Genomic DNA, 140,976 nt, shown 5'->3' on the forward strand with positions numbered 1-140,976 from the left:
GAATTGAGGGAGTACTTTGGGAAGTTGGCTGTCCCATTGAGCCTTGTGTGGGTTCAGGCTCTTTTTTAACAAGCCAGTAGTTCTTTCTACCATCCCATTTGATTGGGAATAGTATGGGATGTGGAATACCCACTGGATTCCTTCTTGCTTTGCCCATTCTTCCACTTTTTTACATGAGAAATGTGAGCCGTTATCACTTTGGATAATAAGAGGAGCAGGTAGGTGTGAGAACCAAAACAACAGTCCTTGCACCACAATCTGCCCCTTGGCTTTCCTGCACTTAGTTGCTGTAAGCAAGCCAGAGACCCCTTCCACTCCTGTGAGGAGGCCCATTGGTCCTGTAGTTTGCACAGGTTGTCCTTGATGTATTTTCTCAGCCTCTTTAACTGCTCAGACTAAGGATAAAAGTCCTTTTTCTCCCATTCAGAACGTTGTAGTTCCCTTTCTTTAAATGCAGTCAAGCTGCATCGTTCCACCAGGGCCAGCCTGTAAGTAAGTTACAGTAAGCAACAGGAAGTTACTGTAACTTAGTAACAATAAGTTACTTGCTGTAACTTACAGTAAGTGGCATGTTCAGTGCAATCCCAAGCAGCTATTAGAGGTTCGTGGGGGTGTTCTGGTCCCAGGGACTGAAATTTTTCTATTTCTTCAGTCGGAATTTTCACTACCTCTTTGTGTTCTAATTCCCACTTCCAGGGTTTGCCTTTCCTTAAGAGCGAATATAAAGGACGAGCAGTGATAGAATATCCAGGTAGGTGCTTCTCCAATATCCTAAAGTTCCTATCAATCACTGTAATTTTTTCCTTGATCGGGGCATTTGCAGCTCTTCATTTTTTCTTAAGGTATCTGCAGGAATCCCTGTACTGCCAGCTATCCACCAAGGAAGGACAAGCTGCTGTACTCTTAAGAGATGTGAAACCAGAACAGTTCCCCCATTCCACATTTACCTATACTGAACATGAACACACTTTCAACCCCTCACTAAGATTTATAAATGACATCTTAGAAATGACACTTAATCCGTTAATCTCTTATATCTAGCCCTTAGCAAAGCCATATCACCATTGAAGTACAGGAGAATAGAGCTTACATCTCCCTCAAAATCCAGGCCAGGCTTTTTTTTTTTTAATTTAAAAATTTTAAAAATTTTAAAAATTAATTTAAATTGTCCTGGCTTCCTCATCTTCAGTGGAAAGAACTAAGATCATTTTCTTTGCCTGGTATTTGGGACCTCTGCCAGCCATGTGCTGTTACTTTTGATAGCAGTTGATTGGTAATTAATTCGTGTGTGGTGGTAAACAAGATACTTTGGGCACAGAAGACCTGCATTATTTGTCATCATGGTCAATTAGTTTTACACTGTGCAGGGCAAGCAGTCTGATATCAAAAGCACTTTTCATTGTTTAAGACCTTGACCTTTCCAGGCAAAACCTGTAAATTATTTCACACTCTTTGCCTGTGGTTTGATTAGACTGCTCGTATTAGCAGTGAAATTTAAGTCATTAAAATGGAGCGTCTTTGAAATTATAGGTCAGAGTCAAGCCTGAATTTCACATGTGAGTAGAGAAAATGATTTCTTCTAATTGTCTTACATGAGCTGCAATAAGGAGCCCAGCTGCTCTCTTTATTCAGGTGCAGTTTCCTTGACGTGTGGGGTCTCCGTTAGAAAAATCTGCAATTTGTTTGCTTCACACGATGTTTTCCTCCAGACACCCTGATGTGTTTCCATGGGCTCACCCTGCAAGGCAGGCACACTTATCTCCCAGTGCATTATCAGGCCATTCTGTGTATTTGCTTCTTGTTAGCTAGAGGATAATTTACAGACTTTTATTATATGCAGAGAGATGTTTGAGTGAAGTGAAAACAGGATTCAGACTAACCAAGTATGAACTAGTTGTTTATATAAGGACATTTTCATGGATTTGGAGCTTTCTGAAGCTGTAACATTGCCCATGCTAGCTATGGTCTCCTTGTAGCATTCTCAAAACTCGTTATAGACAGGGCAGGCTAGATCTCAAACATGAACCTGCTCAGCTGGGTGAGCTGCAAGCTGAAGTTTTGACCTTGCATTCACTCTTACCTCACCTCCAATGCCAGCAGTTGCCAGTCGGCATTTTATGATATTACGCCTGGAAATGCTATTGTGTGACTGCTGCCCTGGTAATATTCTTGCTGACATAAAATTTCAGTTAACGTAGCTGAGGATATGATTTCAGATTCAATTTCTTGTCCAAATATAGTCATCTAGTATTAACTAATCTGGGCATCTTCAGGGCTTTTCCGAAGACATTGTATGAACAACATGCAGTGAGAGAAAAAAAAAATGTTTTCTATGCTTTGTTGAATATTAGGTTTCTCTTATAGCCTCCAAAGTTCATAACACTTTTAATTGCACTAGCTTTGAATCCCAGATCTGAACAGGAGTATAAAATTAGAAGCAAACATTAGTCTGTCCTGATACCAGAAGATTCTGCTCTGAGGAGTGACAATCTCAGGAGGAACTTTCAGATCAGATACTTTAGCTTTTAACTTTCTTGAGATAGACTTGATCCATGGTTCTGTGTGTTTAAAATTTGAGACAAGATTGCCTTTTCTCTCTGCTTTTACTAAATATGTGTCTAAGTGCCTGAGATCAATCTCAGTGTTCGGCCAAAATTGCCTGGATCTAAATCTTTGTGCTGATCTCTGCACTCAAATAATGTTGGAGGTTGCTAATGGCTGCTTGCCATTGGGAGTACATTACAACATCTCATGTTGTAATTGTGTTTAAATTCAGGTTACTTGCATAAGATGTGGAAGACTGAAAAATCATGAAGTTTCTCTGGAACCAGAACACTTCGTATTCTTCCTCTAGAGAGTTTGTGTAGGGTGGAATATGAAAATGCTGGTCAGCAAATCCAGGAATTTAAAGTAATAGTGTTTAATAAGGAACCAGAATGACTTTGTGAAGACAAGAAGAGAAAGCATGTTGTTGTTTTCTCAAGAGTTTCCAGCATCAGGCTTCAGGCTAAGCTTTGATTTATTTTTTTCACTTGTGTCACTCTATGATATAAATATATTAGGATACTGCCTTCAGGTCTTCATTAGGCATGTTCAGGAAAAGATATTTTTTGAAGAGCCCAATATTTGACAGGGAGCACTTGACACCTGCAGATCCTCACCCTGCTAAGAGCAAAAGCAGCTCCAGCAGTGAAACACTGTCTGGGCTGATTTCTCTGCCATCTCCAGGCTCTCCTGTCCTGTGGAAATGGAGAACTGATGAGCCAAGTCCATTATTTCCTTCTTGATAGCTACGGGGATATGATTGATTTTAAAGAGTCTTTCTTCCAGCAAGGTTATTCATAGACGTATGAAAATTTCTGAACAAACAGGGTATAAAAAAGAGGCTGTTAAAACAAAGAAACAAACAAACAAAAAAAAAAAAACATTATTTTAGGTGAGGGCAGAGAGCTGACACTAAAAATCTGCTTTGTCCCTGATGTCATCTTTGGCGCAGAGAACTGCAGTGGAAATTCTGTTTTGGTTCTTTCTTTTGGCTGTTGGAGTGTCAGAAAAGAAGCACAGACTATGTCAGAAAATGATAGTGAAACAAGAAATGCCCTGTCAGAGCAACAACTCTATCTAAGTGGAATTACTGATTTGGGCAAAACTCGCTGTATCCACAGCCCTGGCGCTATAATTTCCTCTCTGCAGTGTATTGTTGCCATGGCAGATGAAGCCCAAACCTCATTTTTCAGTTCTCCAAAGTCAGTGGTAGTGGCCCCTGTGAGGTAAAATGGCACAATAAAATCTGGGGTTTGGTTCCACAAACATGCATATCCTAATTGCCCACCCAAGGAACTCCATTGAGTTCCAGTGGGATGGATCATAGGTGTCAAACTATCCATCTGTACAGATTCATATGTGCAGATATCCATAAGTGCAGATTCAGGGCTTTATGCTGTTGGAGTAGGCAGGAAACCACTTCAGAGAAGAATAAAATGGTTGCTGAAAGCACAAATAAAATACATCTTTGTTTAAATTAGTAGGGAGACTTTTTTTAATAAACCATTGGGAAAACTTTCAGTTTTCTTAGGAATATCAAAACATTTCTAAAGTATTAGCAAATCTTGTAACATTCCTGGTATGTAGGTAAATACATTTATCCATTTCACAAAAGTCTAATTTATGGGATGCAATGGACAAGCAATTTTTAAGAGTACAGGGTCACAAATCAGTGTCGTAGGTGGGGGCCTGATTCACCAGATCATACTCCTATGGGAATGAATTTCCATGTTCAAAAGAACAAAGAGAGATTGGGGTGGGAGGGGAAACTCTTGCACATTTATATTCCTTTCCAATAACCATTTCTGATCACAGAGAGGCTTTGTGCTCAGCAGCACACAATTCAAGCCTGCGCTTTTGAATCTCCTAAATAATACAGTACAAAATCATAGCTCTACTATTTTGTGATGCTGAAGTGATGCATATACCATTCCCATGCATATACCATTTCCATATACCATATCTTTATTGACGCGGTACCTCTTCATCGTCACCTTTTGCACTGTTTTCATTTCTGCTCTTGTATTAGTTTCTGATACTTTATTAGGAGAAAGGTATTTTACAGTAGTGTTACACTCAGCTGAGGTGAATATTTAACCTCTTTACAAATACAGCTATTATCTGTGTGTGTCCCCATAGTTATCTCGATTCCTTCAAAACTATGTGAATGATATATCTATAGGTCTCCTTTTTTCTTTTTTTTTCTTTTTTTTTTTTTTTAGATACAGTGTAGCGGTGTATATATATAGCAAATACTACTCTTTTGGCTTTCATCACTTGTATGGTTTTACTGCCACATAATGTTGGTGGTATTTGTGTAGTGTGTGGGCTTAAAGTGCAGAATTTGGGTTGAGTTCATTCGTCACAGAGTACATTTGCACAGTGCTTCACTGAAATGCTGCACAAGCTCAACGTGAGGATCTGTGTCTCCGCAAAGCGTCAGTCGAAGAGGTGGCGCTGCCCTGGTCTAGCAGGGACAGACATGTAGCTTCAGGGGTAGGGAAGAGCAGCAGCAACTTATACTTGCCATTTTGCTTGTCTGTCGTAGATGTGAATGTGCTCTGGAAGAGATGCACTAGCGCACTAGAAAGCAGGGAGCTGGCTCTTTGTTCAAGGCTTTGAAAGATTTTGATCTTTTTATTTGTTTTAGGCTGACAGGAAACGTCCTTGGTTCTAGGTGTAGATTCATCTGTTTAATGTCCTCCAAGCCGAAGGTGGTGGTTATCAGGTAAAACAGGGAATAAGGCAAGGGGTACTTCAAGGAGACACGAGTGTGTCCTTGAAGACTTTCTGCCTTCCACAGAAAGCTTGTTAACCTTTGCTTTGGAGGGATGGGAAGCTGCTATTTTTTTTAGCAGTGCTTTACTAGTGTCTCTACAGTCATACAAAGGAATTAATGCATTTCTGTAAAGTACCTTATTCTGATATTGTACGTTCATGAATAACAGCTTAGGCTTCAGCTTCTGTTGCGTAGAAGTGCTGAATGTTTGGTGCAAACTCCATATGTTTGTGTGTGTTTCAGATTCTAAAAGTCTGCAAGTCTCAGAAGTCTTATTCTTTGACATGATATTCCCTCTTTTTCATAAGGCACTCTGAGGAAAGTATATCTAGACTGTATGGACACTTAAATTTCATCTTCCTCATAAAGTATTGCTCCCATCACTACGGGAGCTTTCATGGCATTGAGTTCTGTCACTTGGAAAGTCCTTTTTCAGCATAATTATGTTTTGCTTGCTGCTGTAGCAGATGCCAACAGCCATGCTTCTTGTATTGGCCTGCCTAACACCATGCTTCCCAATTAATTTGGCACATTCAGTCTAATGCTTTTTTCTGTACCGCAGCCCCGGCCTTGCAGTCTTGGAGATGGAGTTTTGGGAGGCTCCTGCTGGGAGAATAGGTCCAACTTGCCTCCTCACCCACAGAGTGGAAGCCCCTGCATCCATCATTGATCTGATTGGAGCTGCTGCTTCCTGTTCTGATTCTCATCTGTTTGCCTCTGTCTCATCTGGTTGCCTCCAAGTTCAGCTCAGCTCTGGAAGGAACCAGGGTAAAAGTGGACTAGGAAATACCAGGCCCTCTGCTAGATGGGAAAGGGAAGATAGTGACAAAGGACTTCGGAAGGGACGAGATGCTTAGTGCCTTTTTTGCCTCTGTCTTCCCTGGCAAGACTGGCCTTCAGCAATCTCACCTTCAAATCTCCAGCCAGTCTTTCTTTGCTAGTATAAAGCCCAGCAGAACAGCAGTGCCTCCCCTCTGCCCACAAAATCTCTTGTCTCCACCTAAACTTTGTGCCCGCGAGTGCAACCCTTAGCTCTGCCTTTCTGCCAAGTAAAGGAGATAGTGTCCCAAGTGTTGCAGAAGACAAGGTAGACCACATGCTCTGCCCTCCCCTCCTCTACCCAGACATCATGGAGGGCTCTCAAGAGTGGGTAAGCATGGTTTCCCCTTGTAGATGCGTGTCACTACCCTGAGCTCCTTCTTCCCAGGCTGGAGCTGGCGTGCCCATGGAGCCACCGGGTGCCCTGGGGCTTCTGCGGGGCTGCAGGTGAGGCTGCTGGACCTGCTGTTGCCAATGGCAGTGCCTTGCCTGGCAGGAGCTGGTCCTGCAGCCAGAGCATCTGCGCAGGCAGTGCGGGGCAGAGTGCTCAGGGAGGCATCACTGCTGCCATGAGCAGGGCCAGGAGCAGGGGGCCTTCTTGCCGCTCCATCCCAGTGTCCCCTGTCTGTGCGACTGTTGAGATCAAGGGGAGGGTGAGATTGGGGAAGAAGAATCACTCGACTCCTGCTACACAGCACACAAGTGTTTATTGCACATTTACTGCACTGCCCCCGGTGAGAGGGACACCCGGCTCAGCGCGGGGCTGGTTAGCGGTGTCTCTGCCCTGCGCTGAGCTCCCCGGTGCCCCGCAGCTGCTCCTCCTGGCCTGGCAGCCCCATCAACTTCAACAGGACCAAGGCCAGGAAGAGCCGGGGAGGCCCCCATGAGCTCTGGGCCTTCCCCAAGTCTCTGTGTCCTGAGCTCAACTCTGAGCTCGGCTGTTCGGCCACTTCTCAGGCCATCTTCTGGCTGCTCGTCTCGCCCGCGCTTCCTGAGGTGGCCAAGGATCGTTGTTATGGGAGCCCGTGTGCAGGGAGGGGTCACTGTTGGCAGGGCCAGGAGCAGGGGGGCTTCCTGTGGCTCTGTGCTGGTGCCCAGGGAGAGGCACTGATGGGCTGTGCCTCTCCCAGATGACACGGTCCTTGCGTACCCTGTTGTGGTGCACAGATGTTTTGTGCACCGCCCAAGGGGACAGGGCACCCGGAGGCCCAGGGAGACGCACTGATGGGCTGCACCTCTCCCAGATGACAAGGGCCTCAGGTACCCTGTTGCGGGGCACAGATGTTCACCCCAGGGGGACAGGGGCGCCGGGCCGGTGGGTGCTGCTCAGCACAGCCTCTGTACAGGGGCTGTGCTTCACAGCGTCCCACTGGTGTCATGGGCGGCCCGGCGGTCCCTGCGCCCTCTCCTCCTCCTCAGGGCGGCAACACGGCAGCGGAGCCCCCTGCCCAGCACCCGCCAGCCCCCGCAGGAGCAGCCGGGGCAGAGCAGGGAGCGAAGCGCCGCTCGCCAGCCGGAGCCGGCTGCAGGAGGGGAGGGAGCCTCCGTGTCCCCGGAGTCCACCGTTTCCCAGCGCTGCGGCGCTGGGACAGAGGAGGGCTCCTCGCTCCCGGAGCTGCTGGAAGGCTCAGGCTGGGGTGGAGACCCAGATGGGCTGGTCTCCACCAACAGGATGGGTGCCCAGAGGCGCAGCAGGGTGGATTTGCGCGCCGCAGTTGAGGGCCGATCCAGGTGGGGCTCCCTGGGGATGAAGCCAAGGAGTTCCTTGCCCGGCCCCAGGAACACCACCTGGCTGGCCCCCAACTGCACACGGCGGCGAGGTGGGGAAGGGCCACGAGGCTCCCCGGTCACCCCGCCGTCCGTGCCTGGGCACCTGGGAGGGAGAAGGCAGCTCAGGAGGGGCCCTGGGGCTGCCCAGTGTCCCCAGCAGGAGGCCCTGGCGCTGGCGGGTCCAAGGGAACTTGGCCCAACTCTTGGCCTCCTGGCCCACCCTGCTCCTGCTCGTGGGACCAAGCCAGCGCCTCAGGGCAGCCCCGGCAGGGCCGGGCTCCACTTACCCTTCCAGCCCCCTCCCAGCAGGCTTCTCCGGGAGCTCAAAGGGGAACACGGAGACTGTGGGAGAGGAGGCAAGAGGCCGTCAGCGCCGTGGGGCAGCCCCTGCGCAACCCCAGCCAGCAGAGGGGTGGGCGCCGGCAGCCGGGGTGCTGGCCAGGAGCCACTACCGTGGCTACGCTCAGGACAGGGCCGCTCACCTCCAGGGATGAACATCATGGCCATCCAAAAAGACACCAGGACACGGCAGGCCGAGGGGATGCCCAGGATGGCAAGGAGCACGAGGCTCAGGGCCACAAGCTGGCACGCGGCTCGCACGCGAGAGTCCATGTCCCCGAGGTGACAGGGCCTCGCGTGCGGCCGGCGCCGAGCTCTTCTCCCAAGTCCTGTTTGCAGAGGAAAACACGGCCCAGCTCATGTTAGTGGCCCCAGCAGTGACCCGCAAGCCCAGCCCCAGGCTGGGCAGCGGCACCACAGCCCTGCCCAGCTGCCTTCCCACCCACTGCACCCGCTCCTGGCCCCAGCCCCTCTGCTCTGGGCTCACCCTCGCGCCTGGCGTCCGCAGCAGAATAAATCCAATAATAAAATCAGGTCAAGGCCGACGAGAGGATATCTGGGAAGAGAAGGGCACCCTGTACTCACTCCATGTGCCCTCCCTGGCACCAGGCAGCAGCTGGGGGCCCTTGGGAGGTCACTGAGCAAAGGGAGGCTGGAGAGGGGACCCTGGAGTGGCTCTTACCCCGCAGCCTCACTCCTTGACCGCAAGGTCAAGTCTTTGCCCATTCGCGAACTGGCAAAGTGAGCCAAGGCCACCCCAGCACCACCTTTATAACGGGCCTGGGACTGTGATGCAATAGCGGTGTCACAGCAACAGCCCTGGGCCACACGGCAGGGGTTCTGATGCGATGCTGATGTCATGGCAACATCCCTGACTCTGGTGACACACGAGGGCTTGGAATGTTGTGTGATGCAGACGTCCCGGCAACATCCCTGGGCCTAGTGATGCCCCTGTGCTGTGCTGACACTGTCATCACCCAAACACCAACACTGCCCAGCACTGCAAGGAGAAGCCCAAGGCACCTAAGATCGGTCACGGCCAAGCCCATGTGCAGGTTGCGGCCTTTGCCTGGCAATGATGGACTCTGGTGTCCTGGTCTTGCAGGGAAAGGCAGCACGGATGTGTCTCCAAATGCTTTGCTTCCCAAAAAGACCTTGTTCCCATCAGCGCTGTCTCTTCTTGCAGACTCCATCTAAGGAATGACTTTCAGGCAGGAAAATGATGCACTCAATATCCACCTCCCAGACCTCCCTGGCCCAGTAGTTACTGTGAGTGCGCATGATCACAGATTCACTGAATTAAGTGGAGAGCAGAGAAAGCGTGTGTGTGATGCGGAGGATTACTCTGGGGTAAAGGAGGTGTGAAAAGTCAAAACGCAAGCACAAAGTTAGTTGGGTCTTGCTGTACTTTCATTGCATATTATTTCCTCTTCTGCAACTCAATATATGTGCCTTGAATATTGCCTTAGAGTACAATAAGAGCGGTTATGTAGACCGTTACTTTTGCAGCATAAAATAATCTTTTAAAAACTGCAATCCAGTAAACAAAGTCCTAGGAGATAAACATCCTTTACAACTGTCAAACTCTGAGCAAATGCTCATTTTTTTCATTGCTGCAAAGCATGCCTTATTCTGAGAAAGGAGAGAGAATAGCCAGTATCATGCCTAATATTTGAATGATCTGTTTGCAAGAACAGATATTGATGTTACCTTAAAGAAAAATGGTTGAGGGCTAAAAGGTAATAAACAAAAGTGCTGAAATACCAAGCACTACGTCTAACCCTACAGCTCAAGGGCTGTAAATTAATGGCATACTTTTTCAACATAGCAATGAACTACAAAAATTGTGCAGTTTCATTCCTTGCAAGGCCAACACATCTCTGAAACCTAAGTGACCTTTTGCCAAGTAAGACTGATCTTGGAAACACATCAGTGTTTCAAATCCTGCTTCTGGAAGGGTCCGTGTGAAACCTTTTGTAATGACGTTTCAGTTTTGGTGGTAACGCTGGCTGTCATTTTTACTAGCCCAAAGCAAAACCAAACATAGTTAACTAAGTCTCTTGTAGTGGATTCTATCAGCTAGATAAGACATGCAGCACTTAATGTACAGAACATTTGCTGATTGTGGATGTAGTTCAAGAATGTGAGGCCAGCTCATCTTTTTTGGTTAAAAGCTCTGAGCAGGACAGTTCCATCTCTGCATAAAGAGACTATCATTACGTCACAGATAGTTCACCTCTGTTCCCATTTTTCAGGCTTATGCATGCAGTAAAAAGTTTACACAATGCATGCTGGAAATTGGTGGAAGAATTCCTACTGATTTCCATTAGATTGTGCCATAATATGGGGCCTTGTGTTTTATTGCGTTGCCTTAGCACTTGGTCATTAGTACTGAAGTGTCCCCTAATAAAAACTAAGGAGCCTTGGCAATTTTTTTTTCTCGTATGACTCATAAACGGCTGCATATAAAAATGAGAATATCAGACAAAGGTAAGTTCTTATATCATTTATGCCTCCTTAATTATCTTTGCCAGAAGATCATTAAAACCAAAGTTATCATTGCTTTTAATTAAGCAAGCGTCCTTAGAATGGCAAGACGTGCTGCCTTGTGTTTATCCCTGCTGGAAATGTTTATTTCTGTTGAGAAATTTTAATATGAAATATCAGGAGGAAGGAAGGAGAGTAGAGGCTTCAAATATCCTGGCTCCTGGTCCTGTATATTATGTTTTCCAAACTGTGCCTTCAAGGTGAGCAGTCAAGATAAGCCACAGATCTGCAGCCCATCTAATTTGTTTTTCCATCATTTCCTTAACTTGGCTTACATGCAATAATCATTATAGTGCAAGTAACACTGCTGGGAAAATCATTTCTTCCTCACTGAATAGAATATAACTTATACTACACTTGAATCATAATTGGCCTTGTGTTTATTTCATGGACTTGCAGTCAACCTATCACTTCTCTAGCTGAGAGAGTTCTGTGTCTTCTGGCAAAGATCCTGCTTGTTACAAAATATTATGAAATCTTCTTCTGATTAAATGTAATTAAAAACACTTAGGAATCTGAACTGATTTTTTATGTCAGATGTTCAATATTATGTTCCTGAAGATTTAAGAAGTTTCTGAATATTTATTGGGAAGGTAGAAGCCTATTCTAGACAGGCTTTGAACTGTGCTCCTTGCTAGAGTAACTGAACGACTTTCCGCAATACATTTGTCACATCTTCTATTATTATAAGGTTATTATTCCCTTCCACTGTTTATCTATAATTCACCTACAACAATGGAAACGACTCTTATGTGCTATATATGAGCATCAAGCCCGTATAAATGATGTCAGCTATTCAGCCAGAGGATGAACAGTAGTTGACAGAGGTTATCAGTACCCTGCATTGCACTCACACCTCTGGGATGTCATGCAGCGTGCCAGAAACATCTTCAGCTACACTCTCTTTGATTAAATATATTCAGGGCTGGTGGATTGCACTTAGCTTAATTTTAATGAGAAAGTGATATCTGAGGAAAAAAAAAAGGGGGGGGGTTTAAATTTGTTTTTGTTTTGTTTTATTCATTTCAGTGATTTAGTTTCCTATGGAGTGCTTATGCTCCTGAGCTAATGCTCAGGGTATTTGCGATAACATCCCATTGTGAGGGGAGCTCATGGGTTTCTTTTTCTGTGATGAGCCGTATAAACCCTCTGCATGCGGCAGACTCAGGAAAGACATGGGTTGGTGACCTTGAGTCCAAGAGAGGCTTGAAAAGCTGTTTATCACTGGAATATGGTTTTCCTCAGTGTCTGTATTGGGGGAGGACAGCACTATTAAGCACTTTTTGAAGTAAAGTCCTCCCTTTGTTACCCAGAGGCAGCTGGGGATACTCCTTTTTTTATTCCTCCCTTTTAGGGTGTCTCTGTGCTGTAACTTTGCACTTGTGCTCAACTTGCAGTGCCAAGCAGCTCCAAACCATGAGCCATGGCATGTAGGTGAAAGCAGTCCCAGGCTTTAAGGCATCATCCAGTAAAATCAAACTGAAGAAGAGAAGGTTACACTCATTAAAACTTGGATCTGCTGCTTTTAACTTGGAGAGACATCCCTCCATAAATCCTAGAGTCTCCTTATTGGTCCAGGTTGCATACTGTAACAGAGAAAGACAATTGCTAGAAAGCAGATGATGCTGAACTTCTTGTCATTCGCACAAGCAAGTCAAGCTCAAAAGTAAGCAAGCCAAAAGAGGAAAAGAGAAACTTTATTTTCAGGTAAGAGTTAGCTTAGTAGCGGGAAGCGGAGCGTTAACTCCAGCCTGCCGGCACCGCTGCAGGCCACGCTGGGCACTAAGTGCTGAGCTGAGCTCGCCCACGCACACAGAATTCCCCGAGGCCGGACACCTCAGCTAGGCAGGGAAATTAAGCCCCCTCACCAAATACACTAACAGGAACTCTTCCCAAAGCACGCACCCCTTTTACGCCTTACCTTAACAGGAAGAGAGAGACGACTTTTGCCCCAAAATTCTCCAATATTCACACATCCAATTCTTTGGTCCACTCTAAGGGGAGCCCCTGCCTCCCATGCCCACTGCAGACCTGGAAGAACCTCCTCCCCGTGGGCTGGGGCCTGACCCCCACCGAGCCGTGCCCAGCTCTCACCTGCTCTCTCCTGCTCTTTGCTTCACCGGCCCTGCTGAGCTGGCGGCTCCACCCGCACGACTTCCTTTGGCATCAGCAGCAGCAGCTCAAACTGGGCCATGCGAAAATGAAAACGCCGCTAGCGAAGGCCCCAGCTGCGTCCTGGCACTGAGCAGGCCACAACGGCGCATTCCTCCCGTTCCCAAAGCCGTCTTCCCTGATCCGTTCTGTAGGAAATCTCCCCCGTGGAGCCTCCCAGCAGAATTTACTGGTGGATAGAGGAGCTCTGTAAAGGAAAAACAAAGTGACTCAAGGCTCTAAGATTACTAACACTCTCAACATGGCTATTTAAACGGTGCAGCTTGTGCCAGCTTTGCAAGAGGAAGCATAGGTATTTTTTCTACTTTTTCTTTCAAAGTAATACCCAGACCTACTAAAGGAAACACTTAAAGAACACTGAAGGATGTCCAAACTCAAAAGGTCTTCATTACCTTTTTCTTCATTAGGATTTTTGAGACATGGGATTTAGTAATTCAAGGACAAGGATAGGGAACTTCTTCCACTAACTCCAGAGGCTGGAAATACCATCTACTTACTCACCAGAGCAATGCTGCTCCCCAGCCCTCATTTCAGCAGATCACACATTTGGGTCTCCTCCTTAATGTCACTGCCTGGACACTCATTCCAACAATTCCACACGTTTCAGCAAGAACATAATGCTACCTTACTACTGCAAGAAAGAACCATGAGAAAGCTTTTATTTGGGCCACAAGAAGAAGAACAGCAGTTACTGGCTTCTCTTTGACAACAGTGATGCCAAAAGGAAAAAAAAATCCCCAAATTCAGACATTTGCCTAGTACATACCAATAATATTTAAGGAGAGTTATATATTTATCCAAAATTATTTTGCTACATGCACTTAAGGGGAGCCTGCTTTAGATGTTGGGAATACGAAACAAAGCCAAAGAAAACATCATCTCTAAAAGACTAGCTTTGCTTCAAAATATTATCTATATAGCCTATATTATTTATATTGCCTTTATATGGCCAATCATCAGGAGCTTTTTCTTAGACCCAATTCTCAGGAAAAAGAAAAAAAATCCCCACCAAAATTCTTCCCCCAAATAACTTCCCTCCCATCCCAAAATCATTGTCTCCCAACATCCCTCCAAAAAAAAAAAATCCATTTTCCCATTCCCAGTTCAAAAATTCCCTCAAAAAATATGCCTTCTAAGAAAAGGAATGTTTCCCCCCAAATGTTTCCTTCTGCCTTTTTTCAGAAAACAGCCCTGTCGACCACGGAGCTGCTGCTCGGATCTGTGCCAGCCCCGTTCTCTGCTGGAGCAAACTTACTTTGGTGGCCACTTTTGTGGCCCCACGGCCGAGCTCACTCCGCTCCACCGGGGCTGCCGGCAGGTCGGCCCTGAGCCCGCACTGAGCCCAGGGCAACGGCAACGGCAGAAACGCTCCCACCCGCTGCACACAGGACATCCTCTTCGGACACGCTTCCGCCCTCTGCATTTGGGGATCACAAATGAACATGAACACGTCCACGAAAGCCACTTTACCAGCTAATACATCGCTCCGTTTCCAATGTCTGCTCAACCAACACCTCTACAAAGGCAGCAGCTCCCAGATCCCACCACCAGCAGCAGCAGCGACGGCATCGCGACGCCCCGGGCGCTTCTCTGCAGCGCGGCCCCCTCCGCGGAGCTGCCCTGCAAACCCACCCCAACGAGGGCTCGGGTTCCTGTCACCAGCCCCCAGCGCTCTGCAGCGGCAGGAGCCGCCCGGCCCGCGGACGCCGAGCGCCGGGGCCACGTCCTGCCCCGCCGCCCCCCTCTCGCTGCTCCCCGGCCTCCCCCCGCCCCGGCCCCGCGCGCAGCCCTCCCGGGACACCCCACACACGGGCAGGCCGGCCCCGCGCCCCGGCCCCCCGGCCCCGCCGCCGCCTCCGCGCGGCGCTGCCCCCGCCGGCAGGACGCGGCCGCGGCCGCCCCACGGGCCGCGAGCGCCGCCCCCCCGCGCCCTTCCCGCGCGCTCCCGCCGCCGCCGCGCACCTGCCGGCCCCGCGCATGCGCCGCGCGCCACAAGGGGCCGCCGACCGCACTGCGCACGCGCCCCGCTCCTGCAGCGCCTCCGCCCCGACACGCGGGGGCAGCAGCGAGCGCGGCAGAGCGCACTGCGCATGCGCGCACCCCCCCCCCCCCACGTGGCGGCGCCGCTCCCGGGGCGCGGGGGGCAGCGGGGGGAGGGGGCGGCCTCTGCCCAGCGGTGGCACCGACAGAGCGAGAGGAAACGGCCGCAAACTGAAACAGCGAAAGTTCCGCAGGAACTTAAGGAAAAACGTATTAGCAGTGAGGGTGACGGAGCACGGGAACAGGCTGCCCGGAGAGGCCGTGGAGTCTCCGTCTCTGGAGATCTCCAAGGCCGCCTGGACGCAGCCCTGTGCCACATGCTCTAGTGACCCTGCGTGTGCAGGGGTTGGACTGGATGATCCCTGGAGGTCCCGTCCAACCTTAAGGATTCTGTGATTCTGTGAAGGGAAGAGTTAACAGCTGGAAGTGCCCCCTGGCACCAGCTGCGTGAGGGCGGCAGCTGCAGGGGGACCCTGTCCTGTCCCGTCCTGTCCTGTCCTGTCCCATCCTGTCCTGTCCCGTCCTGTCCTGTCTCAGCCCATCCCGTTCCGTCCCATCCTATCCCACCTTATCCCGCCCAATGCCATCCCATCCCATCCCATCCCCTCGTTTGTTTTTCCGTTCCGTCCCATCCTATCCCACCTTATCCCGCCCAATGCCATCCCATCCCATCCCATCCCCTCGTTTGTTTTTCCGTTCCGTCCCATCCTATCCCACCTTATCCCGCCCAATGCCATCCCATCCCATCCCATCCCCTCGTTTGTTTTTCGCCTTTTTTCTCCTTTTTTTTTTTGCACTTTTATCTTTTTTTTCTCCTTTATAAGCTTTCTTCTATCTTTGTCCCCCTTTAATCTTTTTCATTTGTTTTCATGCATTTTATCCTTTTTTTCTTATTTTTCCCGTTTTACATTTTTTCCTTTGTTTTTACCCCTTTTAACTGTTTTCATTATTTTTTCCCTCTTTTAGCTTATTTTTTCCTTCATTCTTTGCCCCCTTTCAACTTTTTTTCTTTCCTTTCTCTCTCTCTTTTAGTTTTCTCTTTGGCTCCACCTTTTATCTTTTTTCATGTTTTTTTCCTCTTTTATATTTTTTCATTGTTTTAGCTTTTTCCTCATTTTCTCCCCCTTTCAGCTTTTCTCTTTCCTTCCCCCTCTGTTTTTCAGCCTTTTTATTCCATTTCCCCCTCATCTTTAGCTGTTTTTTTCCCTTTTTTCCCCTCAAAGCCCCATTATTTCGCTGAAGTCACTTTTACAGGTTGACAGGAGCATGAGGATGAGGAGAGAGGCTGGAGAGCGGAAGGTGCTCTGGGCCTGGGGGCTCCTGAATATCTGCACTGCCGGCATGATCTGCGTGGACATGTATGTTGGCTGGGAATGTGACTGCGTTACAGAAAACATCCTGCCTTGTGCAGGCCTCGGTACTTCCCAGAACCCCATTACTGCCCGTTGGTAACTTTTCCTGTTTTATTGTATTTCCTCACCAGGACTGGAAAACTTCTCAGCACGTACTACAATAGCCCCTTCTGGCCTCTCTGGTTTATTGGTGAGTTGTCGCTACCCATCAGTGAGTTTTGGGAGGGGGGAATATTTCATGCTCCTGTTTTCTTCCTGGGGAAGTTGTGTTAAAGGCAGCTTTAAAAAAAAAAAGAAAGGCAGAACTTAATTTTATTTTATTTTACCCCTGTTAAAGCTGTGGGAATTTCCTCACTGTAGTGACAGGGAGGAGTCTCTTGGCGGCCCTGTTGTGGGGCTGCGTGACATTTCCAGGTCATGAAAGTTCCTTTCAGTGGAGTAGACTCCAAAGGAGCTGTATCAAATCCTCTTGGAGGATGGAAAGGAGGAGGAGTGAGGCAAATGCGAAGATGAGGGACAGAAGGTTTGGTGGAAGAGCCTTGCAAAGGAGTGTGAAACTTCCTTGTAGAGTTTGTGTTCTGCCTGGAAAATACCTTGCACTTTGACAAATAGGCATTATAGTGCCATAAATGAGTTTTAGCCACATAAATGAATTTTGATGTAGAAAGGTCTGAACTGGTTCTTGTATAAAATAACCCCTGAAGAAGCCTTACCTCTGTCCTCAGACTGGCACTTACAAGAACAGTTGTTTATGTATTTTAAAGCTGTTTTTTAATATTAAAAATAAGTTATTACTCATGGTCATACCATCTAGCATTATAAAACCTTTTTTCTTTATTCTAGAACTTGCAATTGCATCTCTGTTCAACCTGAATGCCGTGTTTGATCTCTGGCTGTATTTCGAGTACACAAGGACACCAACTAACCTGGTTATGACTCACAGGCAGCAGGTCCTTCTGGGGATGCAGAACTCAGGTAGGTAGTATAAATACCTGTTTATCTGTGTTCAGAACAGGCTGCCCAGAGAGGTTGTGGAGTCTCCTTTTCTGGAGATCTTCAAAACCCTCTTGGACGCAGCCCTGTGCCACGTGCTCTAGGTGACCCTGTGTGTGCAGGGGGGTTGGACTAGATGATCTCTAGAGGTCCCTTCCAACCTTAAGCATTCTGTGATTCTAAAGCATTCTCAACTCATGCATGGAAGAGTCAGCTGGTGGGTCTTCAGTTTCTTGGATTATTTTGCCAGGGTTGAAAATCCACTCCTACCCCTTTTTTCTTTTTTCTTTTTTTTTTTTTTTTGACCTATCTCTTCAGAGAGAGTCTGCACTACCACGGACACGTCTGCGTGGCCGGGCACGGACCTTTCTGCTGCCGAGCAGCATGTGCCCGGGCAAGAAGGTCTCCAGCCTGCTGCAGCCACCCCACAGGTGTGCGCCCCGAGGGGACACCCGCTGCCCCTCCCCAGCGGGGTCACAGGTGGCCTCAGGTGACAGCGGGGCCCTTTGTGACTGCGCTGCTGTGACATCCTGGCCCGGCGGGCTCGGCCCGCAGTGTTCGGGACGACAGTGACGGGAGAGGACGGGAGCGAAGGTGCTGGCCGAAAAGCCCCCTGAGCACCCAGGAATTTCCCCGTTGCCCCCGGGCAGCTCCGCAGAGTTTGGCCACGCGGCCAGGATGGCGGAGCGACTCCCCGGCCACCGCTCGGTGGCTGCTGAGGAGGAGGAGGATGGGGCGGTTGCAGCGAGCGTGTGCGACCTGGAGCCCCACTCGAGCCGTGCGCCCGAGGAGGTGCCGTTGGGTGAGTGCGGGGGCAGCGCTGGCCGTGCCGGGGGCCACGAGCTCTCGCGGTGCGGCCGGCAGCAGCGTGCGCAGGGCAGAGCGCTCCGCTGCCTCCTGCCCGCTCCGGGCAGCCCTGCAGCTCTGCCCGCTCCCTTCCCCGCCAGCTCCTGGTGCGGATCTGCCCATGGAGGAGGCAGAGGAAGCCCTGGAGCACGTGCGCGCCTTTCTCCGGCGTGGAGGGAAGGTGAGTGTCGCCGTCCCGCTCGGGGCTGCCCGGCCTCTCCTGCCGGCTCCCTCGGGGCGTTCCGACGGCCCCACGGGGCTGCTGGCGCTCGGGGCTGCTCCCTCGCAGGCGCCCACGTGTCGCTGCAGCCCCTGCCATGCGCTGGTGCTGCTGGCCGCACGCCGGCCCCTCTTATATTCTCTCTTTGTCCCTCTGCTCCTGGCAGCAGGAAGAGGCCGAGAAGCTGCAGTTTCTGGCCTGCATCTGCACCCTCTGCACTGCGTCCTGCTCGCCTAGCCTGCCTGCTCTGCTGCTGCGCCAGGAGCTGTGGCAGTGCAAATCCCGGCTGGCAGAGGCGCTGGAGGTGAGGGCACGCGGGGCTCTGGGGGCTGCTCAGGAGGGCACCGGCCCAGCTCAGCAGAAGGGGCTTGTGTGAGCGTGGGGAGGTGTGGGGTGCTGGCTGGTGGGCACAGCCACTTGTGGGGCCCTGGCAGCTCCCTGCGAGCCTTCCTGCTTTTGCTCTCCAGGTGCTGCTGCAGGAGGAGCCCAGGAACCACCTGGGCACGGCCGTGCGGCAGCAAGTCATGCTCAGCATCAGTGCCATGAGGTAGCTGCCCCAGAGCCTGGCTTGGCCACAGCCTCCCCAGCAGATGCCCCAGAGGGCCCCAGTCCTGCAGGGAGCCTTCCCTCGTCCTGAGGGAGTCTCCCATTGGCATCCAGTGGGACAGAGAGGGTTGGAGCTGGGAGAGCAGAGAGGGCCCTGGAGCTCTCCCATGGGTGCGGGCCTTTCCCCAGGGGTGAGGCAGGAGGTGGGGAGATGATTGGGCCCCCCTGCCAGCTGTGTCCTCTGTCCATGGACAGCATGCTGGTGAGAAGAGGTGACTCTATGGGGCTCCCTCCCCACTTGACGTCGCTATCGCTCATGGGCCTCCCAAGCCCTGGGTGCATCCACCTTCCCAGGACATAAGGGTGTTGCTGACTGCTGCCAGCCCCAGGGACTGAAAGGCCCCTCTCTGCTTGCAGCAAAGCTGGGCTGCTGCTGGAGAGCGAACTGGAGAGCCTGCTGGCAGCCTGCTTCTCCAGCGTCTTCTCCCTGCCTCCAAGGGAGCACCTGGATGCTGCTCTCTACTCCCAGGTGGGTGCTGGCTGCTGAAGTGAGGCTCAGGGCAGGCTCCCAGCTTGCCTCTCCCTCGCCCCTGCCCTGTCCCCCTTGCCCTGGACAGGGCCATGGGCAGTGTCCCCAGGGCCATGGGCAGTGTCCCCAGGCTGCGCCCTGTGCAGCAGCAGCAGCAGCTCCCCTGGCCTGGGGGCTCTCCTGCCCTCAGCACTACTCTACATGCCCCGCTGGCACAGGAGGAATTCAAAGCCCTCTCTGACAGCTGTGGGGCAATGGGGAAGAAGCGCCTCAACCCTCTGTCCCCCTTGCAGCTGCTGGATGCCATGGACAGCATGCTGAAGGCCTTGATGCTCGGCAGCCCTTCCTCCAGCGTGGTGGACATGAAGACCATCCTGCAGGTCTGCTATTTGCCAGGAGCAGAGCTGCCAGCTCCAGGCCCTCTGCTGGGATGGGGAGAGTTGTCCAGCAGCGGCTGGAAAGAGCCCAGTGCTGAGAGGGGTCAAGTTCCCGCATGGGAATTGGGATCCCCACAGTTCTCTTGTGTGAGCCCAGTGTCCCTTGGCTACAACCAGCATCCGCTCTTCCTCAACCCGCTCCTGCACTCAGTACAACCCCCATGGGCTCCTGCTGTCACATGAGGCCCATTTGGGAGATTTGCCCCACAGTCACAAAGGACTCTGGACACAAGATCCCCTCTCTGGGCTCTGCCGGTGCTCCAAGGCACAAACGTGGCCAGGCATTTTCTGGGACACAGGACAGAGCAGCAGCTTTTCTCCTTGCAGCTCCTACTGCCCTACGCTGAGTGCCAGCAAGCAGCTGTGCACGAGAGGGCTGTGGGACGCCTCGTGAAGCTGGGGGATCTCCTGACCAGCTCTTCTTTGGTGTCGGTAAGCAGCCTATGGTGCAGGCAAGCTGCAGCCACTGCCTATCCCTTGTCACATGCAGCCGTGTCCTGGAGTTCCAGGCTGCCTCCAAGGGAAGCCACCAAGGCTCCGGCTCAGCCGGGATCCAAGCCTGCAAGGAGCGTCGGCCCAGGGCTTTGATCCTGAGCGCTGCCCTCCGGCCTCGTGTCAGCACTGCCTCCCTTTCCCAGGTCCGGGAATGCTTCCAAGTGGGCGGTGCCAGCTGTGGCAGCTTCTTGGAGAAGAGCGTGCCGGTCCTGGGGCAGCTGGTGGGACATCTCACCCTGTGCGGCGCCTGCAAGGATAAGGGGCGCAGTGACGAGGCCGCGGAGGCCCTGTGGCACCTCTATGAGTTCCTCCTGCAGGGAGAGAGTAAGAATTCCTGTGTGGTTGCAAGCGATTCCCCTCGCCCACCCCTTGCAATAGGCCCAGCACCTCCCTGGGCGTCCTGCTGCGCACTCTTTCCTGCTAGGGCCTTTTCCCCTGCCAGGGGAGATTTGTCCCTGACGCCTTCCGTGGGCCATGTCCAGCTGTGCAGCCTTCATGCTGAGTGTCCTGTGTTTCCCCTCCCGTGCAGGCAGGGAGCCATCACAGGAGAGTGCCTGGCAGCAGGAGCTCCGAGAGGAGTGGGAAACTGCAGGCACCTTGAGGCTTTCTCGGTCCAAGGACACCAGGGAAATGAGCAGGGTAAGGAGCACCTCCCTGGCTGGGACTTCCAGCTGTGGTGTCAGCCTGCAACTTGGACGTGGAGAGGGGCGGCTCCAGGTGGGCTGAGGAGAGGGCTTGCACTTTCCTTAGGCCAGGACTAGCCAGGGGCTTCCTTTGTGCATCCCACAAGCTCTGCTTCCCTGCAGGAGCAGCGGGTGGGACCTTAAGCCCAAGCACCCAACCTCATTCCAGCACAGTCACCCAAGTCAGCAGAGCCCCAGCTCCTGGCTCGGAGGGACTCGCTGTGCCAGCGCTGCCCCGTGTCACTCTCCAGGGCCACGCACTGCTCAGCCAGGCACTGCAGTTGGGACCCTGGCTGTGACATCTCCCTCAGGGCTGCCTTCTTTTGTGCCCTAGATGTTTGGGAAACACCTCCATCCAGACGAGAAGGCAGAGGCCATCCTCGTAGCCATCCGGGGCATGAGAGCCTGCAGCAGCTACGACACGCAGGCGGCTGCTCACATGCTGGACGAGCTCGTCACGGACGACGCGTGCCTTTTGGAGCATGTGAGTAGCCTGCGGGTGGCATGGCCGGGGTTCAGGCCCTTTGGGGGCTTGTTTTTCCCCTGAGTGCTCATGCACCAGGCACCCAACTGCCTCTGTGGCCAGCCCAGAGCGGTGGCAAGGGCAGGCATTCTCCGCGGGAGCTGTGCAGAGGGCTGCAGTGCGGCAGCAGCCTCACACTTTGCCATGTGGTCTGCAGGTGCCAAGGCTGGTAAAGAACATATGGGAAAACATCCTGGCCGTGCGAGATGCATCTGCACGGCTCAGCCTGGACAGAGCTCTTCTCCTCCTGAGCAGCACATGCCCGGACAAGGTGGTCGCCAGCCTGCTGAACTGCTGCCCCTCGTGTGACAGGTCTGTGCTGGCCGGGGCAGGGGCAGGGACAGGGCTGCGGCCTCGCAGGCCACGGGGCTGCAGCCGCGGCAGCCGCTGACCAAGCGCTCTGGGCCCGCAGCGCCGCCGGGGCCATGTGGAAGGTGCTGCTGTCCAGGCCTGGCGCCGCGGAGCCGGTGCTGCGGGAGCTGCTCATTGCGCTGCAGGACTGGCGGCTGCCCGAGGAAACGGCCTCTGCCGCCTCTTCCCTGGCCGTGAGTTTGTGGGGGAAGCCCTGCTCTGCCCTCGGGCTGCCCTTGCCCCTGCGGGCGAGAGGCAGGGCTCCGGCTGCCCCTCTCCATGCAGCCCCAAGCTGGGGCCTCCACCGGGACACCCAGGCCCAGTGTGGGAGGGGGGCTACGGCTGGCAGGGCCCTGGCCAGCGCCAGCTTGCTGGGCTGCTGGGCCTGCTTTGGGCCCTCTGCACACCGGGACACACGGAGCTGGCCTGAGCGGCTGGCTGTCTCCCTGCGCCTCTGCATCGCCCTGCCTTGTGTGGCACGCGCTCAGCCTGCGCTGGGGACAGGACTAGGGGCCAGGGCCACGTTAGGGTTCCAGGCAGCAGAAACGTCATCAGGGCCGAGTCAGGGGAACCAGGGTGCCCTCCAGGCTACGTGTGGCCCTCCAGGGGGATGTTCTCACTGCCCAGGAAGGCTTATGGTGGCTCTGTGGCACCCGAGCCCCAGGAGCTGCCATGGCTCTGCTCTGGCCAGGCAGGCCAGGCAGCCCCTCCTGCTTCTGCCAAGGCACAGAGCACTGCTAGGAGTTTCGCCCCCGAGCTCCAGCAGCACAGGAGGGACATGTCAGCAGCAAGGGCTGTCTCTGGGCTTTTTCTGCAGGCAACGCGTGCGCTCCAGGAGATCCTCCACCAGCCCCACTGCCTGCACGTGCTAGGGGCGTTCTTCCCCCAGCTCCTGCTGGCGCTGCTCTTCCAGAGCTCTTTCATGGCAGCGCTGGAGCAGAACGAGTCAGACGCATTGTGGGGGAAATGCCGAAGGGAGGAGTCCACGTGCAGCAGCCCCGTGAGGTGCTCCATCACGTCCCCGCCGTCCCTGGCAGGCAGGGCTGCAGGCAGGGCCAGGGGTGTGAGTGTGAGCGGGTGTTTTCTCTGCACACAGGCTTGCAGTGCAGACCATGAAAGCACTGCTGTGCCGTGCCGGCTACGAGAACGTGATGCTGGCAATGGCAAGGAAGGGCGGCTGGGATATGCTCCTGCACGCTGAGACCCATCACCAGGGAGTGGGTTTGCTGGCCAGGTGAGAGCCCCTGTCTCCCCGCTCTGCCGCAGCATTTCACCCCTGCTCACTGGGTGGCTCTCAGAGCCCACGGGGGTGCCCAGTTCTCCACGCAAAGGTGGCTTTGTTCTGTGCGTGGTGGCCCAAGGGATGTGATGGGAGGCAGTGAGGGTGCAGGCTCAGGAGAGCTTTGCCTGGGCTGCTCAGGCCTCACAGAGCCTTCTTCCCTCCGCCAGAGAGATGAGGAAGAGCCCAAGAGCGCTGCGCCTGCTGCTGTTCCAACAGCTGGCAGTGCTGCTCTTGGGCGAGGAGCCCTGCACGGAGATCCCTGCCATGGCTTTCCTGGTGGAGGTGAGCCTCATGTGGGCACTGCCCTTCTGGGGTGCTTCTAGCTCCAGTGCTGTCTGCTAGCCCCAGCTGTGGGATGGAGGGCAACGAGCGCAAGTGGGGCAGTGGGTGTTCTGCCATGAGTCCCCTCGGCCTTCACCCCTCTGCAGCGGGCTCCTTCTTGTCCCCACGTGTCTTTGATGCCTCCTTTGTGTCGCGTCTCTTTTGAAGGGCTCCTCCAGAGCATGAGGACAGGAGGCTGGTGCAGGGAGGGGAGGAGCAGGCCAAGGCTGTGCCCTGCGCTGTGTCCTGAGGCCCCAGGCAGGGACGGGGTCCCGGGGGCTCCCTGCAGTCACTGCTGCCCTTGGCCAGGCTTCCTCTGAGCCCGCTGCCCTTGCCCTGAGCTACTGCTGGGATCCAGCGGTGTCCGACACAGGCAGTGCTGCGGCCATTGCCACCTTCTCTGTGCTGTGCATTGCAGCTTATGGCCTGCAGTGACCTTCAGGCAGATGAAGATGTCTTCCTGGGAATCTCTGTGGTGTCCCTGAAGAGTCACAGCAGGGTAATGCATAAGCTGGGACTCAGAAGCCTCCTCGTGCTGTGCAGCAGACAGGAGATGGTGAGCAGGGCATCACTGGGGGAAGCTGTGTGAGCTGGGCGCTGGGTGCCAGGGAACAGGCTGGCTTGGACTTTGCTGGGCCTCGGGAGCTGAGGGGGCTGCAGATCTCAGCCCAGCACCTAGCGAGCCATGTCTGAAAGGGTGTGAGACTGAGGGAAGCTGCTGTCTAATAAGGTGCCAGGGTAGCCTTTTATTTCTGTTTTTTTTTTTTTTTAAATTGAACTTGTATTTCTCACATACAGGTCAGAAAAATGCATGTCCTGATGCCTCTGCTCATGAGACACTTGCAGGATGAGGACAGGGACATGAGCAGCCAGGCCCTTCTCGTGCTCAGCCGTGTGGTCCGTGTCCTGGAGAGACCAACACTCACGGACATGGCTCCAGAGCTGGCTGAGAAGCTCCTGCCACTCTTTGAGGATGTAAGGCGGGGGGCAGAGCCGTGGGGCTGGCTGGTGTGTGTGGGAGGCTGCCAGGAGCCTTTCTGCCTGGGGCTCTTGGGATACTGTCCTGTGCTGCCCGTGCTGTCCTGGCTGCAGGGCTGCATTGCACCAATGCAGCCTGTGCAGGAAGCTGCCACGTGCGGTGCCAGTGCTGAGGAGCTCTCTCTTCCTTGCCACCAGGAGCGCGAACACACACGAAAGCTCTCCATGCAGCTCTTCAGCAAGCTCGTGGAGACAGCAGCGGGCACCGCAAAGGAGCAGATGAAGCAGCATGTGCACACGAGCACGCTGCCACTGCTCTTCCACCTGCAGGATGAGAGCCCCAGTGTAGTCAAGGTACGGCTGAGCAATGGGGCACGTGGGGGAGCCCCGTAGCCACGTTGGGAATAGCTGTGGGAGGTGGTCCTGGCCGAGTCCTGCCTGGATGTCTCTGGGGCTGCAGCCCTTCAGCCTCCTGCTGGCCTGGGCCGCAGCTCAGCAGCTCTCGGGAGTCTCTGCTGTGCTGCCTGTTCAGGACAGGCTGGCTCAGGTGGTGCTTGCTCCATGTTTCTGCCCAGCGAGGGGGGCCAAGGACCCCAAAGCAGATTCAGTGCCCTGCTGCTTCCCCTTGCCATGAAGGGCCAGAAAGTGCCTTGAGTCTTGTCAAGAGGAGGGCAGTGGGGGAGCACAGGCTCTTGTCCCATGGGCTGCAGTGGCATCTCCCCGTTTTTCCCATGTGCAGGCTGCTCAGGAAGCCCTCCTTGGTGCCGCCAAGCTCCTCAAGTGGAAGGAGCTGAGGTGCTTGGCTCAGAGCCAGCAGACTTGGCTGATCAGCAAGTGCCTGGTAAGGACAGTCCCCAGGCCGCAGCCCCAGCCCGGAGCAGCTCTTTCCTCCTCCGTGCCCAGTGCGTGTGGCTGGTGGCTCCAGGTGCAGGATCAGCACTCGCGGGCTCTTCTGCAGGCTCTTCTGCCTTTGCTGAGCCCTGGGATGCTGAAGCTGCCCCTGGCCCAGCGGGGCCTTGCAGCAGGAGGGCCCCTCAGCGCGCGGGGCAGCAGCCGGCCCTCTGCTGCCTCCAACGCTGGCTCGGCGCTGCCCGGCCTCTGCGGGGGGTCCTGAGTGTGGTGGCAGGGGGAGGCGGCTGCTCCTGGGGAAGGACGGCGAGAGGACGGTGTGCACTGAGCCCTGTGCTCTCCCCAGCTGGCCGGGAGCAGGGGCAGGAGGAGGGCGGACGAATACCTGCGCCAGAGCCTGTCCTACCTGGAGAGCAGCCAGGAGTCCCTGCGTGAGGCGGCCGTGCGGTTCCTGGGTGAGCCCGGAGCCCTGGGCTCCATCACTGTCCTGGGACAGCTCGGCCTCAGCCCCGGCTGCTGCGCTGAGAGCAAAAGCAGCTCTGTGACTGCAGCAGCCCCGCGTGCCTGAGGCAGCGCCTGGGCGCCTGGAGGCTCCGTGCCACCCTCAGCCATCTCTGCCCACAGCGGTGGGGCTGGTGGGAGCCCCTCGAGCAGGAGCCCTGGGGGTTACACTGGGGAAAGGGAACTGGGGTGAACCCTGCCCGAGGGGAGGTGGGTGCCTGGCCAGGCGGGCAGCACTGGGGGAACAGCTTTGAGGAACAGCATTTATGGGGCGCTGTGTGTGTGCCTAGGGCATGCTGGGCAGCACACCAGGGAGCAGAGCAAGGAGACGGTGGAGGTCATCTGTGAGAGTGAGTGAGGGCAAGCAGGGTGTCACATGGGGCTGGGCGGACAAAGAGAGACCCTGTCCAAGGAGCTCCCATCCCTGCGTAGGTGAGGAGGGCTCTGCTGCCCGAGAGGAGCGGAGCAGGGGTGGTGTGGGGAGAGTAGAGAGAGATTTCAGGCACCCTGGGCACATTCCTGGGCAGCAGCTGCCAGCTGATCCATTAGAGCCGCTGGCTCCATCTTCGCTGTGGCAAGAGCTGGGTGGGACTGGTGGTGTTAAGAGGAGAGGCCTGGGGCCCGTGGGGATACGGGGGCTTCATCTGAGCTCGTGCTTCCCCCGTCAGCCCTGAAAGGCCTGCAGGAGGACAGCAGCCCATCCATCTCTTGCCTGGCCACCCAAACCATGCTGATCCTGAGAGCTGCAGGGAAGGGGGCTGCATCCACGGGCGCCCAGGAAGGCCTGTGCAACCACCTGAGGAGAGCGTGGGAGAGGCGGCACTGCCCTCTGCAAGGTGTCAGTCTTTGCTGCTGGTGCTCAACCACGTCCTGATGCCAGGCTGCTCTGTGCACAGGCCTCATTAAAGAAACGTTCCTGTCTCTTCACCGTGTGTCGTGTCTTTTCTTTGGCAAACCAAGCAGCAGCAAACGCAGGTTGTGAAGGGATTGGGGTCCCCCTCTTAGAGGAGATGGGTACGCACTCTCCGCAGCAGGCTGCAGCCAATAACCTGACCCCTTGCTACTCCTCGCAGCAGTCAGCGAAGCCTCTCCCGCCCTCCAGCTTTGCCCTTACATAGAATCATAGAATCACAGAATGCTGAAGGTTGGAAGGGACCTCTGGAGGTCATCTAGTCCAACCCCCCTGCACACGCAGGGTCACCTAGAGCACATGGCTCAGGGCTGCGTCCAAGCAGGTTTTGAAGATCTCCAGAGAAGGAGACTCCACAACCTGTCTGGGCAGCCTGTTCCAGTGCTCTGTCACCCTCACTGTTAAGAATTTTTTCCTTAAGTTCCTGTGGAAGTTTTAATGCTTTAGTTTCTGGCTGTTTCCTCTGGTTCTGTCGGTGGCCACCACTGAAAAGAGACCAGCACCATCCTCCTCACTCCCTCCCTTGAGGTACTGACAGACACTGATCAGATCCCCTTTCAGACTTCTCCTCTCCAGGCTGAACAGGCCCAGCTCCCTCAGCCTCTCCTCATAGGGCAGATGTTCCAGGCCCCTGGTCATCCTTGTGGCCCTGTGCTGGACTCTCTCCAGCAGCTCCACATCCCTCTTGTACTGTGGAGCCCAGAACTGGACACAGTACTCCAGATGTGGCCTCACCAGGGCTGAGTAAAGGAGCAGGATCACCTCCCTCGACCTGCTGGAGACGCTCTTCTTAATGCAGCCCAGGATCCCATTGGCCTTCTTGGCCACGACGGTACCCTGCTGCCTCATGGTCAACTTGTCGTCCACCATGATGCCCAGGTCCCTCTCTGCAGAGCTGCTCTCCAGAAGGTCAGTCCCCAACCTATACTGCTGTCTGGGGTTATTCCTCCCCAGGTGCAGGACCTTGCACTTGGCCTTGTTGAATTGCATGAGGTTTTTCACCGCCCGGTTGTCCAGGTCCCTCTGGATGGCAGCGCAGCCCTCTGGGGTATCAGCTACTTTTCCCAGTTTCGTGTCATCAGCAAACTTGCTGAGGGAGCACTCTGTGCCTTCATCAGCTGCACTGAAATGCCACCATATACATCTTACACCATGTTTCCTGAATTGCTTTTTAGGAACTTTTGAATGGGCAAATTGATTACAGACTTACTAGGACTTGGGTATTCGCTTCAAAACTTACTGAAAATTGTGACTGGGGATTAAAGAGGCTAACAGACTGCCCGATGCCTCTCATCACATAGGCACAACCAAGCTGTCTGTCCTTTCAGCCTTCGTTCCCAAGTTAAGTTTCTGATCATGGGGGGGAAAAAAAAAAAAAGTTTGGAAAGCTCAGTTAAGTTACAGCCTATAAAATGCACTGTAGAATGCCTCCGTGTGTTTGTCAGTGTGACATGACTTGAACTTTGATTCCTCATGACCTGTATTTTTTTTCTTAAAATCTCCTCACTTTACAAAGAATGTCCTGTATAGTGTAGTCAGCTGTGAAAGGCAAATGTAGCATGTAAGCATTTTCTTAAGTCGACTTAAAGCCCATTTTAGAATATTCACTGATTAAAAGCCACTTCCAGAGTTACCTTTTTAGGGTTTTGAAGCCTTCTAATTTCTAAACCACATTTCCTGGTGGCTGCTTTCTGTGTATTTGTTGCTGTGCCTGCATTGCACGTCATCTTAAGTAGTCTTGTGCCCCTGGAGGAGCTGCTGTTGAAGCACACAGCAATCCTTATTGCCTCCTTTTGCTGGTAACTGGAATTCTTCCTTTGGGATGCTGAACACTTCATTTTGTGAACAGGCTAGAAAGTTGCCTTCGTAGCTTCCTGCTTAGGTCCAAATTCCTTTTTTTTTCAAGTAGAGCAAAAAAAAATTGATCTTTTGTGTATATGCAGTGCCTTGATAAAGTTTCTATACAGGCACAAAGTACGTGCATGTCAGGTGCTCTGCATATTTGTGACTGATTTTCTTGGTTCTTTTAAGCAGGGAAACTTGATGTATGCTTCCAAGAAGAATGAAGCTGCTGAAAAAGCTTATGCAACTCAGGTGATAGGTTAATTCTGGCTTTAAATTATCTTTACTGCTCACAGAAGTGAGCTAACTACTGGATAATTTCCATGTGTGCAAAATTCTCTATTGCCATTGGGGTTACAAGCCAGAGGGATGGATGTCAGGGCTGGGCTGAGCTCGGGACAGATGCTCAGAAAAATAAAGAAACACATTCACAACATGCTCACAACCAAACACAAATAAAAGGCAATAGATGCCACAGACAGGTGGGAAGTCAAGTAAATGGGCAGTATTACTCAGCATGGGAAACAGTGCTCTTGCTACAGCAATAGTGGGGCAGTTTTCCTGGTTTTCTGCAGCACAGCAAGAATTTTCAGGAAGGGAGATGTGCATGAGAGCTCCTCTGAAGTGTATCCTCCTGCTGTAGTTACAGAATCATCATCATCGTCAGAAGCAGCTGATGTTCGTGATGCTGAGGAAGGTGAGGATCCTCGGAAGCGTTACGGCCTCAGGCAGAGGAAAACTGTCATATGCTACCAAGCTCCTTTGGAAAGTAGGTTATGTGCACAGCTACTCTCCAGGGCTAAATGATTGCATATAAATGAGATACAATTTCTTGAATATATTTATATACACACACACACTCAGCTTTGATTTAAATTTCTTCTGCAAGTGCATTTTGCTGCATTTATTGCATGCATGTAACCTGTGTACATTGCATTTCTTTGCCACTTCAGCTGCTCATTGCCATTTCTGTCAATGCCCCATTACAAATGGGCTGCTAAAGGGTCACTTCAGAAGGTCTACTTTTTATAAATCTGTTTCTACTTGTAGTTTAGACTTTTTTGTTTCATTGCACTGTTTTATCAAAAACTTAACCTTTAAGTTTTGTTATTTCCATATACAAACTTACTGATTTTAATTTAAAGGTCTCCACTGAGAAGTATAAAAAGATATATGTACATATCCTTGAAAGAAAAGTCATAAACCCAACATGGAACTCTTATCCTCTTGTCACTTTGTGTCCCGAAAAAAGCTACTGTGTGTGTTTCCCTTGTACTACGCATTGAGAAAAGACACTTGAAACTGCTTTCTGGAGTTATAAACAGGTGAAACATCACTTTCTGCCATTTTATTTCTTTTTATAGAATCATCATCGTCAGAAGAAGCTGAGGTTTGTGAGGCTGAGGGAGGTGAGGATCCTCGGATGTGTCACGAATTCAGGCAGAGGAAAACTGTCCTATGCTACGAAGTTCCTTTGGAAAGTAGGTTATAAGCACTGTAGAGTACTTGATGGGCCAATGGTCTTCAGCCGAAGGCTGAAGGGTTGGTATAAATACCCAACCAGGGTTGAGTATATAACCTTCACACATCTTAACCCACCAATCCTGGAGCGTCAGCATCCCAGTGACCAATCCTGGATCTCCTCTGCTTCACCAGCAGTTCCTCAGTCCTAGTTTTGCAATCTTCAACAGGTTCCCTTCATGAAACTTTTATCCTATATATTCCCACACCCAAAGTCTTAGGTGAATTCTATGCCCCTGTCCCCTCAAGGTCCTGCTGTGTTCCTAATGTCCTGCGTTCTTCATGCCACACATGTCCTCGGTTCTCTATGTTTCCCTCCCCTGCCCTCTGTATCCCTAATTCCACATGCCCCCTGTATCCCTCATCCCATCTGTGCCCAATCTCCCATGTGTCCCTCATCCCCCAGGTGTCCACCCAATATCCCGTGGCCCCCAATGCCTTGTGTCCCCCCGCGTCCCTGCACTGTCCCCGACCAAGGTGGCGCACCTGCAGCACGAGGAGGCAGCACAGACAGCCCGGCCACTCGCCACGGCGGGTGCCCAGCAGCAGCCGCCGCAGGAAACAAGGCAACAGGGGGCTGTGCCCCCCTGTGCACCCACCACCACCACCTCCACCGCCTGGAGCACCTCTGTCCTGCGCTGGCAGCTCTGGGGCAACGAGGGCACCACTCAGGACACGCAGGGGACGCTTGGGGTCCCCTTTGGGCCCAGAGCAGGGTCATGGGGGAACCCAGTGGTTCTCATGTTGGGTTGGGAGTGGGCACCCAAAGTGGCTCCCACTGTGTGCGGGGGTGGGTACCAGGTTGGGGGGGACCCACTGGGGATCTCATGGAGTGTTGGGGCATGTTGGGGTGGGTGGGGTCACCCAATGGGGTCATGGGGACCATGGGCACACAAAACATGGCACAGGGGGGACATGGGGACCATGAGCACCCCAACGATGACATGGAGGGGACATGGGCAATATGGGCACCCCAGGCCTGGCACAGAGGAGACATGGAAACTACTGAGGGTGACTGGAGTAATCCTGGGGACCCAGCGGTGACACTCACTGGTGCTGGATGCGGGTGAGGACGTCCGAGAGCTCGGCCTGCAGCTTGACAGCAGCCACCAGCGGCTTCTTCTGCTCCTGCAGCAGGTCCCCAACAAGCTGGGGACAGACAGGGGTGGTTGTGCAGAGGGGTCAGCACGTGCCCGGCAGGGTCCCCGTGTCCCCCCGCTCCCAGCAGGACCCGGGGGTGCCCCGACGCTCACCTGGCCCTGCCGCTCGGCCGTCTCTACCACAACGATGCTCTCGGGAAGGGCTGTCTCACACCCAGAGCGGCTTGAGCTGCTCAGGGAGCACCTGGCGGGAGCCCTGTGGGGGCCCCAACACGCTCAGCAACCGTGGGGGCACCCAGGGAGGTCAGGACAACCGGGAAGCCAGTGCTGGTGGCTCCCAGGGTGTCCCCACACTGTGCCCACACTGGTGTCACCACCCCACAGACCACCACGGTGCCCACGGCAGGGATGGGGGAAGCTCTGCCTGTCCCTGTCATATCACTGCCCTGCTGCCCCCATCCCTGCTGTGACGTCCTGCATCCCTGGGGTGTCCCCTTCCCCTGGCAGGCCCCTCAATGTCCTGTGTGTCCTTAATATCCTGTGTCCTTTATGCACCATATGTCCACCCAGTGCTCCATATGCCCCCTGATGTCCTCTGTGACCCTTCAGTGGTGTGCTCTGATACTCCATGTGTCTCCAGTGCCCCATGTCTCCCCAAAGACTTCTTTGCACTCAATGCCCTGTGTGTTCCCTGATCTCCGGCATCTCCTCCCATTCCGCATGTTTCTCCAGTGTCCCGTGTGTCCTCTATGCCTCAAATTCCCCCTCTTTCCTATGTGTCCCTAATGTGCTCTGTGCCTCATGTCCATATGTCCTTAATTCTCTGTGTCCCTAATGTCCTGGTCCTGACAATGTGTCCCTGCATGTCCTGTTTCCCCCAATGTCCTGTAAGCTCCATTTCCTTCTGCATCTCCCAATGCCCTGCGTGTTCCCTGATCTCCTGTAACCCCTCTGATTCCCCATGTTTCTCCAATGCCCCATGTGTCCCCAAAATCTTGTGTGCCTTCTATGCACTTGTCCCCTCAAGGTCCTGCTGTGTTCCTAATGTCCTGCGTTCTTCATGCCACGCGTGTCCTCGGTTCTCTATGTTTCCCTCCCCTGCCCTCTGTATCCCTAATCCCACATGCCCCGTGTGTCCCTGATCCCATCTGTGCCCAATCTCCCATGTGTCCCTCATGCCCCATGTGTCCCCCCAGTATCCCGTGGCCCCCAATGCCTTGTGTCCCCCCGCGTCCCTGCACTGTCCCCGACCAAGGTGGCGCACCTGCAGCACGAGGAGGCAGCGCAGACAGCCCGGCCACTCGGCACGGCGGGTGCCCAGCAGCAGCCGCCGCAGGAAACAAGGCAACAGGGGGCTGTGCCCCCCTGTGCACCCACCACCACCACCTCCACCGCCTGGAGCACCTCTGTCCTGCGCTGGCAGCTCTGGGGCAACGAGGGCACCACTCAGGACACGCAGGGGCCTGAGATGACCCCTGTCCTGAGATGCAAAATCCTCCCAACCCCACAGATCCCTTCTTGCTTCCTCGACCGGGACCCCCAAGCCCTCTTGGGAACCCAGTTTCCTCCCTTTCTCCTGCACTCCAAAATCCCTCATCCACTTGGGGACCCCAAATCCCACTTTAGGGGCCCCAAATTTCTCCTGCAACCCCAATGTCCCCACACCTCAGGAGCAAAGGACCCCAACTCAACCCATATCCCCCCCCCTACCCCAAACCCCAGCCTCGGTTGCCTGGCACCCTCCACCCCAGCTTGCCCCTTACCTGGCTGATGTCAGCTCCTCTTGGCTGCTTTTTACTTGAGTCTTCAACTTTTCGGGGATTCCTCCAGAATCCATGAGCTTTTTATGGTCCTCCTCCTGCAGCCTGTGCAGAGAAAGGTCATTGGGGGGGGTTAGGGCAGTCAGTTGGGGCACCCCAATATGGGGGGGAAATTACGCATCCCCATTTGGGGAGAAAAGGGAGCTGGGGGCACCCAAACCTGGGGTGGTGAGTCCAGAATACTCCAATATTATGGGTGAAATTCTCTAGGGCACCCCAATATTGTTTGTTTGTTTGTTTTGAGGGAGAAATATTGGGTAGGGTCTCAAAAAACTAGGAGCGACTCCAATATGTGTGTGGGGGGGAATTTGGGGCACCCACATACTTGGCAAAAGGATCTGGGCACCCCAACTTTTGAGTGAAGGCAGCTGGGAGCATCCCCAATACTGGGGGATTCCAGGGGACCCCAATACTGGCAGCCAGGGGTGCTTTGGGCACCCCAATGTTGGGGGGATCTGGGGCACCCCAGTAATTGGGTGAAGGGAGCTGTGGGCACCTGCACTACAGGGAGGGGTCTGGGAGATGTCGGGGGCACCTCAGTATTGGCCGTGCAAGTAGCTGGGGCCCAACAATACCTGGGCTGAAGGGAGTCTGGGGCACCCCCAATACTGGGGAGGGCTCTGGGACACCCCAATATCCAGTGTAAATGGAGCAGGGGGCAGATCCATATTAGGAGGAGCCTGGCAGAAGTTGGGGAGACCCTAACACTAGGGGTGTACAGAGTGGGGGGGGATCACCAATGCTGGGGGGGTCTGTGGCACCCCACAACTGAGGGGAAAGGGACCTGAGGGGCACCCTCCAAACTGGAGGGCTCTGCGGTAACCCAGGAAAGGGGTGAAAAGAGTTGAGGGAACCACCTGGACTGGGGGGGTCTGGCAACAATATTGGGGTCTCTGGGGACTCCTAATATTAGGAATGAAGGTTTCTGGTGGCATCCCATTACAGAGGTGGCCCAGGGTAGCCCAAAATCGTGGATGAAGGGATTTGGGAGCAACCCAAACCTGAGTGGGAAGTGGGGCAACTCCCTCCCATATCAGGAGATGGAACCTGGGGAACTCCATTATGGGAGGGTCTCACCCTTCTATTGGCTTAAAGGGAGCTGGGGGAACCCCGATACTGGGGGAGTCTGAGCTACCCCAATATGGGAGGAAGGCATTAGAGGGCAGCCCAGCACTTAGAAGATCCTGGGGCACCCCAGTACTGGGGGGGAGGCAGATGGGAGGCACCTCAATAGTGAGGGGAGTCTGGGGTACCCCAGAATGTTGGATAAAGGGGAACCTCATATTGGGGGGGAGATGAGCATCCCAATATCCATATTAAAAGGTGCTGGGTGTCCTAGGGCACCCAATATTAGATGTGAAGGGATTGGGGCACCTCAGTATTGGGGGTGAAGGGATTTTGGGGGCACTGCAATCCTGGGGAGGAACTGGGACACCCCAATATTGGCTGAAAATGTAGCTTAGGGCACCCCAATCCTGGGCAGGGTCTGGGAAAGGTTGGGGGGAACTAAATACTGTGGGGGTGAAGGGAGGTGGATTCACCCCAATACCAGGGGTGTCTGGGAGAGGTTGGGGACACCTCAATATTGGGAATAGAGGGAGCTGGGGCGTGTTTGGGACCATCTGCAGAGCCCCATTTTCCACAGGGAGCCTAGGGGCCCAGGGCCACCCATGGGTGCCTGGGGGGACACCCTACCTCACCCAACACTTTGAAGTGTCTCAGCAAGGCCAACAATTTCTGCTTGATGTTGGGCTGCTGTTGCGGAGAGGGGGTAGGTCAGGGCAGAGGCAGGGGCACCCTGGGGACCCAGCACCGCTGGGGACATCCTGGGGACAACTCTAGGACCTGGCACCCTGGCACGTGGGGGAGCATCCTGGGTACTGCCCCCAGCTCCTCCTGCGGCACCCACAACACCCAAGGCTGCAGCAGGACCCACCGGGCACCCTGTCACCTCCACCCTGGAGAGGCACCTGCTCACCTGGGTCCAAGCAGAGCCTGGGAGCGTCCTCCTCCTCTTCTTCACTTTCTGCAGCTCCTCTTTCTTGAAGAAAAGGTCCTGGGGAACAGTGTGACAGGATGGCAGCATCAGGGGCACCTGTGGGTGCCGTGCAGGCAGTGGGACACCCGTCAAGCACCCACCTGCTGTGCAGAGCATCATCGCTGCCCTCCTGCTCCAAGTAGATGCTCTCCTCCTCTGAACAGTTGTCCCTGTCAGCAGAGCGGTCTTGGGGCACCCATGGGTGAGCACCTGGCTGGGCTGTCCACCCTGGGGATGCTCCCGTGCCCCTTTTCGGCGGGTGCTGCCACTTCTGGGGGAGCTGCCCTGTGCCCTTGGCCGTCCCCATTCCTTGCTCTTCCCCTCTGACTCCAGCGGTGTCAGCAGGGACTCGGGGCACCCGTGGGTGCCTCGGGGACCTCACCTGGCATCCTGCTCTTGTCCTTGTTGTCCGTGCGCCACTTGACACTTCATCCGAAGCTCGGTGAGGGGCACTGCCACGTTCTGCCCGAGCACCCGCAAACCTTGGGCGCTGGGCACCCAGGAGCTCCACGCTCGCCTCCGGCTTCCCGCATGCACCACAGACCTGGGTGTCTGCGAGCTCGCTGCTCACTCTGGACACCCGCAGGCACCCGAGGACCCTGGCATCGGGGTGCCCCCCAGCAGGCGCCCACACGCACCCGAGGGCCCAGGCGTCCGAGCGCCCGCATGAACGCAAGGGCCCAGGCTTGCAGGTACCGGCCTGCAGGCACATTAGGGACAGGCACCCCCACGCACCCAGGTGTCCCGGCACCCACACGCACCCCAGCACCCAGGCACCGGGGCACCTGCCTGAGGGCACCCGAGGGGCGCACGCGCTGGGGCAGCCGGCAGGCACCCGCCGGCATGTGGGCACCCAGGGGTGCAGGGCACTCGGGACACACGGCCCCGCAGGGACAATGTGGGCACCCCTGCCCTGAAGGCTGCAGGGGCTCGGGCACCAGCTCTGGGCATCCAGGCTGCACGGGGGAGGCTGCTGTGGGTGAAGGGGCCAGGGGAAGGGTGGCTGGAGGGTCCCGGGCGCCTGTGGCAGGAGGGATCGGGGGCTGTTGCGGGGAGCGAGGGGCGCTGGGGGCAGGAGCTGTGCGGGTGAAGGGTGCTGGGGTGAGGGCCAGGCGGGGAAGGGTCCTGGGCACCGGAGTCTGTGGGTGAAGGGGGCTGGGGGCAGCTCAAGGGGGAGGGGTCCTGGACGGGGGCTGGGAGGGAAGTGTCCTGGGGGTGGGGGGTCCTGGCAACAGGGCCCTGCGGCTGCTGGGGGGAGGATCAGGCTGGGGAAAGGGAACCCAAGGGTCAACGGTCCTGGGGGTGGGGGCACAAGGGGGATGGCTCATAGGGCCTATGGATCAACCGAGCAGATGGGGACCCCCTGGCTGAAGTGTTCAGGGGGTCGGGGCCCTACGGAAGAAGGGTCCAGGGAGCCGGGACCCACAGGGAAAGTGCTTAGGAGGTGGGGGCCCATGGGGGAAGGGGCCGCGAGGTTGGGCTCCACGGGTAAAGGGTCCAGGGAAGCGGGGCCCATGGATAAAGGGTCTAGGGAAGCGGGGTCCATGGATAAAGGGTCCAGGGAAGTGGGGTCCACGGATAAAGGGTCTAGGGAAGTGGGGTCCATGGATAAAGGGTCCAGGGAAGGGGGGTCCACGGGCAAAGTGTTCGGGATGTGGAGGTCCGTGAGTGAAGGGCCCAGGGTAGGGGGACCTACGGATGAAGGACCCAGGGGATGGGGGCCCATGGATGAAGTGTTCAGGGCCTGGGGCCCTATGAATAAAAGGTGGAGAGGCTTGGGGTCTTTGTGTCCTGTATCCACAAGGTGGGGGCCAATGGGGGAAGGGTCCAGAGGTTTGGGCCCTTTGGAAGGGTTCAGGGAACCCGGGCCCAGGGGTGAAGGCTTCAGGAGGCGGGGGTCTATGAATGAAGGGTTCAGGGAACCGGGGCCCAGGGGTGAAGGCTTCAGGAGGCGGGGGTCTACGAATGAAGGGTTCAGGGAACCGGGACCCAGGGGTGACGGGCTCCATAGGTGGGGGTCGATGGATAAAGGGACGTGGAGGTGGGAGCCCTTGGGGGAAGGGTCCAGGTGATGGGGCCCTATGGGAGAAGCGTGCAGGGGATCGGGGCCCATGGGGAAAGTGCTCAGGAGGTGGGGGGTGATGGGGGAAGGGTCCAGGAGGTGGAGGCCCACGGGTGAAGGGTTCAGGGGAGGGGACCCTTCCGAGGATGGGTGCAGGGAAGAAGGGTCCAGGGATGACGTGTTCAAGAGTTGGGGGTCTACGAATGAAGGGGTCAGGGAACCAGGGACCACGGGTCATGGGTTCAGGGAAACGGGGCCCACGGGGGAAGTATTTGGGAGGTGGGGGCCCACAGGGTAAGGGGGCTGATGGGGGGGGACCCTTAGTGATGGGTACGGGAGTTTTGCGCCTGTGAGAATTGGGTCCTGCAGGTTGGGGAATACAAGTTGTGGGCCCTGGGGTCTGGGGTCCACGGGGAATCGTTACTGGGGGCGGGGGCCCACGGGTGAAGGGTCCAGGGCAGCGAGCACTGTGGAAGGAGGACCCAGGGAAGCAGGACCCACGGGAGAAGGGTTTGACAGTTGGGGGCCCATGGAGAAAGGGGCCGGTAGGCGGGGGTCCACGAATGAAGGGTCGAGGGGAACAGGGTCTTCGGGTAAAGCATCCTGCAGGTTGGGGCCTTCGGGTGAAGGGTTCAGGGGACGGGACCCTTCCGAGGACGGGTGCAGGGAAGAAGGGTCCAGGGACGACGTGTTCGAGAGTTGGGGGTCTATGAATGAAGGGGTCAGGGAACCAGGGACCACGGGTCATGGGTTCAGGGAAACGGGGCCCACAGGGGAAGTATTTGGGAGGCGGGGGCCCATGGGGTAAGGGTGCTGATGTGGGGGGACCCTTGCTGATGGGTGCTGTAGTTTTGCACCCGTGAGAATTGGGTCCTGCAGGTTGGGGAACACCGGCTGTGAGGTCTGGGGTCTGGGGTCCACGGGGGATGGTTACTGGGGGCGGGGGCCCACGGGTGAAGGGTCCAGGGCAGCGGGCACTACGGAAGGAGGACCCAGGGAAGCAGGGCCCATGGGAGAAGGGTTTGACAGTTGGAAGCCCATGGGGGAAGGGGCCGGGAGGTGGGGGTCCAGAAATGAAGGGTGTCGGGTACCAGGGCCCATGGGTGATGGGTTGCATAGGTCGATGGGCTCCTGGGAATGGGGGTCCATGTGTCACGTGGTCCTGGGGGGGCCGTCCCATGGATGAAGGGTCCCCTGGGCCTAGCCGTGGGCCTGAAGCAGCCTGATGTTTAGAGCAGGCGGCTGAGGGATCCTGGGGACTTGTTCCCACGGGTGAATGGTCGCTGGGACATTGGCCTGGGGTGGGGGGTCTTGTGGGTGGGGGTTCTATAACTATGCAGACATGGTCAACAGTTTTGAGGATGAAGGGGCCTGGGGTTGGGAGCCCGAGGTTGAGGTGCCCAGGTGGGACGTGTCCCTGAGTGGGGGGCCCTGGTGTTGAGGGCCCGAAGGTGACGGGTCCTGCTGGTTGGGACCCAGCAGGGAGGGCTCCTGGTGCAGGTGGCCCCACAGCGAGGGCTCCTCGTGCTGGGACCCCCAGGGTGGCAGGTCCCGGTGGCAGCGCCCCAGGGGCACTGGGTGCCGGGGGCCGCAGGGCGAGGGGCGCCGCGCGCGGGGGCACCTGTGCGGGGGCTCGCGGGGCCGCGGGCCCCGTCTGCAGCTGCAGCTCCGGCGTGAGGGGGGCGCTGGGCCCCACGGCCCCCTCCAGCTCCTTGGAGCGCAGCACCCGCGGGGAGCCCTGTGCCGGGCTCGGTGTCACCAGGAGGCACCCAGCAGTGCAGGGGGGCAGGGCCCCCTTCCCCCTGGAGCCCCAGCCACTCCATGGAGTTTCCCTCCTGCCCCAGGAGCCCCTGGCAGCTCTCCAGACCCACTGGAACCCCCAGCTGCACCACAGGGCACTTATGGGATCCCCTCCAGACCCATGTCTGCACCCCAGGGCAACCACTGGAGCCCCAGATGCCTTGGGACCTGCTTGCACCCTGGAGCAGCCAGGGAACCCCACAGACCCACTGGGATCCCCCCGTTGCACCTTAGGGAACCCTTGGTCTTGCCTAGACTTCTTGGTACCCCCACCTGCACCCTGGAGCACCCATGGGACCCCCAGGCCCCTTCAGACCCCCTGTGGCACCACAGGACACTCTGGGGATCCCCAGTCCCTTGCAACCCACTGCCTGCACCCTGGGGCACCCAGGGGACTCCACCAGATCCTTTGGGACCCCCTATTGCAGCACAAGGCACCTTTGCCCCCCTGCAGCCCTCTTGTCACCCCCAGGCCTGCACCCTGAGACACCCTTGTTGCCCTCCAGACCCACTGGGACCCCCCACCAGGTACCCTGGGACTCCCTTGTTCACCCAGACCCTTTGGGACTCCCCTGCTGCACCCTGGGGCACCCATGGAAGCCCCAGAGACTCATCAGAACCCCCTGATTGCACCTTGGGGCACTTATGGGACCCCAACAAACCCCTTGGGATTCCCCTCTTGCACCACAGGGCACCTTTGGAACCCTCCCCCTGCTACAGATGCCTCGTAACCCCCTGCCTGCATCCTGGGCACCCTTGACCTGCCCCCCTGCCCCACACACACCCATTGGGACCCACTCTTGCACCCTGGGCACCCTTGGAACCTCCCAGACACACTGACATCCCCCTGCCTGCATCCCGGGCCACCATTACCCATTGGGATCCCCATGTTGCACCATGGCAACCCCAGGCCCCTTGGAACCCCCATGTTGGACCCTGGGACACTCATGGGATCCCCAGATCCCTTGGAATCCCTGTATCGTAAACTGGGGTACCCAGGGGACACTGCTGACCCCTTGAGACACCTCAGCCTACACCCCGAGGTACCCATGGGCCCCACCAGACCCTTTGCGGCTCCCCTGTTGCACCCTGGGGCATCCTTAGGGCTCCCAGACCCCTTGGCTCCATCCTGCCCATGCTTGGGGATACCACTGTGCCCCTCAAGACCTGTTGGGACTCCCTGTGTGCACCCTGGAGGACCCGTGGTCCCTTCGGACTCTTTGGGATCCCTTGTGCCCTTTGGACCCCGCAGTGCTCTGGGACCCTCACCAAAAGCCCCGATGATCCATCCCATTGGTACCCCCTCCCACCGGCTCTGCCCTGCGACAGCGATGGGACCCCCCAGACCTCAAGTGCCAGGGGCCCCTTCGGCACCTTCCCCACAGACCTCTTTGAGCCCCCAAGATCCCCTGGTGTCCCCCCCGGGGGAAGGAACCCTTCGGTCCCGGCTCTCCCACCCATGGGACCCCCTTGGGTCTCACCTGGGGCTCGGCAGTGGTGGCGTCGGGGTTCTTGGCCACTTTCCGCACAATGCGCAGCCTCTTCAGGAAGGCTCTGAAGAACCTGGGGAGGATGGGGGGGCAGTCAACGGACAGAGCGGGGGCCCCGAAGCCTGGGCCCATTCCCATAATCCCAGCAGGAGACATGGGGACCCCGGGCAGGGTGCGCACGAGCACCCGTGTGTGCTGCAAGCAGGTGTCATGGGCATGTGCACGAGCACCAGCGTGTCTCACTCACGGGTGACGTGACGGTGATCACAGGCACCCACGTGTCTCACACACGGGTGACGTGACCATATGCATGAGAACACGTGTCCTGCACACGCAGGATGTGAGTGTGCTGACGAGCACACACGTGTCACAGGAGGCACTGGGGGGAAGGGGCACCCGGGGTGTCTGTCACCCAACGCAGGGGGGCACCCGGCCCCAAGGGGGCGGCTCTGGGGGTGCCACGGGGGACGGCAGCACCCAGGGGGGCCCAGCGGGGCCGGCACCCACGGGGCGGCTCCCGCCGCCGCTCACCTCGGCACGCAGCCGGCCGAGCTCCGCTTCCCCATGGCGGCCGCGCGCAGCTCCCGGGCCCCGCCGCCTGCCGCGCGCTCCCGCACAGCCCAACGGCCGCTGCCCACAACAGCCGGCAACGGCCCCAGCCTCCGGCTGCGAGGCCGCGGGGCCCCGGCCGCCCCTCGCGCTTCGGGCCGCCTCCAGCCGCCGCCTCCCGCGGTCCCGAGCGCCTCTGGCCGCACGAGGATCGTGCAGGGATCGGTCGTGCGGGACTCGCGCCGCCCGCAGCCGCCGCCGCCCACCGCGCGCCTCGCTGCGGCCCCGAGGCCACCGCCGCCTGCAGCCGCCGCTGCCCAACGGCCGCGTCACGCGCTGGCCCTGCCCACGGCACGCGCCGCCACGCCCCCAGCCTCCCGCCGCGCGCTCATTGGCTGCTTCTGCCGCTGCCCCGCCCAACTGCCAGCGGCTCTCAGTACCTGCCCCGCCCCCGGGCCCCGCCGCCACCTGATTGGCTGCGGATTAATGAATATTCAATAACATCGGTAACATTGGAGCCCAGCGCTGTGGCTGGTGCCAGCAGGGGACGATCATCTGTGGGCTGGAAATGTCCCACTGCAGAAGCCTCTGCTCCCGCCACGGAAGCGGACAGGACACCTGCCCAGGAGCAGGAAGTTGGTTCGTTTCCTCCTGCTCCATGGGCTCTTCACGGGGAGTTAATCCATGCACCAAATGCCCATGGAGAAGCTCCTGGGATGCAGCGGGGTTCAGTTCCCTCCTCTGTGCTCCGCAAGTTCACAGGAGGTTTCCCCTTGACTAAATTTTATGTCTCTCTGCATAGGAGCTTCCTGTCTAAGCTCGTAATCCACAGGGATAGAGAGAGGGTGGCAGCTGGACACACACAGACACCTTTGGACTTTTGAAGGGACAGAGTGGTGGTGGGGTTGTGTTTCCATGTGTTTCCTAAGTAAAGCAGGACAAGGCAACGGGCAGCCTTACGCCAGACTTAGCCTCCAGAAAAACATTAAGTTTGTGTCTTTCTTCTGAAGCTGGGGTCAACAGTACACCAATGCACCCAAGGGATTGCAGCATGAAAGGGCCTCTGCTCTGCCTGTGCGCTCTGTGGGCTCCAGGGGAGGAGGTCAGAGGCCCAGCGTGGTCTTTCAGGGATCAAGGGCTGCATTCGGGGTTCATGTCCCTGGGAGCACTGCCACTGGAGGTGCAGAATGGACTCTGAATTGAATGCCTGGGGCTGTCGCACAGGTGACATTGCTGATGACAGATGCCCATCCTTGTGGAAGGGAACCTGAGGCTCCAGGAGAGCTCAGGGGAACCCCGGGGATGCCTAGGGGTGGCAGTGAGTGCAGTCTCACCAAACATGGGGCAGCCCATGGTAGAGTTCCCCAAAGACCACGCAGCAAATGCAGGCATGCCTGGGGAAAGGAGGGCTCGGCAGTCCCTGGAGAAGCCGGGGGGACCCAGGAGGCACAGGGAAGGAGGACTGGAGAGTGATTCATGCACTCGCAGTGAAACACCACAGGCCAGCGCTAATGCACACCTGAAAACATCTCCTGCTCTTGCAAGAGCCCTGGGGTCACTCTGAGAACCATAGACACGTGCCAGCTGTGTCAGTCGTGAGCACCCCTGTTTGGCCAGGTCTGCTCCCCACCCCAGCCACCAAGGCCAGTGCGGAGTCAGGAGTCACCCATGGCCTTAGGGTCCCACAGCCCCACTGGTCTTTCCATGGAGATTTTCCGAAAACAACTGACATGGAGAGAAAAAACTTCTAAGAGTTTTATTTGGAGCTGGAGATGGCTGTTTCCACCTAGCGCTCGTGTGGGCACATGGGTGCTCTGGGACACGATGCAGCAGCCTCTCTGTAGCCCCCAGGACACAGTGTCTGTTGCTCTGCGCCAGCCCCGCTCTCGGGGCCCTGCCGGGCTCTTTCACCTGCGCCGCTCCTCTCGCTGCCCCGCGATGCAGCGGCAGCAGAACGCTCTGCGCAGAGCCCAAAGCGCCGTCCTGAGCCGCGAGCGCCATCGCCGGGGAGCCGCGACGTCCGGGAGGGCGGCGATGCCTGCGGTGGGAAGCAGAGCTGTGGGCAATGGGCTGCAGGGCGCAGGGCTGCACCTGCCTGTCCCTGTCGCCAAGGGCTTCCCAAGGGGCTGTGGCCTCAGCAAAGCAGCCCCCGAGCGCTTCCTGCTGCCGGCCCCGGTGCCGCTCGCTGTTCCAGAGAGACCCGCCATCCCCAGCAGGGCTCTCCACTCGGGTACGTACCTGGCTCAGTGTCTGCCATGGGGCTGCAGGAGGACGATGACTTCTCCTCCTCTTGGGGCTCCAAAGCATCCTGCATGGGCAGAGCAAGAACACGCACCCATTGGCCATCAGCTGCTGCTGATCAGGGTCCCGGTGCTCTGGGGTGCACGGGGGAAAGGGTTTGAGGTTGGGGAAGGCTGCCCAGGGCTGCGTGTCCAAGGGAAGGGACCTGCGGCTGGCACGGCAATGGGACACGGCTCGTTGTGGGGCCGTAGCAGCAGGGCTGGGCTGGGGCCGTGATGCACAGGGGAATGGAGGCAGCCGGTGCGTGGCACAAGGGGGCTCGTGACCTGGGTGAGGAGGGGGATGCTGCTGGGGCTGCCCCTTCCCTTCTCACTGGGCATCCAGGCCCCAGGGCTGAACGTGGTGCAGGGGTGGAGGGGATGTCAGCTCTGCACCTTTGGCACTTGGAAATGGAGAGGACCCAGCATCTCCCCATGGCAGACCGCACAGGGCAAATGGCTGGGGGTGACAGTGGGGCACTGTGGACAGGGGGATCCCTTGGGATGGGGCCGCTCTGGGCATGCCCTCTGCAACCCCCTCACACAGCTCACATAGGAGCTCCCTGGGATCGTGGGGACAGGTGACATGCTCCATGCTTACCTGGGGAGCAGGGCCTGCATCCAGGAGAGAAGCTGCTGCTGTTGCTTCCTGCAGCAGAGATTCCTCAGCTCCTGTGGGCATTGCTGGCTCAACAGAGGGGCTCTCCACCTCACCAGGTCCCTCACTGGTAGCCTCTCCTTGTTTGATGTCGTGCAAGCAGGGCACTTTCTCCAGGTCCATCTCCCTTTCCGCAAACAGGCTGCGGAGGCTGGGTCTTATCCAGGCCAAGGAGCTGCTTTCCTCCAACTCCTCCTCTGGCAGAAGCTCTTCCTCAGCATCCTCCTCATCATCACTCTGCTCTGCTATTTTCTCCAGGTCATTCCTCCATGTTTCAATGTTCTGCTGGGGGGCATGAGCATAGAGGCGCTCCAGCACCTCCCACTTGCCCTTGGCATCCTTGAGGAGCTCCACTTGTGTGATCTCCGGTTTCCACAGGTTGTGGAAGGAGTTTCTGGAAAGGAGCTAGGAGAAGAGAGGCAGAATTTTTGAAGGGAGCTTCTTTTCCCAACAGGAAAAGTCTCTTGGGGGTTTTTCTGCAAGTGCTGGGGCAACCCGGCTGTCACAGCGTGGCACTGGGGTCGGCCCCAGCATCAGGAAGGTTCCCACCTGGCCCAGCCCTCCCTTGCACTCACCTCCTTGGGTCTCACATTGAGGGATCCTGACACTGACAGGGAGAAACGCTCCCCATGGCCCTCCTCTTCCTCGCCCTGGCTCTCCTTCAGGCTCTGCTCCTTCCTCAGGAAAGTGACTTCCCGGATCTGCGCCAAGCTCTGCCCCGTGTGGGCCAGGCAGCTCCTGTCGAGCTCCTCCAGTGCCTCCGTCTTGACGCTGAGCACCCCCAGGTACCGCGCGGTGTTGTCTTCGTGCACATGCAGTGGCCTTCCTTGCACGTGGCAGGTGATGCCCACAGGCTGCTGTTTCGGGTCCTGCCCTGCCGGTGCTCCTCGTGGTGTCCCTGTCCCACCATCCTTGCCTGGGGAAGCTGGTGTCCCAGCCCTGCTGACCTCCCTTTCTCCCCCTTGAGCGCAGGGATCCGGCCCTTCCTCAGCTGCAGGGGCTCTTCCTTGGTCGCACTCCATGGTCTGGAGCAGCCACGAGCTTGCCTGTGTGCCCTGATCGACGGTGTGTGCCAAGGCATCAGGCTGTGCTGGCTGCTGGCTGGCTCCAGGGCTCGCATCATCAGGACGGCTCAAGGGGGCAGACCCCAGCCCCACGCCTGCGTCCTCCAGACCCACAGCAGGAGGTGTGGGGCCATGTGGGACAGGCCCCTGGCTCTCACACCTAAGCTCCGTGCCAGTTTCTCCATCAATGCTCTGAATGAGGCCGACAGGCTCAGATGAGAAGGGCCATGGGGATTCCAGTGGGGCCATTTCACTGCAGCACCCGGCAGTGACGTCTTGTGCAGAGCTGGGTGGCACCACTGCAATGGAGGAGCTGCTGAGTCCAGCCTCCTCCGAAACACCTTCAGCTGCCATCGCACCCTGCTCGGGATCATCTGGGGCAGAAGAGGCCACTTCATCTTCAGGATTTGCCCTGGCAGGCATTTGCTGTTCAGGAGGAATAGTCTGTGCTCCCGGGACAAAGGAGGAGCTTCCCGAGAGCTGCTGGCTTTTCAGGGAAAGATTTGTCCTCTCACCACCCCCTTGCAACATCCTGGCTTCTCCCACTGATGATACTGAAGACTCAGGCCTAGATCGAGGCAAGCACTGCACATGCTCCTGAGTTTCCTGGATGAGAGCATGGGTCTCCCACTTAGGTCTTTCAAGTGGAGGCAAAGCCAGACACGATGCCTTTAGCTTCTGCTCTTCCCTTCTCTTCCCTGAGTCCAGAGTCATCCCAGCAGCAGGAACAGGTGAGAAGCATTCCCTGGCAGCAGCTTTGCTGGAATTTGCAGCCACCCTCTCCAAAGCCATGTTCATTCTCTCCAGGACTCTCCTGGCCACCTCTTCCTTGTCCAGGGCAAAGGCCCTGCCTTTGGGAGAAGACCTGCAGGACGTTTCCAGAGCAGGCAGCTTGGTGTGACTTGCCGATCCTGCTGGTCTAACTGCAGAGTCCTCCAGGCCTCCCTGTGCCTGCCAAGCTGCCTTGGCTGGGAGAGGTGGGAAGCTGGGCACATCTGATGTCCCTGCTCTTCCAAGAGTCCTGCCAAGATGTGTCCCGCTGAATCCTGAAGGACTCTTCTGTACAGGGCCAGTGGAGGGATGCAGATCTTGCACCGCACAGGAGACATCCCTGGCCGTGTCCTCCACGACCTGCAATGGAAGCCCACCACGAAGGCCAGGTTACTGGTGTCCTTTTCCTTCCCTCCATGCTTCCCAGATGGACGCTTGGCTGTCACCGTCACTCAGCTCTGTACCTGTGCGATGCCGTGTTGGGAGCAGCGTGAGCCCTGAGGGCCGGGCAGTGGTGACAGCCGGTCCCTTTGATGGGACAAAGCTGGGGTCCATCTGCACTGCACTGCTGCGGGCAGCTCCTGCTGGCCCACCTGTGGGGAGAAGGAGGCCCATGATGGGGGCACTGGTGTTGGTACAAGCAGCTCCTAAGCACAGGAAACCCCAGCCTCGTGTCAAAGGGAACCTCCTGGCTGAGCACAATGCGGCTGTGCGTGGCCTGGACCTGCTGTCTGCCCTCAGCACAGAGCTCATGGGGTTCATGTGGGCCTTGCAGCATTCAGGATATGGAATCATTGTTTGGGAAAGATCTTCAAAACCATCAAGGCCAACTGTAAACCCTTCAGCACCATGCCTGCTAAACGTATCTCTAAGTGCCTCATTTACACGTTTCTTGAACACTGCCAGGAACAGTGACTCCACCACTTCCCTGGGCAGCCTCTTCCAATGCTTTACAATTCCTTCCACATGGAAAGTTTTCCTAATATCTAACCAGTTCCTCTCCTGGTGCAACCTGAAGCCATTTCTTCTTTTCCTATCAGTATTTTAGAGATCATCCTCGCCTCCCTGCACCCTCCTTTCAGGTAGTTGTAGAGAGCAATAAGGACAACCCTGAGCCTCTCTTCTCCACACTAAATAACCCCAGCTGCCTCAGCCGCTCCTCATAAGGTCTGTGCACCAGACCCTCCACCAGCTTCGTTGCTCTTCTTTGGAAATACTCCAGCATCTCAACTTTTTTCCCATGCCCAAATCTGAATACAGTATTCAAGGTGCGACCTCACTGGCACCAAGCACAGGGGGAAGAGTGCAGGCCGCACTGCTTTTCCCACAGCCAGGAATACAAGTCCCCTCACTGGAGGAGCTCCTGCCTGGCTATCTTGACCCAGGGCTGCTTGCTCGCCATCCTCGTGCTCTCCATGCAGGTCCTGTCCCTCCCTGTCTACCACCTCTCCCTCCAGCCTCACCACTCACCTCACTCGTGCACTCTTGTGCACTGGAATTCCTTTCCGTGGATGAGGAGCAGGAATTACCCTGCTGTTCCTTCTCCATGTCCAGGAACCTCTCCGAGGACCTCTCACACGGGCACCAAGGGCAGTTGCTCCCTGCTGGTTGCGCCGCAATCCTCAGAGTGAAGAGCCCAGCAGGGACACGGTCACCTTGGGGACTGCCCCATCACAGTGGCCTGTGGGCACGATGCCACCGCCATCACAAAGCCCTGGGAGTCGCCATGGGGACACCAGGCACCGCGTCATTTCCTCCTCTCCCCACTCCTGAGCAGGTCCCTGGGGCACAGGACGAGTTGTCCTCTCCACAGCTGTGCACTCCCTGGGCCTTATAGGTTATAGGTTTTATTGATACGTACAGGGTTTTTAATGAGGTTCTACAAGTGGAAATGAGTGGGAAGAATATGGCAAGGGTAGGAGAACAGTTAAAGGAAGGGGAAGAAGGGAAAGCATGGGAAAATTACTAAAAGCGTAGGGAAAAGTGCAAAAGTGTGGCAAATGAGCACAAGAGTTGGAAAATAATAGCTGGCAAATGTAAGCATTCGGAAAAAATAGAAATGGTGGGAAGAAGTGCAAAAGCATTGGAGAAGTGTCCAGATCATGGAAAACATGGGTAAGGAACAATAGTGTAGGAATATGGTCAAAAGCGTGGGAATGGTTACAAAAGTGGAAAGAGTGTGAAATGATGGGAAAAAAAGGAAAGTGCAAAAAAACACCAAGAGCTCGGTAATATTGAGAAAGCATAGGAAAAGAAGGAGGGGTTGGGAAAAAGACGGAAGGGTAGGAAAATCTTCACAAGTGTGGGAAAATAGTCACAAGCATGGGAGGGGATGTTTTTGAAAGAGAAGGGAAAAAATTCAAAGCATGGAAAAAGTAGAGGAGAATGTGGGAAAAATGTGGGAAGAAGTAGCAATGTGTAAGAATACTAGTGAAAATGAATCTGTGGGGAAAACATCCAAAGCAGGAGAAAAACAGACCGTGTGTGAAGCCTTGTGGAAGGGTCCAGGGTCCCCCACATCTCCAGCGTGCCCTTGCCCTCAGAAGGCGTCTGCCCCCAGGGAGGAGGGACGCTCCTGCCTTCTTGTCACCGCCAGGTGCCTGCAATGTGCCCCTGCTCTGCTGCCTGTTGCTGAGGGTCCCCAAGGCAGCCCCGCTGTCTGCAGACCCCTCTCCTACCATGGAGCAGGCCTGCCCGCGCGGTGCCTGGAGACCCCAGCAAGGCTGCGCTTAGAGGTGGAGGTGTGACTGTCCTCAGTGAAAGTCTGATTGGGGCCAAGGTCAGGAAAGGACAAGAGACAACAGGGACAAGCAGCAGCAAAGGGAATTTCAAGAGAGTTTAAGGACAAACTAATAATCTTTTTTGTAGCTGAGCAGCACTGGGACAGGAGCCAGGAGATTTTCCTGGTGAAACCACCTACCAACCTGATATAAGAGTGAAGTTAGCCATTCCCAGAGCAACCTGGTTGCCTCCCACCTTAAGAGGAAAGCCTGTGTGCAAAAGGACAAAGCAGGGGATTTTGTGAACTCTCACTTTAGCAAGGGTGTTGAAAAGGTTTCTCATAGTCTCCTTCTAGTCAAATTGTGAACTGATCTGCAGAGGATCAGTGGACCATAAGGCAGGTGGATGGAGCATCAGGCTCAATTAAAACAGTGATCAGCAGTGCAGTGCTGCCAAGCGGCAGCTGGCTGTTAGTGGCATCCCTCAGTGATCAGCATGTGGGACAGGACTGCTTCGTCATAACATCACAACATCAAGTTACTGAAGAAGTCCCTGGATGTGGGCAGCCTGTGATTTGGCATCCTGGGGTCACCCTTAGCCCGTTTCCTCTTCATATCCTCTAGGGGTGTGAAGCGTTTCTGGAGAGGGAGTGATAGAAGGTGTTAAGGGTGCAGGACTAGAGCAGAGACATTGGGCTGATGTGCCTATCCCATTTCTGAAGCACGCTTGACTGTAGATAAGGAGGACTTGGCCTAAGGCAGCGGTGGTATCCAGTTGTTGGGGCACTGTCAGGAAACCACTCCAAAGGGTCCTGGTTTTCCTATAGGTGCCCTGCTGTATCTGCTAGAGACATGGGGTTGTGCTGGACACCCCAGGCAGACCACCTGTCCCTGTGGGCCTGTTTTGGTGTCACTGAGTCAGGTGCTTGCACTGATTGACATCAAGTGCTTGCAGTGTCTGCATGTGCCTCAGCTGTCTAGTGAGAGGAGCTCTGGAGAGTGAAACAGAGATAACAACGAAGCACAAACAGAAGCAGACACAGGAAAAGAAAAAGAGAAAGAAAAAGTAACAGAAACAAAAAAAAGAGAGAAAGAAATGAAACAGAAACAGGGAAAAAAGTAAGAAAGAATAAACAAAGAAGAGAAAGAAGATAAAGAACAAAAAGGAATAACAAAGGAGAAGGAAAATACAAGGATAAAAAATAGAAAAAAAGAAAAGGAAGAAGTAAAAGAAGAAGATGGGCAAGGGACTGTGGTATCCCCAGGGCCACGTGTGAAGGGAAGTCCTAAATGGCCTCTTTGCTGGCCCTCTCTCGTCCCTAGGGTCTGGAATCTTGGGGCTACACACACAAACCTGCAGTGGAGATGATTTTTGTGCCTGAGGTGGCGTGGAAACAAGACGCAACACTAAGGCAATGATACAGGAATATATATTTAAACAATAACAATAAAAATAACAATATAATAAACAATAACAACCATAAAAACAATATCAATAAAACTAACAACAACATCAACAATATGAACAAGAACAAATACTGGTATAAAAGACTCCTCAGAAAAATCCAAATAAAAGGTTATGGCCGGAGTCCTCGGGTCCAGCACTTCCTGGCAGCAGCCAGGGTGAAGGGGAGCTTGGCCTGCAAGGGAAAAGGAGGCGTGAGCAGGGCCGAGGAGCGGCTCGGGGGCTCCCGTGGAGCAGGGGCTCTTTGGCGGCTGCGCGGGCTCTTTGGCAGCAGCGCTGCCGTCATTGGTGCCCTGGCAGAGGCTTGGCGTGGCCAGCGCAGCCCAGAGGCCGGCAGAGGGGCTGAGGCAGCAGGTGCCCAGGCCTTGGGCGCTCCTGCGCCCTGTGCAGCTCTGCCCCGGCGCCGCGGCCCGCCAGAGCGCCCGCACACCTGGGCCAGGCTCCCGCGCGGCTGCTCCCCAAAGGCAGCGCGGAGCAGCGCCAAGGGGCCGGGCACAGCCCCAGCTCTGCCCGTGCAGCCGGCAGCAGGGGCCAGACCTGGGGGCTGCAGCCGGAGCTCTCCCAATCCATGGGCTCCTCCGCGCTGCAGCCGACCAGGCTGCTGCTCCCCATCATCTGGAAGAGAGCAGGAGACACTGGTGGGGATGGTGCATGGGGAAGAGGAAGGATAAGGGCATCCAGGGGCTGCAAGGACTGTACCTGGCTGCTGCCGTAACTGAGCCACTCCATGGGCTCAGGATGGTCCCCTGAAGGCCCCCCATTCATGCATGGAGCCTGCAGTGGAGAGGGAGGGCAGGTCACAGAGCGGGAGGTCCCTGGCCCCAGCGCCCCTCTTCCTGCAGCAGGAAGCCGGAAAGTGGGAAGGGGCTGGGACCAGCCCCAGCTCTGCCTGTGCAGACAGCTGCAAGGGCAATACCTGAAGGCCACAGAAGGAGCTTTCCCACTCCATAGGCTCCTCATTGTTGCAGCCATCCAGGCCTTGACTTCCCAGAGTCTGGAAGAGAGCAGGGAGTTGTGGGGACGGTGATGGTGGCAGATCTGGCTCTGTGCTTGGGGCCTCATGCCCCCGGTGCGCGTGGGGCAGGCGGTGCACAGAGCCAGGGCGCCAGGCTCAAGCAGCAGCCCCCGAGGCCTTGGCCACTCCTGGCCCAGGCGCAGCTCTGCCCCAGCACCCAGGCCTGCCAGAGCTCCCTGGCACCTCTGCCACCAGCCCTGCGGCTGCTCTCGCAGAGCCAAACGCCAGCCGTCCCCGCGCAGCCTCTGCCTGCGCGCACAGTACCTGCCCTGAGCTCTCCCACTCCATCTCTTCAACTGGAGAGTTGTCCATTTTTTTTTAGTCTTCAGAGACTGCAAGAGAAAGTGAATCACTGTCATTTGCAGGCCCAAGAGCAAAAATCTCTGTCCCAGGAGCCTCTTGGCGTCTTTATGCGTGGGAGTGGTGGGGCACGGAGCAGGCAGTGCTGGGCCTGCCCGCAGCAGCCTCCTTCCCCTGGCAGCCCCTTTTTCAGGTGGGGAGCCCAGTGCCAAGTGGAGGAGAGAGAAGGGCAATGTCAGCGGTGTGAGCACCAAGTGTCGCGCAGTGGCTTTGGGGCCTCCCCTGGGAGGCATCGCGCAGGCTGCCCTGCAGCCCTGCAGCTCCCCTGCATCTTGTGGGCACCATGGGTGGCCCCTGGTGCTGCGCGGCCCTGCTGCTCACCTGGCCTTGCTGCTGCGTGGCCAGCACTGGGGCCACTGTGAGGCGCAGCCCTGGGAAGCATCCGTGTTCCCGTGGCGATAACTGCCCCTCTGGGATGTTCCACTGCTGCGTGGGGGGAGGAGGGCAGCGGCAGGGCCAGGGGGGCTGCTGTGAGGAAGGGTCTGCGTGTGCTGGACTCCCCCTGGCACTGCTGAGCCTGGCGGCAGAGAGCAGTGCGTGGCCTTGGGCTTGCTGGGTGCCAAGGAGGGCTCCTCACGCAGCCCCATGGTGCTGCTGGCGGCTGCCTGCCCAGAGGCCGGGCTGCACTTGGGGCTCTGCTTCCACCCCTGCAAGCAGCCTTGAATGTCTTGATCTTTCTTCCCTGCTCCCCTCCTGCCCTTGCAGCCCAATGGAGTCAAGAAAGTTTTATTTTCCATAGTCAAAACGTGTTCCTCGGTAGCGCAATGAGCGCCAAGGGCAGTTGTGCCTCAGGGCCAGGTGTGCGTGTCCTCAGCAGAGCCCTTGTGAGTTGGTGGTGGCCTGGGAGCCCCTGGTGCTGCTGGGCTCCTTCTCTTGTCCTGCCGCGCACCTTGCAGGCGCCATGTGCTGTGGCTGAGAGCAGCCTTGGTGCGGCTCCTGCACTGCTGCCCCTGCCACAGCTTCCTAGGGCTGCAGAGGGCAGAGCAGGCACAAATGTGCCCTCAGCAGCAGCAGGGACCTGCAGCTGCTGCAGCTCTGCCCAGCACTGGGCTACAATGCTCACTTGCTAAGGGAAAGAATTGCCGACTTTCAGGGTAGGACATGAAAGCCGAGGGCTGGTGGCGTGAGGAATTGTCGGCAGGCATTTGGCTGCTGCCCTGGGAATGCTGGAGGGGAAGTGTGAAGCAGAGCAGTGTTCCCTGCAGGGAGGCGCGAGCAGAGGGCTGGGCAGCGAGCTCAGCCCCGTGGCTGTGAGGGCCAGTGCTGGGAGCCCCCTTGCCTGCGCGCATGATGCCTGCAGAGCCCAGGCATGTGCAGTGCCCCCGGCGGCAGGAAAGGCGCTGGGAAGCCCTTGCCCCACACAGGCTGCTTGCAGAGAAACTGCGGCTCATCTACCTCGCGACTGGGGCGAAAGAGCACCCTTGAGAGCAACATGTTTATTCTCTATGCAGCTACTGTCCTCTCTCAGCACTCGCGTTGCTGTGGCTTTTCTGTCACCAGCTTTACATGTGGGGGTGTCTGCCATGTCCCTCTCTGGGAAGGAGACTTTGGAGGTATCATACAGAGGAGGTGGAGGAGGTGAAGTGATTGGAACAACCCCTTTCCCCTGCTCTTGGCTCCATCACCTGTTGCCTGCTCCGCTCCAATGACACCTCTACCTCTTTTGTTGGTCTTCTTGGCTACTTCTCCAGGCCTGCATGTGCAGAATACTCGTTTGGAGAGGAGGAACAAAAAGTCTTTGTTCCTGGAGCTCCCTGCATTGTCATGGATGCAGAAAAGGCACACCAGGAGAGAAGGGCTTCCCTCAGAAATCCCAGAGGATGCTTGGAGATGACTTTCCCCCCATTCCCAAATCCCGCACCCTGCATCAGCTCAGCACAAACCCACACACTCGTATCCAGGCCACAAGAGCTGTCCCGCCAGCGCAGCCTTCCCCGCTCCTGCAGCTCCTGCCTTGCTGGGAGAAAACAAGGGCAGCCCCAACCCTCTGCAGCACCAAGCGTCCCTGTGAACCCTGAGCTTTAGCTCCTTGTTGTGGCCCACGTGTCTTGTCGTGCTCTCTCCTGAGCGCGGCCAGGTGCTGTCTGTGCTGGCTGCAGTGGCGCAGGTTGCAGACGCCCCATGGCGAGATGAGGGCAGCAAGGAGGCGGCGCTCGTGGCGCTCCCGCGCAGGCTGCCTTGCCAGGAGGAGCGCTGGCCCCGCGGGAGCTGCTCCCCTGCGCGCGCGGCCCTGCCCAGCGCCGGGGGCCTTGGCTCCCAGCAGCCAGCGCGGAGCCGTGCTCCTCGCTGCGCCGCCTGGCCACACACCCGCTGCTGCGGCAGCGCCGCACAGCCTCGCAAGAGCAGCTCGCAATGCCCGCAGCGAGCGCTGGGCTCCTCCTGCCCCTGCAGGGACAGCAGCACAGCAGCCCTGCGCCCTGCACGCGCACGGGGCGGCTGCAGCCAGCGCTCTCCCAGCCTCCCCGTCCCATGGAAACTCCTCTGCTCACCCGCACGGACAACCCACTTGACCATCCTTGCTCATGTAGCCTCCTCTCCTCAGCCTGTGCAGGTTGTCTTTGAGGTTGGAGGACTCCCACAAATTGGGTCCTGCAGACTCATTGCCCAGTACCTGACAGATGGATCCCCAATTTCAAAGTGATTGCATTGATGGTGAACCTGTAAGATATATTGCACAAGGCAAGATCAGGGTAGAGTGGAAGAGGGAAGAGACAAGGACACTTTGGAGCTTTGTCAGCCCATAAGGCACCGCTCCGCAGGCTCTGAGCTTTAGGGTCATTCCTGGCTCAGCAGCTAGCTCAGCTCTAAGCCTGGGGGAATCATACCCAAAGGAAAGCTTATTCTCCTTGGGAGACTCTTCATTGTAGGAGAATCCCCAGCTCCACAGCTCCTGTCTTGCAGTCATGTTTAGAAGGATCCTTGACCTGTTTCTGCAGCAGAGAAGTCCTGGCACTTTCAGCTCTGCAAAGACCAAGCTCACAAGAAGTTTTCAGTCCCCGCAGAGAGTCTCTCAGGGCTGCATGAGCATCACTGGCCCTGCTGGAAGGACCCTGTACCCTGGCCACCTTGCTGCCTGCGGCACGCAGGGCCCCGCTGCACACTTCTCCAGGGCTGCACGCCAGGCTGCCCTTGGCTCTGCAAGCTCTTGCCCGGGCACAGAGCTGTGCTGGGACCTGCTCTCCCACCTCCTGGACACCACCTTGCTGTCTGATCCTGCTGGAGCGGGAGGATGAACACGGTCTCTGAAGGTCCTTTCCAGTCTGAGCCATCCTGGAATGTGTAAAGCTAGAAAATACCCCTCATGCAGGCAACATGGAGGTTCAGTGTTTCAGACCCAAACCGACACCTGAGCTCCTGTGTTGGTATTTGTCCAGTGTAAGATGGTTATTGCAATCTCTCTTATGACCTTGGAGTTTGCAATTGGTTTGTTCTTTTATTTATTTATTTACTTATTTTTCTTGGCCATGTCTGGCTATAATGTATGCTCTACCCCTTAGAAAACTCCTTATAGTCCTTGAAAATGCAAACATTAATTTCTAAGGGTTCTCTGTAACATGACAAGATCTACATTTTTTTTCCTTGCACTGACCAAGAAAGCCTGAAGTGTTTTGACTCTTTCCTTTAGGAGGCCAAGGCAGGATGCCCCACACTGTCTCCTGAGGAGCTCTCAAATCTACCTGAACTCTCTCCTTGTGTCCACTGTGCAGCCCTTGAGTAGCCAGTGCCTGACAGAACAGGACATGTCTGCATGTCCCTTATGGAACCTGCCTCAGCGGGTGGGTTCACACGCCACGCTTGCCACCACCAGCTCTGCTGGTCACTGACTCCTTGGGAGATGATCTGCAGGTGTCTTCACTACTCCTCTAACCACATCAGGGGGAAGGGAAACAACTGAATCCTACCAAGCACTTAACCTGAGCAAACTCTGTGTCTCCTGGAAGTCAGGACGTTGAACAGCATCGGCTCAGTGATGAGGCAGCAGTGCAGTGATGGGAGGGGATGGTGAGAGAGGACACTCTGGCACTTAGCAGAGGCCGGGAATATTGTTCTGTTCTACAATCAAGCACATGTTGATGTGCAGTGTCCAGGGGATCTCACTCCACAGATACCCTGCAGACATGCGCCGTGCTCAGTAACACAGAGGAGAGGGGGAGCGCTGCGAGTGCCCTCTCCTTCCCTGATGAGCTCTGGAGAAGAGCGTCCCCAGCCCATGCCTGAAAACAGGTTGTGGTTGAACCTCTGTGTCCTCTGCTTTGCTGACTAGGCATAAGGTCTTCTGCCGTGCTGGAGAAGCAGATGATGCCTGCAGTGATGATCAGGAAAGTCACAAGAGCACAGGTATCTGGTATGGTGTGTGGTCTCTGTCCCTTGAGGTGCTGAGGGACAGAGCAGCCTCCATCGTGGTCCCCAGCACGTGGCCCTTCCTGGCAGCAGCCCATTTCTGCACCAGCTGCCTCCAGGGACACTGCCCCCGTGATGCGGTCCCTTAACATGTCCCAGCCCTGCAGGGTCCTGTGTCCCCCAGGGGCTCGGGGAGTTCGGCCCTGCATGTCCAGGCCCTGTGTCCCTGGGGTGCGACAGCTTCCCTTTGCCTGTGGCTTGGGCACTGCGGGGACACGTTGTGTGCGGCACCCAGAGAGTTGAGAACTGCCTCGCGGTGGGGCTGGGGCTCCTTCCCCTTTGCGCATCCTGTGGGACACTTGTGAAGGTTCTACATTTAGGGATTACTAGCAGGTTGATTTTTAATTGTCTTTGGTAAAAGTATTTAATAAGACACATTTTCAGGATGTCCTGAGTCCTTCCCATGTCTCGTACACAGGATTGCTAACATCAGACGAGAGGGAAGCGCTGCTTGTACATGGTAAATGCTAGGACATTTCTTCCTGAGTTTGCAGGGGTGTCTCATCCTTGCAAGGAGTTTCCTTAGCACAGGGTGCCAGGTTAAGGGGAGGTGAGGATTTCTCACGGTCCATCCTCAGGAGTTGTTCAGGTGTCATTCCTGATTCTTGCCCAGCTTATCAGTGCTAGGCCCTGTCATTTATAGCATTAGGAGGAAGAAGACATGTCTGTGATATGGTCATCCTCATAAGGTGATCCTTCCAGAATCTTCAAGCAATTTGCGTAATATTCTCCGCTCCTTGAACCGCAAGTGAGTTGAGTTGTGCACTATCAGTGGGTGCCTCCAAAAGACTTCCCAGTTGCCTATTTGAGCAGTCCTTGAAAAGTACATGCAATTTCCAACACATGTTTTTGTGGCATCAGCATCTGTTTGTGCTTTTTACACCTCCATTCCATACATATTGTTGGAGGGAGGAAGTTGAGTAGGGCAAGTGATTTACCCTAGGCCTGAGGGGACAAGTATGTCATTGACAGAGATTTTGTATGCAATGTGTGGGTGTTGGGGGCAGCTTTTTAGTAGGGTAATGCTGCTAGGGGAAATGTGCAAGTAGCCATGTGCCTGTGCTGGGAAGGGATGATAGGAAACAGGCGCGATGTTTGGGTCTTCACCAAGCATGCAATGGTTAGTGGTTTTAGCTGCGAGGCCTGTATTTTGTGGGAGGTGAATGAGCAGGGTGACGCTGCTAGTAGCAAGGTATGAGGAGGCTGGTATAATTGTTGGGAGGGAATGAAGCAGAGCAAGCAGGTGTTGTGAGGCTGCCCTCCTCATAGATAGTGAAGCTTTTGTTCTGAAGCCATGCTGAACAGGACACGGTTGTGCAGAATGACACTGTAGGTAACAAGCAGATATGGTATAGGAGTCAGAAGGAGAAAGAGAGGACAAAGAAAGAAGGAAAGAAAGAAGGAAAGAAAAATGGAAAGAATGAAAGCAGAAAGAAAGAAAAAAGGAAAGAAGGAAAGAAAGTGAGAGAAAGAGAAAAGAAAGAAAGAAAGAAAGAAAGAAAGAAAGAAAGAAAGAAGAAAGAAAGAAAGAAAGAAAGAAAGAAAGAAAGAAAGAAAGAAAGAAAGAAAGAAAGAAAGAAAGAAAGAAAGAAAAGAAAGAAAGAAAGAAAGAAAGAAAGAAAGAAAGAAAGAAAGAAAGAAAGAAAGAAAGAAAGAAAGAAGGAAAGAAAGGCGGAGAGAGAAAAAAGGAGAAAGAATGAGAGTGAGAGAGTGAGAAAGAGAGAGAAAGAAAAAAGAAAGAATAAAAAAAGAAAAGGAAAAAGGCAAATAGAGAAAGGAAAAGAAAAAAGAAAGAAAAAGGAAAAAAATGAAGAAAAAGGTGAAGAAGAGGAAGAAGAGAAAGAGAAAAATACTTAAAAAAGAAAAGGAAAAGGAAGAAAGAAAAAGTAGAATAAGGAAAAAGAAAAAGAAAATAGATGGCAAAAGGACTGTGATGGCAAAGGACTCATGGCCACATGGAAGTCCTAGAGGGACCATTTCCTGGCCCTCACTTGCCCCTAGGGTCTGAAATCTGAGTGCCACAAACATACATCTTGAGTGGGGATGATTTTTGTGCCGGAGATCGCTTGGAAACAACATGCAACACTTAAGCAATGATACAGGAATATATATTTAAACAACAACAAAAATAACAATATAATAAACACTAACAAGAAAAATTACAACAATAATCAACAATAACAACAATAAAACCAACAACAATCTTAACAACAATAAATGCTAATAAAAAAGTGTATAGAGAAAAATCCACATAAGAAGTCATTGCTGGCATCCGTGGGCCCAGCACGTCCTGGCAGCAGCCAGGGTGACGGGGAGCTTGGCCTGCAAGGGAAAAGGAGGCGTGAGCAGGGCCGAGGAGCGGCTCGGGGGCTCCCGTGGAGCAGAGGCTCCTTGGCGGCTGCGCGGGCTCTTTGGCAGCAGCGCTGCCGTCATTGGTGCCCTGGCAGAGGCTTGGCGTGGCCAGCGCAGTCCAGAGGCCGGCAGAGGGGCTGAGGCAGCAGGTGCCCAGGCCTTGGGCGCTCCTGCGCCCTGTGCAGCTCTGCCCCGGCGCCGCGGCCCGCCAGAGCGCCCGCACACCTGGGCCAGGCTCCCGCGCGGCTGCTCCCCAAAGGCAGCGCGGAGCAGCGCCAAGGGGCCGGGCACAGCCCCAGCTCTGCCCGTGCAGCCGGCAGCAGGGGCCATACCTGGGGGCTGCAGCCGGAGCTCTCCCACTCCATGGGCTCCTCCGTGCTGCAGCCAACCAGGCCATTGGTGTCCCCAGCCTGGAAGAGAACAGGAGACTTTGGTGGGGGCAGAGTGTGGAGAGGAGGAAGCACAAGCTCATCCAGTGGCTACGGGGGCTGTACCTGGCTGCTGCCAGAACTTAGCCACTCCATGGGCTCTGGTTCATTCAATGCAGGGCCCTGATCTGTGTGCGGAGCCTGCGAGAGAGAAGGAAGTGTTTGCAGGACAGGTGCCAGAGCAAGGTAAGGCTGGCCCCAGGATCCCTCTTCCTGCAGCGGGACGTGGGAAAGCAGGAACGGGCAAGGACCTGCCCCAGGTCTCCCCGTGCAGCGGGGGCACTACCTGGAGGCTGCAGGTCGAACTCTCCCATTCCATGGGCTCCTCGACGCTGCAGCCATCCAGGCTCCAGGTGCCGGGAGTCTGGAAAACAGCAGGAGAGCTTGTGGGGACGGTCATGGTGGCAGCGCTGGCTCTGTGCGCGGGGCCTCGTGTCCCCTGCGTGCGCGGGGCAGGCGGTGCACAGAGCCAGGGCACCAGGCTCAGGCAGCAGCCCCCGAGGCCTTGGCCGCTCCTGGCCCTGGCGCAGCTCTGCCCCAGCACCCAGGCCTGCCAGAGCTCCCTGCCACCTCTGCCAAGAGTCCTGCGGCTGCTCTCGCAGAGCCAAGTGCCAGCCGTCCCCGCGCAGCCTCTGCCTGCGCGCACAGTACCTGCACTGAGCTCTCCCACTCCATGTCCTCAACTTCACAGTTGTCCATTTTTTTCACTCTCCCTTGTCTGCAACAGAATGGAATTGTTTACATTTGCAGCCATGAGCGCCAAGTGTTGCGCGGTGGCTTTGTGGCCTCCCCTGGGAGGCATCGCGCAGGCTGCCCTGGAGCCCCCAGCTCCCCTGCATCTCATGGGCACCACGGGTGGCCCCTGGTGCTGCGCGGCCCTGCTGCTCACCTGGCCTTGCTGCTGCGTGGCCAGCACTGGGGCCACTGTGAGGCGCAGCCCTGGGAAGCATCCGTGTTCCCGTGGCGATAACTGCCCCTCTGGGATGTTCCACTGCTGCGTGGGGGGAGGAGGGCAGCGGCAGGGCCAGGGGGGCCGCCGTGAGGAAGGGTCTGCGTGTGCTGGACTCCCCCTGGCACTGCTGAGCCTGGCGGCAGAGAGCAGTGCGTGGCCTTGGGCTTGCTGGGTGCCAAGGAGGGCTCCTCACGCAGCCCCATGGTGCTGCTGGTGGCTGCCTGGCCCTTGGGGCTCTGCTTCCACCCCCGCAAACAGCCTTGAATGCCTTGATCTTCTTCCATTCTCCACTCCTGCCCTTACAGCCGAATGGACTCGAGAAAGTTTTGTTTTCCATGGTGGAGACGTGTTCCTTGGTAGCACATTGAGTGCAAAGGGCAGTTGTGCCCTGGGCCCAGGTGTGCATGTCCTCAGCAGAGCCCTTGTGAGTTGGTGGTGGCCTGGGAGCCCCTGGTGCGCTGCTGGGCTCCTTCTCTTGTCCTGCCGCGCACCTTGCAGGCGCCATGTGCTGTGGCTGAGAGCAGCCTTGGTGCGGCTCCTGCACTGCTGCCCCTGCCCCGGCTTTCTAGGGCTGCAGAGGGCAGAGCAGGCACAAATGTGCCCTCAGCAGCAGCAGCAACCAGCTGTAGCTGTTCTGCCCTGCACTGCAATGGTCACTTGCTAAACGAGGTGAGTTCCTGACACTCAGGTAAGAACGGTAAGGCCAGGAGCAGATGGAGCAGGAGATCCCCCTCGCGCAGGGGACAACCCTCCAAAAGCAAGCAGCGCAACGCCTGCCACCAAAGTGCTGGAGCCGAGAGAAGCATCTTGCTGCTGGCCAAGCTTACTTGCTGGTATACCGCAAGGGGCTCCCGCTGGACAGAGCAATCTCCATCCTGATCGCCAGATCTTAGCATCTCTCATGCCAACAGAAATGTTCTTGGCATCTCTGACATCACAAGCTCAGAAATAATAACCTGCTTATCCGGCATTATCTTTTTCTAAGTAAAGACCAAACTTGGTAAATATATTTTAAGTGACTGACTTTCCCAAGTATGGAAAACCTGTTCTGGGCTTGCTGAAGCCAAGGCGCCCTCTCCTTTGATTCTTTTGGTGCTGGGAGTGCAATTGCAGGCTGAGTGTTTGGCTCCGGTTTTATCCACGGTGATGGGCCAGGGATTATACACCAGAGGGAATTTACCCTCCTCTCCCTCTGCCTCCCCCTTCCCCAAACACAGTCTCAGAATATGGAATTGGGTTGTGTCAAACCCTGGTTTCTTTGGCTCCAGCAGCAATTCAGCGGCACCTGAAGAGTTAATTTATGGCATGAGAGTCTGGCCATGTGTGAGGAGGCCACTTGGCTCTTAGTGGAGGATCTCTAAGTTGTGCACCTGGTCCTGTGCTGCTCACGGCGGCATCGGGGAGGCCGGTGTGCAGGGCAGGAGCTGCTCTCTGGGGCAGTGCAGCCCCGCAGCGCAGGGGACAGGGACACTGCGCCCTGGGCACCTGTGCAGAGCAGGGGGGTCATTTCTCCCCTTTGGAAGCAGTTTGGGAAACAGCCAGATACAGGAATGGAAAGTAGGTTTTTGTGGACTTCCCCACTAATGAGTAAATTCCCAAGAGCGGAGTGCTTAGCCCTAGGTTAGGGGATCAAGTGCAGCGTGAGCAGGTACCAGGACACGTAGCCCCTCTTCCCCCGCACACCTCAGCCCCAGCCCAGCGCGCTCCTGCCAGCAGCCCGTGTGTTCGCGGTGCGCTCCGCGAGCCGCCGTGCCGGCCTCTTGTGCGGCCTCCAGGGCCTCCGCTCCAAGGAGACCCATCTCTATTGAAGCCATGGATGAGAAGCCCTGTGTCCCTCTCCACGTGGACATCCATGGGAAGCTGTTGCTGTCCTTGGACAGCACAGGGACGTGCTGCCCTCACCAAGCAGAGTCCCCAAAAGGGGCCGCAGCACCCGCTCCCCACAGCCTCTGCAAGGGGAGAGGAGAAAAAGTAGGAGAAAAGTAGGAAAGAAAGATCAAGACCTTCAAGGCTGCTTGCAGGGGTGGAAGCAGAGCCCCAAGGGGAGCCCGGCCTCTGGGCAGGCAGCCGCCAGCAGCGCCATGGGGCTGCGTGAGGAGCCCTCCTTGGCACCCAGCAAGCCCAAGGCCACGCACTGCTCTCTGCTGCCAGGCTCAGCAGTGCCAGGGGGAGTCCAGCACACGCAGACCCTTCCTCACAGCGGCCCCCCCTGGCCCCTGCCGCTGCCCTCCTCCCCCCACGGAGCAGTGGAACATCCCAGAGGGGCAGTTATCGCCACGGGAACACGGATGCTTCCCAGGGCTGCGCCTCACAGTGGCCCCAGTGCTGGCCACGCAGCAGCAAGGCCAGGTGAGCAGCAGGGCCGCGCAGCACCAGGGGCCACCCGTGGTGCCCATGAGATGCAGGGGAGCTGCGGGGCTGCAGGGCAGCCTGCGCGATGCCTCCCAGGGGAGGCCCCAAAGCCACCGCGCGACACTTGGTGCTCGCACCTCTCACATTGCCCTTTTCTCTCCTCCACTTGGCACTGGCTCCCTGCCTGAAAAAGGGGCTTCCAGGGGCAAGGAGGCTGCTGCGGGCAGGCCCAGCACTGCCTGCTCTGTGCCCCACCGCTCCCGCACATGGAGATGCCAAGAGGCTCCTGGGACAGAGACTTTTGCTCTTGGGCCTGCAAATGACAGTGACTCCCTTTCTCTTGCAGTCTCTGAAAACTAAAAAAAATGGACAACTCTCCAGTTGAAGAAATGGATTGGGAGAGCTCATGGCAGGTACTGTGCGCGCAGGCAGAGGCTGCGTGGGGACGGCTGGCGCTTGGCTCTGCGAGAGCAGCCGCCGGGCTGGTGGCAGAGGTGCCAGGGAGCTCTGGCAGGCCTGGGTGCTGGGGCAGAGCTGCGCCAGGGCCAGGAGCGGCCAAGGCCTTGGGGGCTGCTGCCTGAGCCTGGTGCCCTGGCTCTGTGCACCGCCTGCCCCGCGCACACAGGGGACACGAGGCCCCGCGCACAGAGCCAGCGCTGCCACCATGACCGTCCCCACAAGCTCTCCTGCTCTCTTCCAGACTCCAGGCACCCAAGGTCTGGGTGACTGCACTAATGAGGAGGAGCCAATGGAGTGGGAGAGCTCCTTCTGTGGCTTGCAGGTATTGCCACTGCTGCTGGTTGCATGGGGAGACCTGGGGCTGGGGCTGGCCCCTTCCCACTTTCCTGCTTCCCACTGCAGGAAGAGGGGTCCTTGGGTTAGAGCATTCCAGCTCTGAGACCTGCCCTGCAAATGCTTCCTTCTCTCTTGCAGGCTCTGCATATGCATGGGGGGCCTACAGGGAATGGGCCGGAGCCGATGGAGTGGCTGAGCTACGGCAGCAGCCAGGTACAGCCCCCGCAGCCCCTGGACGTGCCTGTCCTTCCTCTTCCCCACACACCGTCCCCACCAAGGTCTCCTGCTCTCTTCCAGACGGTGGGGAGCAACAGCCTGGGCAGCTGCAGCCAAGAGGAGCCCATGGAGTGGGAGAGCTCCAGCTGCAGCCCCCAGGTATGGCCCCTGCTGCCGGCTGCACGGGCAGAGCTGGGGCTGTGCCCGGCCCCTTGGCGCTGCTCCGCGCTGCCTTTGGGGAGCAGCCGTGCGGGAGCCTGGCCCAGGTGTGCGGGCGCTCTGGCGGGCCGCGGCGCCGGGGCAGAGCTGCACAGGGCGCAGGAGCGCCCAAGGCCTGGGCACCTGCTGCCTCAGCCCCTCTGCCGGCCTCTGGGCTGCGCTGGCCACGCCAAGCCTCTGCCAGGGCACCAATGACGGCAGCGCTGCTGCCAAAGAGCCCGCGCAGCCGCCAAGGAGCCTCTGCTCCACGGGAGCCCCCGAGCCGCTCCTCAGCCCTGCTCACGCCTCATTTTCCCTTGCAGGACAAGCTCCCCTTCACTCTGGCTGCTGCCTGGAAGCACTGGACCCGAGGACTCCGGCCATAACATCTTATTTGGATTTTTCTTTGGAGACTTTTATAGTAATATTTGTTCTTCTTCATATTGTTGATATTTTTGTTGTTAGTGTTATTGATGTTGTTTTTATTGTTGTTGTTAGTGTTTATTATAATGTTTTTTATTGTTATTGTTTAAATATATATTCCTGTATCATTGCTTAAGTTTTGTGTCGTTTTTCCAAGCGAGGTCAAGCACAGAAATCATCCCCATTGCAGAGGTGTGTGTGTAGCCCTAAGATTCCAGCCCCTAGGGGCAAGGGAGGGTGTTGCAGATAGTTAGGGTCCGGCAGCCGGAAGATATCGTGCTGTACGGAAAGACAGGGCCCCTAATAGCCAATAGTGTTTAGTTTATGATGTAAGCAGAGGGATGTGACGTTGTAAACCTTAGCTATATAACACCTTGTTACCCATCAATAAACGCCATTTGCTGTCCACCACATTGGTGTCAGCGAGCTGATGGCCCGAGCGGCCTGGGGGTGGTCGCCGTGCCGTTCCTGAACCAGGTCGCCACGCCGCTTGAACGGCAACAAGTGGTGCCGAAACCCGGGAATCATCGGCTGGACGGGTGAACGGCGGCCGGAGCGGCTGGACCAGCCCGGTGGGGAGGACGCTCCCGGACGAACAAGGAGGATGGAAGCCCTTGTGAAGGTTGTATCGCAATTACATAAGCATTGGGGGATTGATTGCAAGCCAAAAGATTTTACTCTCGCTGTTGCAAGGCTTTTAAAAATTAAGGTTATAGACCAGCCGGTGGATATTCTGAAGTCCCTGAAGTGTGTCCCTAAAGTGTGGGACAAATGTACTAATGCGTTAGCCGAGGAGATGATGCCTTCAGGTTGTGGGAAAAACCTTAAGGGTTGGGGAAAAGCTGTACAAGCCTTGCAGAAAGCTATGAAAGAGCAGGAGACCTGGGTAGCGGTAAGGGACTGTTTGCTGGCCACCCTGAAAATGGGAGTCGGGGCAACCGCACAGACTTTGCACCCCCCAGATGATGGTGATTCTGCTGACCCTAAAGATCTGCAAGAGAGCGACACATCCCCTCCATCCCCGAACCCTGTCCCGCTTACAGAGGAGCAGAAACAGCCGAAATCTGTTTGGAGCGAGCTAGCCGGGGAAGCTAGGAACATTGAAAAGAAGTCAGAGCTTGGGGACGTCTGGGCCAGGCCACCACCCTATGCCCCTCAAAATGGCGCCGAGCCGCAAGGGGAAGGACGGGGCGAGGGTGCCCCCGGCGCGAGTGAGGGGCTGAGAACCAATGGGGGTGACCGGACAGGTGAGGGAGGCCCGAGCGAGGGGCCGAGAACCAATGGGGGTGACCGGACAGGTGAGGGAGGCCCGAGTGAGGGGCCGAGGACCAATGGGGGTGACCGGACAGGTGAGGGAGGCCCGAGCGAGGGGCCGAGAACCAATGGGAGTGACCGGACAGGTGAGGGAGGCCCGAGCGAGGGGCCGAGAACCAATGGGGGTGACCGGACAGGTGAGGGAGGCCCGAGCGAGGCGCTGAGGACCGATCAGAGCGGCCATTTCACAAAAGGCGCCTCCGCGGGTGGAAGGCGGGGCGAGACAAGATGGGGGGAACAGCCCGCCCGCAACGGAAGTAGGCGGGAAGGAAGTAGGCGGGGACGGAAGTAGGCGGGGCCGGAGCCAACGAAAAAGTACCGGAGCCCGGAAGTGACCAGTCAGTGGAGTTCCGGTTCCGGATCAGACACTAGTCAGGACGAGCGGCTCACAACTGATTCAAACTTAAGGAAGGAGAAAAAGAAGGTAAACATCCGAATTAAAGAAAAACCGGCCGGGGCAGACATGATTAAGCATGTTGCAAAGGAAGAGCATCTGACCCCAATTCAGGTGGCTGTTACCTTCAAAATAAAACTAATGAAAATTGTGAGTTTCTGTTCACAGGACCGGATCATCGGACACCCCCGTAATCCGTACGCCCCGGTGACAAGCGTCCCGCCCGAGCCCGTGAGTTCCATGCTGACCGAATCCAGAAAACAACAAAACGGCCTCCGCAAGAGGGGGCCGCGATGCCTTTGCGTGATCTTAATTTTGCAGCTTGTCACTATAGGACAGGTAGAGTCACACCAGCCCTTTAAATGGGTACTTGAACAGATCGAACAATCTCGAGCAATTAGTACAAAAATAACTACAGGGCCACCAGTTTTCAGTGCCATGCCTTGCCAACCAGCACCCATTGAACCCTGTTCCAAACGCAGCTGGTACAAAAACTTGTTCACCGGTTCGCCGTGGTTAACCACCCTGATATCCACCTTGATAGGGCTGATCACAATGATCATGATGACACTAATCTTTGGACCCTGTATATTGAATAAGCTCATGCCGTTTGTCAAGAATCGGCTAGAGAAGGTTAACATCATGTTAGTAGAACACCGACAATGGCTTTAAGAATATATCCACTCAGTATTACCCCCAAGTTATCCCAAGGTACACCCTGTTCCTACACCCTGGTATTACCTGTCATCCCCTACCTTCTACGCGCCTTCTTCTTTGTGCCTTATGTTTTATGTCAAGTTTATGATATATAATTTTAAGATTGGTATAACTATAAGAAGAGAATAAGATAGTAATAAGAATAAGTAAGAATAAGATAGTTGTATTTTAGCTAGTTTTGTTATGCATAGGGAGGGGGGAAGTTGTTGCAGATAGTTAGGGTCTGGCGGCCGGAAGATATCGTGCTGTACGGAAAGATAGGGCCCCTAATAGCCAATAGCGTTTAGTTTATGATGTGAGCAGACGGAGGTGACGTTGTAAACCTTAGCTATATAACACCTTGTTACCCATCAATAAACGCCATTTGCCGTCCACCACATTGGTGTCAGCGAGCTGATGGCCCGAGCGGCCTGGGGGTGGTGGCCGTGCCGTCCCTGAACCAGGTTGCCGCGCCGTTTGAACTGCAACACACAGCTCCTGTCCCCTCTGCACCTCCTGCTTCTAGTGACAGTGAAGAGGAGGAGGAATGGGACATTTTGTCCCTTTCAAAACAGGAAAAGGAAGCCAGTAGTACAAGGTGCCAAAAGCCCCAAAGCCAAATAGCAGGTTCCACTGCGAGGCCAGGATTGGCGGGGCATGGTTTGGATTTGGATTTGTGATCGTGCCACTGACCACCCAAGATAGAAGGGGATTAAAGAAAGAACTACCCCCTTATTTAGAGGATCCTATAGGAATTGGGAAAATGATAACTGAATATCTAAGAAATGCAGATTATACTTGGCAGGTTTGGGATTTTCTTTTAGGAATCCTTTTTGGATGCCAGGGAAAGAGGATAATCTTGCAAAAAGCTTGTCAGTTATGGGAGGATGAGCACACACAGGCAGGCCAAAATGCAGTTTAGCCTGCCCTCAGCAAAGAGGAAGGACATTGGAGGAGGGAATGCCCACAAAGGCCAAGATATGGGTTGGTAGAGGCAGTAGATTCAGAGGCACTCATTTTACAGGAAAGGTCCTTCAAGGTGTCATGACTGCCCTGGGGATTCAGTGGGACTTGCACACCCCTTGGCATCCCCAGAGCTCGGGTAGAGTGGAAAGGATGAATGGGAACATTAAAAAGCATCTTTTGAAATTGGTGTTAGAAACTAAGATGCTGTGGACACGACTTCTACCATTAGCTTTAGCAAAAAGAAGAGCAAAACCTAGGGAAGACATTCAACTGTCCCCCTTTGAAATCATGTTTGGGATTTCCTACACTGCTAACACCCAACCTGGCAGGGAGGTAGAGATAAGTGATATATATTTAAAGCAATCTGTGGCCAGAATACTTTCTCTTGTGAAGTCTCTCTGACAGAAGGCCAGCTCGCACAGACCTTCCCCTTGGATGTTGCAGTCCTTGATATCCAACCAGGGGATTGAGTCTTGGTCAAAGCATGGAAAGAAGCACTGCTGCTGGCAAAGTGGCGTGGACCTGATCAGGTATTACTAACCACAGAAACATCAATCAAGACAGCTGAGCATGGATGGACTCATCATACCAGAGTTAAGATTTCCAGGAGCCCAGAAATCTGGACTTCTCGGTTGAAGGAAGAGGGTGGAAAGCCCCGGCTAACTCTCCATAGATCTGTACCGCTGGCTGGGACTGGGTCTGGAGAATAAATGCTGGGTTGCTGGGTCTGTGGGAGTCCAGGAGTATATGAAGACTACCCATGGATACTAGACCTATCGAACATAAATTATTAGTTAGTTCTAGCAGCACATAGAAATCGTTTACTTTGTACTTAATTATGTCATCTATTTGCATAGCCCAAAATGGTTAAAGTTTTTTTTTTCTTCTTCTTCTTTAACAACCTAAGGGCAAAACCTTGGTAATTACCAGCTTGCGTGGTTCATACAGCAGAACTAGAGGGTTTTTAGTTGCTTCGATTGGCTGTGGGTTGATAAATAAACCCCTCCTTTAAATGTTGCTCCTTGTTTGGAAGTTTGTCAGGAGTGGTGGAACCTGGTGGCCCTATGGAGGTGCTGAAGTTTTTTCCCTGGCTCTGTTTTGAAGCCAAGCAGGTTTTCATGCATCCAGACAATGTGTCTATGTGTGTATATGTGTATATACCTCTAGATCAAACAGATGTGCACTCTGGGTCCCTGTGCTCTGGCCTTGGACACTCAGCTTTGGACGGCTCAGACCCCGGGTCTCCGCAATTCCGGGTAGAATTTGAATTTCCTTCTTTTCTTAGGAACCTTCTTCAAGACATTAGTTCAACGAAGACAATTCAATGTCAGCTGGAGAAATGATTCCACCACCTTCAGATGTGTCATCGTCCACAGATGTGCTTCCATCCTTTTCATTAGACAGGGAATTTAACTTTTCCAGGAAATATATTCCTATGTTTCCTATGTCTGGTCAATTAATACCTTTAAAAAGGAAGTGTAATAGCATATACAGTGAATGGTGCTGTGCTAAATCTGCAGCTAAAACTCTACAAAGGAACCATGATTACATTAACTTTCATGTCAGCACCCTAGAAGTGCAATGACCTTGACTTTTCCAGAGAAGATCTTCTGCTCTTATAAAAATCCTACCTTTTTCCCGACCTGTCTTGGGATCCCTCTTTCTATTGATTGCTGAGATCTTATCTGCACGCTTGCGCATTTGCAGTGATAAACTACTCTTGATAAACTAATGCAGAGATTCTTTTCTCCCTTCTCTCCCCATCCTCTTTCTTTATGGACGCAATCCCCAGACCTGACAGCAGATGAGGACAAAAGCAATGAGGAAGTGGAAGAAGGTGAGTAACAGCAACCCCGAAGGATCTCCAGGATCTCGGCTGAGGCTGCCTTCTAGATGAGGGTCGCACTTGGTCAACCCTTGCCCTTCTATTGCACTTAGCCCACAAAGTTTGGAATTCACTGGCCAAAGTCAGCTGAAGCTGTTGTGAGAATAGATTGTTAAATGAAACGTGGGAGTTTGGCAGGTTTCACTGATTTTCAGTGGTTTAACTTGGAACGAAATTACAGAGCTGCGTAAATTTTTGTTGCAATGCAAAAACTGAAAGGGAAGGATATTAAAAGTGAATGCATTATAAGAACCTTCTTATGTAAATAAACACTAGTAAGATCAATTTTATAGCAGTGGAATAAGAACTTCATTCATAACACAAGTATTCCCACAATATTCTCCAAGGGTGGTGGAAATTTCATCTTTAGAAAATGTGAAGCTGCACTGAAATGCCACCATATACATCTTACACCATGCTTCCTGAATGGCTTTTTAGCGATTTTTTGAATGGACAAACTGTTTACAGACTTACTAGGACTTGGGTATTCACTTCAAAACTTACTGAAAATTGTGACTGGGGATTAAAGAGGCAAACAGACTGCCCGATGCCTCTCGTCACATAGGCACAACCAAGCTGTCTGTCCTTTCAGCCTTTGTTCCCAAGTTAAGTTTCTGATCATGGAGGGGGGGGGGGGGAAGGTTGGAAAGCTCAGTTAAGTTACAGCCTATAAAATGCACTGTAGAATGCCTCCGTGTGTTTGTCAGTGTGACGTGACTCGAACTTTGATTCCTCATGACCTGTGTTTTTTTCTTAAAATCTCCTCACTTTACAAAGAATGTCCTGTATCGTGTAGTTTAATCAGCTGTGAAAGGCAAATGTAGCATGTAAGCATTTTCTTAAGTCAAATTAAAGCCCATTTTAGAATATTCACAGATTAAAAGGCACTTCCAGAGTTACCTTTTTAGGGTTTTGAAGCCTTCTAATTTCTAAACCACATTTCCTGGTGGCTGCTTTCTGTGTATTTGTTGCTGTGCCTGCATTGCACGTCATCTTAAGTAGTCTTGTGCCCCTGGAGGAGCTGCTGTTGAAGCACACAGCAATCCTTATTGCCTCCTTTTGCTGGTAACTGGAATTCTTTGTTTGGGATGCTGAACACTTCATTTTGTGAGCAGGCTAGAAAGTTGCCTTCGTAGCTTCCTGCTTAGGTCCAAATTCCTTTTTTTTCAAGTAGAGCAGAAAAATTGGATCTTTTGTGTATATGCAGTGCCTTGATAAAGTTTCTATGCAGGCATAAAGTACGTGCATGTCAGGTGCTCTGCATATTTGTGACTGATTTTCTTGGTTCTTTTAAGCAGGGAAACTTGATGAATGCTTCCAAGAAGAATGAAGCTGCTGAAAAAGCTTATGCAACTCAGGTGATAGGTTAATTCTGGCTTTAAATTATCTTTACTGCTCACAGAAGTGAGCTAACTACTGGATAATTTCCATGTGTGCATAATTCTCTATTGCCATTGGAGTTACAAGCCAGAGGGATGGATGTCAGGGCTGGGCTGGGCTGAGCTCAGGGCAGATGCTCAGAAAAATAAAGGAACACATTCACAACATGCTCACGACCAAACACAAATAAAAGGCAACAGATGCCACAGACAGGTGGGAAGTCAAGTAAACGGGCAGTATTATTCAGCATGGGAAACAGTGCTCTTGCTACAGCAATAGTGGGGCAGTTTTCCTGGTTTTGTGCAGCACAGCAAGAATTTTCAGGAAGGGAGATGTGCATGAGAGCTCCTCTGAAGTGTATCCTCCTGCTGTAGTTACAGAATCATCATCATCGTCAGAAGCAGCTGATGTTCATGATGCTGAGGAAGGTGAGGATCCTCGGAAGCGTTACGGCCTCAGGCAGAGGAAAACTGTCATATGCTACCAAGCTCCTTTGGAAAGTAGGTTATGTGCACAGCTACTCTCCAGGGCTAAATGATTGCATATAAATGAGATACAATTTCTTCAATATATTTATATACACACACACACTCAACTTTGATTTAAATTTCTTCTGCAAGTGCATTTTGCTGCATTTATTGCATGCATGTAACCTGTGTACATTGCATTTCTTTGCCACTTCAGTTGCTCATTGCCATTTCTGTCAATGCCCCATTACAAACGGGCTGCTAAAGGGTCACTTCAGAAGGTCTACTTTTTATAAATCTGTTTCTACTTGTAGTTTAGTTTATAATGACTTTTTTCTTTCATTGCACTGTTTTATCAAAAACTTAACCTTTAAGTTTTGTTATTTCCATATCTAAACTTACTGATTTTAATTTAAAGATCTCCACTGAGAGGTATAAAAAGATATATGTACACATCCTTCAAAGAAAAGTCATAAACCCAACATGGTACTCTTACCCTCTTGTCACTTTGTGTCCTGAAAAAACCTACTGTGTGTGTTTCCCTTGTACTATGCATTGAGAAGAGACACTTGAAACTGCTTTCTGGAGTTATAAACAAGTGAAACATCACTTTCTGCCATTTTATTTCATTTTATAGAATCATCATTGTCAGAAGAAGCTGAGGTTTGTGAGGCTGAGGGAGGTGAGGATCCTCTGAAGTGTCACGAATTCAGGTAGAGGAAAACTGTCGTATGCTACGAAGTTCCTTTGGAAAGTAGGTTATAAGCACTGTAGAGTAATTGATGGGCCAATGGTCTTCAGCCAAAGGCTGAAGGGTTGGTATAAATACCAAACCAGGGTTGGGTATTTATATAACCTTCACACATCTTAACCCACCAATCCTGGAGCGTCAGCATCCCAGTGACCAATCCTGGATCTCCTCTCCTTCACCAGCAGTTCCTCAGTCCTAGTTTTGCAATCTTCAACAGGTTCCCTTCATGAACCTTTTATCCTATATATTCCCACGCCCAAAGTCTTATGTGAATTCTATGCCCCTGTCCCCTCAAGGTCCTGCTGTGTTCCTAATGTCCTGCATTCTTCATGCCACGCATGTCCTCGGTTCTCTGTTTCCCTCCCCTGTCCTCTGTATCCCTAATCCCACATGCTCCCTGTGTCCCTGATGCCATCTGTGCCCAATCTCCCATGTGTCCCTCATGCCCCATGTGTCCACCCAATATCCCATGGCCCCCAATGCCTTGTGTCCCGCCGCGTCCCTGCACTGTCCCCGACCAAGGTGACGCACCTGCAGCACGAGGAGGCAGCGCAGACAGCCCGGCCACTCGGCACGGCGGGTGCCCAGCAGCAGCCGCCGCAGGAAACAAGGCAACAGGGGGCTGTGCCCCCCTGTGCACCCACCACCACCACCTCCACCGCCTGGAGCACCTCTGCCCTGCGCTGGCAGCTCTGGGGCAACGAGGGCACCACTCAGGACACGCAGGGGACGCTTGGGGTCCCCTTTGGGCCCAGAGCAGGGTCACAGGGGAACCCAGCGGTTCTCATGTTGGGTTGGGAGTGGGCACCCAAAGTGGCTCCCACTCTGTGCGGGGGAGTACCAGGTTGGGGGGACCCACTGGGGATCCCATGGAGCGTTGGGGCATGTTGGGGTGGGTGGGGTCACCCAGTGGGGGCACGGGGACCATGGGCACCCAAAACATGGCACAGGGGGGACCTGGGAACCACGAGCACCCCAACGATGACATGGAGGGGACATGGGCAACATGGGCACCACAGGCTTGGCACAGAGGAGACATGGAAACTACTGAGGGTGACTGGAGTAATCCTGGGGACCCAGCGGTGACACTCACTGGTGCTGGATGCGGGTGAGGACGTCCGAGAGCTCGGTCTGCAGCTTGACAGCAGCCACCAGCGGCTTATTCTGCTCCTGCAGCAGGTCCCCAACAAGCTGGGGACAGACAGGGGTGGTTGTGCAGAGGGGTCAGCACGTGCCCGGCAGGGTCCCCGTGTCCCCCCGCTCCCAGCAGGACCCGGGGGTGCCCCGACGCTCACCTGGCCCTGCCGCTCGGCCGTCTCTACCACAACGATGCTCTCGGGAAGGGCTGTCTCACACCCAGAGCGGCTTGAGCTGCTCAGGGAGCACCTGGCGGGAGCCCTGTGGGGGCCCCAACACGCTCAGCACCCTCGGGGGTACCCAGGGAGGTGAGGACAACCGGGAAGCCAGTGCTGGTGGCTCCCAGGGTGTCCCCACACTGTGCCCACACTGGTGTCACCAACCCACGGACCACCATAGTGCCCACGGTAGGGACAGGGGAAGCTCTGCCTGTCCCTGTCTTATCACTGCCCTGCTGCCCCCATCCCTGCTGTGACGTCCTGCATCCCTGGGTTGTCCCCTTCCCTTGGTGGGCCCCTCAATATCCTATGTGTTCTTAATATCCTGTGTCCCTTATGCACCATATGTCCACCCAGTGCTCCATATGCCCCCTGATGTCCTCTGTGACTCTTCAGTGGTGTGCTCTGATACTCCATGTGACTGCAGTGCCCTATGTCTCCCCAAAGACTTCTTTGCACTCAATGCCCTACGTGTTCCCTGATCTCCTGTAACCCCTCTGATTCCCCATGTTTCTCCAATGCCCCATGTGTCCCCAAAGTCTTGTGTGCCTTCTGTGCCCTTGTCCCCTCGAGGTCCTGCTGTGTTCCTAATGTCTTCATGCCACGCATGTCCTCGGTCTCTATGTTTCCCTCCCCTGTCCTCTGTATCCCTAATCCCACATGCCCCCTGTGTCCCTGATCCCATCTGTGCCCAATCTCCCATGTGTCCCTCATCCCCCAGGTGTCCCCCCAATATCCCGTGGTCCCCAATGCCTTGTGTCCCCCCGCGTCCCTGCACTGTCCCCGACCAAGGTGACGCACCTGCAGCACGAGGAGGCAGCACAGACAGCCCGGCCACTCGGCACGGCGGGTGCCCAGCAGCAGCCGCCGCAGGAAACGAGGCAACAGGGGGCTGTGCCCCCCTGTGCACCCACCACCACCACCTCCACCGCCTGGAGCACCTCTGTCCTGCGCTGGCAGCTCTGGGGTAACAAGGGCACCACTCAGGACATGCAGGGGCCTGAGATGACCTCTGTCCTGAGATGCAAAATCCCCCCAACCCCACAGATCCCTTCTTGCTTCCTCGACAGGGACCCCCAATCCCTCTTAGGAACCCAGTTTCCTCCCTTTCTCCTGCACTCCTAAATCCCTTATCCACTCGGGGACCCCAAATCCCACTTTTGGGACCCCAAATTCCTCCTGCAACCCCAATGTCTCCACACCTCAGGAGCCAAGGACCCCAACTCAACCCATAACCCCCCCTCTACCCCAAACCCCAGCCTCGGTTGCCTGGCACCCTCCACCCCAGCTTGCCCCTTACCTGGCTGATGTCAGCTCCTCTTGGCTGCTTTTCACTTGGGGCTTCAACTTTTTGGGGATTCCTCTAGAATCCATGAGCTTTTTATGGTCCTCCTCCTGCAGCCTGTGCAAGGAAAGGTCATTGGGGGGTTAGGGCAGTCAGTTGGGGCACCCCAATATGGGGGGGAAATTACGCATCCCCATTTGGGGAGAAAAGGGAGCTGGGGGCACCCAAACCTGGGGTGGTGAGTCCAGAGTACCCCAATATTATGGGTGAAATTCTCTAGGGCACCCCAATATTGTTTGTTTGTTTGTTTTGAGGGAGAAATATTGAGTAGGGTCTCAAAAAACTAGGAGTGACTCCAATATGTGAGTGGGGGGCGGAATTTGAGGCACCCACATACTAGGCAAAAGGGTCAGGGCACCCCAACTTTTGAGTGAAGGCAGCTGGGAGCATCCCCAATACTGGGGGATTCCAGGGGACCCCAATACTGGCAGCCAGGGGTGCTTTGGGCACCCCAATGTTGGGGGGATCTGCCGCACACCAGTATTTTGGGTGAAAGGAGCTGTGGGCACCTGCACTACAGGGAGGGGTCTGGGAGATGTCGAGGGCACCTCAGTATTGGCCGTGCAAGTAGCTGGGGCCCAACAATACCTGGGCTGAAGGGAGTCTGGGGCACCCCAATACTGGGGAGGGCTCTGGGACACCCCAATATCCAGTGTAAATGGAGCAGGGGGCAGATCCATATTAGGAGGAGCCTGGCAGAAGTTGGGGACACCCTAACACTAGGGGTGTACAGAGTGGGGGGGATCACCAATGCTGGGGGGGTCTGTGGCACCCCAAAACTGAGGGGAAAGCGACCTGGGGGGCACCCTCAAAACTGGAGGGCTCTGCGGTAACCCAGGACAGGGCTGAAAAGAGTTGAGGGAACCACCAGGACTGGGGGGGTCTGGCAACAATATGGGGGTCTCTGGGGACTCCTAATATTAGGGATGAAGGTTTCTGGTGGCAGCCCATTACAGAGGTGGCCCAGGGTAGCCCAAAATCGTGGATGAAGGGATTTGGGAGCAACCCAAACCTGAGTGGGAAGTGGGGCAATTCCCTCCCATATCAGGAGATGGAACCTGGGGAACTCCATTATGGGAGGGTCTCACCCTTCTATTGGGTTAAAGGGAGCTGGGGGAACCCCGATACTGGGGGAGTCTGAGCTACCCCAATATGGGAGGAAGGCCTTAGAGGGCAGCCCAGCACTTAGAAGATCCCGGGGCACCCCAGTACTGGGGGGAGGCAGATGGGAGGCACCTCAATAGTGAGGGGAGTCTGGGGTACCCCAGAATGTTGGATAAAGGGGAACCTCATATTGGGGGGGAGATGAGCATCCCAATATCCATATTAAAAGGTGCTGGGGGTCCTAGGGGGCACCCAATATTAGATGTGAAGGGATTGGGGCACCTCAGTATTGGGGGTGAAGGGATTTGGGGGCACTGCAATCCTGGGGAGGAACTGGGACACCCCAATATTGGCTGAAAATGTAGCTTGGGGCACCCCAATCCTGGGCAGGGTCTGGGAAAGGTTGGGGGAACCAAATACTGTGGGGGTGAAGGGAGGTGGATTCACCCCAATACCAGGGGTGTCTGGGAGAGGTTGGGGACACCTCAATATTGGGAGTAGAGGGAGCTGGGGGGTGTTTGGGACCATCTGCAGAGCCCCATTTTCCACAGGGAGCCTAGGGGCCCAGGGCCACCCATGGGTGCCTGGGGGGACACCCTACCTCACCCAACACTTTGAAGTGTCTCAGCAAGGCCAACAATTTCTGCTTGATGTTGGGTTGCTGTTGCGGAGAGCGGGTAGGTCAGGGCAGAGGCAGGGGCAGCCTGGGGACCCAGCACCGCTGGGGACATCCTGGGGACAACTCTAGGACCTGGCACCCTGGCACGTGGGGGAGCATCCTGGGTACTGCCCCCAGCTCCTCCTGCAGCACCCACAACACCCAAGGCTGCAGCAGGACCCCCCGGGCACCCTGTCACCTCCACCTTGGAGAGGCACCTGCTCACCTGGGTCCAAGCAGAGCCTGGGAGCATCCTCCTCCTCTTCTTCACTTTCTGCAGCTCCTCTTTCTTGTAGAAAAGGTCCTGGGGAACAGTGTGACAGGGTGGCACCATCGGGGGCACCTGTGGGTGCCATGCAGGCAGTGGGACACCCGTCAGGCACCCACCTGCTGTGCAGAGCATCGTCGCTGCCCTCCTGCTCCAAGTAGATGCTCTCCTCCTCTGAACAGTTGTCCATGTCAGCAGAGTCATCTGTGGGCACCCATGGGTGAGCACCTGGCTGGGCTGCCCACCCTGGGGATGCTCCCGTGCCCCTTTTCGGCGGGTGCTGCCCCTGCTGGGGGAGCTGCCCTGTGCCCTTGGCCATCCCCATTCCTTGCTATTCCCCTCTGACTCCAGCGGTGTCAGCGGGGACTCGGGGCACCCGTGGGTGCCTCGGGGGCCTCACCTGGCATCCTGCTCTTGTCCTTGTTGTCCATGCGCCGCTTGACACTTCATCCAAAGCTCGGTGAGGGGCACTGCCACGTTCTGCACGAGCACCTGCAAACCTTGGGCGCTGGGCACCCAGGAGCTCCACGCTCACCTCCGGCCTCCCGCATGCACCACAGACCTGGGTGTCTGCGAGCTCGCTGCTCGCTCTGGACACCGCAGGCACCCGAGGACCCTGGCATCGGGGTGCCCCCCAGCAGGTGCCCACACGCACCCGAGGGCCCAGGCGTCCGGGCGCCCGCATGAACCCAAGGGCCCAGGCTTGCAGGTACCGGCCTGCAGGCACATTAGGGACAGGCACCCCCACACACCCAGGTGTCCCGGCACCCACACGCACCCCAGCACCCAGGCACCGGGGCACCTGCCTGAGGGCACCCGAGGGGCGCACGCGCTGGGGCAGCCGGCAGGCACCCGCCGGCACGTGGGCACCCAGGGGTGCAGGGCACTCGGGACACACGGCCCCGCAGGGACAATGTGGGCACCCCTGCCCTGAAGGCTGCAGGGGCTCGGGCACCAGCTCTGGGCATCCAGGCTGCACGGGGGAGGCTGCTGTGGGTGAAGGGGCCAGGGGAAGGGCGGCTGGAGGGGCCCGGGCGCCTGTGGCAGGAGGGATCGGGGGCTGTTGCGGGGAGCGAGGGGCGCTGGGGGCAGGAGCTGTGCGGGTGAAGGGTGCTGGGGTGAGGGCCAGGCGGGGAAGGGTCCTGGGCACCGGAGTCTGTGGGTGAAGGGGGCTGGGGGCAGCTCAAGGGGGAGGGGTCCTGGACGGGGGCTGGGAGGGAAGTGTCCTGGGGGTGGGGGGTCCTGGCAACAGGGCCCTGCGGCTGCTGGGGGGAGGATCAGGCTGGGGAAAGGGAACCCAAGGGTCAACGGTCCTGGGGGTGGGGGCACAAGGGGGATGGCTCATAGGGCCTATGGATCAACTGAGCAGATGGGGACCCCCTGGCTGAAGTGTTCAGGGGGTCGGGGCCCTATGGAAGAAGGGTCCAGGAAGCTGGGACCCACGGGGAAAGTGCTTAGGAGGTGGGGGCCCATGGGGGAAGGGGCCGCGAGGATGGGGTCCACGGGTAAAGGGTCCAGGGAAGCGGGGTCCATGGATAAAGGGTCCAGGGAAGGGGGGTCCACGGACAAAGTGTTCGGGATGTGGAGGTCCGTGAGTGAAGGGCCCAGGGTAGGGGGACCTACGGATGAAGGACCCAGGGGATGGGGGCCCATGGATGAAGTGTTCAGGGCCTTTGGGACTCCCCTGCTGCACCCTGGGGCACCCATGGAAGCCCCAGAGACTCATCAGAACCCCCTGCTTGCACCTTGGGGCACCCATGGGACCCCAACAAACCCCTTGGGATTCCCCTCTTGCACCACAGGGCACCTTTGGAACCCTCCCCCTGCTACAGATGCCTCGTAACCCCCTGCCTGCATCCTGGGCACCCTTGACCTGCCCCCCTGCCCCACACACACCCATTGGGACCCACTCTTGCACCCTGGGCACCCTTGGAACCTCCCAGACACACTGACATCCCCCTGCCTGCATCCCGGGCCACCATTACCCATTGGGATCCCCATGTTGCACCATGGCAACCCCAGGCCCCTTGGAACCCCCATGTTGGACCCTGGGACACTCATGGGATCCCCAGATCCCTTGGAATCCCTGTATCGTAAACTGGGGTACCCAGGGGACACTGCTGACCCCTTGGGACACCTCAGCCTACACCCCGAGGTACCCATGGGCCCCACCAGACCCTTTGCGGCTCCCCTGTTGCACCCTGGGGCATCCTTAGGGCTCCCAGACCCCTTGGCTCCATCCTGCCCATGCTTGGGGATACCACTGTGCCCCTCAAGACCTGTTGGGACTCCCTGTGTGCACCCTGGAGGACCCGTGGTCCCTTCGGACTCTTTGGGATCCCTTGTGCCCTTTGGACCCCGCAGTGCTCTGGGACCCTCACCAAAAGCCCCGATGATCCATCCCATTGGTACCCCCTCCCACCAGCTCTGCCCTGCGACAGCGATGGGACCCCCCAGACCTCGAGTGCCAGGGGCCCCTTCGGCACCTTCCCCACAGACCTCTTTGAGCCCCCCAGATCCCCTGGTGTCCCCCCCGGGGGAAGGAACCCTTCGGTCCCGGCTCTCCCACCCATGGGACCCCCTTGGGTCTCACCTGGGGCTCGGCAGTGGTGGCGTCGGGGTTCTTGGCCACTTTCCGCACAATGCGCAGCCTCTTCAGGAAGGCTCTGAAGAACCTGGGGAGGATGGGGGGGCAGTCAACGGACAGAGCGGGGGCCCCGAAGCCTGGGCCCATTCCCATAATCCCAGCAGGAGACATGGGGACCCCGGGCAGGGTGCGCACGAGCACACGTGTGTACTGCAAGCAGGTGTCATGGGCATGTGCACGAGCACCAGCGTGTCTCACACACGGGTGACGTGAGGGTGACCACAGGCACCCACGTGTCCCACACACGGGTGACGTGACCATATGCATGTGTACACGTGTCCTGCACACGCAGGATGCGAGTGTGCTGATGAGCACACACGTGTCACAGGAGGCACTGGGGGGAAGGGGCACCCGGGTGTCTGGCACCCAACGCAGGGGGGCACCCGGCCCCAATGGGCGACTCTGGGGGTGCCACGGGGGACGGCAGCACCCAGGGGGGCCCAGCGGGACCGGCACCCACGGGGCGGCTCCCGCCGCCGCTCACCTCGGCACGCAGCCGGCCGAGCTCCGCTTCCCCATGGCGGCCGCACGCAGCTCCCGGGCCCCGCCGCCTGCCGCGCGCTCCCGCACAGCCCAATGGCCGCTGCCCACAACAGCCAGCAACGCCTCGGGCCGCCTCCAGCCGCCGCCTCCTGCGGTCCCGAGCGCCTCTGGCCGCACGGGGATCGCGCAGGGATCGGTCGTGCGGGACTCGCGCCGCCCGCAGCCGCCGCCGCCCGCCGCGCGCCTCGCTGCGGCCGGCCCCGGGGCCGCCGCCGCCTGCAGCCGCCGCTGCCCAACGGCCGCCTCACGCGCTGGCCCCGCCCACGACACGCGCCGCCACGCCCCCAGCCTCCCGCCGCGCGCTCATTGGCTGCTTCTGCCGCTGCCCCGCCCACCTGCCAGCGGTGCTCAGTACCTGCCCCGCCCCCGGGCCCCACCACCGCCACCTGATTGGCTGCGGATTAATGAATATTCAATAACATCGGTAACATTGGAGCCCAGCGCTGTGGCTGGTGCCAGCAGGGGACGATCATCTGTGTGCTGGAAATGTCCCACTGCAGAAGCCTCTGAGAGGGGCTGGGGACATCTCACTCCCAGCACCAGATGCAGAGCTGGGGAGGAGATGGAGGAGGGCTGCAGGTGGGCAAACACTGCAGTGCTGACAAACAGGGAGACACGGCCAGGTGCAGGATACACATGGAAAAGGGTTTATGTTGGCCCTGCTTGGAGGGGCTCCTCAGCTCGGCTGTGAAGATCTGCACTTAGGACAGGACAATGAAAGCAGATCACACAAAGTCTACAGCAAGAGTAATCACCAGGATCCCAGTTTCCCTAAGGTAGGAAACTGAACCAAAGAGCTTGAGGATCTGGGGGGATTTCACAGAAGAACTGGCCCAGGGCTTTGCTCTTGCAGAGTGCTATTGAAAATGTATTAGCAGTGTGCAGGACAGCACAGAGAAAACCACACACACACACCCCCAATAAATAAATAAATAAGAAACTGAAAGCAGGGGTTCAAGAAAACTCCTTAAGTTAACCCTGTCATGCCTATCCTCTTAAAGAGACCCCTAGCAAATATCCTGGGGATGAGCTGAAGCTGAGAGCAGCCCTAACCTGTGGAACACCCTGATGATGAGGAAATAACCCTGCCCTGATGGGGGTCTCTCCTGCCACCCAGAGCTTCTCCCTGCAGCACCATGGGCATTTCCTCAGGCAGGCTGAGTGCCGACCCTCACAGGTGGCAGAATCACTGCCCTGGCCACACAGCACCCTGGGGCACAGGGACACTGCTCTGAATTGCTGCCCACTCACACCTGGGTGCCCTCTCCAGCTTCACACTGCAGCTCTTTCCCTAGGAGAGGGGAGTTGTCATGCCCTGTCCCTCTAAATGTGTGCCTGGGAATCCCTGCTGAAGCACCACCAGCTCCAAACAGGAAAAGCTGGGAGAGACACGCTGACACATCCTATTAGCCTGAAGGGGCCAGGTTCAGAAGATCCCTCCAGGAACCACAGCACTGTTGCCCTGCACCCAGACACTTACCGTGCCAAGGGCTGGGAAGATTTATCCCTTCAGAGAGCTCTCAGCTGTCCTCCCAGTCCCAATCATCTTTCACTTATGGGCAGCTCATCTCAGGCTGGTGCCCGCAGGCAGTGCCCTGTGTCTTGGTGCTCCTTTAAGAGGAGCTGCTACCATCCCGGGGAGAGCTGCTCCCATCTCATAATAGGACAAGACACCTGCATAGCGAGAAGAAGGAAATTTAATAACTTGTGCTTCAGGGCCTGGTTAGAGGACTTAAGACATCTAGTGAGCACTGAGAAGCACCAAGAATGGAGCAGGATTCCACTGGTTCCCAAGAACTCCACAAACTGACAGGAGGTGGGAATCCCCCTTTTTTAAGTTTTGGGATGCAGCAACTGGATTCCTCCCTGGGAGCTCCTGTGAGAGAATTCCTCGAGAAAGAGGAAGTTAGAGAAAAATTAGGGCCTGACAGAAGTTATGGCATTACAGAGGCTTCCTTGAAGTGAGGTACAGTTACTGCTTCCAGGATGGTTGGTACGTGTGGAATCTACTTCTCCACAATTCCCTTGGCAACACAATCTGCCCTCCTAGCACGTGCCAATATGAGTACATGAAGAGTGGAGCAGAAAGGAGACACTGTGGCGAAACTTTGTTGACGTCCCTGTGAAGGGGATAATGTGATGGTGCCGTGCAGACGATGAGTGAATGGAGGGCAGAGCGGAGTGAAGACACCGCGGCCAAACTCTGTTGTACTCCCTACAGAGGTGGCAACCTGGTCGTACCATGCAGCTGATAAGCCACATAGTGTGATGTCTGGTTCTGGGCCAACAATGGTGTCAGATCAGTCCCTTCCGATAGACTTTGCTCAAACTTCTCCTCCTAATCTCATCATAATACCAATACACAACAACATCTCAGAAATTATCCACTTCCAAGGAACGACCACTCCTCACTGAGCATGCTTTCTAGATTTTCAATTAACTCAGGAGACTTTTTCAAACAAATCAATAACAAAAGTAAGTATGACTAGAGTCACTCAAGCTCCAACTATACGTAAAAGAAAATATATAAAAGGTAAGAAGGAGGTACTAGGGAAGGAGAAAGAAGGAAGAAGGCAAGAAGGAAGAAAGAAGGAAGAAAGAAGAAGGGAGAGGGAAGACTCCATCATAACTTCTGGATCCATCAACAGGCTCAACTCCTTTTCTCCCCTTTGCAGAGGACACTGCCTAAGGAGACTCCTCAAGGTTGAGAGCCCTCTCCCATCTTCTGGAGTTATTGATGATTGCACGTTTGTACACTAGACACTAGCTAAGAACCCCACACTATAGTCGAGAATTTCCTGTCCTGACATCCGAAACCTGTTTTCTAAATGTTGCATTTGAATAAGCTGCTATTTCTGAACTCGACTACTGGTTTTGAAGGCAATGGAACCTACAGTTGACAGACTGTTTGTGAATCCTGCACTGCCAGAGTTGGGCCTATAGTTACCATAGTATTTGGTAACCCTATTAAGAGATGAGTCCAGCTGCCCTCAGTTCCTCTAACCTCTGAGGGTCACCTGGAACGCAGGAGGATTCATCTCTTTACAACATATGCCCCCACCATCAAACCACAACACTGGAGAACAACCTTGCCAATGTTCCTGGGACCAATGGCAGGGTCCTTTCTGTGTGAGAACATGACATGCCAGCAGCAGGGGCATGGCTGCCGTTCATACTCTGAGGTCATTTCTGCCTGAGTAGCTGATGATAGCCCCAAAACTTCTCACTCTGATGACACTTATTGCTCCGGAGATGATGATAGGCCAAAGGGGGCTCTTAGCTCCCATAGGCTGTTGTGACGTCAGCTAAGTGTCTAGTGGTGACAAGCCAGAAAAAAGGCTCATGGTTTGGATGTTGGTTGTGTTGGCATTCCTGCTGCAGGACCTGATAGGCCAGCAGCAGGCATATGGCTCTGATGGCGACTGTGAAGTCACATCCTTCTCTGTAGACCTGAGGCTCTGGGTTGCTGAGGTTTCTTGTGACATCTCCTCTGTCCCTGAAGCTGATAGGCCAGAGCCAGCTGAAGGTTCCAGGGCACATTGTGAGGTCACTTCTGCCTTTGTGCGGGATTGGCCATCAGCAGGACCGGCCCCAGTCAAGGGCCTGTGAGGTCCCCTCAGTGTGAGCAGCAGAGGACAGGGCTGTGACATGGACTGTGAGGACGCGTCTGTCTGTGCAGAGGACAGGCTGGAAACGCGCTGGCCGTGCAGGGCTGTCCCCAGAGCGAGTCCTGGAGATGGAGAAGGGACAGCAGACAAATGACTGCTCCTCGTCCATGGACGGGATCCTTGGAGGGGATCACCTCCCGCACGAGGGAGGTGAGCGGTGAGGCTGGAGGGAGAGGCGGGTGGCAGGGATGGGACCTGCACGGAGAGCACGAGGATGGTGGGGAAGGAGACCTGGGCCAAGACAGCCAGGCAAGAGCTTCTCCAGTGAGGGGACACATATTCCTGGCCATGGGCATTTCCTCTCACACAAAGCAGCCCAACGGGCACTCTCTCCTGTAGCTGATGCTGGTTCAGGAAGAACAAGGTGCCACTGAAGATGTCCATGGGCCTTGACAGCCTTTGATGCAGCCACCCAGAGCCTGTTAGCTGTTCATGTCATGTGGTGGGATGAAGAGGAGTTCAGGGGAGGAGAGCTAGAAGGGTTTGAGAGTGCAGGGCCTGGAGCAGAGACATGGCAGGATGAGGATGCCTCCCACTTATGCAGCACCCTGGATGTAGATGGGATGGGCTTTCCCTACAGCCAGTGCTGGAATGTCTGTGTTTGGGTACAGGATGGAAACGCAGGATGTCCTGGGACTCTTGCCCAGCAATCACTCCAAGGGGATATGGTTTTCCTGTAGGTGATCTGCTGTATCTGCTAGAGATATGTGGTTGTGCTGGACACCCCAGGCATCAGACAAGGCCCTGCCAGCACTTTTCTGTGACATCAAATCAGGACTCTGCATTGAATTACAAGAGCTGTTGGTTAATCCTGCAATCTTCCCATACCTCAGCTTCATGGTGAGTGTCGCTGTTGTCGTAGTTGGCATCTGGGGTCATTTCAGATGGCCAAGATGGCCAATTCCCCAACTCGTGCTCTAGGATCATGCAGGTCTCCTAGTAGCTCCATCAGAGCAAGCAGACACTGACACTTGGACCTCCTCAGTCTCTTCTGCTGTCACCAGGTGTTTCTGTGGGAACTGCTGACTCTCACCCTGCATCTCCAGTGACTGTGGTGGAGCTTTGACAAGGAGCTCGTGGGCAGATCTCTGTGCTCTGCTCGCTTCAGTTTTGGCAAGGGAAATCCCACCATTGCTGTATTTGTGGAGTTTAGAGGAGGGATCCGAATACAAGTTCAGATCCAGGCCTAGATGGGTACTGCCCAGATTGATATTTCTGAATCAGCACCTGGACCATGTGTCAATTAACTCCCTATTTGTCCACTCCTCGGTCTCCTGTCTAGTTAAGGGATGTGAAATGAGGCTTCCAGAGTGGGGTATTTCCAACTTTCATAGATAGTCATCCTTTGATGCAATAAATTGCCATGTTGGAATAATCTCTCTCCAATCATTAGCAAAGGACAACAGGTGATTATTTCAGTTTATTGAAGTGAACTTTTCCCAGGAGGAGGGAGCACAAGGGACAGAGAAATTGGTGAGTTCAGCTGTTCCTCTGCTCCTGAGCGGGGCCAGGCTCCTGGGACGGAGGCAGCTCGTGGCAGCCTGGCAGCACTGCCCAGAGACAGCCGAGTGCAGGAGCAGCTCCTGTGCCAAGAGCAGCAGGGCTGCGGGCACTGCCTGCTGCTGCGGACAGCAGAGGAGAGAAGGCAGCGAGGCGGGAACGGCAGTGTGGAGCGGGAGCAGAGCTCATTGCGGGGGAAATCTTCACAGCCCTTGAAACAGTGAGTCTCTGTCTGCAGGGCAATGCTGCTGAGGCTCCTGGAGGGGGTGTCTGCATCCCAACCAAACCATGGCTCATAGGATTTTTAATGGTCTCTCTCCTGGAGTAAGCAGGACATAGCAGGAGGAGGAGATGCTTCAGAGCAGGGATCCCCTGACACATGGTCAGAGGATCAGGGTATGCTTCTCTTGGGTATACCACTTGAACACAGGGCTGTAGGGCTGTGAAGGCAGGGAGTGCACCAAGGTCTGCCTGGGGCTGTGATTCAGAGCAGTGTCCCTGTACCTCATGGTGCTGTTTGCCCAGGGCAGTGACTCTGCCACCCGTGAGGGTCAGCACACAGCCTCTCTAGGGAGCTCCCTGTGCTGCTGTGGGGAGAAGCTTTGGGTGGGAAGAGATCCCTGGCAGGGCAGGTTCTTTCTGCCTTTGAGAGGTGCTGCAGGGGTCAGGTTCTGCTCACAGCTCCAGCACTTGCGCAGGACATGTCTGAGGGGTCCTTTCAAGAGGAAAATCAAGAGAAGAGCTGCTTGAAGGAGAAGGAGCTTTCCTTCAGGTCTCTGCACTTTCACTTTCCTCATTTGGACAGGAAGAATGAAGGAACAAGTTTTCTGTTTTGGCAATGAGCTGGGAGTTGTAAACCTTCACTCTGAGAGATTAGTAGGTCTGTGAGAAACGTCAGTGAGCTGCTTCATCCCCACTTTAGTCTAAAGGCAGCATCAGCATCTTCTTTGCAGCATCCTAGGACTTTATGTGACCTGCTCATTTCAACCTGCAAACACAGAGCCGGCCCTGGACATTCCCAGAGGTTTCTGTAGGGCAGAACTGAGCACCCAGAGGGTGACAGGGGATCTTTGAGCAGTGACAGGGACAAGACACTGGGACAGAGAAAGAGCTGCCAGCAGGGACAGCTCCAGGCAGCAGAGATGGACAGGGAAGGAGAAGGAACTGCAGGGCATGAGACTCTGGCTGAACTCTGCAGCCAGAGCTGTGGCAGAGGAGAGGGGCATCTCTTTGGTGCCTCCCCACCAAGGGGCTGAGAGGGGCAGTGCTGCAGTGTCCCCCTCTGCAAGGTGCCATACCCTGCTGGTAAAGTGAAGGTTTTCCAGAATGCCTCTCTGTCCCTCTCCTTGCCTCCCTTGGCAACAGGGTCATGGTGTTGCTCCTTAATCCTTCTCCTGTCTATGCTGCTCCTGTTCTTGCTCTCTGCTTCCTGTGGTTGGGAGTACTCATCTGCAGTTCAGGCACCAAAGCTACAAGTAGTGGAAAAGAGGGATTTCCAAGGGAGTGAGGTCTCCACAGCCCCATTCTGTCCTGTGGAGCTCCGGGAAATGCAGTACAGGGAAATGAGTTGATTGTCTCTTAACGAAAGTCCATCTAAAATCCTGACAATCATTTGGCTGTTACCCTGTGGTGCCCTGCAGGCTGCCACCTGCCCTCCAGAAAGCCTCTGCTGTCTCATGGCATATCTGTGGTATCTCAGCGACCCATGGGGAACCTATGGAAATCCTGATAGTATGGAAGTGATGGTGGGAGGCTGTAAATGGGCAGCAGAAAAGGCTCTTATGTGTTGTTTGCTTCAAGGGGAGTGTGGAGACCTCCCTCAGGTGCATGTAGAAAGGGTGAGAAGGTCCGAGATGGGCACTCTGACACCAGACTCTGCTCTCAGCAGGGGCTGCTCTCTTTTTAGAGTAACATTTTCTTGTTAGAAAAGGCGTGAGCCTCAGAGATCTGGGAATGAGACAAATAGACAGATACTTCATTAATTTGTTTATTTTCCTTTTAGGAGTGTCTCCTAACTTGTCGCTGTCTGTTTTGTTCCTTGGTGAATTCCCCATATGTTTGGGGAGGAAATGTCCAACAGCAGCTCCCTCAAAGAGTTCCTCCTCCTGCCATTCGCAGACACGCGGGAGCTGCAGCTCTTGCACTTCTCGCTCTTCCTGGCCATCTACCTGGCTGCCCTCCTGGCCAACGGCCTCATCATCACAGCTGTAGCCTGCGACCACCGCCTCCACACCCCCATGTACTTCTTCCTCCTCAACCTCTCCCTCCTCGACCTTGGCTGCATCTCCACAACTGTTCCCAAATCCATGCACAATTCTCTGTGGGACACCAGGGCCATTTCCTATCTGGAATGTGCAACCCAGATGTTTGTCTTCTTTTTTTTAATTTCAGCAGAGTATTGCCTCCTCACTGCCATGGCCTATGACCGCTATGTTGCCATCTGCAGACCCCTGCACTATGGGACCCTGCTGGGCGGCAGACCTTGTGTCCAAATGGCAGCAGCTGCCTGGGCCAGTAGCTTTCTCTATGCTCTACTGCACACTGGGAACACATTTTCCCTACCCCTTTGCCAAGACAATGTGGTGGAGCAGTTCTTCTGTGAGATCCCCCAGATCCTCAAGCTCTCCTGCTCACACTCCTACCTCAGGGAAGTTGGGCTTCTTGTTGTTAGTGCCTGTTTAGCCTTTGGGTGTTTCACTTTCATAGTGGTGTCCTATGTGCAGATCTTCAGAGCTGTGCTGAGGATCCCCTCCGAGCAGGGCCGGCACAAAGCCTTTTCCATGTGCCTCCCGCACCTGGCCGTGGTCTCCCTCTTTGTCAGCACTGGTCTGTTTGCCTACCTGAAGCCCCCCTCCATCTCCTCCCCAGCTCTGGATCTGGTGCTGGCTGTTCTGTACTCAGTGGTGCCTTCAGCAGTGAACCCCCTCATCTACAGCATGAGGAACAAGGAGCTCAAGGATGCCATTAGGAAAGTGATTTCATGGACCTTTCTAAACAGTGGTAATTTTTCCACATCTCTCCACAAATGACTCTTTCTGTGTCCCGTAACTGGATTGAGCATTGTTTCATCATGATATTTTTATTGTGGCTTTTACTAGTGATTATAAATGTTATGGTGTTGCTACACAAATACTTGTATTCATTCCCCTTTTTTTGGTGTCCTCTCTGTCTCACCTGATACCCTCAGTTGTGTCAAATGCTGGACATGGACTGGCTCCCTAACAGGATCTCTGTAATAAAGTAATTTCTATCAGTACAGTGCGTGAAAGCTGGGCTTTTCCTCCAAAGCTGGTGTGAAGAATAGGCCCAAGGACTTGCACCCCTCAAGGGCCTGCAGCACAGGATTCTCCATGGGTTCAGCAACACAGAGCTCAGAATCATGTAACAATCTTTCAGAGACCAAAGGCTGGTTTGGGAATTCACCTATCAGAGTCCAAGGATAGTGGAGATGCTGAATGGTCATGGATTTACACATGCACAGCTCTCCTACGTATTAAGGCACAGTGTCAGACGGCTGTTCTCATGGAGGGGAAGCTGGCGGTGTCAGGAGAGCACAGAGATGCTCCTGGGACAGCATATGCCTGGGATGGACTGTGAGTAGAGCCTCATAAAGGAAGAGGTCCTCAAAGATGGAGTTTCTTAGAGGTAAAGCATTGGGTATTTGCAGGCAAAAGAGGACTCTGCAGTCTCAGGAGAGGCAGTGAGGACCCAACTGTCAGGAAGAAGGGAGAACGGAGAGCCCTCTGGGTCACCATCTATCCAATACCAGAGGCAGGATGTATAGAATCATAGAATCATAGAATGCTTAGGGTTGGAAGGGACCTCTAGAGATCATCTAGTCCAACCCCCCTGCATACGCAGGGTCACCTAGAGCACATGGCACAGGACTGCATCCAAGCGAGTTTTGAAGATCTCCAGAGGAGGAGACTCCACAACCTCTCTGGGCAGCCTGTTCCAGTGCTCTGTCACCTTCACTGTTAAGAATTTTTTCCTTAAGTTCCTGTGGAATTTTTGGTGTTTCAGTTTCCAGCCATTTCCTCTAGTCCTATCAGTGGCCACCACTGAAAAGAGACCATCCCCGTCCTCTGCACTCCCTCCCTTGAGGTATTTATATACACTGATTAGATCCCCTCTCAGCCTTCTCTTCTCCAGGCTGAACAGGCCCAGCTCCCTCAGCCTCTGCTCATAGGGCAGATGTTCCAGGCCCCTGATCATCCTTGTAGCCCTGCGCTGGACTCTCTCCAGCAGCTCCACATCCCTCTTGTACTGTGGAGCCCAGAACTGGACACAGTACTCCAGATGCGGCCTCACCATGGCTGAGTAGAGGGGCAGGATCACCTCCCTCGACCTGCTAGAGATGCTCTTCTTAATGCAGCCCAGGATTCCATTGGCCTTCTTGGCCACGAGGGCACACTGCTGCCTCATGGTCAACTTATCATCCACCATGACGCCCAGGTCTTTCTCCGCAGAGCTGCTCTCCACAAGGTCGGTCCCCAGCCTGTACTGGTGTTTGGGGTTATTCCTCCCCAGGTGCAGGACCTTGCACTTGGCCTTGTTGAATTGCATGAGGTTTTTCACCGCCCAGTTGTCCAGTCTGTCCAGGTCCCTCTGGATGGCAGCACAGCCCTCTGGGGTATCGGCTACTCCTCCCAGTTTCGTGTCATCAGCAAACTTGCTGAGGGAGCACTCTGTGCCTTCATCCAGGTCATTGATGAATAAATTGAACAGGACTGGACCAAGGACTGACCCCTGGGGGACCCCACTAGCCACAGGCCTCCAACTAGACTCTGCACCGCTGATCACCACTCTCTGGGCCCTGTCATCCAGCCAGTTCCTAATTCATCTCACTGTCCACTCATCTATCCCACACTTCCGGAGCTTGCCCAGGAGGATGTTGTGAGGGACGGTGTCAAAAGCCTTGGTGAAGTCGAGATAGACGACATCCACCGCTCTCCCCTCGTCTATCCAGCCGGTCATTTCATCATAGAAGGCTATCAGGTTAGTCAGGCAAGATTTCCCCTTGGTGAATCCATGCTGACTACTCTTGAGCACCTTCTTGTCCTCCATGTGCCTGGAGACAACGGCCAGTATGAGCCGTTCCATCGCTTTTTTTGCCTGCCCATCACACTACCACTTGTGCATCCATCCTCCACTCATGTACGGGTTTCGGCCTTCCCAGCCACAGAAGAGCAGGGACTGTGTGGCTGCCACCACCTCTCCCTGCCTTGCTGCCCCATCACAGCTCACCTCTCCCGGCAATGGGTACCCTCCGCCGCGAGACAAAATCAGACATCTCTGCTCGGGGTCTAGGGTCTCTTTGGGGGTGGCAGAGGATAATGCTCCAGCCCCCTCTTCCATGGCAGCATCTCCCCACTGGGAGCTTCTCCAGCCCCAAGAGGCATTGAGGGACTTTTGGGGGACCCCAGAGGAGGTTCTGTGGGCCTCACCAAAGGACCGTATGTGCCAGAAGAGCAGTGGGTCTTTGCATGTCTCTGAGAAGGAAGGGGATCCAACGGGCTGCTGAGACACAGATGGAGACACATGGAGGCCCCCGATATTCACTGAGGCCTTCAGGGCACCAGAGCTCACTCAAGGAGCCTTGGGATGCACTGAAAAACTGACAGCAGCCCAATGAGGGAAATGAAAGGAACTCAAAGACCCATGAGATATACTGAAAAGCAGATTGAGGCCTCCAAGAATCATCAAAAACCAGACAAATCTCTGGCACACACCAAATGGCACCTGAGGCCCCAGGAATGGACTGAAAAATGAGGCACACTGAAAGGCACTCAGAGGCTGCTCGGACACACTGAATGGTGCTTGGGTCCTACGGTGCCCCAAGAAGCAGACAGAGACTCATGGGATGCACCAAAAATCAAGGGTGGGCACTGTGAAGAAACCAAAGGCAATCAGAGGCCTCTGAGAGGCTCCAAGTAGTGCTCTGAACACCCTGGAAGGGCCCACAACGCACACAAAGTCCCAAGACAGAGGTTCCTAGGAGCACCTGATAGACACACTGAGCCCTCTGGGAAGTGTGCAGACGTCCCTGGAGCAAACTAAAGAAACACAGAGGCCAAGGGAGCCCCCCAAAATGTGCTCAGAGGCTTCCAGGGAGCCCTAAAAGGTGCTTGGAGGCACCTGGGGCACACTGAGAGACACTCCAGCAGACCAGCTGTCCCCTATAAGGCAGTGAGGAGCTTCAGGAACACCAAAACACACATGGAGGCACTGTGGAGAGCTGTGAACAGCGCATGGAGGGCCCTGGGATGCCCCAAAACACCAAAGAGTGGGAGTCCAGAGGGGCACTGCCAGAACAGGGAGCACGTCAAAGGGACATGGAGGTCTTGAGGGAGCACTCAAAGCCATGCAGAGGACCCTGGCAGGCTCTGTTCGCAAAGAGGGCAAAAGAAGGGAAACTGGCAAGGCAGACGGGAGGTTCGCATGGATCACTGGCAGTGCAGCCCAGCTCTTGGCCTGCTCCCAGCCACTGTCATGAGCTATCCAACTTCTCCTTTCCTAGAGGAGGTAATGACAGAGGAGGGATGGCTTTCTGGACGATGAGGCTTTTTCTCCCTGCAGCCAGCACAAGACAGCTGTACCACTAATGCCACTGCCACTAGCAAAGGAGTGCTTTAACCTGCCCTTGCTGCCTGGGCGCTGGTGACTCTGCCTAGGAGGCTTTTGCTTCCTGCCCCTTGTCTCCAGTACATCCCCAGGCTCTTGCCTGGTAGGGCTTCTTCTCCAAAAGCAGCCAACCGCTCCAGGCAGGGCACGTGTTGTCATGGCCGGGGCAGGTGGGGAGCAGAGGGAAGAGGTGGCTTTTCTGTTTGGCAGAAGAAGTGCTCTAGTTCACAAGCAGGACTCTGGCTGTCTCTGCTGGCTGTTGGCCTTCAGCCTGAGCTCTGGTGATAGAGGAGGAAAGAGAAGGTAACTCAACAAATCTGAGATTTCCATGAACACAGCACCCCACACTGCCATTCCCATATTCTCCGCTGTGCAGGGACAGATGTGTGCTCATCAGCATGAATGGGGTATACAAGTGGGATAGACTGCAGTGACCAGGCACATGGCTTGGCCACACAAGTGCAGTGGTCAGGGTCTTGCTTACACACCACTGCCCCTTTTCACTCCCTCTGCCTCATTCTGTTAGCTGCAGTGTCCAGTGATTTCTTTTACCCTCTAGTTCTTCATGTCCTGTTCAGTTAAGTCCACACTGGGCCAGGGTTGAGGCATCTGCCTGCACACCCTAACTCTGCTTGGCCGGGGGAGCTGTGGGCCTGGATGGAAGATCCACGGCCACCACATCCTTCACTGTGGTGCGGAAGGGCCCATTTCAGAGCAAGACAACCGAGCTGCCCAAGAGCAGCTAAGTACTCGGTCAGGCTTTGTTCACCCAAAGTGCTGCAACTTCCCTGGGGCCCAGTGTGAGGATATGGAGTTTGCTTTGAAGAGTTCACAATTCCCTTGAGAAATGGGATGCTCACATACAGTTTATAAAAGATATTAACAGCAATTCTGCCCCTCAGAGGCCCTAACAAAATGAAACATGAATGCAAAGGAGTGCTTTCCGTTCCTCTGCACTTTTTTGTTATCCCTGGTGCAACACAAAAAAAAAAAAAAAAGAGAGATTTCATCAACACTACATGCTTCTGCCCATCACTTTGCCATGAAAGGATATGGATGATAGAAGGTTAGTTTATTAGAAAAAATAGTTTATTTGAAAACATTCTCAAACATGGAGTACTTCTTCAGCAAAGAAAAAGACGGTAGGACATGCTTATGTATCCAAGATAAAACACTTTTTTTTTTTTTTTTTGTTAACAGAAATGCATCCTAGACTCATCAGTGGATATAAAATGGGGCTTCTAACAATGAACATGCTGGCAGCATGTTGTAAATATATATATTTTTAAGAAACCTCCCTCAAAAGTGAATAAATAAAGCTATTGCCCACATGCCATCACTGGCTAATGAGTGAAGCTGTCTTCATCACAACAGTGAAACTGAGATTTATTTATGTATTTGAATCCAATGAATTTTAACTTATTGTAAGCTTAATTTTCTTGGCACCTTCTTAGCATCTTAAACTTAGCATTTTCTGTTCTTCAGGGAAGGAAGGTGTTTTGAGGTTTCCTCAACAGCCCTTGGTCATTGTTCCCAAAGTTTTCAGATAAACTTCCTGAGATGATTTATGAAAGTTCCTTGTGTCAACATGTACTGTCAGCCTGTGTTGCAGTCTGAATAAGGGGGGTTACATTTAGTGATCATATTTTAGATTTTATTTATAACAGTCCCTTGTAACCATGGCACAATTCACACTCTCCCCTGTCACCACTGCAATCCAAAGAGAACACAAATCTGCTGAGACACCTGTATTAAATAGCTACATATATATATGTGTGTGATATAATAAATCACGCATATTTAGAATGGCTATTATGAAAAGCATCAAGGCAGCCCAAAGTTTGCATGGCCAATGGCTTCCTTCTGGGCCATTTTTTTCTCAGAGACTTTAGATGAAAGTATTTGCAAAGAGGTACAGGACCATGTTCAGCACAGCTACAGTTCTGATGGTCTCCATGAAAACATCTTCCATCACAAAGATCTTCCCAAGGATGGACTGGGCCTGTTTTTACTTTATCTCTCTCTGACTCATGTTCCTGTCTGAGAGTGTAGTGACGTATTTGCAGCTCAGAAGAGGGTTCTCTGTGCCAGACCTTTGGGAGAGTATATCCTTCAGGGGAGGGCTGAGCTCAGCCCCACATCTTCAGGGCCAGGACTGACACAGCCCCAGGGCTCAGCTCCGGAAGACCCGCGCAGGTCCCAACAGCCCCCCTCATGCAGCCCCTGGTGACACGCGCTGAGGTCACACTGGCTTGTGCTGCATCACAAGGAGGTGACCCCAGCGATCAGCAGGGCCCTGTCACTTCCCTGCCAGGCACGCGCGCTGCTGGTCACTGCTCGCCGTGCTGTGCTCCACTGCTGCCCTTTGGAGCTTCTCGGTGACGAGGAGCGCACACAGGAGGAGGCGGGAGTGCTCGGGGAAGCTCTCCCTCACGGGCTGAGAACAAGGGGCTCGTTGGAGAGAGAGGAGGCCTTGGCGAGGTCGTGGGAAGAGAATTCTTCATCCCTGCTCGACTAGAGAGCCAAGGACAGGGGGGAAGCCAAGATGGAGGGCTTCTGGACTAAGACCGTTGGTCCGGAGCACTCATTTCTATTCCCCGTGCTCCTGCAGCTCTCCACTGAGGGTAAGGGTTTGAGGACTGCTTTGCCAGGTGCCGCAGATTCTGTTAGGGGTCAAAGCAGCTGTGGCCCTGGGGCTGTAGCCTGCGGAGGGCTGGGGCCTGTTGGGACAGCATGGCCTGAGGGTCCTGCCTGGCTTGGGAGACAACGTGTCATCCGGGACTCGTGGGTTTTGCACCTGTGGCTGCCTTGGGTCCCAAGGCTCCTTTGGGCACAGCTCCCTTCTGCTCAGGGAGTTGCAGTGAGGGGTCACGTCTGCCTGGGAAGGGGGAAGGCCTTTGGTGGACTGCCGCTATGAGGGAAGAGATCCCCTGTCCAGGAGATGGATGTGTCCCCGCATTCCCCCAGGGTTCTCAAGCGCTCGCCACCAATGCCCCTGGTGGAAACAAATCCTTTGCTCTGGAGTAAATCCAAGGAGGTTTCTTGTTTGGGACAACCTCAGTTTCATGCCCCTGCATCCTCACATGTGCTCTAGTGGGCAGATGATGTTTGGAGTTTCGCACTTGCAACTGGCATCCTTTGCCAAGAGTCACTGGCCACTGATCTTGTGCCAAATCCTTCCCCTGTCCCGCCTTCTCCTCTGCACGTCTGCGGGGATCAGCGTAAGGCTGACAGCCTGAAACAGGGGCACAGGCCACCTGGGCAGCTCGGCCAGTGGCTTCTTGGTTGGCTTGCATGCACGTGCATCGGTCACCCAGGGGGGAGTCGTTTGCGGAGAGCTCGTGAGCTCTCTGACACGGGGCCTGACACATCTTTCCCTCATTCCACAGAGATTGTCACCATCTGGGACGCTGTGTCCCATTACATCCTGAAGCAGCTGAAGCTGAACAAGGTGGGCTGCCGTCCTGCTCCTCCTCGCCTTGGGGGTTTCAGTTGTGCAGAGAGCCCTGGGCCCCTGGGAGCAATCCTTCCCCCAGCGCCACGGCAGCGCACTGCCACCAGACCGTGTGCTGCAGAGCAGCTCCTTGACAAACTGGGGGAGAAACTACGGGCAGAGCTCGTGTGAGGAAACATTCGACACCTCGTGGGCCTTCCCTTTCCTGGTGGCTACAATGCAGAGGCCAAGCAGAGAGATGGAGGCATTTTCCTGCCTCTGTCCTCTTTGAGAGCCCTGGGATCTTGTTGTCCACTGCCATGGTAGGAAATACTTGGAGGACGGTGAGGACCAAATGTGGAGAGGAGGCTGAGGACAACATCCACAGCAAGGGGCTCTCCTCCAGAGCTTTCCAAAGTCTTGCCCTACTGTAGCGCAACAGCAGGGAGGGCACAGAGCAGCCTGCCCTCGCTCACACAGTCCTCCCCTTTTCCATCAACACAATGCTTACACAGGGCCTTTCTGTCTTTTCTGTTTGCAGGGTGTCCTGCTCAAGGGTCTTGGCACCTTCTGCACAGTCCAGGAGCCAGTGAGCCTGGGTGAAGAAGGGGTGCTCATGGTTCGGAGACCCATCTTCAAGCTGGGCGAGCAGATGGTCTGTGTGCAGGAGTGCCCCGAAGTGACTCTCCCTGGTGAGACAGCAGGGACCACCCTCCGCTTCCCCTCTCCACTGTACCCGGGCTGGGAGTGCGCTCCCTGCACTATGCAGGGGCTGCCAGAAGCAGGCAATGGCCTCCACAGCTGGGGAACACAGAGAGCTCCCCCCGCGCAACCCCCCACACAGAGAGCTCTTTCTTGGGAAGGACCTTTGGTGCACTCTTCTGCTGCGAGTGTCGCAGCAAGTCGGGCTCTCTTGCCCTAAATGCCCCAACTCTTGGCTCCACGACACCCCCATGCCTTGATGGCCCAGCGATGCCAGCTGCGGCCCCTGTAGCACTGACATTGCAGACTCTCTTCCTTGCAGATGATATCTGGATTGAGACGCTTGACTACCACCGCTTGTCCCTGGCCACCTCCTTTCCGTGGCATGTCATAAAAGACTGCGTGAGAGAGACCATCCACTTGTTCAGATTGCACTTGGGCAAGAAGCAGGATGTGGCCTTTGCCTTCAGGGACATTGGTGTGCTGACCCAACAGGGAGACAGACTTTGCATGAGGTTTTATGCCAGCTGCATCAAAAAGCTGGAAAAAACGGCAAGCTTAATTGCAGCCCTTCGCAGTGTAAGTTGCTCTGCTTTCCAGGCCTACTTCCATTGCTTTGGGAAGCCTCAGTGGCTTCCCGCTCTGGGCGGGCTAAACAAACACCTTCTCCAAAGCTTGGTCCCACCAAATTCCCCACTCCCCAGGGGAGCGTCCCGCCCCACTTCCCTGCATCCTAGTCTCTACAGAATGACTCGCATGGATATTGGAGTCATTCCAGAGCCACTCTCAGGGCTCCCTCGTGCAGCATCTGATCGCCACATCAAGGGCCTTATGGGCACGGTCAGGGCTGAGGAGGCGGCTTTGGAGCGGCGGCTCCTCCTGCAGCACCCGCAGGGGCTGCTGCCTTTGCCAGCAGGCAGGAAGCTGCCTTGGAAACCTCCCAACGGGCCTGTGCTGCCTTGCAGGTCCCTTGGGCAAAGGATCCCAGCAAGGCAGCTGGGAGCATGACTCTTCCTGGGACCTGCTCTCGCCCTGTGCGCGTCTTCCCCAGGTGAGTGCGTTTCCTTTGCAGCCCTTGGCTGGCTGACAGGGGGCCCTCGCAGCTGCTGCTCAGCCGGGTGCACTGCCGGGGCTCAGTGCTCACAGGCACTTACGCCAAGTTCCCTGGCTTTGGGGGACACTGCCAACCTCCCCGGGGAAGTGTGCACGGAGGCAAAGCATCTGGTAAACGAGGAGTTCTCCTAGGGCAGGAAGCAGCATGAGTCCTGGAGCAAGAGGCCAGGGCAGACAGCCCCCTTGCTTCAAACCTGCCTCGTCCTCTGCTTTCCAGGTTTCGGCTCCTGGAGAAAGGCAGCCCAGAGGCCAAGGCTGTCTCCACCGCCTCCCGCTCTGGGAAAAATAAAGCCGAAGAGCTCAGGAGCACCAGCCCCACCAAAGGTAAGGCCAAAGCTGCCGCCTGCGGGGCACGTTGGCTCCCTGTGCCCCCACGCTGCCTCACAGCAGCCCCCTGGAAAGGGGCTGCTCAGCAGGCTCTGCTCAAGAGCTTCCTCCCTTCCTGCAGAGCAGCAGCCTGGCAAGCGCCTGCAGCAGCGCCAGGAGCTGTGTCTGCCCGCGCTGCCCAACGCAGGCACAGGCAGCAGGCGGCAAGGCCCGGCGAAGCAGCCTGCTACCAGGTGAGAGCCTGGGCGGGAGGGAGAGGATCTGTGCTCCAGAGAGGGCCCCTTTGACCATACTGGGCCTAGGGCCTCCAAAAGGCCTCCCACACACACCCCACTTAAGGCTGTTCGCCTGCTGGAAGGCAAGCATGTACCACTTTGCATGGGAGCCTCCCATGGCCTTAACTTTCCTCCAGCATCAGGACGTTTTGGGGAGCTAAAAGGAAATGCCTAGTGCAGGAGCGTTTGTCCAGGAAGGAGTCCCTCGAGATTGCAGGGAATCCCATCCTTTCACTTGTGGGATCAAAAGCCCCGTACCCTCAACCTCTTGCCTCCCACGGTGTCTTCTCAGCAACTCTGTCAAACAAGCGGGGCATGTGGAGGACCCTCTGGTGCAGAAGGCGGGCAAAGTGGAGCACCGCCCGCATCCTCCGGCCGCTCCTCGGCCTGCTGCTGCCCGTGCTGCTCCCAGGGCTGCTGCACAGGTGTATGATGGGAGGTCGTGGAAAGGGCCCTCAGCGCGGGCTCCCTAAAACCCCCAGTGTCCTTTTTGGGATGTGTTCTGCAAGGATGCAAATTTGGCTTTGTTCTCCAACACAAAACGCCTGCAAAAATTCTTCTGGGGTTTTGTTAATCGCAGAAACGGTTCTTTTTGGCATTGAAGGTGTAGAGGACAGCTCAGTGCCTCTTTGGTCCCTGCTCAGTTAGGGCAGGAGAGAACAGTATTCCCTCTGTGTTGAAAAGGGGCAAAGAGCCCGTGAGGCTCAAGAGCAGGGGCAGAGAGACAGTGAAGAGCAAAACCCATCAACTCTCCCTCCCAACCGCACAAAAGTGTGATCGAGTTGCCTTCCTGTGCCCTTGCCAGGAAACGACCACCCTCCCGTGCAGTGGGCTCCAAGGGCTGCCTGCATCTCCATCTTCAAAGAGGGGCAAGGGCAAGCCGCACAGAGGGGACAGCAGGCTGTGGGGGCAGAAAGGGCCCCACATCAGGAGAAGCTATGGGATGCTGTGCAGGGCCCTCTGAGACAGGGGCATCTCCTGCCTGCCGGGCAGGCAAGGGAGCTTTGCAGGCAGCCAGGGCCCAGGAGGAGGATTGCTGCCTGCCTGAGGCAGCAGCCAAGTTGGCTGAGCCCTTCCGAGGAGGGAGATGGCTGCAGCCAGGGGAAATGGGCGAGGGGGTGGCAACCTGTGGATCTGTGCCTGGACTAGGTGCATCCCCTGTGAGTGGGCCAGTGCCATTTCCCCTGTTCACTCCTCCCTCCTGAATGTCCTCCTGAAGTTTGTTCTTCTTGCCCTTACGAAACAGATGCAAAGGGTGAAGAAGCTGGAACCCCTTGGCCAGCGCTCCTCCGCAGACAGAGGCATGCCAGCGGACAAGTGAGTGTGCAAGGCACGCGAGTTGCAAGCTGCAGCATGGGATAATGGTGCACCTTGACCCTCCCCGTCCCTGGAGCACCTGAAATCCCTGTGCTGCGGGGCATGCAGCATCCCCTGATACCTACCGGGATAGACAACATCCCCTGAATTCTGCTGGGGAGGGTGTGGAGGAACTGCAGAGGGGAAAAGTGCCAGGGGTCCCCAGGGAGCAGGACAAGGACTTTGTTCCTCCTCCTGCAGATATCACCTACCGCAAGTAGAGCAGAACGCGAAGGTCACCACCGCATACAAACTGCTTCGGGACCGCTGGAAGGAAAGGGTGGAGCAAAACCAGCAGGAGCAGAAGCAGGAGGAGGAAGGGGCTCGCCGGTAAGTAGCTCCCAAGGCAGGCGGGGTCCCTGCTCCTGCCAAGCCCTTTGTGCCAAGGCCCGGGGGAGAGAGGGTCTTTCGCTGCCCTATACACCAGGGCACACAAGTGCCCTTGGAGCTTGGCCTCGCCTGTGCTGGGCCCAGCCATCCCTTGCATGGAAATGGGGTGGGGGCTGGGATGTGCCTTTGGATTTCCAGGAGGCACCTGTGTGTCATGACACACTCAGCATCTTTCTCCTCTACCCCTCAGTGCTTCGGTGATGCGCAGCCTCCAGAAGAAAGAGCAGCGGGGCCAAAAGCCGTACAGTTCCGGGAGAAAAGTCACTTTCTCCAAAAAATAAACTCCCTTTCCAAGTTCATGTGAGCCTTTTTTTGGTGCGGTGTGAAACTTGCAAGAGTCACCAGGGCATCTTTGGAGGGGCAGGCAGGGGGCATAGGGCAGCCGGGAGAGCGTGGAGCCCCCATCCCGGGACACTCTCGCTCTGGGCCATGCCTGTCTTGACCAGAGAAAGGGAAGAAGAAAGGCCACTGGAAAGGCCCTCTAAGGCAGCCGTTTCTGAGATGACGCTGGGCGCTGCAACACTGCTTTCTGCACCCTGGGACCAGCCTTGAGCAAGGGCAGGCGGGCTCCTGCAGGGAGAGGACCTGCTTGCGAGGCAGAAGCTCTCCCCCATCAGTAGCCAAAAGCCAAGTGGGCGCCTGTGGGGCAGTCCTGCGCAGCCTGGCAACTCCTGCCTGTGGGCAGCTGGAATCTCAGCTGGGCTCTGGGGAATCTCACACATAACCATTGGCCAGTTGAATTTCCAGCACTTCTCCCTCTTTGGACGAAGCGGCCTCCAGCTCATTGCTCACATGCTGATGACTCCAGCTCACGTTCCCCCAGTTTGGCTACAAAGATGTTATGGAAAAACATGTTAAGGGCATTCCTTAATTCTAGGCATGCAGCGTGCACTGCTCTCTCCTTGTCCCCACAGCCAGTCATCCCACCAGAGAAGGCAATCAGGTTGGTGAGGCACAAATTGCCCTCGATTACTTCACGAGGGATCTTCCCACGGCCTTAATGTGTTCAGGAACTAGAACAGACCATTTCCCTGCTGCTTCTGCCACCCTCGTTGTGGACTGGGACATGCCAGGAAGGTGCTCTGCCTGTCCTGGTGCTCCGGGCAGCTCCCCAAGGCTGGCGCAGCTGTAGCTGAGGGATCTGCTGGTGCTCAGCCTCTTCTCTGCCATGGTGGGCGCAGGGACAAGAGCTCATCAGGCCGGGCTGGGAGAGCCCTCCTGGCTTTTCTTTTGGGCGGTGGAGCAGTGAGCAGCATCACAGCTCCCATCTCTGTCCCAGCTCCGTGCCCTCAGTATCCCTGCCCCACATCTGGAGTATTGTGTCCAGTTCTGGGCTCCACAGTACAAGAGGGATGTGGAGCTGCTGGAGAGAGGCCAGCGCAGGGCTACAAGGATGATTAGGGGCCTTGAACATCTCTCCTGTGGGAAGAGGCTGAGGGAGCTGGGCCTGCTCAGCCTGTAGAAGAGAAGGCTGAGAGGGGATCTGATCAGTGTCTGTCAGTACCTCAAGGGAGGGAGTGAGGAGGATGGTGCTGGTCTCTTTTCAGTGGTGGCCACCGACAGAACTAGAGGTAATGGCCACAAACTGAAGCACCAGAAGTTCCACATGAACTTAAGGAAAATTTTTTTAACAGCGAGGGTGCCAGAGCACTGGAACAGGTTGCCCAGAGAGGTTGTGGAGTCTCCTTCTCTGGAGATCTTCAAACCTGCTTGGACACAGTCCTGTGCCACGTGCTTTAGGTGACCCTGTGTGTGCAGGGGGGTTGGACTAGATGATCTCTAGAGGTCCCTTCCAACCTGGAGCATTCTAGGATTCTATGATTCTATGATATGTGGCAGCATGGACCCACTGTGCAGTCACCACATAGGACAAGGCGCATTCTGGCTTGGGGGAATGTCCCCAGCACAGTCCCCAGGACAACCCTTGGTGCTCCATCCCTCCACAACCCTCCTGCTTTGGCACCTCCCCAGCACCCGCTGCCTGCCCAGCCGTGGTCGGGTCTCAGGCCGGGGGAGCACACTGACATCCTCCAGGATCTGCCGCAGTCTGTGATGGGAGAGAGGTTGGGGAGATCTGACCGTTCCCATCCATACAGGCCGTGGACACAAGAGCTGGCCCAGAACCACAGACCCATCCATGTGTGTCCCCCCCGCTGCCTGTTCACCCCCCTTAGATAGATAACACTGTTGTTTTCCTCTCGTGGGCCATGAGCAGCCCAGAACAGCCCCTTCCTGGCTCTTCCCACCTCTGCTGCCCTCTCCCCAACCCGACCATCCATGCAGCCCAGGCTGGCGTGGCCCCACAGCAGTGCCCAACAGAGGATGCTGCAGAGCTCTGGACACTCACAGCACAGCCCAAGCCACTGTGGGCAAAGCAGCTCCAGGGTGCAGGAATGTGTGATCAGCTGCCCCACCAGTCCCCAAGCTGACACCAGGCCCAGTGCTTGGCACAAGGACACAGAGGACAGTGACGCTCTGCTTCCCTTATCTTTTTTTTCCAGGGAACCAAGTAGTGAATGCTGAATCCAGCCCTCATGCTCTAACACATCACCCCATGAGCTCATTACCACGAGGCCTTGGAAATCCATGGAAAAGCAAAAGGTGTCTTTCATGCTAAAAGGCCTTGAGCAAATCCTCGGCTCCAACTTTAGAAAAAAAAAAAAGACCCTCCTCCAAAGTGACCTTCCCTTTTATTGGAGAGAGGACAGCCCTGAATCACATATTTACAAGATATGACCAGCTCAGGTAGACTGTGGTGCATGATGCTGGGGAAGTGGGATGCATTCAAACACTACTATCAAGGAGACAATTTCAAAGGACAAAAATCTTTCCAAGATAAATTAGAAATCAGTTGTGCAGAGGAATGGGCAGCTGATTTCTGCTCAGCTAGTACCAGCTGAACTGTTTATTCAGTGCATGCTTGAGTTTCTTGTTCCTCAAGCAGCCCCTACCATTTTGACCCCAGCTCTGCTGCCCAGGAAGGTCTCGGAGTGCAGGGATCTGCAGAGGGCAACGCAGTGGTCACCGGCCGTGACTGTGAGGAGAGAGTGATCATCTGAAGGGAAGAAGGCAAACAGGAAGAGCTGGGTTGCACATCCTGAGCGGGAAATGGCCCTGGTGCTCCGGAGGGAACTGGCCATGGACTTGGGGATAATGGTGGAGACGGTGCCAAGGTCCAGGGCAGGGAGGTTGAGGAGGAAGAAGTACATGGGGGTGTGGAAGTGGTGGTCGCAAGTTATAACTGTGATGATGAGGCCACCGGCCTCATGGATTCACTCTTTTCCACTTCTCCATCTCTCCTTCCCCTTCTGTCCTAATCACCTTTCCCCCTTCCAAATGTGCTCATGCAGCTCCTCATTGTGCATAAGGGCTAATAAAACCAAATCTCTGCCTTGTTTAGGGTTCTACTCTAATGGAGAACAAGAGCAGGCTTTGAACACAAGGAAGCCTGCCTCTAAAATCCCCTGTGCTGTGCTGTGGTCAGGGTGTTTCTGTGGCTCCTCATGGACCTCTCTTTTTCCAGACCAACCCCATGCATCCAAGGCTGAAGGAGAATGCATGTTTTGTTTGCCCATCCCATTTCGCCTTAGTGAAAGAAAAGCCAAGTGCAAACTTGGTCCCTTATAACGTTAGCAGTTGTTCCACTTGGTGCCATGACAGAGGGTTACTAATCCAAACCTTTGACCTCTGTGCAGGTGCACGCCACTTTCCCACTTGGCAACGGCCAAATGAATCCCTGTGTTGCAAGAGAAAAATGCCAAATGCTCCGCTCATGTTGCTGGCACTAGCACTCGCCCATGACAAAGGCTGGAACAGCTGCCGTTATGTCTCTGCTAAACCAGGGTGTGTTTTGACTAATACCGAGTGACGCTTAACAGAGTGGCCTTAAGCACCAACTAAAGACACCTGCTCCGCTCCCTGGTACGCTTCCTAAAAAAATAAATATAACAATAAAAATAAAAGAAATAGCAACACTTTTTGATAGAAAGCTGCTGTTTTAATTTCCTATATGGTTGACTGGAGTCTATTCGGTTCTCATGCATTTAGTAAATTGATTCATCCAACCTGGATTGAATGAACCTAAGGAAAATGAATGGCACGAAGGATTCAGTTCTGGCAACCCCAGAAATTTTAGTCTGAGCTGATGGGAAAACAATATTTTAGCAGAGAGCTATTCTACTATTTTGTTGAGGCATAAAACCAAATCCCTCCCTGACAGTGCATGTAAAAGATTCATTAGACCTCTTCCTCTTGATCTTTGAGTGACTCTTCCTCTTGATCTTTGAGTGATCTGACCTTAGAAACAGCATTGACTCCCTAACATTTATGTTCATATCAGACAAGGGACCCTTGAGGGTTTTTTGGACTGGGAACTTGGAAGGGAGAGCAGAGAAAGATTTCAATATTTGTACAGAGTTTACAGAAATAAAGTCCTCCTTATAAGTATAGGTATATGGCAAAGCCAAATGAAGAACATGAAATAAAGCATTTTATTTGAAGGCCTGATATAGCTTATGAGAGCCTAAGATGGGACTCCTCAGCTTGAAAATTTTCCCACTTTGAAGATAAAAAATATCCTATGAATTCCCCCTCTAAATGGCAAGTAGAATACATCTCTGGCTGTCTTTGAACAGCATTAAGAAGCAAAAAAAAATAGCATAAATTTTGCCTGTATTTATTTTGGCACATTGCCTGTTCGCTGACATTGTATATATGCTGCTGTAGAGTGGATTTGTTTCAGCTTAGACTTTAGGAGTGGAGAAGCAAATTCTTTATGTTGGTTACCCCAAATAACAAGAGTGGATCATGCCCATGCAGGTTGCCTCTGAGCCCAAGGAGCAGGAGAAAACACCGTCTTCCCGCAAGAACACGCCGGAGGCAGAGTCAGGTATGTACTAACCCTTGTGTGCTAGCCCAGCTGCTCTAATCTCAATGGTCGTCCTGCGTCATGTCCTTGGGGCGGGCCCTGCACCTCCTGCCCTTGCAGCACCAGGAGGGAAGAGCCAGAGCAGCAGCCCTGAGCACTGGTCACTGCAGAGCTGACACCGCAGGGCCCAGGCCCGGCTGCAGCCAGGCCACAGCCACGGCCAGCGGGAGCTGCTCCTAGGGCAGCAGCGACAGGGGCAGATAACCCTCCCCGAGCGCCCCTCCAGAGACCCCTCCAGCAACAGGCAGCCCATGGGGCACCAGGACGCCAGGCTGGGAGGTTGCGGGATGGGTTATCAGGGATTAGGCCATGGGGGCAGGAGCGGCTGCGCTTGGGCTGCAGCCCAAACCTACAACTAAGAACGTGGGGATTAGAGGTCCCTGCTTGGAGGCCCCCACCTCAAGTGGCACCTTTATTCTGCATAATACACCTTTCTTTTAGCTGTGAAAAAGATTCACTGTTTAATTTGGGAAAGAAGCAGAGACCTGAGTTGAGGAGAAAGAATGAGGAGGCACCAGGCACATTTCTGTGGGGAAAGGTGTTAACTGTGTCGTTCCTCCCACCGTCTCACGTGGCAGCAGCATAATTCCTGTCCGAATTGTGGCAGCTGTGCCATTCCTTCCACAATCCACGTGGCAGTGCCCTAATTTCTGTTGGAAAAGCGGCACCTACTACAATCCTCTGCCTCCGTGCAAGATACACCAGTTCAAGGAGCCTCCAAAGAGAGCCCAGAGCCTTGGCCGGGTGTTCTCTTAAGCACACGCTGCAGTAGACAAGATGTGCTCTCCAAACACATGGGAAACTCCTGGTGCCACCCCTGCCCCCACCTGCATCTCGCAGCTCTGGTACGCACAGGGCAGAGGACAAACAGTCCCCTAGACCTCGTCACTTGCTAGGACCCCCGTGATGGAATCCTCTTGCTTCCAGGAGAAAGCCTGACCTTTCAGGGATCCATGCGGAGGGCTCTGTGTGCTGTGGGCTTCCCCTTGGTGACCACTAAGCTCTTGAAATGGGAGTGCCCTTGGTCATCACCACGCCATGGTTCTGGCCCTCCCCATGGCAACACGCAGGCCTTTGTGATGGAGATGACCTCACGTCCCCAAGGCCATTGTGATGGGATGGTGCCCACGGTGACCGTATTTATGCTTGGGCAGAGTCCTCGCCCTGGCCCACTCTGGATGCGTGCTCTGAGCAGAGCAGCTCCTTCCCGAGGGAGCAGCACTTCTCTGAGTCCAGAGTAGCCCATCTCCGGGTGTAGAGCCAGGAGATGGAGAAGGAGCGGCAGGCGAACGCTTGCTCACAGCCTGTGGAAGGCCTTTCTGATGCACAGGAAGGTGGCAGTGAGGTGAGTGGTGGCTCTAGTGGGAGAGATGGGCAGCAGGGATGGGAGCCACACGAGAGAGCATGAGGATGGTGGGGAAGAGGAGTCGGGGCAAACCAGCCCAGCAGGACCTGCTCTCAGGTCAGGGTACTCGCTGCTGGACTCTCCACACAAAGCACAGTGAGCAGGACCATCCAAGGTGCTGATGGAGCCTGCGAGCCTTGCCCTGATGTTCAGAGAGCATCTGTGGGGCCAGCATAGCTGGCCTGGCTCAGCTGTGAACGTCCCTTTCACGTGGGGATGAGGCTTTCTGTGCCTCAGGAGCCACTAGTACCAGCACAACCACCTTCATTGGTTTCTCCTTGTCTGCGCAGGGAGCCGAGCAGGATCCGCGTGCTGCACTGCATCACGGCGAGACCCTGGCTTCGTCCCACACAAGGGACAGCTTGCATTTGCTCCCTGCCCCACCGAGCTCACAAGACTTGGAAAACATCATCACACAGGTACAGGACTGCACCGCGACGGTGGCCAAGCCTCTGCGTGACTGTGCAGCTGCTGAGGAGCAGGCAGGAAGCACTGGGGGAAAGAGGAGGGCTCTGGCCCCACAGCCCAACTGCCTGCTCTGTGCAGGGACTGCAAGGAGCTGCCTCAGGGTCCTCTGGGAATGGCCTTTGCCCACCTCTTGCCCCATGCTCACAACCCCCTCCCCACCCTGCCTGTAGGAGCAGGGCAGCATCTTCCTAGGTGGGAGAGCGCTGCTGTTGTTCAGGCCCCAGAAGGGCAGGGAATTTACGGGAGGGGAGGGTGCAGAGTGGAAGGAAGGATGGCACTCACTTTCCTCATTACGATCCTTGGAAAAAACACAGGGTTTGGACACGAAGGCGCACAGCCAGGACTCCGTGGGAGCCAAGACTTCAGTGTCCCCAGAGCCTGTGATGTGGCCTCCACGAGGCCAAGCGTCTGCTGCTGAGACTCCCCAAAGGGAACCCTGCACTGTGACAGAGGATGCCCTTCACGGGGAGGACATGGAGAAGAGCCTTTCAGTGGAGGCTTGCCTCAGCAGCCGCTACTTCACAGAGGTGCCACCAAGCTCGGCACAAGCCAGCACTGCCGGCACCCAGAGTGCAATGGTGCCGTGGGAGACCCCATTCAGCATCATCTGCAACCTCCAAGGCCAAGCGCTGCGTGTGCGCCCTGACAGCACTGCGCAGTATCTGTCTGTGCTCTCTTCCCCGGGCAGTGCCTATGGGCCGGTGACTCTACACTGGCAGCCTTCCTGGCAGGCCTTACAACAGCAGCCTCCCAGAATCATCTGCTGCCTTCGAGGCACGCCGCAGCGTCTGCACAGCGACAACGCCGCGCAGTATCTGGCCGTGCTCTCCATCAAAACGGAGCCACTGGAGGAGCTCGCGAGGACTTTCCTGGCATGCACCGGACAGAGCTTGGGGCAGCTGCGAGAAAGCTTCCTCGAAAGGACGGAGCAAGGGCCAAAGGAGAGTGACGGCCAGGAATTGGAGGTCAAGGGGAAACGATTCACCCTCACGGCATCAGGATGCCTCAGTGTTCGACCCAAGGAGGTGAGTGCAAGGCATGGGCCGGGGCAGGTGGAAACTCTTCTTGTGTTCAGGTCTGCTACCATGCCCCGCAGCAACACAGCGATTGGGCAGGGGTTCACAGGGCTGTGCGGGGCATTTTCTGGTGGAAAAATCAGCTCCTTTCACCAATCCCCCTGTCTCCCTTCAGCTCCGTGCCAGAAACTCCTTCTATAACCTGTGGCAACCGGAGGTGACGCGAGTGGAGCTCCTCAAGGATGCCAGGTCCAAGTGGGAGGTGCTGGAGGGGCTCTACACCCATGCACCCAAGACGGAGACTGAGATGGCAGCCAGGAAGAGAGTGCAGGGAGCATGGCACAAGGAGCAGGAGGAGTGCAGTGAGGAGGACGAGGAGGATGACGAAGAGAGTTTCCAATGGGAAGAAATGGAGAGGAACACCACGGTGTGCACGAGTTGGGTCACTCCAAGCCTCAGGAGCGTGTTGGGTGGCAGAGCAATATGCCTCAGGCAGCTGCCTGCCTGCAAAAGCTTTAATGAAGGAGACGATGTGAGGGAGGCAGACACCGACATGCAGAGATCGCCTTCCACCCCAGAACTGCTGCAGGAAGTCGAGGCAGGAGCAACTCTTTTGGCTGCAGACCTGGTGCACGTGGGGGACTGTGTGCCTCTTGTCCCATCACACACCACCGCAACAAAGGCAGACACAGAAAACGGTGATCTCTCTCCATACATTGCGACACACCAGGAGCCAGAGGATTCTGCCCTGGCTAAGGGCCCTTGTGCTCACAGAAACACCTCGCCTCTCGAACCAGCAATGCCCAAAGACATTGCGTCAGGGAGCTCTGCCTTGCCTGCAGGACCTCCTCCACAGGTGAGCAAGAAACTTGGCATCAGCAACACCCACCACCAAAGGGAGCTGCCCTGCGAGCAATGCTGAGGTGTTGCAGGGCGGCTCTGGAGAGGTCCCCCTGCCTGTGGTCGGCAGCTGGCACCCCCAGCCCTTCAGCCCCTGGCCCGTGTGCCATGGGAAGGACGCCTGCTGCTTTGTGCTTGCAGGCACGGCTGCCGTGCCCTGCTCGCCCTGCCCTGAGTGCAGCCCTGGGGCATGGATGTGGAGTCAGGAGAGAAGGGGCAGCCCCAGCAGCAGTCCCCAAGCACAAGCACCCCCCAGCCTCCTCGGGACACACACGGGGCAGCCTCCAGTGCCCTCTGTGTGGCATGGCCCCTGCCACAGCCCTGCTGCTGCAGCAGCGCCCTGAGCACTGCCAGCTCATAGCACCCGCCTCTGGGGCTTTGCTCTGCCCATGCAGGTGTCCTCTGGACCCAGGGAGCAGAAGACACCATCTTCCCTCGAGAACGCGCCAGAGGCAGAGGCAGGTATGTACTAACTGCAGAGCCACTGTGGGCACGGCGAGCCTGTCCCGACACAGCGGTCGGTGCTGAGGCCGGCAGCAGGATGCCCTCGGGGACCGGCTGAGCCCCGGCCAGGAGCCCTTGGGAAGCCCTTGGTGGTGGGGGACAGGCACCTGGTGCTGGCCCAGACCCTGACCCACGGCTCTGCTTCCCCCACAGGCACCAGCGCCCTCCCGCGCGCTGCAGCTCCCGCGAGACGGCCCTCGCGCCTCCGGGCAGCGCTGCGAGCTCTGCGCAGAGCTTCCTGCTGCTGCTGCGTGTCGGTGCAGCGAGAGGAGGAGTGCAGCGACGCCGCTGCCAGGCAGCTCCTCTGACATGGGGGATGGAGGCCACCAAGGAGCCACCGCCACAGACGCTCCATCCTGGCTGCTCCAGCAACGTTAGTGCATTGTGTCCCGCACCGCACGTCCTCCATCAATAAAACCCTTGTGTGCCCTTAAGACTGTGTTTGTGGGAGGAGAACAACCTGTTTTTAATTGCAGTCCCGCTGCTCTCATTTCAATGGTCATCCTGGGCCATGTCCTTGGGGCGGGCCCTGCACCTCCTGCCTGTGCAGTGCCAGAAGGGAAGAGCCAGAGCAGCAGCCCTGAGCACTGGTCACTGCAGAGCTGACGCCGCAAGGCCCAGCCCCGGCTGCAGCCAGGACACAGCCACGGCCAGCGGGAGCCGCTCCTAGTGCAGCAGCGACAGGGGCAGCGGGGCAGATAACCCTCCCCGAGCGCCCCTCCAGAGACCCCTGCAGCAACAAGCAGCCCATGGGGCACCAGGACACCAGGCCGGGAAGTCGCGGGATGGCTTATCAGGGATTAGGCCATGGGGGCGGGAGTGCCATGCATCCGATTGTGACCTCAGATCAGACGTAGCGACCCGATGAATTTAAGCATATTAGTCAGCAGAGGAAAAGAAACTAACCAGGATTCCCTCAGTAATGTCGAGTGAAGAGGGAAGAGCCCAGCGCCGAATTCCTGCCCCGCGGTGGGGCACAGGAAATGTGGCGTACAGAAGTCCCCATCCTCGGCACCGCTCTCGGCGGGGCCCAAGTCCTTCTGATCGAGACCCAGCCCACGGACAGTGTCGGGCGCATTCCTCCCGTGGCGGTGCACTGTGACCTGCTCCGGGTCGGCTGGGAAGGCCCGGGTGGCAGGTGGCCGGTGAGTGTTGGAGCCCCCGGCAGCATCTCTCGCCGAATCCCGGGACCGAGGGAGAGGATCGCTGCCACTCCTTCCCCTGCGGCGGCTCCCCGGACTCCGTCACCGGCGGCACCACCGCTTTTCCCTCCCCACCCGACCGCTCGCAGAAGCTGGGGGGCTGAGGGGGCACATGGCGCCCTGCGGCAGCGGCGAGGAGGGCCCCCAGGTCTGGGGGACGGGCCCCACGGCCCCCCACGCGACTGTCAACCGGGGAGGACTGTGCTCAGTGCGATGACGATGTGCTCGTGGCGATGTCGGCTACCCACCCGACCCATACTTGAAACACGGACCAAGGAGTCTGGCACGTGCGTGAGTCAGCGGCTCGCTCGAAAGCCCGTGGCGCAATGAAGGTGAGGGCCAGCACACACCAGGTGAGGTGGGATCCTGAGGTGGAGGCAGAGCCATGGGCACACCACCGGCCTGTCTCGCCTGCTTCGTCAGGGAGGTGGAGCATGAGCGTCCGTGCTAGGACCTGAAAGATGGCGGACTGTGCCTGGGCAGGGCAAAGCCAGAGGACACTCTGGTGTAGGTCCGTAGGGGTCCTGAACTGCAAATCGGTCGTCCGACCCGGGTATAGGGGCGAAAGACTAATCGAACCACCTAGTAGCTGGTTCCCTCTGAAGTTTGCCTCAGGATAGCTGACACTTGGTGGGGGGCAGTTTTACCCAGTAAAGTGAATGATTAGAGGTCTTGGGGCCAAAACGATCTCAACCTATTCTCAAACTTTCAATGGATAAGACGCCCGGCTCGCTGGCGTGGAGCCGGGCCGTGGAATGCAAGTGCTTAGCGTGCCACTTGTGTCGGACAATGCCACAAGTATACCCCTTTCCCCGGGTTATCAGCTCATGTGGCTTAGACCATCGGCTGCCGACTAAGTCACGAACCTGCACTGGTACCCGCTGTGGCACCTTTTCCATTGTAGTCAAAGACGAAAAACGCGAAAAAAAAACGGGTGAAAGAGTAGAGTTATTAGGGAAGGAAATAAAGTTAAGCACATATACGGCTTTGTCTAGTCTTGCCTGTGGGGATTTCTCCTGCATTTCCCCCTTTATTTTTCGCATGAGGCACTTCACAGTGCCATGCAAGCGTTCAACGATGGCTTGGCCTGTAGGGAAACGGGGAATCCGGGTTATGTGCTGAACACCCCACTAATTTAGAAAACTCTGCGCCTTTTTGGAAACATGGGCAGTACCATTGTCAGTTTTCACTGTCCAAGGAATGCTGAGAGTTGCAAAGGCATGCTTAAAATGGCAAATTAGATATGTATCAACAACAAAAAAAAATGTATCAACAGAAACATGGACAAACTGAAGCCACCCAAATTCAGCAATATGAGTGACATCGGTTTGCCACAACTGGAACGCTTGTAGGTTCTGAGGTTAACTCCATGGAAAACAGGCGTCTGCTGTCCTTGACAATCAGGGCAGGCAGCAACTATAGGTCATGCCACGGACTGTGTCAAGCCACATTGTGTCAATCCACATTGTTCTGTGTGTCACACAGAAACTGTCACTGCAAAGACCCCTGTGGATCCCGGGCTTTGGCAGTGGCAGCACAAGGCTGGAGGCTGCTGCAAGAGACCTACCTGAGGGTCCCACCTTGCTTGTGGACAACGTGGGAGCCAGGACTCCTGGGGATGGGGCTTCCCCAAGCCCCAAGGCTCCCGTGGGGCAGCTCCAACCCTTGTGTGGGTGCTGGGGGCAGAAGGAGAGAATCCAGGGCAGGTTTCCCTGGCACTGGCTGCCCCTCTTCTCCCCCACGCCGGGGTGGGCAGTGCTGGCTGAGCCCAACACAGCAGCTCACACAGCCCCCCAGGTCCCCACACCAGCACGCCCAGCCCCGAGCTGGGCTGGGCTCCCCTCCCGGCCCCGGCCCCGGCCCCGGCCCCGGCCCCGGCCCCGGCCCCGGCCCCGGCCCCGGCCCCGGCCCCGCACAGCCCCCAGCACAGCCAGGAGCCCCGCGGGGCCTCACAGCCAATGGCTGCGCTGGGCACGAGGAGGTCACTGCTGCCGCAGCCCCTGATAGGCCAGCTGCAGGGAGAGGGCGTGGCTGCTGCTTGGGAGGTCCCCGCTGCGGGCAGAGCTGATTGGGCAGCAGCAGGGCTGGCTCTGCCTGGTGACTGTGAGGTCACCGCTCCCGCAGCGCCTCATTGGGCAGCAGCCGGGCCCTGCGGGGCTCTGTGCTGCTGAGATCATCTCCGCGGAGCAGCTGCTGAGCCTGGGCTGGGCTCCTGGCGGGGAAGGGCTGGGGAGGCCATTGCTGCCCTGGAGGGCAGGGCCAGAGAGCTGGGCGGGACAGCGCTGTGACGTCATGTCTTTGTGAGTGCCTGATTGGCCGGCAGCAGGCAGGCAGGCGTGGGCGGTGGGTGGGGGGTCTCTGTGGTGAGAGGAGCTGAGAGGGCAGCAGTGGTTCCTGTGTGGGGAAGGGGGTTTGAGGAAGCTGCTGTCTCTGAAGGCCACAGGCAGCATCAGGGATGTGGTGGGGTTGCACCTGTGAGGTCACCTCCATGTGAGCAGCTGGGTTTGGGGTTTAGGCTTTAGGGCTGTGATCAGTGGCACAGAGCCCAGTTGGAGACCTGCAACTATTGGTATCAGGAGTCAGTCAAAACCTGTTCAGTTTATTAATCAGTGACCTCAAGGGACAGAGTGCACCCTTAGCAAGTTTGCTGAGGATAGAAAAGTGGGAGGAATGGCTGATAGCCCAGAGGTCTGTACAGGCTTTAAGAGGGACCTGGGCACCCTGGAGAGTTGGGTGTAGAAGAATCTCATGAAGTTCAACATGGGCAAGTGCAGGGTGTTGCAGCTAGGGAGGAATAACCCCATGCACCTGGACAGGCCGGGGGTTGACCTGTCGGAGAGCAGCTCTACAAAAAGAGACCTGGGAATCGTGGTTGGCAACAAATTGACCATGAGCCATCAGTGTGCCCTTGTGGCCACTGATACTGGTGGCTGAGGTCTGACGGTACTCAGAGTGCCCCACAATATTGCAATGGCAGGAGATGTCTTTGGTGGCCACTAGCTCCAGGCTGTGGTGTTTCACTGCGGGTGCAGGAATCCCCCTCCACTGCCCCTTCCCTGGGCCTCCTGGGTCCCCACTGCCTCCCTGGGGATTGCAGAGCCCTCCTTTCCCCATGTGCACCTGGGTTTAGTGCTCTACCTTCTGGTCCCTGCACTGTGAGTCATCCCTGTTTCATTAAAGCTGCACTCAGTGCCCACTCCCAGGCAAACCCTGTGCCTGGAGATCCCCTGGGGGTTCCCTCATCAGCACAGTCACGTGTGGGGCAGCCTGGCACAGGCAATGCAGAGACCATTGCCTATCTGCAGTGGTCACTGAGAGATGAACCCTGGATTGAGGCTAACAGATCACCCTGAAATGCTGAGGTCATCTCCTGGATCTCATGGAGTTCACAAGGAGAAGAGCAGGCCCATTTGTGATTGCACAGCCTTGGGCATATTTTTTGATTCCAGTTTCTGAAGGGAGGCCACATTCAGGACCATCATAGGGAAGATCCCCTTTTATTATGGAAATGATATTCTGGAATTGAGCTGTGGCTTAAGGGAGCCCAAGGACTGGTCCTGCCTGTTCTTCCAGGGTAAGAGAGAAAACAAACCTATCTCTACCAGGTTATGAGAATTCGTGCGCCATATCTGCAGAAAAAAGCGTGTAAGGAGAGCACGGAAATGAGGAGGACAATTCTAAATAGAGAAAGTCCTGCTGCCCTCCTGGACTGTGTCTTCAGGAAAGATGAACTGCCATGGGAAGGCTGCCTCTAGACTTTCCTTCAATGCACTCATGTTTAGTTTTGTGTGTTGGAGCTTTGCATGGAACCATGAAAACCTGTGGTGACACTTGCTTGCCATTTCTCTCATGTTAGAGGTATTTGAGATCACACTCTAACCATAGCCACGAGAGCTGAGATCTCCTAAACAACACTGGACCCCTGGTCTCACCCCACCTGCCCTTGTCCCGCCGTGACTCTGTACCCCAGAGGTCCCTTGGTGTCAGTGCTGGAAAAGACACTACAGAGGGAAACTCCTCCCTGCACTGGGCACATCCAAGGGAGCTCAAAGAAGCGGCTCAGAGAATCCCCCCTCTCTGCTAGTGAAGGGAGAAGCCTGGCTTCCTGCTTTATCATGGTCTATGTTTAAGTGCTAAATGAGAGATTCCTGTGCAGATGTGACAAAAACTAGGTATCTTTATTTTATTATTTATTATTTTAAGATGGATGTAAAAGAGAGAACTAAAAAATAAAGAAATGGATAAAATACAGCCTCTGTGCTAGATATCCTGGTGAGTGAATGAAACAGTTGTTACCACTGACCTTGTACCCACTGGATGAGTTTCCTCAGTGCCTCCTTGAGCTCCTTGTTCCTCATCCTGTAGATGAGGGGATTCAGGGCCGGAGGCACCACCGAGTACAGAATGGACACAACCATATCTAGAAGTGGGGAGGAGATGGAGGGGGGCTTCAGGTAGGCAAACAGAGCAGTGCTGAGAAACAGGGAGACCACGGCCAGGTGCGGGAGATACATGGAAAAGGCTTTGTGCCGGCCCTGCTCTGATGGGATCCTCAGCACAGCTCTGAAGATCTGCACGTAGGACACCACAATGAAAACAAAACACCCAAAGCCTGAAGAGGTACTAACAACAAGAAACCCAACTTCTCTGAGGTAGGAGTGTGAGCAGGAGAGCTTGAGGATCTGGGGGATCTCACAGAAGAACTGCTCCACCACATTGCCTTGGCAGAGTGGAATGGAAAATGTGTTCCCAGTGTGCAGGAAAGCATTGAGGAATCCAGTAGCCCAAGCAGCTGCTGCCATTTTGACACAAGCTCTGCTGCCCAGGAGGGCCCCATAGTGCAGGGGTCTGCAGATGGCAACGTAGCGGTCATAGGCCATGACTGTGAGGATAAAAAACTCCGCTGATACGAAGAAAAGGAAGAAAAAGACCTGCCCAACACATTCCAAGTATGAAATGAGCCTCATGTTCCACAGAGAATTGTGCATGGATTTGGGGACAGTGGTGGAGATGCAGCCAAGGTCGAGGAGGGAGAGGTTGAGGAGGAAGAAGTACATGGGGCTGTGGAGGCGGTGGTCGCAGGCTACGGCTGTGATGATGAGGCCGTTGGCCAGGAGGGCAGCCAGGTAGATGCCCAGGAAGAGCGAGAAGTGCAAGAGCTGCAGCTCCCGCGTGTCTGAGAATGGCAGGAGGAGGAACTCATTGAACGAGCTGCTGTTGGACATCTGTTCTATCGGACTCAGGAAAACTGTGTGAGGAAGAAAAGGCAATAATAGCTTAGAAGAATTTTCTCTAAAATAAACTTTCCATTTTTCATAGAAATGCTTCTCGATCACTGTCCCAACTCTCAGTAATTTCTTCCTCTCACTATCACCTTCGATCAGCTCCTCAGTCTCTGCTCCACCTGAGTGTTCTGGGAGGAGCCGGAGCCTGAGTTACTCTACGTCAATGTGTATAAAGGACTGGTTCTTGATATCTCTCCTTTTCGGAGTTGATGTCACAGGACATCCACCTTTAATATAAAGGGTCTTTTTGTATTCCCACACACACTTACAAGGAGTTTGGGGTGCAGCAGGGGATTTTAGAATTTTGCTTTAGAATTACTTATGTTGGAAATTTTTAGATTCTGTCACCATATCTGGTCAGGTTTTTTACATGTCTTTCTTGACATGCAAATACAGACAGCTGTCTTTATTGCTGCAAGCATGAACATAAAGCAGACTGGAGAGAGAGCTCTCTGCTGGTTAGGGAACGGTGTGGAGTGCTGTTGAGTCCATGTGCCTTGTTCCTGCAGAAAAACCTGGACTCTGTTGAGATCATAGAAGAGTGTTTCAAAGCACTCGTTTAACCTTGCTCTCCCTCTAAGTTCAAGGTGGATATGTGATGGAAAGAATAGGACACTGCTCCTGACATGGCAAAATCTCTGTGCACTGAATCCTCTTATGCAGGGCAGCTCACAAACCCAGCAGGGCAACAGAGACACTCACGTGTCCTGACAGTCACAGGGTCTCCTAAAGGGAGAGTCAACCCCTTTGCAGCCCCTCCAATGACGCTGCCCAGCACCCTGGGCACATTGTCCCTCTTCAGACACCTCCATGGCAGGACCTCAGGGTGAGTATCTGAATTTGTAGCTGAAGCCCCAGCTGACTGCCAGGACAAGAGCAGAAAGGAGAGGCAGGGAAATGAGGATAAACACTGTGACTGCTGCCAAGGGAGGACAGAGAGACAGAGCAGCACCGTCCCCAGGTTGCACCTCCCAGACAGTGTGGACTTCCAGGGCAGTGGTTCTCAGACCCTGTGCCTTGCAATGGGAAATGGGCACATGGCAGGAGAGAGGCAGCTCTGCTGTTGCGGAAATCTGACTGCAGAGGAGGTCAGAAATGCCCAGGAGCCCTTCCCCTTGAGAGCAGAGTGAGACTAAGCACAACGAGAATGAGGAGAGCTGCAAAGGGGGTACTGCTGCTGCCCACAGGTGAAAAGGCAGTTGAAGGAATATTCTGGGGTCCTCACAGACCTATTGAACCCTCAGAGCAGCACTGCAGAACTCTCCTTCAGGCATCCAAACCTAAAATGTCCCATTCATTTGCTGCCTTGTCAAAGATACAAAACAAAATCCTAGCCTCTGGATATTCCCTTCCCTTTCATAGAAGCTTCCCAAGAGTGTCCTCTTGAAAAGGCCCTTCCAGATATGTTGTGTGGGTCAGGCTGAGCTGTGAGCAGCCCTGTCCCCACACAGCAGCCTCTCAGCAGGAGAATGAACCTGCCCAGGGGGGATCTCTCCTCCCACCCAGAGCTTCTCCCTGCAGCGCCCTGGCAGGCTGAGTGCTGATCCTCACAGAATCACTGCCCCGGGCACACAGCACCCTGGGGCGCATGGACACTGCTCTGAAGAACAGTGCTCTGAAGAACCTGTGTGCCCACATTGCCTTCACTGTCCTGCACCAGCTCCAGAAGAAGCAGCCCTGATGCCCTGACCTTGTGATGGTGGGACAGGGAATTTCTGTTCTGAAGCATCTCCCCGTATGCAAAGGAGAAGCAGGGAGAACAATCCTCAAACAAAAAAGTCATCAGCTGGAGGGGTGCTGGAGAAACCTCAGTAGCATTACCCTGCAACCGGCAACTTACCGTGTCACAGATTGCTCCCACCATGAGCTCTCCTCTGTCCTCCCACTCCACGCTGCCTTTCACCTCTCTGTCCTCTCTCCTCTGCTGTCCGCAGCAGCAGGCAGTGCCCGCAGCCCTGCTGCTCTTGGCACAGGAGCTGCTCCTGCACTCGGCTGTCTCTGGGCAGTGCTGCCAGGCTGCCACGAGCTGCAGCCCAGCTGAATCCATGAATTACTCTGTCCCTTGGGATTCCTCCCTCTGGGATATGTTCCCTCAAGTAGAGTAACCTGTTTTCCTTCTCTAAAGAGTACAGGGATACAGATTCCAACATTGCAGTTTATTTCATCAGATAATGATTATCTACCAAAGATAGAAATGTCCCACAGGAAGTCCTGATTCACATCTCTTAACTAGGCAGGACACCCAGACAGGGATAAGAAGGGAGCTTGTTGATACACGGTGCGTATATGATTCAGATTGCTTATTCAGATGGCTTATTGGGGCTCCACATGTCTGTTCAGAAGTGCCAGGTTTGGAGAAGTATTCAGCTAACTCATGAACTCCACAAATACATGGCAGGTGGGATTCCCCCTTACCAGGCTAAGCATGCACATGGTCTGCTTGCAAGCTCCTGGCCTAAAGGTCCTAATGGAATCACTGGAGATAGAGCTTCAGTGGGAGGCCAGGTCAGGAATTTCCTTGGTCATCTCTAATGACCCTGGATGCCTTCTATCCTACTAGACCAGCACTCACAATAAAACTGAGGGACAGGCAGATCCCTACAGCTCAAAAAGCTGATCTATTCCAGTGGAGACCATTTATAGAATCACAGAATGGTTGAGGTTGGAAGGAGCTTTATAGATGATCTAGTTCAAACCCCTTGATCAAGCAGTGTCACCTACAGCACGATGCACAGGATCCTGTCCAGGCAGGTCTGGAATATCTGCAGAGAAGGTGACTCCACAACCTTTCTGGGCAACCCCTGCCAGTGCTCTGTCACCTTCACAGTCAAGATGCTTTTCCTCAAATTCAGGCAGAACTGCCTGTGCTTCAGATAGCGTCTGTTGCCATTTGTGCCATCACTAGTCACCACTGAAATAATCTGGGCCATCCTCTTCTGCTCTTGGCATCCTCCCTTCAGGTATTTGCACACCCTGATAAGATCCCCCCTCAGCCTTCTCTTCTCCAGCCTAAAACAGGGACAGTTCTCTCACCTTCTCCTCATAGGAGGGATGCTCCAGCTCTCCGATCAACTTTGTAGACCTATGCTGGGTTCTCTCCAGTAGCTTCATGTCCCTCTTGTACTGCGGAGCCCAGCACTGGGCACAGGACTCAAGGGGTGGCCTCCCCAGGACTTAGTAGAGAGGGAGGATCCCCTCCCTTGACCTCCTGGTAACAGTCTTCCTACTGTACACCAGAAGACCACTGGCCTTCTTGGCAGCAAGGGGACATTTCTGGCTCATAAGCAAGCTCCAAGGGGGCTTGAGTGAGAGAAGGTACCTTTTCTTTGGTTGCAAGGGATGTTTGGAGATCATCTAGTCAGATGCTGGTCAAGTCAATGTTTGCAAGCACCTGGGAGGCCAGCAGCAGGCACATGGCACTGCTCCTGCTTGGGAGGGGGGTCACATTGTCTGTGCTCCTGACTGGACAGCACCAGGCATTAGCAGGTCCATCCATGTCTGTGAGGGTGACCGTGAGCTCCGCTCTTTGCTGAGTCCCGGGCAGGCCAGCAAGAGGCGCCTGGCTGGGCAGTTCCTTGGGAGGTCCCTGCTGGCAGAGCAGCTGCGAGGCCAGCGCTGGCCCATGGCTGGGGACGGGCTCTGAGGCCGCTCCTGTCCCAGCAGCAGCGCGGCCGGCAGCGGGGTCTGGTGCAGACACGTGGGGAGGTCCCTTGTGTGCGCGGAGCTGCCGGGGCAGCAGCAGGCGCTGCCTGTGAGGCCAGGGGTGTCTCAGCAGCGGGCAGGGACACGGAGGCCATTGCGGGGACGCTGCCGGGAGGCCCCTGCTCTCTGCAGGGCTGGCTCTGTGCTGACGCGTGGGCGTTGGCTGGTGACGTCACTGCTGCCGCAGCCCCTCATAGGCCAGGCCGCGCAGCTGGTTGTGACGTCAGCAGCCCCTTCCTGGCCGGGGCGGCTCTGCCGAGGAACCTGGTGTCCCTGCAGCCCGCGGCGGCAGCAGCCCACGCTGGGCTGTGCGCGAGCGAGGTCCCCCTGCCCGAGGAGCTGCTGGGCCAGCAGGAGGCTCACGGCGGGTGCTGGCGCTGAGGTCGCTGCTGCCAGAGCAGTGAGGGGCCAGCAGCAGCGGTGGGGACGAGAGGGTTTGCTGAGGGTGCCCCGTGGAGGGGCTGACACCTGCGGAGCTCTGCAGCCCTGGAGAAAGGCAGCTCCTTAATCAAGAGGAGGGAGATGGAGCACTTAGCACCAGGAATTTGTGCCGCTGTGAGCATGATCTTCTCTGGTGAACGTGGACAAGGAGCAGAGACTTGCGGCCAGCTACCATTGGACTAGGGAGTCCAGCAAGATCTTTTAGGCTGCTAAATGAATCCAGGGCCTAAGTGAGCATGGTGTAACAAGAGCAGTGGCATTGGTAATTGATGATTGCCAGGCTGTTTGTGCTGTAGTAATTCCCCTCCCTGTCTGATGGGTTAGTTAATGTAGGTAATGTAGGCTGAACTGCACCCTGCAAGATGTGGTAAGGGAAACGATGGGCACTGTCTCCAGCAGCAAGTTCACAGAATCACAGAGTGGTTAACATTGGAAGGGACCTCTAGAGATCATCTTGTCTAATGGCCCTGCTTAAGCAGGGACACCTAGAGCATGTGGCACAGGGTGGCATCCAGGCGGGTTTTGAAGATCTCTAGAGGAGGAGATTCTACAACCTCTCTGGGCATCCTGTTCCAGGGCTCCGTCACCCTCACAGTAAAGTTCTTCCTCACATGGAGATGGAACTTCCTGTGTTTCAAACTGCACCCATTACTCCTTGTCCTGTCACTGGCCACCACCAAGAAGATTTTGGCCCCATTTGTCTCCCTACATTCACCCCTAAGGTGCTTACTTCTACATGTTGATCAGATCTCCTCTCAGTCTTCTCTTCTCCAGACTAAACAGGCCCACCTTGCTTAGTCTTTCCTCATATGATAAATGCCAGGATCCCATTAGCCTTCTTGGCCACGAGGACACATTGCTGACTCATGTTTAACTACTTGTCAATCAGGATTCCCAAATCCCTCTCTGCGGACCTGCTTTCCAGCAGGTCAACCTCTAGTCTATACTGGTGTCTGGGGATATTCCTCCCCAGGTGTAGGACCCTGCACTTGTCCTTGTAATGAGATGCTGGGCAATATTTCTAAATGCCTCTGCCTTTGCCTCTGCCTTTTTTTCTCCTCTACATTGCCCTGTTAGCCTGGAGCTAAGTAAGGAGATCCCAGTCTACCCAAGGGGTATCTGCTGGTTTGAGTGCCCTGAGTTGTCTGATAGATTTAGTGAGTATCGGAATGGCCCATCCTTATGCTTGGCAGGTCTGTCCTTAAAGACCTTCTGGCTTTCCTGAGCTCTGATGTCCTTGAGAGCTGCCTCCCCTGGGATCCCCCACCAGTCCCCTGAACAGGCCAGGAAGTCGACTCTTCTGAGGCCCAGTCTCTATTCTGCTACTGTCCTTCCGCACTCCCCTCAGCATTAGGCACTCCAGATTCTCATGGTCACAGCAGGCAAGGCAGGCACTGACTATCCCATCCCTGATCAGTTTGTCCTTGTTTGAAATGTCCAGATACCAGAAAGCATCGTCCTTATCAGCCCATCTGGCAGCTATGCAAAAAAGTTCTCCTTAATGCCCTCCAGAAGCCTCCCAGACTGCTTGCACCCTGCAGTTTGCCTTTCCAGGTCATGATAGGGGGATAGTGATCCACAGACTTTTTTTATACTGCCGAGAAATAGGAGATCTCCCTCTTGAGATGCTCACCCACAAGCTCTCACTTCAAACCTTGCCTCTTCCAAGGAAGAGCTCCACACATCCAATCTGCTCCTTCACACAAAAGACATCCTCCCTCATCTTCCATTGATCATCAATGGTATTTCAGGCCTGTGACAGCTTGCACATCTTCACGTGCTCCTTCCTCTAATTCAGGCAGCCTACATTTGCATGTATTTGGGCTATAGAGCTTCAGCTGTGGCACAGAGAACAGAATGGTCACAGAGAAACCTGTTACCAAGAGGCAAAGACACTGCATTTGCAATGGCCCAGTTCAAAGCAGAGCCATGCCGTCATATATAGCAGGAACAATGCAGTGGTGGAAGCAGCTTCCTACTAAGAAAGTGAATCCAGCAGTGTCTGAGGCCAGGAGGACACAGAGCTGGGCATTGAGAAACAGCAGAAAAGAGAGTTGCTGCCTGAGGTGACTCTGTGGCTATACTGGACCTATGACAGACTTCTTGTACAAATCTCAAGGAAAGACAAGGTGCCTCTGAAGATGTCCATGCACCTTGACAGCCTGTGATCCAGACACGCTGAGGTCCTCATTAGCCCAGTCCCTGTTCATATAATATGATGGAGTGAGCAGAAATTGAGGGGAGGAGAGCAAGAAGGGTTTGAGAGAGCAAAGAATCTCAGGATACTCTGGTGTGATGTGCCTCTCATTTATGCAGCACACACGAATGTAGACAGGATGGACTTTCCCTACAGACAGTGCTGGATTTCATTTGTTTGGGTTCAGGATGGAATCCTAGGATTCCCTGCAGCACTTGTCCAGCAAGTGCTCCAAAGGGGATAGTTTCCCTCTAGGTCCTATCTGGTAGAGACATATGGTTGAGCTGGACACCCCAGGCATCTGACAAGGCTCTTCCAGCACTTTTCAACGCCATCAAATCAAGTGTCTGCACTGAATTACAAGAGCTGCTGGTTAATACTGGAATCTTCCTATGCCTCAGCTGGAGTGAGTGGGGCTCTAGTTGTATTTGGCACCAGGAGGTCATTTCAGATAGCCAAGACAATTCCCCACCTGATCCTCACCTCCTCCTCTAGGATGATGCAGGTCCCCCAATTCCTGCATCAGAGCAAGCAGACACTGACACCACATCTGTCTGTGGCACATCTGCTTTGGACCACATCTGTCTCTTCAGCTGTCACCAGATATCTGTGTGTAAGAGACTGACTCTTCCATCTCCAATAATTGTACCAGGAGATAGACACAGAGCAGACATGCACACCTCTGTGTTGTGCTCACTTTGTTTTTGGCAAGGGGAATCCCACCGATGGCATCTGTGGAGTTTACAGGAATAATCTGAATATCACTTCAGACCCAGGCCTCGGGGTCTGAATTCTGTAATGCCCAAATTGATTAATCCTAATCAAAACCTGAACCATGTCTAAGTGAGTTGGCTTTTATCCCATCTAGGCGTCCCTGTCTGGTTGAGAGATGAAAGTCATTCTTCCAGAGTGGGACATTCACAACTTTCATAGCTCCTCATCCTCTGATGAAATAAATTGCAATGTTGGAACCTCTCTCCACTCACGAGAAAAGGAAAATAGATGATTATTTAATTTGCTTGAGGGAACATTCCCCAGGAGCAAGGGGCACAAGGGACAGAGAAATTGGTGAGTTCAGCTGTTCCTCTGCTCCTGAGCGGGGCCAGGCTCCTGGGACGGAGGCAGCTCGTGGCAGCCTGTCAGCACTGCCCAGAGACAGCCGAGTGCAGGAGCAGCTCCTGTGCCAAGAGCAGCAGGGCTGCGGGCACTGCCTGCTGCTGCGGACAGCAGAGGAGAGAAGGCAGCGAGAGGGGAACGGCAGTGTGGAGCGGGAGCAGAGCTCATTGTGGGGGAAATCTTCACAGCCCTTGAAACAGTGAGTCTCTGTCTGCAGGGCAATGCTGCTGAGGTTTCTGGAGGGGGTATCTGCATCCCTGGCAAACCATGGCTCATAGGATTTGTCATGGTCTTTCTCCTGGAGTAAGCAGGACATAGCAGGAGGAGGAGATGCTTCAGAGCAGGGATTCCCTGACACATGGTCAGAGGATCAGGGTATGCTTCTCTTGGCTATGCCACTTGAACACAGGGCTGTAGGGCTGTGAAGGCAGGGAGTGCACCAAGGTCTGCCTGGGGCTGTGATTCAGAGCAGTGTCCCTGTACCTCGTGGTGCTGTTTGCCCAGGGCAGTGACTCTGCCACCTGTGAGGGTCAGCACACAGCCTCTCCAGGGAGCTCCCCGTGGTGCTGTGGGGAGAAGCTTTGGGTGGGAAGAGAGATACCTGGCAGGGCAGGTTCTTTCTGCCTTTGAGAGGTGCTGCAGGGGTCAGGTTCTGCTCACAGCTCCAGCACATGCGCAGGACATGTCTGAGGGGTCCTTTCAAGAGGAAAATCAAGAGAAGAGCTGCTTGAAGGAGAAGGAGCTTTCCTTCAGGTCTCTGCACTTTCACTTGCCTCATTTTGACAGGGAGAATGAAGGAACAAGTTTTTTGTTTTGGCAATGAGCTGGGAGTCGTAAACCTTCACTCTGGGAGATTAATAGGTCTGTGATAAACATCAGTGAGCTGCTTCATCCCCACTTTAGCCTAAAGGCAGCATGGGCATCTTCTTTGCAGCATCCTAGGACTTTATGTGACCTGCTCCATTCCAACCTGCAACCGCAGAGCTGGCCCTGGACATTGCCAGAGGTTTCTGTAGGGCAGAACTGAGCACCCAGAGGGTGACATGGGATCTTTGAGCAGTGACAGGGACAAGACACTGGGACAGAGAAAGAGCTGCCAGCAGGGACAGCTCCAGGCAGCAGAGATGGGCAGGGAAGGAGAAGGAACTGCAGGGCATGGGACTCTGCTGAACTCTGCAGCCAGAGCTGTAGCAGAGGAGAGGGGCATCTCTTTGGTGCCTCCGCACCAAGGGGCTGAGAGGGGCAGTGCTGCCATGTCCCCCTCTGCAAGGTGCCATACCCTGCGGGTAAAGTGAAGGTTTTCCAGAATGCCTCTCTGTCCCTCTCCTAGCCTCCCTTGGCAACAGGGTCATGGTGTTGCTCCGTAATCCTTCTCCTGTCCATGCTGCTCCTGTTCTTGCTCTCTGCTTCCTGTGTTTGGGAGTATTCAGCTACAGTTCAGGCACCAAAGCTACAAGTAGTGGAAAAGAGGGATTTCTAAGGGAGTGATGTCTCCACAGCCCCATTCTGTCCTGTGGAGCTCCAGGAAATGCAGTACAGGGAAATGAGTTGACTTTCCCTTAAGGAAAGTCCATCTTAAATCCTGACAATCATCTGGCTGTTACCCTGTGGTGTCCTGCAGGCTGCCACCTGCCCTCCAGAAAGCCTCTGCTGTCTCATGGCATATCTGTGGTATCTCAGCGACCCATGGGGAACCTATGGAAATACTGATAGTATGGAAGTGATGGTGGGAGGCTGTAAATGGGCAGCAGAAAAGGGTCTTGTGTGTTGTTTGCTAGAAGGGGAGTGTGGAGATCTCCCTCAGGTGCATGTAGAAAGGGTGAGAAGGTCAGAGATGGGCACTCTGAAACGAGACTCTGCTCTCAGCAGGGGCTGCCCCCTTTTTAGAGTAACATCATTTTCTACCTAGAAGAGGCAGGAGCCTCAGAGATCTGGGAATGAGACAAATAGAGAGATAGATAATAAAACTTCATTAATTTGTTTATTTTCCTTTTAAGAGTGTCTCCTAACTTGTCTCTGTCTGTTTTTCCCTTGGTGAGTCCCCCATATGGATGGGGAGGAAATGTCCAACAGCAGCTCCCTCAGTGAGTTCCTCCTCCTGCCATTCTCAGAGAGGCGGGAGCTGCAGCTCTTGCACTTCTCGCTCTTCCTGGCCATCTACCTGGCTGCCCTCCTGGCCAACGGCCTCATCATCACAGCCGTAGCCTGCGACCACCACCTCCACACCCCCATGTACTTCTTCCTCCTCAACCTCTCCCTCCTTGACCTTGGCTCCATCTCCACCGTTGTCCCCAAATCCATGGCCAATTCTCTGTGGGACAACAGGGTCATTTCCTATCTGGAATGTGCAACCCAGATGTTTGTCTTCTTTTTTTTTAATTTCAGCAGAGTATTATCTCCTCACTGTCATGGCCTATGATCGCTACGTCGCCATCTGCAGACCCCTGCACTACGGGACCTTCCTGGGCAGCAGAGCTTGTGTCAAAATGGCAGCAGCTGCCTGGGCCAGTGGCTTTCTCTATGCTTTCCTGCACACCGGGAACACATTTTCCCTACCCCTCTGCCAAGGCAATGTGGTAGAGCAGTTCTTCTGTGAGATCCCCCAGATCCTCAAGCTCTCCTGCTCACACTCCTACCCCAGGGAAGCTGGGATTATTGTGGTTAGTGCCTGTTTAGTCTTTGGGTGTTTCACTTTCATTGTTATGTCCTACGTGCAGATCTTCAGAGCTGTGCTGAGGATCCCCTCTGAGCAGGGCCGGCACAAAGCCTTTTCCATGTGCCTCCCGCACCTGGCCGTGGTCTGTATGGTTGTCAGCACAGGTCTGTTTGCCTATCTGAAGCCCCGCTCCATCTCCTCCCCATCTCTGGATCTGGTGCTGGCTGTTCTATACTCGGTGGTGCCTCCAGCAGTGAACCCCCTCATCTACAGCATGAGGAACAAGGAGCTCAAGGATGCCATTAAGAAAGTGATTTCATGGACATTTTTAAACAGTGGTTATTTTTCCATATCTCTCCGCAAATGACTCTTTCTGTGTCCCGTAACTGGATTGAGCATTGTTTCTTCATGTTATTTTTATTATGGCTTTTACTAGTGTTAATTATTGTTATCATGTTGCTACACAACTACTTGTATTCATTCCCCTTTTTGCAGTGTCTGCTCTGTCTCACCTGATACCCTCAATTGTGTTGAATGCTGGACAAGGACTGGCTCCCTAACAGTATCTCTGTAATAAAGTAATTTCTCTCAGTACAGTGCGTGAAAGCTGGGCTTCTCCTCCAAAGCTGGTGTCAAGAATAGGCCCAAGGACTTGCACCCCTCAAGGCCCTGCTGCACAGGATTATCCATGGCTTCAGCAACACAGAGCTCAGAATCATGTAATGACCTTTCAGAGACCAAGGGCTGGTTTGGGAATTCACCTATCAGAGTCCAAGGATAGTGGAGATGCTGAATGGTCATGGATTTACACATGCACAGCTCTCCTATGTATTAAGGCACAGTGTCAGACGGCTGTTCTCATGGAGGGGAAGCTGGCGGTGTCAGGAGAGCACAGAGATCCTCCTGGGACAGCATATGCCTGGGATGGACTGTGAGTAGAGCCTCATAAAGGGAGAGGTCCTCAAAGATGGAGTTTCTTAGAGGTAAAGCACTGGGTATTTGCAGGCAAAAGAGGACTCTGCAGTCTCAGGAGAGGCAGTGAGGACTCAACTGTCAGGAAGAAGGGAGAATGGAGAGCCCTCTGAGTCACCATCTATCAAATAGCAGGGGCAGGATGTATAGGCACAACTGGACACAACGAGCACCCTTGGAAATGCTCTGCAGTCCAGGTGCCCTGGACTGTGCAGTCACCTGCAGTCCCCCGGAGGGATTAGAGGTCGTGATACCCATTTGGTTGGGTCTGACTCCTGCCCCCGGTCACAGGGGCAGTGAAATGTCACCCTTAGCCACTTTATTCCCTCCTCTCCTCCCTCCATATCCTTCCCAGCTCTGGATCTGTCTGTACTGGCCATTCTGTACTCAGTGGTGCCTCCAGCACTGAACCCCCTTGTCTACAGCATGAGGAACAAGGAGCTCAAGGAGGCACTGAGGAAACTTCCTCAACGGGTACAATGTCAGTGCCAAAAAGTGTCCTGTGGGCAGTCACTTGTCATTCCAATGTACTTGGCATGAAACATGCTCTTCATTTATTTCTTTCTGAATTTTTACTCTTACCTTCCTGACAAAATAATATTTAAAATACAATACAACAATACAGCAGGAATGAAAGGCTGACTAGGGAAAATATGGGTCTGCTGCTAAATGGGCCAAGAGCCCTGGTGAGAGAGGACACAGAAAAGGCCACCTTTGCCTCAGGCTTTAGTGCTAAGAGTGACCCTCAGGAATCCTAGGCCCTGGAGACCATGGAGAAATGGAGAAAGGAAGACTTTCCCTTGCTGGAGGAGGATCTGAGTAGGGCTCACTTCAGCAAACTGGACACCCACAAAACCATGGGCTCTGAGGGGACTCTCTTGCACTGTTCAGTGCCCACGTCTGACAGAGCTCCATGAACTGGAAGAAATCGAGTCCCTCCAATTACACGGCTTGTACCTCTGGTCCTTGGCAAGTGACATTCACACATCAGAGACTCTCTGAGCACCACCTGCCACCTGCATGGTCAAAGTGAAAACTGGGAATAGAAGAAGCTGAGCGCAAGGAAGGACCTTGCTCTACCTTGCTTGGTCTTGTTACAGGCGTTGCCTGGTGCAGGCTGGCCTGCTTTTTCTTGGAGAGCAGCAAGAGAAGAGGCATCTTTCCCTGCTTTTAAAAGTCATCAGGCAATAATTTGCATCCTGCTTGTAACACACACTTGCTACTCAGGGCCATAAGGGCAGGGGGCTTGGGGCATGCAAAGGAGCACAATGAGAAAGAAGAGCACCGGCACAGCTCAGCCCTGGAACTGAGCTCTTTTTCCCCTTGGAGGGTGGTCGGGAGGGGGGATTAGCGGTGGTGTCACAGTCACCCATGGGATGGAAAGCCATGCTGTCACACACAGTATGTGGCCCTTCCTCTACAGCCCTGCACTCCTGCCTTTCACAGGATGGGGAGGTGTGTGCTGAGAGGGATTTCTGGCTGAAAATGAGCTCCAGCAGGATGAAGAGGGTCACAGGGGAAGAGGACTGTGGCTTCCACGGCTTGTCTGAACCTACAGCAGCTCGTGGATGTTACTAAAGCACAGCTGAGCCACGAGACACTAAACAATCTTGGCCTGCAATCAGAACAAAACCACAAGGACTGCTCCTGCTTTCTGTCCTCCTTGATCCTGGCGAAAGGAAAGACAGTTTTACTTGCCACCAATGCCCACTGCATTTTAAGTGAACGGGCTCTAAGGTAGGACTCGAGGTGACAAGATCCACACCTCCAGGCCACCTGCTGACTGCTATGCTGAGCCCAGAAATCAGGTTTGCCAATAGAAAGCACAGAAAGCATGGAGCTCTGGAGAGTTTTCCTTCTTTCTTTACACCACAGGATCCAGGAAGGAGGAATTTGTGACGTGAACAAGAAACATCACATGAAAACCAGGACACCCGTTTACCAAATGAAGAGTACAGCAACACTTGCCTGCTCACTACCCTGGAGCAGGCAACTGCTGCCTGAGAGAACTCCAGGTGCAACTTGTGTCCTTGGATACCTCTTCAGAGCTGGCTGGAAACACTTGTGGCCCCCTCCAACTGATCTTGATTTAAGGGTGAGCAACTGCAGGAAGCAGCACCAGACCAGAAGTACAGCTGCCTTCAGAAATACTGTGGCCTGCAAGGCTGAAAATCAGAGGCCAACCTTGCATCCTGAGAGCTGCAATGGGCATCTGCAAAGAACATGGTGTTTTGCCAATTGACTGGGACAGACAGGGTGACAGAAAGAATCAGACACCACTGGAAGAAATGGTCTTATTTCACTATTAATATTAAGGCAGTACAGAATGATACATTTAACAAAATAGGCTTATTACAAACTCTGGTTTAGCAACAGAGAAATTAGGCAAGGTAATGCACCTAACCATCACTATATGAGAAAGGGAATAGTGGTTAAAAGATACATCACCAATTGCCTAAATATGTTACTGTCATACAGATCCGCAGTCACTGGGGAGTCCCTGTTGCAATGAGGATTTGGAGAACCTTTCCAGAAACTGGGAGGTCTTACGTGGTGCATCCACCCGTGAGGTCTCCGAAATCGCAGCAAGAGTGTCCATCTTTTATAGAGCCAAATCAACAAATCATGATAACTTGCATTTTGTTTGTTAGTGGTAACATCTGATGTGGCATACTTTCCCTATCACGTGGGATGGGGATCTGGTCAGAGCCCAGGCCTCAGGTGGGAGGGTTTCCTTCAAGGTCAAAAACAGCCACATGAGAGCTTAAAAAAGCTACAGTTTAATAAGCCTCTGTGCAAGCTGGCATGAGCAATTCTACAGGTGAGTGTTGTGCACTGTAAAGGCAGTGCCGTGTTCATCTCTAAGTCAACCCCGACTCGGGCCTGTCATTCAGGCCCTGCCACTTCAGTTCCTCACGTTCCACTCTGTCGTGACACACAAGGTTATATTTGACCCCACATTATGGGGCTGCCAGGAGATTTCCTTGGTAGTGGGAAGCAGCATGAAAAGAGGAAACAGGACCAAAATACAGTTTGGGAAGCTCAGATTGGGCAATAGGATGAAGAAATATCACTTGAAGGGTAGAGCAGTGGTGCTACAGGGCACCCAGAGCGAATCTGTCACCATCAGTGATTTTGTGTTTCAAGAAACAGACACTGAGGATGGAAAAGCCATCAAGGAAGGGAAGGAGAATCTGTTGTGAGAACTTGCTGGGGAAGCAGATTGGGTGTCTATAGTCTGCAGGGACACAGGAGCAGGTCTAGGATGACCTGTGGTAGAGATCGCCAAGGGCGCTGCCAAGGTCCCAGCAGAATGGAGGTCTTTATCCTCTTGACTATGGCTGTTGTGTCTGTCGCTGAGGCCTACCCCGAATCATCAGGACTTCTTTGCCCCCTTTATCCTTCTGGGGACCCTGGGAGGTGTCGTGTGTTTGTCCTGCACTCAGCATTGCACACCCTCACCCAAACACTGATGCCATGGAGGACGTGGGCAACACATGGAGGAAAGGATCTCCCTTCCCTGGGTTTCTGTGCCTGTGCTTGGCCAATGTGTGTTGACAAAACACATCAAGGGTGTATTCAGCATTAGAGCCACCTGAGTGTTTTTTCTATCTATTACCAATGATTATTTTTTTTAACCTTTAATCAGCCCCTGGTGAGTTGCTGTAGTTAATGGCCTCAGTGGGATCCATTAACGCTCTACAAAACTTTAGGGTTTCCTTCTGACTTTGACTTCCTCACTGATTTCTTCAATCTCCTTTCAATAGCTGCAATTCATGGACTCAGCTCCAAGTACTGCATGGAGCTCATTAAAAAGCAAAAAGCCCTGATAAACCAGGACTCTCCCTGCAATTTCCTTCAAGTGTCCATGGCTCATTGGGGAGGTTTGGGGTGTGTAGCTGAAAGCTGAAGACAACAATCATATACAAATATTTCATCTTTTTAAAGTTTTCTATTATTCTTCTAAAGAATAGGTGACAGCACACCATCCAATTCATAGCCATCCAGAGTGACTCCTAATGAAGTCAGCACATATATGAAAAGCAGTATTCCAGAAATCAGGCACTGTATGCACAATCTTTCTCCCCATCTCCCCAGCCCTACCATTTCCTTCATCAGCCTCTCGGGAATTTAAATCACTCATGTTGAAAGCCAGCCTTAGTCCACCTAAGTCTGCACTCAATGTTATAGCTCACCTACCCCAATTCTCACCTGCTTTACTTAGACAACTGGCTGCTAACAGGCACAGGGGTGTCTTCTTCCAATTAGAAAGAAACAAACAAAAAATAAAGCAGAGCATAGTTTCATGGAAAATAATGACACTCTTTGAATGTATGCTAGGTCCTTACAATCCGTATATATAGTAAGAACTTGGCTAATGGTGCAGACTACAGAGAGACAGAGCAAGGTTTAACCTCCCTAAAGGGCAAACGAGCAGCTGGGTCTCTGAGTGAACAGAGTATCGGGAGGAGTCACAATGTGTCAAGATTGTGCCCTAAAGGGGATGCTAGAAATTGCCAGTCTAAACAGGACATGTGGGAATGGGAGACTTAGGTAGATGCACAGGAGACAGGGGAGAGAATGCGCCAAGACCCCCAGCATGAAGAGCTGGGCTCACAGCATCACTGATGAGCTCCACAGACTGAATAAGCAACCCAAAGAAGTCCTTCCTTTGGCAGTGACTTGGAAAGCCACATCTCTGACAGGGTTCCAGGGAGATGGGGGTTTTCTTCTTTAAGATGGTCCCTAGGACTATGCAGAGATGAGGAAGAGCAGGAAGGGAGGTTGCAGGGATATTTGTCAGCTTCATCAACTGCAGAGCAGGGAGCTGGTCAACCCACAAACTGCTGATGGAGTCAAATGAAATGGCGACTGATGAGTGAGATGGGGACTGCTGGATCAACACTCGCAGCCTGGACTTCAGTTCTTGTTCCCACTGATCCTGCTGCCCTCCACCAAGGCTCCCAGCTTCAGGAGCTCCTTCCTGAGGTATCACACAGAAACTGTCACTGCAAAGACCCCTGTGGATCCCGGGCTGTGGCAGTGGCTGCTCAGGGCTGGAGGCTGCCACAAGAGTCCTGCCTGAGGGTCCCACCTTGCTCAGGGGACAACGTGGCAGCCAGGACTCCTGGGGCTGGGGCTTCCCCGAGCCCCAAAGCTCCCACAGGGCAGCTCCAACCCTTGTGTGGGTGCTGGGGGCAGAAGGAGAGAATCCAGGGCAGGTTTCCCTGGCACTGGCTGCCCCTCTTCTCCCCCACGCCAGGGTGGGCAGTGCTGGCTGAGCCCAACACAGCAGCTCACACAGCCCCCCAGGTCCCCACACCAGCACCCCCAGCACCCGCAGCCTCGAGCTGGGCTCCCCTCCCTGCCCCAGCCCCGCACAACCCCCAGCACAGCCAGGAGCCCCGCAGGGCCTCACAGCCAATGGCTGCGCTGGGCACGAGGAGGTCACTGCTGCCGCAGCCCCTGATAGGCCAGCTGCAGGGAGAGGGCGTGGCTGCTGCTTGTGAGGTCCCTGCTGCGGGCAGAGCTGATTGGGCAGCAGCAGGGCTGGCTCTGGCTGGTGACTGTGAGGTCACCGCTCCCGCAGCGCCTCATTGGGCAGCAGCCGGGCCCTGCGGGGCTCTGCGCTGCTGAGATCATCTCCGCGGAGCAGCTGCTGAGCCCGGGCTGGGCTCCTGGCGGGGAAGGGCTGGGGAGGCCATTGCTGCCCTGGAGGGCAGGGCCAGAGAGCTGGGCGGGACGGCGCTGTGACGTCATGTCTTTGTGAGTGCCTGATTGGCCGGCAGCAGGCAGGCAGGCGTGGGCGGTGGGTGGGGGGTCTCTGTGGTGAGAGGAGCTGAGAGGGCAGCAGTGGTTCCTGTGTGGGGAAGGGGGTTGAGGAAGCTGCTGTCTCTGAAGGCCACAGGCAGCAGCAGGGATGTGGTGGGTTTGCACCTGTGAGGTCACCTCCATGTGAGCAGCTGGGTTTGGGGTTTAGGCTTTAGGGGTGTGATCATTGGCTCAGAGCCTAGTTGGAGACCTGCAACTATTGATATGAGGAGTCAGTCAAAACCTGTTCAGTTTATTAATCAGTGACCAGAAGGGACAGACTGCACCCTCAGCAAGTTTTCTGCATATAGAAAGGTGGGAGGAATGGCTGATAGCCCAGAGGTCTGTGCAGGCTTTAAGAGGGACCTGGACAGCCTGGAGAGTTGGGGGTAGAGGAACCTTATGAAGTTCAACATGGGCAAGTGCAGGGTCTTGCAGCTAGGAAGGAATAACCCCATGCCCCAGGACAGGCTGGGGGTTGACCTGTTGGAGAGCAGCTCCGCAAATAGTGACCTGGGAATCATGGATGGCAACAAATTGACCATGAGCCATCAGTGTGCCCTTGTGGCCACTGATACTGGTGGCTGAGATCTGACGGTACTCAGAGTGCCCTCTCAATATTGCAATGGCAGGAGATTTCTTTGGGTGGCCACTAGCTCCAGGCTGTGGTGTTTCACTGTGGGTGCAGGAATCGCCCTCCACTGCCCCTTCCTTGGGCCTCCTGGGTCCCCACTGCCTCTCTGGGGATTGCAGAGCCCTCCTTTCCCCATGTGCACTTGGGTTTAGTGCTCTACCTTCTGGTCCCTGCACTGTGAGTCATCCCTGTTTCGTTAAAGCTGCACTCAGTGCCCACTCCCAGGCAAACCCTGTGCCTGGACATCCCCTGGGGGTTCCCTCATCAGCACAGTCACGTGTGGGGCAGCCTGGCACAGGCAATGCAGAGACCATTGCCTATCTGCAGTGGTCACTGAGAGATGAACCCTAGATTGAGGCTAACAGATCACCCTGGAATGCTGAGGTCATCCCCTGGATCTCATGGAGTTCACAAGCAGAAGAGCAGGCCCATTTGTGGTTGCACACCCTTGGGCATATTTTTTGATTTCAGTTTCTAAAGAGAGGCCAGATTCAGGACCATCATAGGAAAGATTCCCTTTTATTATGGAAATGTTATTCTGGAGTCCAGCTGTGTCTTAAGGGAGACCAAGGACTGGTCCTGCCTGTTCTTCCAGGGTACGAGGGAAAACAAGCCTATCTCTACCAGGTTATGACAGTTCCTGGGCCATATCTGCAGAATAAAGCATGGAAGGACAGCACGGAAATGAGGAGGCCAACTCTAAATAGAGAAACTCCTGCTTCCCTCCTGGAATGTGTCTTCAGGAAAGATGAACTGCCATGGGAAGGCTGCCTCTAGACTTTCCTTCAATTCACTCATGTTCAGTTTTGTGTGTTAGAGCTTTGCATGGAACCATGGAAACCTGTGGTGACACTTGGTTGCCATTTCTGTCATATTAGAGAGATTTGACATCACACTCTAACCATAGGCACGAGAGCTGAGATCTCCTAAACAACACTGGACCCCTGGTCTCAGCCCACCTGCCCTTGTCCCGCCGTGACTCTGTACCCCAGAGGTCCCTTGGTGTCAGTGCTGGAAAAGACGCTGCAGAGGGAAACTCTCCTCCTTGCACTGGGCACATCTAAGGGAGCTCAAAGAAGCGGCTCAGAGAATCCCCCCTCTCTGCTAGTGAAGGGGGAAGCCTGGCTTCCTGCTTTATCATGGTCTGTGTTTAAGTGCTGAAGGAGAGATTGCTGTGCAGACATGACAAAAACTAGTTATCTTTATTTTATCATTTATTATTTTAAGATGGATGTAAAAGAGAGAAGTAAAAAAGAAATAAATGGATAAAATACGACCTATAGGCAGATATCCTGGTGAGTGAATGAAACAGTTGTTACCACTGACCTTGTACCCACTGGATGAGTTTCTTCAGTGCCTCCTTGAGCTCCTTGTTCCTCATGCTGTAGATGAGGGGGTTCAGGGCTGCAGGCAGCACCGAGTACAGAATGGACACAACCATATCTAGAAGTGGGGAGGAGATAGAGGGAGGCTTCAGGTAGGCAAACAATACAGTAATGACAAACAAGGACACCACAGCCAGGTGCGGGAGGCACATGGAAAAGGCTTTGTGCCGGCCCTGCTCAGAGGGGATCCTCAGCACAGCTCTGAAGATCTGCACGTAGGACACCACAATGAAAACGAAACACCCAAAGATTAAACAGGCACTAACCCCAAGAATCCCAACTTCCCTGAGGTAGGAGTCTGAGCAGGAGAGCTTGAGGAGGTGGGGGATCTCACAGAAGAACTGCTCCACCACATTGCCTTGGCAGAGTGGAATGGAAAATGTGTTCCCTGTGTGCAGGAGAGCATAGAGAAAGCCACAGGCCCAGATAGCTACTGCCATTTTAACACAAGCTCTGATGCCAAGGAGGGTCCCATAGTGCAGGGGTCTGCAGATGGCAACGTAGCGGTCATAGGCCATGACTGTGAGGAGAGAAAACTCTGCTGCAAAAAAGAAGAAGAAGAAAAATATCTGGGCAGCACATTCTGAATAGGAAATGGCCCTGGTGTTCCACAGAGAATTGTGCATTCATTTGGGAACAGTCATGGAGATGCAGCCAAGGTCAAGGAGGGAGAGGTTGAGGAGGAAGAAGTACATGGGGGTGTGGAGGCGGTGGTCGCAGGCTACAGCTGTGATGATGAGGCCATTGGCCAGGAGGGCAGCCAGGTAGATGGCCAGGAAGAGCGAGAAGTGCAAGAGCTGCAGCTCCCGTGTGTCTGCAAATGGCAGGAGGAGGAACTCATTGAAGGAGCTGCTGTTGGACATTAGCTCCCTGCAGTTATGTGGGCCTGTCTAAGGAACAGAAAACAATGAAAAGTTAGGAGGGACTTTACAAGAAATAAAATTCCGAAGTCATTTCTTTTATGACACCACCCACCACTGCCTCTCTTTAGTAAGAGTAAGAGTGTCTTAGTGCAGTTCCTTTGCTTGAGCTCCATTTTTCACTGGTTGTGTGTGCTGTGAGGAGCAGAGACCTCAACTCGAGAGCAGTCTGTGCTGAACAGTAGTGGGAAGTGGGGAATGGAGGCCACACTTTTGGATGTTTTACCTTTTCTGGCAGGTGAGATCCATTCAAGATGTAGATGAGCTTTTCAGCATCTTTACTCCCAAGGGTAAGCAAAGAGGTTTGAGGAACAGTAATTTTTAGTTTCTTTGAGATGTCCTTGTCACTCCTCGGGAGTGTTCCCTAAAGGACAAATCCTTCACATTTCAACTCTGAGTCCTTAGAGGAATGCATCCCCAGTCACTTATGCGCAGAGTTGGGACATCTCATTTGTCTGTTATGTTTTGTTCCCAGATTTCCTGTGCACTGGTCTCCTTGAGCTAGAGTGTCATCATGCTCATATGGTGCCCTAAAAGGAGACAGGCCCTGCTGAGAGCAGAGCTGTGCAGTTTCTAAGTGCCCATCTCCACCTTTCTCACCCTGTCTCCACACACCTAAGGGAGGGCTCCACCCTCCTGGCCAAAGACACACAGGGCTCATTCCAGCTGCTCCTGGACAGCCTCCCACCACCACCTCCATACCCTCAGCATCTCTGCAGCTTCCTCACGGGTCACCCAGGTATCACAGAATGGCCATGAGACAGCAGAGCCTTTCTGGAGGGAAGGGGGCAGCCTGGCAGGGGTGACACCACAGGGCAAGAGCCAAAGGACTGACAACACTGAAGATGGGCTCTCCTTAAGGGAGAGTCAGCTCAATTCCCAGACCCAGGGACTGCTTTTCCTGCAGCTCTACAGGGTAGGCTTGGGAAGAACCTCATTCCCATTCAGACCCCTCTGTTCCACACCTTGCAGCATCAGTCTCTGAATTGCAGCTGAAAACACTCAACCACGGAAAGCTGAGAGCAAGAACAGGAGCAGCATGGACAGGAGAAGAATTAAGGAGCAAGACCTGTAATGTGCTGGATGGAGGAAGGGAAAGGGACAGGGAGGCATTGTGGGAAACCTTCACCTTACCAGATGGGTACGTCACCTCACAGAGAGCACACCTTAGTCCCTTGGTGGGGAGGCTGGAGATGGTCCCGTGGCAGGAGAGATCTCCCAGGTCTGGCTGCAGAGGAGGCGGCTCCTGCCCTGCACTTCCTGCCCCTTCCCTGCCCATCTCTGCTGCCTGCAGCTGTCCCTGCCCACAGCTCTTCCTCTGTCCCTGGGTCTTGTCCCTGCTCACAGATCCCATATGACCCTATCTGTGCTCAGCTCTGCCCTGCACAAACCTCTGGGCAATGTCCAAGGGAAGCTCTGCAGTTGCAGGTCCTAAGAAGTAGGTTATAGAAAGTCCTAGGAGGCCACAAAGATGATATTGATGCAGCCTCTAGGCTAAGATGGGGATTAAGCAGCTTGCTGAAGTTTCTCACAGAACTATTAATTCTCTCTTAATCTTTCAGAGTGAAGGTTTAGGACTCTCAGTTCCTTATCAAAGTAGAAAACTTGTTCTACCTTCTCCCAGCCATAATAAGGTGGTTGAAAGAGCAGAGACCTGAAGGAAAGCTCCTTCCCTTTCAAGTAGCCCTTCTCTTGCTCTTCTCCAGTAAAGGACCCCTCGTGCATGTGGCAGGGAATCCCTGCTCTGAAGCATCTCCTCCTCCTGCTAAACCCTGCATGCTCCAGGAGAGAGACCTTTAAAATCCCAATCATAATTATATGTACTGAGTTCAGACGAGACCTCCAGGAACCTCAGCAGCTTTGCCCTGCTCACCGTGTCAAGGGCTGGAAAGGTTTCTCCCACAAAAAGCTCTCCTCTATCCTTCACGCTGCCGTTCCCCTCTCGCTGTCTTCTCTCCTCTGCTGTCCGCAGCAGCAGGCAGTGCCCGCAGCCCTGCTGCTTTTGGCACAGGAGCTGCTCCTGCACTCGGCTGTCTCTGGGCAGTGCTGCCAGGCTGCCACGAGCTGCCTCCGTCCCAGGAGCCTGGCCCCGCTCAGGAGCAGAGGCCCAGCTGAACTCACCAATTTCTGTGTCCCTTGTGCTCCCTCCTCCTGGGAAATGTTCACTTCAATAAACTAAAATAATCACCTGTTGTCCTTTGCTAATGATTGGAGAGAGATTATTCCAACATGGCAATTTATTGCATCAAAGGATGACTATCTATGAAAGTTGGAAATACCCCACTCTGGAAGCCTCATTTCACATCCCTTAACTAGACAGGAGACCAAGCAGTGGACAAAGAGGAGTTAATTGACACATGGTCCAGGTGCTGATTCAGAAATATAAATCTGGGCAGTACCCATCTAGGCCTGGATCTGAACTTGTATTCGAATCCCTCCTCTAAACTCCACAAATACAGCAATGGTGGGATTCCCCTTGCCAAAACTGAAGTGAGCAGAGCACAGAGATCTGCCCACGAGGTCCTTGTCAAAGCTCCACCACAGTCACTGGAGATGCAGGGTGAGAGTCAGCAGTTCCCACAGAAACACCTGGTGACAGCAGAAGAGACTGAGGAGGTGCAAGGCGTGTGTCAGTGCCCGCTTGCTCTGATGGAGCTACTAGGAGACCTGCATGATCCTAGAGCATGAGTTGGGGAATTGGCTGTCTTGGCCATCTGAAATGACCCCAGATGCCAACTTCGACAAAAGCGACACTCCCCATGAAGCTGAGGTATGGGAAGATTGCAGGATTAACCAACAGCTCTTGTAATTCAATGCAGAGTCCTGATTTGATATCACAGAAAAGTGCTGGCAGGGCCTTGTCTGATGCCTGGGGTGTCCAGCACAACCTCATGTCTCTAGCAGATACAGCAGGTCACCTACAGGAAAACCATGTCCCTTGGAGTGATTGCTGGGCAAGTGCCCCAGGGCATCCTGCGTTTCCATCCTGTACCCAAACACAGACATTCCAGCACTGGCTGTAGGGAAAGCCCATCCCGTCTACATCCAGGGTGCTGCATAAATGGGAGGCACTCCTGCCCCGCCACGTCTCTGCTCCAGGCCCTGCAGTCTCAAACCCTTCTAGCTCTCCTCCCCTGAACTCCTCTTCATCCCACCACATGGTATGAACAGGCAATGGGCTAATGAGGACCTCTGGGTGGCTGCATCAAAGGCTGTCAAGGCCCATAGACATCTTCAGTGGCACCTTGTTCTTCCTGAACCAGTGTCAGGCACAGGAGAGAGTGCCCGTTGGGCTGCTTTGTGTGAGAGGAAATGCCCATGGCCAGGAATAGGTGTTCCCTCACTGGAGAAGCTCCAGCCTGGCTATCTTGGCCCAGGTCTCCTTCCCTACCATTCTCGTGCTCTCTGTGCAGGTCCCATCCCTGCTGCCCACCTCTCCCTCCAGCCCCACCGCTCACCTCCCTCATGCGCTCCTGCACTCCAGGGATCCCGTCCATGGATGAGGAACAGCCGTTCGTCTGCTGCTCCTTCTCCATCTCCAGGACTTGCTCTGGGGAGAGCCCTGCACGGCCAGAGTGTTTCCAGCCTGTCCTCTACACAGACAGACGCGTCCACACAGTCCATGTCACAGCCCTGTCCTCTGATCAGCTGCTCACACTGAGGGGACCTCACAGGCCCTTGGCTGGGGCTGGTTCTGCAGCTGGCCGATCCCGCACAGGGCCAGCAGTGACCTCACAATGTGCCCTGGAACCTTTAGCTGGCTCTGGCCTATCAGCAGCAGGGACAGAGGGTGACGTCACAAGAAACCTCAGCAACCCAGAGCCTCTTGATGACGTCAAGTCTACAGAGAAGGATGTGACCTCGCAGTCACCCTCAGAGCCACATCCCTGCTTTTGGGCTATCAAGGACTGGCCCAGCAGTGACCAGTGGATTCGGGAGAAGGTACCTACTTTCCCGAAGGAAGGCAAACTCCAGCGAGAGGTGTAGGAAGAACTCGGAAAGCGCCTTAAGGAGGTGATGGTGGATGGTGATACAGCTGCAGTAAAACATGTGAGCACCTGGTGGCAGATCATGGTCGCCTTGAAAACGGCCTGGGATCTTCAGGGGGACAAAAGCAATCAGCCACGTGCAGCAGCACCGTCAGCACCACCATATGCTGGGGTGGCTGATCCTCTGTGCGACCATCTGTTCGACCCAGGCCCCAGGGACCCGGAGAAGGAACCTGATTTGCAGCCCCAGACCCACATAACGAGGTTACAAAAGGGAATCGAGGGTCGAATCACTGGAAATGTTTAGCAGAGAGGCAGTTCAGTGGGGGAACTTAGAAATATTAACAGCTATGCCGGTCATGTATGTATCAGCAGTGCATTTCACTGGGAAAAACCAAATCCCACCTTAAAAGGAAGAGGCAGGGAAGTGTTTTCAATGTGGAGAGAATGGCCATCTCAAGAAAAACTGCCCCAAAGGCCGGGAGGCGGAGGCAGGCCAGCTCCACCTCGCTTATTCACCTGCTGTATGGGTCATTGACAGATCCACTTCGAGTGGTGGAGTGGATCTTTTTACCTCATGGACAGTCAAAAAGAAATTATCACCGCGACAGAAGAATATGCACAGTTAATTCAGAAAGCAAGAATGCACTTAAGAATGTTAAACAGCAGCGATCCAAGATTCATTTATCTTCCTGCAACCAAGGAAAATTTGCAATGGTTATTAGCAGAACATTTACCCATGCAGGTGGCTTTAGCAGACTTTGCAGGACAGATGAACATCCACTATCCCCTGCATATGTTGTGGTCAGAACTTCCTAACATTCCCTTATTAGCAAGGTCTCTTTGGCAGCAAACTCCCGTTTCAGGTATTATTGTCTTCACAGATGGATCAGGGTGAACTAAAAAGGCTGCCATTGCCTGGAAAATGTCGGTGGATGCAGAGTGGCAAACTGAGGTTCAAGCCAAAGTACCAGGCTCCACACAGCTGGTGGACTGGTAGCTGCAACCATGGCTTTTTAAAAATTCACAACTCTAAATCTTAATTTTGGAACAGATTCCTTAAATGTCGAAGGCCTGTTAAAGTGCTTGGAGGGAGCTACGGTTTGAGATGGCCCAACCGCTGATTTGCTGATGGCCCGATTGTGAAATTTATGGACTTTGTTAAATCACTGAGCCAATCCCTACTTTGTTACTCGCGCATGGTCACATACTGGGGAGAAAAGTCAGGATGTGTGTAAGCACTGGTTAAGATGTTTTGCAGTCATGGATGTTCCAAAAATGATAAAAACAGACAACGGGCCTGTGTATAGTGCTATGCAAACCCAGGACTTCCTTAAACAATGGGGCGTTCAACATATCTTCGATATTCCTTATTCTCCTACTGGGCAGGCAGTTATTGAACACTTGCACCAGACCCTAAAAAATATGTTCATTAAACAGAGAGGGGGAGCTCAGAGAGATGGCCGCCAAGAAAGATTGGATGAAGTTTTATATGTATTTAATTTTTTAAATTGTAACATAGCAGATGAGCAGGTGAGTTACTCAACACTTTGGCCAACGGTCAGAAAATTTACAGCCAAGATCCCAAGTTACCATAAAAGATCTAGTTACAGGGAAGTGGGAAGGTCCAAAAGACTTAGTAACTTGGGGAAGGGGTTGTGCTTGTGTTTTGACAGATGGGAAACTAAGATGGGTCCCTTTGCAATGTGTACAACCCTGGCTTTCCTCAGCAGCTGTGCAGCCTTTGTCCCAAACAGCCAAGAAACGTATGGGTAACGTTAGCCATGTCAACACCAGACAATCCCTTTCAAACATGTTTAATAGGAGTATTTTCTTGGTTAAGACAGTTTGGGCTTGGAAAACGCAAATTGTTAAGTTTTTGATTATTGAGTTAATTGTATTTTGCTTGTTGTTAATTGTCTACCTTGTCTGTTATCATGTGTACAATGGTTAATTGATTGATCAATCAATCAAGTGATGACTGCTCAAATAAAAACTAAATAAGGAAGAGGGAGATGTGGAGGTCAGCCTAAGGTCAGTAGCAAAGAATGTCTTGTGGGCAGGTGGGGGGCTGAGCAGGAAAGGCGGGAGCTGCAGCCCCATGGCCAGCGCATGATCAAGAAGCTCCTTGGACGGCCTCGTGCATGACCAGTGCATGATCATCTGGTTGATTGGTTTGTTGGGTTTCTGGGCTCCACGTGCTGCCAGGCAGGATGGGGGCTGTCTCTGGGGTCAGGAGCTCTATAAGTTGCGTTTAAGTTAAGGTATGGTTTCACAACACCAAAGTCTGTGAATCCTTCATACGCTGCAGATTTTCCATTGTCCATCTTTTCCCGGCTGCCTCCCATGCAATTAATGTGGCCTTCCAAGAAAATCCTGCTGCTCTGTGCTCTCCACAAGGTATTTGTTCACAGCATGAAGATCTCTCCTGGCCTTCTCTGGTCTAGGCTGAACAAACATCCCTCTTCCAGCCTCTCCTTACCTGCCCCATGCTCCAGCCCCTGACCAACTTGTCCCTGTGCTGAACTCCCTCCCGTTTGCTTGTTTCCTTGCAGAACTGGAGAGCCCAAGTGGGATCCAGTATAGAGGCATGGTGTCCACTGTGCCAAAAAGAGCGATAGAACACGCATGTGACCCCACTGGCTGTGCTCTCCCAAATAAAAATCCGTGAGGGTGGCCAAACGATGGCACAGGGACCCAAAGGGCCTCCCCTTGTTGACCACTAAGGCACTTAGATGAGATTTGGGTGCCCTTGGCCACCACCAGGACATACCCCTGGGAGTCCCTA

The 140,976-nt window shown here is 54.8% G+C and overlaps 2 protein-coding genes across 2 annotated transcripts; both read right to left on the bottom strand.

The window, feature by feature from the left end:
* Window positions 1–19,693: 19,693 nt before the first annotated feature.
* Window positions 19,694–83,817, bottom strand: LOC148593440 (uncharacterized). The gene is made up of 5 exons (XM_088530913.1): window positions 83,767–83,817; window positions 46,285–46,413; window positions 44,561–46,180; window positions 44,042–44,390; window positions 19,694–19,740 (listed from the first exon to the last, which is right to left on the bottom strand). The coding sequence occupies exons 1-5, from the start codon at window positions 83,815–83,817 to the stop codon at window positions 19,694–19,696; spliced, it is 2,196 nt and encodes a 731-aa protein (XP_088387039.1).
* A 49,392-nt stretch (window positions 83,818–133,209) lies between these two features.
* Window positions 133,210–134,142, bottom strand: LOC148593441 (olfactory receptor 14C36-like). Its single transcript, XM_088530914.1, has one exon. The coding sequence runs from the start codon at window positions 133,903–133,905 to the stop codon at window positions 133,210–133,212; it is 696 nt and encodes a 231-aa protein (XP_088387040.1). The 5' UTR covers window positions 133,906–134,142.
* Window positions 134,143–140,976: the final 6,834 nt, after the last annotated feature.

Source organism: Tinamus guttatus, unplaced genomic scaffold (genome assembly GCF_059628265.1).
Source record: "Tinamus guttatus ecotype Peru unplaced genomic scaffold, ASM5962826v1 Tinamus_guttatus_pri_ptg000390l, whole genome shotgun sequence".
Lineage (NCBI taxonomy): Eukaryota > Metazoa > Chordata > Aves > Tinamiformes > Tinamidae > Tinamus > Tinamus guttatus.

Coding starts and splice junctions, on each gene's coding strand:
- LOC148593440 (XM_088530913.1), bottom strand. CDS start 83,817: ATGACCCCAGATGCCAACTACGACAACAGCGACACTCACCATGAAGCT. Junction 46,414..83,766: donor ACACTCACCATGAAGCTGAG/GTATGGGAAGAT, acceptor TTCTCCCCACAG/GTGGGCCAGCAGGAGCTGCC. Junction 44,391..44,560: donor TCAATGTGAGACCCAAGGAG/GTGAGTGCAAGG, acceptor CTCTTCTCCTAG/CTCCTTTCCAGAAACTCCTT.
- LOC148593441 (XM_088530914.1), bottom strand. CDS start 133,905: ATGCACAATTCTCTGTGGAACACCAGGGCCATTTCCTATTCAGAATGT.